The sequence below is a fragment of the Acromyrmex echinatior genome, chromosome 3, assembly GCF_024713525.1.
Source record: "Acromyrmex echinatior isolate Ae372 chromosome 3, ASM2471352v2, whole genome shotgun sequence".
Lineage (NCBI taxonomy): Eukaryota > Metazoa > Arthropoda > Insecta > Hymenoptera > Formicidae > Acromyrmex > Acromyrmex echinatior.
In genome coordinates, this window is record NC_141854.1 from 775,410 (window position 1) to 906,097 (window position 130,688).

At 36.2% G+C, this 130,688-nt stretch overlaps 4 protein-coding genes, 3 long non-coding RNA genes and 4 pseudogenes across 9 annotated transcripts; 7 read left to right on the forward strand and 4 right to left on the reverse strand.

The window, feature by feature from the left end:
• Positions 1 to 24,560: 24,560 nt before the first annotated feature.
• LOC147910081 (uncharacterized) lies at positions 24,561 to 25,097 on the reverse strand (annotated as a pseudogene).
• Positions 25,098 to 26,657: 1,560 nt separating this feature from the next.
• LOC147910082 (protein GVQW3 pseudogene) lies at positions 26,658 to 27,185 on the forward strand (annotated as a pseudogene).
• A 5,141-nt stretch (positions 27,186 to 32,326) lies between these two features.
• LOC147910083 (uncharacterized) lies at positions 32,327 to 34,143 on the reverse strand. The gene is given in 4 exon segments (XM_087403941.1): positions 32,327 to 32,752; positions 32,754 to 33,050; positions 33,207 to 33,427; positions 33,909 to 34,143. Coding segments are annotated over 4 exon segments (1,179 nt in total).
• Positions 34,144 to 36,528: 2,385 nt separating this feature from the next.
• LOC147910084 (uncharacterized) lies at positions 36,529 to 37,735 on the forward strand. The gene is made up of 3 exons (XM_087403942.1): positions 36,529 to 37,101; positions 37,234 to 37,341; positions 37,490 to 37,735. Exons 1-3 carry the CDS (start codon positions 36,529 to 36,531, stop codon positions 37,733 to 37,735), a joined length of 927 nt encoding a protein of 308 aa, XP_087260068.1.
• A 15,377-nt stretch (positions 37,736 to 53,112) lies between these two features.
• Positions 53,113 to 68,929, reverse strand: mts (protein phosphatase 2 catalytic subunit mts). Its single transcript, XM_087403930.1, has 6 exons — positions 68,598 to 68,929; positions 65,793 to 66,002; positions 65,335 to 65,598; positions 65,059 to 65,231; positions 64,800 to 64,907; positions 53,113 to 61,222 (listed from the first exon to the last, which is right to left on the reverse strand). The coding sequence occupies exons 1-6, from the start codon at positions 68,697 to 68,699 to the stop codon at positions 61,150 to 61,152; spliced, it is 930 nt and encodes a 309-aa protein (XP_087260056.1). The 5' UTR covers positions 68,700 to 68,929; the 3' UTR covers positions 53,113 to 61,149.
• LOC147910085 (uncharacterized) lies at positions 68,909 to 81,152 on the forward strand. Its single transcript, XR_015544377.1, has 4 exons — positions 68,909 to 68,988; positions 69,047 to 69,232; positions 69,690 to 69,914; positions 80,295 to 81,152. It is a non-coding gene; the product is annotated as an uncharacterized LOC147910085 (long non-coding RNA).
• LOC147910086 (uncharacterized) lies at positions 69,931 to 75,441 on the forward strand. Its single transcript, XR_015544378.1, has 2 exons — positions 69,931 to 73,890; positions 73,979 to 75,441. It is a non-coding gene; the product is annotated as an uncharacterized LOC147910086 (long non-coding RNA).
• Positions 78,479 to 80,301, reverse strand: LOC147910087 (uncharacterized). Its single transcript, XR_015544376.1, has 2 exons — positions 79,289 to 80,301; positions 78,479 to 79,197 (listed from the first exon to the last, which is right to left on the reverse strand). It is a non-coding gene; the product is annotated as an uncharacterized LOC147910087 (long non-coding RNA).
• A 9,570-nt stretch (positions 81,153 to 90,722) lies between the features above and the next one.
• LOC147910088 (uncharacterized) lies at positions 90,723 to 93,928 on the forward strand (annotated as a pseudogene).
• An 89-nt stretch (positions 93,929 to 94,017) lies between these two features.
• On the forward strand, positions 94,018 to 98,897 carry LOC147910089 (uncharacterized; annotated as a pseudogene).
• A 9,122-nt stretch (positions 98,898 to 108,019) lies between these two features.
• On the forward strand, positions 108,020 to 118,026 carry LOC147910090 (uncharacterized). 3 transcript variants are annotated; one of them, XM_087404584.1, is made up of 3 exons: positions 108,020 to 108,244; positions 108,312 to 108,405; positions 116,255 to 118,026. In XM_087404584.1, the coding sequence occupies exons 1-3, from the start codon at positions 108,197 to 108,199 to the stop codon at positions 116,287 to 116,289; spliced, it is 177 nt and encodes a 58-aa protein (XP_087260710.1). In that variant the 5' UTR covers positions 108,020 to 108,196; the 3' UTR covers positions 116,290 to 118,026. The 3 variants fall into 3 exon arrangements, with proteins under 3 accessions (XP_087260710.1, XP_087260708.1, XP_087260709.1); XM_087404582.1 differs by lacking the exon at positions 108,020 to 108,244 and having other exon boundaries at positions 116,255 to 116,407; positions 116,514 to 118,026; XM_087404583.1 differs by lacking the exon at positions 108,020 to 108,244 and having other exon boundaries at positions 116,255 to 116,390; positions 116,514 to 118,026.
• The last annotated feature ends 12,662 nt before the right edge of the window (positions 118,027 to 130,688 follow it).

The window sequence follows — 130,688 nt, forward strand, 5'->3', positions numbered from 1 at the left end:
CCCGCAAATGTTGCTTTTTTGGAATAAATTCCGACATCTTCAACGCAAAAAAAGTTACTCTTTGTTACGCTTCGAATGAATGCCATCTATTGGGCTCAAAAGTTTGGACACACACCTTTCAAAAACATGTCTTGCCGTTCTATCAGACACACGAACAATGCTACTAACGACATCTTTCTGCAATGGGCGGAAACTTATTCCCATACCCAATATAAAAACACGATGTATTATTATTTTTCTTTTCCTTTATTTATATTGGCAAGTAGATGTTGAAATATTTAAAGGATGAATAAAAGTCGCCAACCTCCAAAAAAAAAGGTTTACTGCATCGACCCATGCAATGATCAAAGGTGCTCCCCATCTCCAGTCTAAAGTGTCTTGTCGGTGTGTCGAAATCTTTTTGATGCGGCTTCGACACTTATTCCTCCATGGCTTGACATTTATTGTCGTTTTACCGCAGGTCGAACAGTTTTTGCAGTCGTTCACAGACTCTCTATGGACGAAGCAAAGGCCATGTAGCATCCTTTTGAGATTTCTGCGTGGCAATGGTCGCAGATTTTATCGAGATGCTTTGGCAGATCCAATGTCCCTTCAGTAACGTAACGCATCGGGGTTTCGGTCAAGTATCGAAACTGTCAACTAAATTTTTCCATTTAATTGGCGTACCAAGATCTTTATATGTTCTAGTGATCTGGAGACAGTGATAGTGCATTGGCAAATTATATGCTGTAATTGACGATCAGGTGGCTCTGCATACGAGGAAAAAGTCTTTTAAAAGGGAAGAGGAAAGCAGGACAATTTGCCTAAGAATAAAGGGAAGATGATCTTAATTAATCTTACTCCAGCAAGAATCAATTATATAAATACTTTGTTAATTTTTCCCAGTATAGTGATTCTAAAAAAACATTTATTATTATTATTATTACAATATTATTATTATTATTATACTATCCCTGAACTTCCCTTATTATATATATATATATACAGGGTGTCATGAATATACGGCCCCACTCGTCCCGAGCAGGTAGAGTGGACTAAATTGAGTAGAAAAGTCCTCTACCATTTTATAATGCTCGCAATAATTAACGAGATATTAATGTTTAAAGATAGCCGAATACACGCGTCCGCTCGACTTACTATTGTCAAAGGTACGGCCCACAGAGCGCACGGCGCGCGGGCCGCGAGGAGCGGGAATGGCCTAGCAGGCACGCCGCACTCTTTGAGCTTAGATTCTCGCGACGGTAAGCCCTCGTGGCCCGCGCGCTCGGTGGGCCGTACTTTCGGCAATAATAGATCGGGAGGACGTGCATATTCGGCTATCTTTAAACGTTAATATCTCGTTAATTATTGCGAGCATTATAAAATGGTAGAGGACTCTTCTACTTAGTTTAGCCCACTCTACCTGCTCGGGACGAGTGGGGCCGTATATTCATGACACTCTGTATATGTATATATGTGTGCATATTTTTGTATATATATATATATATATATATATATATATAAAACTTTTATAATATGTTTTTATCACTAATTTTTATTATTATTATTATATTATTATTTATTTCTTTCAGTTTTTTTTTATTTTTATTTTTCCTTTTTTGTGTGTAATTTTATACATATATATATATATATATATATACATATATATATATGTATATATATTCTTATTATTATATGGAAGGGTACATGCCCGCTCTCAACTTATCATTAACGTAACCTAATGTAATCAATGTTTCCTTCAAATCGATTTGATGATACTCGCGAGCATCACTTCCGCTACGAATTTCTAACTTAATTAGCTTCATTTTTTATGGTCCCCAAAATGGACATCCGTCCCTCTTGTTGATTTATGAGGAATCTGGTCAGGTCCCTTGCCTTCCTTGGTCAAGATGAGCTGGAGAAAGGAGCGGTATGAGCCAATCCACAAGGATTCCCTTGCCATTTTAATTGGCAGAACCTGTCCTCCAGAATGTGCATCTCGAATAATCGACATTCCACATTACGACCCCAGTCTCGTAGAGAGATCGCGACCGTTCCGTCTCTGTTGACGTCTGTTATAATTCCGCGTTGCGGTTTTCGCGAATGGCTACGAGTTCTCCGACAACGACGTGACGTTGGGACGATGACGCAGCATGTGCCCCCTTCGTGTCATCCTCCGGGTTAGTTTCTCGAACAAGTCCTGGAAGTCTTCGCCGGTCTTCAACTGAACCCAGAACATCGTAGGTGAGTCCATTTTTACGATTTTCACTGCCATCGAACTCCGCGCCAATAGTTTGGTGTTAATGCATTCGATTTCCATATCGTCTATAAAAAGGTTACTGTGATATTTAAAATGCCTGCATGGCACCGCATGCTATTTTATTTATTTATTTATTTATTTATTTTTATTATTTAAATTTTTTATATATATATATATTATGACGTGACGTTTTCCGTCGTCACAAGGGCCGCATAGCCTGACCGAACAGTGCAGTCTAGCGTCCTGAGTCACTTCACATTTTAGGGGATGGACGCACCTTTTTTCGCGACATTATTTGCGTGTCTTACGCGTTTCGTTTTGTCGTTTTTGTTTCCCTATTTGTGTGTATTCCCATACCGAGGGTTATAGAGGCCGGCAACTCTCGCGATTTTGACAGACTGACGCCGCTTCCCCGGACTATGAAGAGAGAAGAAGGAAGACGGCCAGGAATGGGAGTCGAGTAACGACCGCTGCTGATGGATCCGCCGGGACGCACGACATCCGATTCCGGGTCGCACGCAGGTGATATCATTCATTATTACTCCTTTTTTGTTGTCGTAAGATATCTTCTGTTGCATCCTCTTCCAGACACAAGGCGGACCGAGGATTGGAATGGCAGGACGGGGGTGGCACTCTACGCCCCAAGGACGGTGAGAGCCCCGAACAGGCGCCTTGAGGCCACGAGGCGGCCCGAAAAAATCCTGCGGCCTCTCAAATTTCGCGCGTCAAGACATGCGACACGGGCATGACGCGGTTCCCGCGATTGGCGGAGCCACGGAACCACGCGCCAATCAGGTCAGCACGATAACGCCCCCTCGCGGGGATAACGAGTCCTGCGTGCCTCCGGGAGGATTAGCGCCCGGCACTTGTGCTGTGGCCCGCTTGGCGAAAGCACGTGGAAGGATGCGATACGCGACGGAAGCAGGAGAGCGTTTCGGAGACGACCAGGACGAGCACCTGCGAGGGAGTCACGGTGAGACGAGCGTCACAACTGTACAGTCGCCGGTTTCCGAATCCGAGAGGCGTGATTCTATCGTAATCCTATTGGGCATATTACAGTGAGCGCACGTGGCATTGCCGTGCATTAGATTTCCGCGGGATTCGAATGCGCGTGTCGCCTCCCAAACGGTCCCTTATTGTCGGAGAGATCCTACTGCGTCCGTCAAGGCCACAGCTCGTCATTCGTTGTAAGCTTTTGTCGCGGACTCTGTTTTGTATCGTAACGTGTCGAGGTTCCGGTACTGTAATATTGTCGCGTATCTTGTCGTTTTGGAAGCCGTAGCGTAAGATCTACATGTCCATTAGAGCGTCCGCCCTCTGTATCATAGCATTTAATGATAATTTATGATCGCAATTAGTAAATGTGCGTATTCTGTCGCATCGAGATTGCGTAGTGTCGAGTTTGCATATGTCCTATCTTTCTCTGAATCTCAGCTGAGCGGCGCGAAGCCCCGCGAGCGCGCACGAGGTCACGCCGTGTTCGCGTTACAATCGTTGCCGAATTCCATCGTAGCTTAGAAGCGGCGAAGTCTTATTCGAATAATTCGCGAGAGCATCTCTATGTGCGTGAGCTCGTGCCGCGGGAATCTAACGAGATTGATACGTCTAGCGTAAAGCTGGGGCCCGTGCGAAACCGTTGTCGGGACTTATCGTCACAATGTTGTCGACAATGTTGTAAATGCAAGTCGAAGACTTATTCAATATACGTGTTAATTTTGTTATTGTTAATTCTGATGTGCTTTATTGCCGTCCCTGTTCGCTTCTCCAAACGATCAGCTATCCTCGACCACGAATCGCCCCCTCTGCCATTTCCGAGGCTGAGCTAGCCCGGTTGAAAGCCCGTCGACATTCACAGCTCGCTAGAATATTGCGTAGAGGAAATATCGAGAAAGAGTGGCACACTCGTGTCTGGCGCCCAACTATCGTTTTGTGATTGTGCGTCGCCCTTAAGAGCGGCCGCGTGAAGACGCATTTCTATCGCGTTTCGTTTAACGCCACCCGTCATCCGATCGCCTAAGAAAATCTTAGCTGTGAATACGCGACGAAGTTGCGCCACGCTCGTGAGTGCGGTTGCAATATATATCGAGAGAGGAAAAGAAAATTGTAAATCGTGCCGGATTTTCTCTTTAATTGCTCAAACTTTCAATTCAAGAGGTGCATTCTTCCCTCAGGGGAAGGAGAGGATAAATAGGTTCTAGTTTAATCGCAGTTTCATTATGCTCTTGTAATTCGAGATCTGGAGCGCTAGGATTTACATCTCTAGGTTTATTCCTTCCTAAATGTAAAAGTTGAGTAAGTGAATCCTATACGGCTCCCAGTACATCGACCAACCGTACACAGTGTGTAGAGCGTATCCATGTACGAATGTGTCTAACAGCAGTTTGATAAGTTTAACAATTAGATATATTCCGATTAATCCAGCGCTGATATTGCCAAAGATTCAAAATTTATTCAAAAATTTTTCCCAAGCCGAGATAGCGATTCTTTCTATTGATGCTTCGTCTATAAGATTAGAGAGTGATCCTCCATTTATTACGGTTGAGTGCCCTAATATACCCCTTGCCATGGTATTGAGGATTGCGGATCGCTCCGCGGGAAACATTATGTGATCCTTGAGTTCTTCCAGATTGCTTTGTGAATATATTCCACTGGTCCCTTCTGGACTGGTGTATTTCCATGACGGTTTAATTGAATGTTGCCTAATACAATGACATTTCTCCAATTTCCATAAGGATCAGAATAAGCACTGCCGGTGCATACGCTCATTGTCAACATGCCCGATTAAAACTATTGGACGTGATGCAGTCTGATTAGATAGCAGATCTGTTATGTGAGTTTCGGCTATTTCGAAACTTCCATAGGTATGCATGCGTCGACATGCGTCTCGAGATACATCGATGTATAAGAATTGCCCGTTATATACGTCCATAGTATGTATGAAAACATTCCACATCTTTTTACTGTACGATCTATTTCGACTTTACATTGTATTACTTTCACTGATTTAAAGTCGTTGAAGTACTTATAGTATATAGATATTTTGCTAGAATTTACATTCTGTGGGGAAATATCACACACTTCAACGTTTAATAATGATAATATATTATAGTTTGCTGCTGCGGAGCTACAGTCGTATCCTATTATTCCGTAAGTTCCTTGAGTCCATATTATTAATATATAATAAATATGACGATTATTCCTTTGATGCAGCAATCCATCATCTGAAATGTCGATTTGATTTGTTTAATTATTGTGAACTGGCTTAATGTGAGAAATTCGCAAGCGGTTAGGGTGATCGATGCGACAATTTTTCTTTATTTTAATTTTAACATTATTTTTGTTTAAAATTTCTAATACTTCATGAGGTCCGGTATATTGATCTCCAAATTTTTCGGGTTTTGGTCCCTTTAATAAAAATACATGATCTCCAGGCTTGAATGTCTGTGGATTAATTTTCTTGTCGTAATGTTTTTTTTATTTAACTTTAGCTTCTATGACGTTCACGAATATTTGTTTGGATTGCATGGAGTTGCATAACTAAATTTATTAGATAATCATCATAATTAGCTAATTTGTCTTCATGGTTGAAGAGCTCATTTGACGGTACTCTTGCTATTTTACCGAACACTAGTTCGTATGGAGTATGTTTTGTAGCCTCATGGACACTAGTGTTGTAATTAAACATGGCTAAGCCAATCCATCTGTTCCAATCTGCTCGTTTGCGTATTGTTTCAAGTATTCTCCTAATGCGTGGTGTGATTGTTCTAAGGATCCATTTGATTGAGGGTGAAATACAGTTGTACGGAATTTACGGATTCTGAATATTTTTGCTATCTTCTTCATTAATTCACTGATAAAATTTCTTCCTTGATCAGTTAATATAGCTTTAGGTGCTCCTAATACGCAAATAAATCGACAAAGGCTTCTGCTATTGTCTCTGATGTTTGATCCGATAAGGATATCCCCATACAAAATTTAGTTAACTGATCTTGCAGGGTTAAAATATATTCGTTACCTCTTCCAGTTTTAGGTAAGGGTCCTACGATATCCATGGCTACTTTGTCAAAAGACGATCTTGGTATATCAATGATTATCATAGGTTATTTAGTTTTTACTCGAACGAGTTTTTTTAATTGACATTGTAAACATTGTTGTATATATCACTGAACATCAGATTTTAGATTTTCCGAATGGTATTTGTGTTTTATTCTATTATAAGTCTGTGACATCTCGATATCCTCCCGTAGGTAAACAATGCATTTCTCCGATTATTGTAGATCGTAGATCTTTAGGTGGGTATTTTTCACTAGTCTATTGCATATAATTAATTTGTTGAATCCACAAAAATTAGTTGCAATGCGATTTTGATATTGCTCCATGGCACATTGTTAACATGATTAGTTTTAGCACTAATAGTCTCTAATTTTAATTCTTCAGTGACAGACCATAAATCTTTTATTACGGCGGAAATCTGGGTGAAGATCATCATCGGTCCCTCACATTGCCTTTTGCTGATAGGCAAGGCTAAGTAGGATTTTTTGTATTTTACGACTTTGACTTTTCCTAGAGCGAGATCTCCTAAGCGAGAGATCTCGTTTCTTTCAAACAGTTTTTGTGAACCTAAATCCAACGGTCTCCCATTGGTGTCGACAAAATATGCAATGTTATTTCGCAAAAATATGTTCTTTCGCAAAAATAATTGCTCGCGAGAATCGAGAATATTGTTTTTGATTATATGGTCATTAACAATAATAGGCCCTGTTTTTCCTTTTCTGAATTTTATGTCCTTCCTCAAATTCTTCTTTTTCTTGATTTTCCTCTTCATTGTCACTTTCTATCGCCTTCTCCGATGAGTCATTTCTGTCTTTTATTCTTTCCGTCTCATTCTCTTGTGGGAAATCTTTGGGTAGCTTATCCTGCTGGGCATCTTCGAGTCTGCATTTTATTATTTCGAAGAATATTGCGCGTTGTAGCCTTTTCCATAGTTTATGATTATTGTGGTTTTTCTATCTCCTTTCGTATAAGAGATGCTGAATTCGTACCCTCTTCAGGTGGATGATCGTTTGGAAATAAGTCTTCAAGTGGTTCGTCATCAGTCAAATATAATTTAAAATCCTCGTCCTCTTCGTCCTCCTCATCTGATTCCTCTAGCATTTTAGAAATCGTTTCTCTTGGATCATTAAGGTTCAAAGGCTTGTGATGATTAATTACATTGCAGTTCGCTTCTTCAAGGTCTACCGGATTCTTCATGATAATGCATCGGTATTTACATTAGTTTTACCTGCTTTATATACCATATCATAATCGTATTCAGCTAATTTTAATTTCCATCGTAGTATTCGCATGTTTGCGTCCTGTGCATTTTTAAATCAGTGAAGAGGTTTGTGATCTATAACCAAAGTAAATTTCCGTCCATATAGATAAGGTTTAAAATGCTTGACACAATACACTATGGCTAAAGCTTCCTTCTCATAAGTGTCATATTTTATTTCGTTTTTGGTTAAAGTTCGCGAAGCTTATACTATCGATCGATCTTTATTTATTTCCATTTGTGATAGGATCGCTATTCCGGAAGCACCAGTAGATAATATAAAAGGTTTGGAAAAGTCGGGATATTGTAAGACAGGTTCTTCGCACAATTTCTCCTTTAATGCTTAATCTTTGGAAGGAGTTTTTTTGATTTATTGTCCATTCAAATTTAATGTCATTTTTTAACAAATGGGTGAGGGATTTAGTTAATTTTGAAAAATTTGGTATAAATCTTCAGTAATATCCGGCTAATCCAAGAAATTTTTTGATATTTTTCGGCGTTTTGGGCCTTGAAAATTGCCTTCTAATTTCTTCGGATAGAGTTTAACTCCATCCTTACTAATTACATGCCCCAAATAAGTGACTTCGGTTTTCAAGAATTCGCATTTGTCTGTAATTTTAAATCAGCTTTACGCAATCGTTCTATCAACAAATTATACTTCCTCTCGTGTTCTTCTAGTGAAGCAGAAGTAGATGACAATGTCATCTATATACACAAATAGTTCTTCGCCTTGCAATCTTGATCATAGTAAATCCATTAATCGTTGAAAGATAGCGGGTGCATTCTTTAATCCGAAAGGCATTCGGTCAAATTCGTAATGACCGAAAGGAGTTGTAAATGCAGTTTTATGACTGTCAACAGGATCCATCCTTATTTGATGAAAGTACGATAAGTCGCATACTGAAATATTACGCTCCGCCTAATTGATCCAGAATATCGATAATGTTAGATAACGGGTATGCGTCCTCGACAGTTTTTTCGTTTAAGGCTCGGAAATCTAATACCATTCTCCATTTGTTTCCCTTTGTGTCTTCTTTTTTGGGAACTATCCATGTAGGCGTATTATACGGTAATTGAGAAGATTTTACGATGCCTCCTTCTAACAGTTCTTCTATTTGTCTATTTATTTCTTTTTTATGAATTTGCGGGAATCTGTATTGTCGCGTATTTATAGGTCGATCATCCGTTGTAGATATTTGGTGTTGTAATATATTTGTTGCTGACAACTTCTCTCCAGGGATGTGAAATCTGTCCTGGCTGTCAGTTATAAGTTTCATTACACTTGTTTTTTCCTGGAAACTCAAATGCTCCAAACGCAATAGTTCTGTAATTTCTATGAGTCTATTCTTTCCGATCTTTTCCGATACAACTAAGCATTCGCATGGAATATTTTTCGTAGGTTCATTTCGACATTCTTGTTCAGTTCTTTCCTTACATTTGCGCATGAATTTATCTATCATTCTGTCATTTCTTGAGATTGATTTTGTGTAGACGCCAGGATTTTTGAAAATGGTTTATTTTTCTATGAATTACGAATATTTATATAAAGATTACATGATTACATTCTTTCTAGAAGTTCATCGATAGTAATATGAGAGGAATTATTTTGATGATTATCATTTTTTGCCAGAATTCTTGGTAATTTAATTTTTCCTAGAATAGAGCTCTTTTCCTTTGGCTCCTTTTAATAAAATTGAGTCGCATTGCGTAGCAAGGTTTGGTTATTTATTTCCTTGCAATTGATAGGAGTAGAATTTAACAGGAAAGTATGGAAACTTTCCTCTGCAATTCCAAAATTATTTAATTCTTCAGGAGGGGACTGGTAACTTCCCTCTCCAAAATTTTCTGAATTATTTAAATTTTCAGGAGAGGTTTGGTAACTTCCCTCTCCAAAATTTTCTGAATTATTTAAATTTTCAGGAGAGGTTTGGTAACTTCCCTCTCCAAAATTTTTTAAATTAATTAAATTTTCAGGAGAGGTTTTGTAACTTCCCTCTCCAAGGATTTTGGATTCTAGAATTTCGGAGGAAATATAGAAATATTCCCCTCGATGAATATTTGGAATAGAATTTTTTCTTGATTTTTTAATTTCTCTCATTAATTTATTCTCATCAAATACCACAAAACTTTCACTTATTTTTCTGTTACTTTTATCTCCTGTCAGAACGTCTCTGTTCGTAATTCCGTCATTATTTGAATCTGGCATCGTTACTAAAGTCTTCGAAATGGATATCCCTTGGATGGGTAAGATAACTTTGTGCATTTACAATTTCGTTTTACCACGCATCTCAATGCTTGAACTATCGGTGTCAAATAATTCATTCAGGAGTTTGAGGCGCAAGGTTGGTACTTGTACCTTAACTTCTTCGTCTAATGCCTCTGCTTAAATATGCTTTTCCAGAAACGTTTTCTACTATTGTATCCCCTAGGTAAATTCCATGTGCTATTTTTAATTTCGGTATATATATCCTATGTTTATCTCCGGATTTCCTATTCTCACATAAAATAAAAATTCTGATCGTGGTGATGCGATGATGGTTTCTGGTGAAAAGAAAGGTATATTAACTCCTGATACATCTAGATATCCCTTCGCGTAGTCAATTTTCGAGGAAGTCTGTTGGAAGAAATCGTTATCTAATATTCCGGATTGTGAGATTGGAAAATTACCTGATACAATATGAAATGTAATCTTTTCTTCAAAGAAAGGCAAAGTTATTTCTCCTAGCGTATAAACGGGATATTCGTTTATGCCATTTAATTTTAGAATATTGCTGTAGTTGACAATACCGTCCTTAAGTATAAAATTTTCCTTGATTATGTTTGGCCCGGAATCGGTATCCAATATAAAAGCTACGGGTATTGATTCGCAAAAGTTTACCTGAACGGTAGGCACGCGACTTGTCGAGGTTTACAGTTACGGAACGTATTTCTAACGCGTTTTTGCCTATTGGCCCTTTTTTGATGTCGACGGGTGTGAAACTCGTTCGGACCCCTGTGCCACACCCGATTTCGAGGGGTCACCGGAGTTTCCCTGTTCGTTTATCTTTCTTTGATAATTGCTTGCAATTCTTAATTCGCAAGTTTCGAAGAGATGCCCTTGCCCTGTAAAATACCGGCAGAATAATGAGCCTGAGGATGCAACGTTTTGCCCTGTCTTAGATCGACAATTTTTAGCATTATGCCCAAAATTGTTACACAATTGTTATTTGACAGACGATCTTTACTTTACTAACTGCGTTATGTTGCTCATTCTGCTTTTTCCAGCAGCTATTGGCCGAATAATCTGGCTTATCGCACCACTAACAGACTACAGAAGATTTATTCTGACTATTGTTATCATTTCGACAATTTTTGGCGTTATGCCCTGATCTAGAACATATTTGACAAATAATATTATTTCCTTATAAAATATTAACGGATTGTCGTGCTTGATGGTCACGAAGTCAATATTTGTCAGCGCTATGTCCGCGTTTCTTACAGATTTGACATATTAAAATCTCTATTCCAAAATTATTTAATTTTCTGCAGTTTGAAGCTAAATGTCCTTCTTTATAAAAAATCTGACAGATTTCTCGTAATTTGTTCGTATTCAGCGCCTCGCTGAATGTACTTTCCTGATTCTGTCGCAAATCTGTCATCGAATGAAATTCTCTTTTTATTCGTAACGCGTCGGCTACTGTTTCTTGGACGCCTAAATTCCTTGTTATTCGTTGCTCGATTTCTGGTTTCAATCCTCTAATAAAACACTTGCACATGTCTTTTTCTAAAAATGTTTTAATACTTTGATCGGAAAGGGCATTCCCTGAAATTTTATGAGCTTCCATTATTTGTTTTCCTAAAATCTTTACCCGATTCGTGTGATTACGTCTTCCTCATTCTGTTGATAAAATGGCCTAATTCGTCTTGCAATTGGTATATATTTTTTGAAGCGCCATAAACTTGTTTTAAATATTTAGTTAATTGTGCCACACTGTTAAAGTCCTGATCTTGTGTAGTGCGGCGCGCTTTACCCACAATTCTTGTCCTTATAATTTTTATAAATTGCGATTCAGCTTTATCCAGTAGCATGGATTTTGCTTCTTCGCATCCTTCGATAAAATAGTTTAAAGGGATGTTTTTGCCGTCGAAAAAAAGGTACGGTTTCGACAGCGTATTTTAAGATAGCAAATAAATTTTGGTGCGTTATGATTTCGTCAGGTCCCCTCAATTTAGGGATAGCCACAATTGTTCTACGTTTATTTTCAGATATACCACCGAATTCGCGTGCGGATTGAACGATAATGTCCTCTGAGTCGGCGGAACCGTCAAACACAAGGGTTTTAGAATTATCTGAAATCTCCGATTCATTCAAAGAGAAGCTCGGCGCTTCGAATTCGGAGGATTTAAAGGAGGTGGAGGTGTGTAATATGTTTTGTGTACTCGACTTTAACTTATTCAGATTTTCTATAGCAGTTTTATAAAAGCTTTCCACTTCAGATTTATTGCCAGAATTTTTCGTATTCATTCTCGTCTCCTATGATCGCACTTATAATCCCGGACGAGCCCTCAAAAATTCATTTGGTCTGTTACGATCAAACCAAATTGAAAATTTGGTCAAGAAGACAATGAGGGAGAATGGAGAGGGCGTGGAAGGACAGTTAGACTCAATCTCACAGGTATACGCGCGGAGGCGAACACCTGTGAGTCGTACGCATCTTTTCAGTCCCGGAATATGGATCAACGTCCGAAGGGACGCTATGACACCTGTTCCGCTGGACAGTGCGAACGTCGGTCCTACTTTTTGGGTCAAGGAACTTAATCCTTTTGACCCGGGACTGGACCTCGTGCGATCTCAGGTATTCGAGGGAAATGAATACGAAAGGTGATGTTAATAAAGACAGGGGAATACCTTAAGTTACATTTATTAATAAAATGAAAAATAATAAAACAAAGGGTTTTATACATTATAAACTTCTCAAATTTGACGTGTGTTCATTGGAAACGCGTGTATTCATGCACAATGAATGTGTTTTCCATGCGGGGAAACGCGGGGGTGGACTGGAAATGGTTGCGACTACTAGTAGCTGGCCCAAGATATCGGATATGTTCTAGACGAGTGGCCAACAAGCAATCGCCATGGAGTGTGGCTGGTAATTCCAGTTGCGATTTGGTTACAAGTTCGCACTCGGATAGGATCGCGAACTGATTAGCGCGGGTTCTAATAATTTTCGGACTGCCCGAAACAATGAGTAACTGAGCGTGAACTTCACTGACGTGGACCGGGTGATTTAAAATTCTGTACTGACCGCGACAATAATTTGGATCGCGAGCTTCTCTTACGTAGACCGAGTGGTTTAAAATTCTGTACTGACGTGAACCGAGTTAGCTTTATTTTTGTATTGACGCTCTGCGCTTCCGCGGGACCTCTATTTATACTCCGAAAAAAGGGCGTTGTGCCCTTTGTCTAGGATGCAAAAGTTAGTTGCAATGTCACGCGGGATTTACGATTTTTATAACGTTCTATCGTTGTTGATCTAGAGTACATCGTTAGAGTAGTTTTGAAAAGAAAAGAAGTGATTTACGGTTTTGCTTAAAGAGTCAAGATTGCTCCGAGACGGATGACGAATTCTGTTATTCTCGCGAAAAATATGGCTAAGTAAACAAATGGTTACCGTGCACAAATAGGTTTGCGTGCAGGGCTATCATTGTCAATTGCGTCTGATTTTAGATAACGCTTCCGTGGGAAGTTATTCTATGCGTTTTACGATGTTTTAAGTGCGACTTGGCACTTGTTTTTCTAAAATGAAATTTAGTTAGTCAGTCTCGGATGACAAAGCCTAGATTTTTCTATTGCGTGACCTCGATGCATTTATAATGTCTTTTGCAATCTTGTCTCTTTTCGGGCCTACATTAAGGTTGTTATTCCTTCCGAGTTGATTGGCATTTATGAGTTTTCGCGGAGCCTGTTCGGACCCTCTTTTCAATTCTGTCAAACCGTTATCAGAAGGCTCCGCTCGAGTCTCGCAGACTCCAACCATAGTCGCGACGTGGAGCTGAAGAAAAAAAATCATGGCGTCTGTAGGACGTAACACAAAAGATAATTAAAATTATGTTCCTTACACCTTGATGGCACGTCAGTTTATTGTGTTGCAGTGTTTAAATGTATCGTTTCTTTAAAATTTAACTGTAATTTTAAATATTGAAGATGATTCTTCTCTCCCAATTTGAAGGTTTAAACGTTTATTTCTTTATATTATATTATTTTTAAACTACAAGAATTTTATAAAGATTAATTGCAACAACTGTTGGCTTTTTGTTCCTCTCTTATATTATAATTGATTTTATAGAGCTTTGCCAATTTATATTATATATAATTGACAAAACAGATTCTGTTGTCTACAAATTATTATATTATCTTTATTAATAATGTACTGCTATTTACAGCTGACTGAATTGTAAGCATTATATCAAGCATTCTTGTATCTGCAATAATAACTAAGCATTTTCGTATATCTTATTGCATATCTACAAAAAGATGACAATATTACGTGGATTGGACACTTTAAGAAATATAAAAATGATTCAAATGACCATGTGAACTGCATAATTGAAGGTATTACAAATATTTTTCGAAAAACCTGTTTAAGTTTGCTATCTATAATAATATACAGAGTTACATTCAATTCTGATACCTAAAAAATTTATTTATTTTTCAAGATATACAATTAAAGAGATACAATTACATTTTAAGAAAAAGTTTGGGTGAAAACGTCCAACGCCCGATTATCATGAAATTTCGTAGAAATACTCCAAATGAATGCCCTTAAATGGATTTTCATCGACAAAAAGGTTTACTATCAAAAATGTTTAAATAAAGTTATATACCACCTAAATAAATTACCATTACATAGTTCGCTATAATAGAGCGTGAAGTAACTTCACCCCTCTCCCCCTACGACTCTCACCCTCCCTCCCTCCTGCTTCAGAGGCACACGAACTCTCATCTTCGATTACTGTCTGCCTGCCTGCCCGCCTCCTTTCCCGCCTTCCTCCCCGCCTCCCTGCCCGCCTCCCTCCCACCCTTCCTAATTGTTACAATTAGTATCTCATGCAACAAATAATACATTACCTCGTGTTTTAGAATATTTAGTTTCTGAAACCTATAACTGATTTTCACGATCATCTACTAGAAAATATCAATATGACAAATTATATAAAACTCTTAATGAAGGAAAAGAACCAAAGAAAATTGTACAGCTAATACAAGATAGCTTTCAATTGAATTTGCATTATCTTCGATTTTAGATCAATATGTGGAACTAAAAACACTTCGAAATTGCACATATTTCAAAAAAATGCTACAATGCAGAGCTTTTATATTGTATAATATGTTTAAAGATGAGACAAATTTATTATTTACGTTTTTTCAAATTTATTATATTTATTATTTTTAAAACCTATTTTACATAACATTCAACAAGTTAATAAAGCATTTGAAGCTAATAACGTAGATCCTCTAAAATTATTTAAGGATCTTACCTTATTCATTAATAGTATTAGTAAAATGATAGTACTTCCATCTCATAAAATAGATTCTATAAAAAATGATATTGAACTATTTCTAGATAATAATCCCTATTTAAGTTTTGGATTTGAAAATAAAATTAAATGTCTCAAAGAAGAAAAAAAAATTAGTACCGAAGAAGAAACAAATATAAGATTTAGATATAAAACTTTTTTATTGTCTTTATATAAACAAATAAAACAGAGATTATCTGATAATATTGATATTATGGAAAAAATTAATTTATTTTCGGTTGAAAATGTACTTAAACATAACAAACTATTAATTACTTATTTATTAACTAAAATGAATATCGATCGTTTACAGATTTCACAGATAGAAATCGAATATAATAAAATTCACTTAATTAAATGGAATAACACATACCATACTATACATTTGGGGAGAAGTTTATAAATATCGAGACGCTGTAGGGAAAAATCCTTTTAAAAACATTGCAGACATAGCGTTATTATTTTTGGTACTTTCAGTATCAAATCCAGAAGTTGAATGTATCTTCAGCCAACTAAACTTAGTAAAAAATAAAACAAGAAATAAGTTAAGCCTTAATATGATAAATTCAATATTTTGTACATGATATGGCTTAAGAAGACACGCAAAATGCTGCTATGATTATGAATTACCGGAAAATGTATTAAAACGAATTGGTACTAATGAAGCTTATCCCCCAAAATAGAGAATTTTGATTTAAGGGGATGCTGGAGCGAAGGCTGAAGTTAATCAAGGTCGATATTACAGGTTTTTATTTCCAATGTATAAGATGCTTACGCCCTCTGAATTAATATGATCATGCAGGAAATTCGATCGATTAATTATTGATATTTTTATTCCGTTTCCTACATTATCATCTTAGCAGGGACGTATATTAAGGTCGGTTCCACAAATGTAAAATTTATTTTGGAAAATTTTCCAATTTTAAAATTGAGAAAAAAATAAACCGTAATTGAAGTTAATCTTATATTTGTAGAATCGGACCTTAGAAATACAGTTATATTATGTACACATGCAGTGTAAGCCGTGTTCCAATATATATCACCAATATTAAAAATCTGTAGTATACATAAAGTACAGATTTTTAACTTTAATAGTTGTATCGATACGAAGCCGTAGTAGCACTTTTTCCTTACGTCCAATGCCATTTTAGGTAATAATAGTATCAATAAATTGCACGTACATAATTGCATATACATAATGTAATTCTTTTTCATGAATATCTATATATATATATATATATATATATATATATATATACATATATATACACATATATATGAAACACGTGTCCATATATTGATAATAATATATGTTACTAATAATATCTTGACTAAATCCTAAAATGATATTGATCATAGGAAAAAGTGACTACGATATTAACGGTACTGCGTACCGATATTAACTGCGAGTACTGAAAATACGTAACTATAGCTTTTCAGTATTGACAGTGTACATTGACACATGGCCCTAGCATTTTTTCTGTTGTGCAATGTACAATATTTTAAGTCAGAATGTGATATGTATTAGCTATACATAGATATATTACACATATAATATACGTATCTATATCATATTTTGCTACGTTAATAAAAAGATGTAAAAGTTAATCATGTTAAAATATTAGTGGTGTATGTACTTAAATATAATACACATATAGGCAATATTATACAATATTGCATATATGTATACTATAATGTGAATATATATACGTTGCAGATAGAAGTTACCAATGCTAAGCTATTTATGCATTCCCTATGTTTAAATATGCAATATTAAAATTGTACACATATATAATACACACGCGCACACACACACACACACACACACACACACACACACACACACACACACACACACACATACATATATATATATATATATATATATATATAACGCGTATATATGTACACATAAAATGAAGATTTATCAGAGAATTCGTAATTTGATCTTTTTTTTTAAGATGTTACGTCTGATCATCTGCGTTGACTTTCGTTAGCTTTGATTTATATTAGTTGTGTATATATTCTGATATTGGAAATATAAAAGCATATATCACTAATATCTGTATATTTGATCATAAAAAAACATATCTCTTTTTATTAAACGTAGAAAAAAGAGGACATCAGTACACGTAACAAAAAGAGAACCAGCTACACACGTATGTGAATATGAATTAGAAATATATTTTACAGGGTGGGCCATCTATTGGTACGTTTTTGAATTTCGTCGTATGGCAACACCGAACGAGCTACAGACCCGAAATTTTGACAGTTTATTAGTCATACCGTCCGCGGCACGAAACAACATGTTTTCTCTTGAAGAGCGTTTTGAAATTTTAAAAACTTATTTTCAAAGTCAGTGCTGTGTCGCCGAAACTGTACGAATTTTGAAAAGAAATATGGGTCGTGATAGAGCACCCACCGAAGGAGCTATACGCAAATTGGTGAGGAAAGTTCGTGAGAAAGGGATGTTAGTGGATGACATTATATTACGACTGTTTTGAGTGAAATTGGCGCCGAGGTAGTCCAAAATGTCATTAATAATTGGGGTGACCGAATGGCATACTGTAAGGCCAGTAGAGGGAGCCACATGAACGAAATCGTTTTTCATTCTTGACGCGGATACTTTTAGCTTCACAACAAAAAAAAAATTAATAAAAAATATCAATGTATGCTCATTTGATCGCATTTTTAAAAACGTACCAATAGATGGCCCACCCTGTATGTAATGTGTGTACATCATAATGCACATAAAATATAATTTTAATATTCACTAATGTGTCTATATTATATCTGCATGAAAAGCTAAGTATAAGTAACTTCTATCTCTCTTTTATGGGCCTTCTACAATAAGCCATTAGTTACAAATTAGAAGTCAGAAGCTAAAAATTGATCAATCACAGTCAATTTTTCTGACTTCTTATTTATGGCTGATTTATGGCTTATAATTGTAAAAGATCCATTAAACATAATAAAAAGAGATGGAATAGCTACATATATATATGCAATGTATTTACATATTGACAATACATGTTACATCCTAAGTTAAAATGGTATTGAGAATAAAGGAAAAAATGCTATTACATTACACGTGTATACATGTATTTCAAATACATGGTTACATCCGAAGATATATGTAAGTCACAGTCAGAGTGTATTTAGTAAAAATATACTTATTGTAACTTGCTGTTAGTCAACGTACACATTGACCTATAAGTGTACACATTTGCTAAAACATTTTGCTTTGAATATGATATACTTATATACATTTCATAAACGTACAGCATCGTACGAAAATTATGCATGTGATTATTGACTGTGTAATGTATGTTATATATATATATATATATATATATATATATATATATATATATATATATAGGGTGTCCAAAAAGACTCCAGATTTAGGAGCTGAACATAAAGGTGACTATAACTATAATCGTAAAGGAATGTAAATTATACTTGTATCGGCATGCATAGTACGCCAAAATGTAATACGTTGACCTATGATTCACGTTCTCTTCTATGATTGAATTACGACCATTCTTGTACTATAAGGCCATTACATAAGGTTTTTAGAAAAAACGTTTCAGACAAAAGTTGTAAGGTTTCAAAGAAACTGTTTACTGATATTCAATTTTTTTTCTTCATTAGTTTCTTTGTTTCGATCATGTCAAGCAATCAGCTTTTGATTCCATCATGACAATACATCTATTCATATTTCTTTAATTGCAGACGCAAAATTCTACAAATTGGTTCCGTAATTGTATTTCACCAAATTTGATAATCGAATGCCTCTGCCAATAAATTAAAAATAGTCAGTCCACGATGAACGCCTCTGACATTTATCTGTAACTAGCCAAAGCACGATTTACGGCTGTGGCATTTTGTTATAGCTAGCCAGCTCACAATTAACGCCTCTGGCAGTAAATTAAAAATAGTCAGCCCACGATGAAACGCCTTTAATATTGGATCATAATTAGGCAAAGCGCAATTTATTGTTATAACATTTAATCATATCACTTGTATGATAAATAAAAGTGATATTTTCACGAATAACATAAAGATGCTAACTTTTCTCATTCTGGCTTTATAGGGTGCCTTCCAACAAGAAACACACATCAAAATAACCAATTTTGGCCTTCTAGAATACCTTCCAACAAGAGACACAGTGTGACACGGTGCATCATTACAATCTTGTTTGCTAATATAAGGATGAGATATTGTACTGTATTGTACTGAGTCGCTTGTTAGAAAGCACCCATAACCTTCTCTTGTCAAAGGCAGACAATATTCTGCTACTACATTTTTTCTATTTTGTGGACACAAAACACTATATAAATATACACACACACACACACACACATATGGTTGTGTGTAGAACACTATTACACTGCATTGACAGTACTGTTGCGCGGCAACGATACTGTGAACGCGAGTCTGGTACTCCATACTGGTTACAGCTGATTGACTCGTATAACGCAGTTGTTTTCTACACATACAGCGTCACGCAAAACGATATATGTATGCAGATATATATATATATATATACACATACATACAAAAAATTTTTATTTTTCACTATAAGAAAAAAGATACATAATCGATATCATGGTCACATTATCTTTTCCTTAGCGACTAATTAAGGAAAGGCGTCCACCGTATCTAAGTCCACGTTATTATACAAAAAACTCTCTATTATCTTTGAAGTTCTATTATTGATATGTCATGTAAGTGTATTCTCCAGGTTTATTCCACTAAAAAAAAAATACAAATAGATGATCAGATATATGACACGGTAAAGTAAAATTTTATATTACATTCTGTGGCACAAAAAGTGATCAGTAACTCTTTGAACCTGAATGTATCATAAAAATAATAAAATAATATTTTAAAAGTACATTACATTTAGTAAAATGCATTAAATTATTAATATGATGTTCAATCACCATTATTAAGAAAATATAATATTATGTAGGAAGGAAAATATTTTCATGACAATTTGCTGGAAGGTATAGTCGCAGCATGTTTCTTATACTATGATGGTCTTGAGATACACGTCTACGTGTGAGCGGTTCGGCCGTCAAGCATCGAGCGATTGTGAAGGAAAAGTAGGCAGCATTTCAGAAATCGGCTCGAAATGCGCAACTAATTTCGAGCACATTGAAGTGCACGTATATAATTTCTGAAATTTTATAAAAAGTATATTTGGAGTAATATGTTTATTAATAACGTTATTTATTAAATAAAAATTATGAAAAAAGGAAAAAGCAGAATCGAACGTAAGATCTTCAATATTCTGATCTTGCACCCAACGCCCGAGACCACGCTGAGTTCTTACAAATCACCTCGACGAACGCGGTACATATAGTGCACGGAAAGTCGTAAACTATTGTACAATATATCTCATCAATGTTTACGTTTTGAAATCATTTTTGCTATTATACGTTAATGAGAAAGATATATGATTAATATATTAGGTGTTGGAATTAATTCGTAGCGTTTTTTAATGAAAGAATGTTATTTATTTCACATGAGCATTAAAAAATACATTAATGAAAGTACTTCCCATCACTTGTAAAACGCTACGAATTAATTCCAACACCTAATAATTTAATAAAAAAAAATGAAAGAATTTTAATTCACAAATACGGTTGCCAGTTCTCCGTTTTTTTTTTGCCAGACTTCAGTTGCTTGGACTAATATTTAATACTCCAGCGGACGACAAAAATTGGAGATTTTCATATCTGCTGGAGTATTGAATATTAGTCCAAGAAACTGAAGTCTGTCAAAAAAAAAACGGAGAAGTGGCAAACGTGTTTATGATTTAAAATTCTTTCAATTTCTGTTGTTTCGATAGAGCGAGACAGAAAAAAAAACAAAAACGGATAAAAGCTCCGATTGTAATCGGTAAGTCTCCGCGCGGACACGTCGAACTGGGCTCTAGCAAAACAATGAGTCTTTCTTTGTCCTTCTCTCTGTGATCGCTTGTTTCTAGCGACCGAAAATATTTTCTCGGCGATCTCGGCCGCTTGGCGTGTATCATAAGGGGGAAAGAGACATTCTAGATAATACATAATTTTTATTAAATTATATTAACCCTTTGCCCTATGATTTAAGTTTCGATGGCGCGTCCCATAATTAACAGCCTGGAACGTGTTGTTTATGTTTGGTCCGATTTCTTTACCACGAGTCTCACATGATGTCTCACATAATTGTAAGTGAAAGGGTTAATCATATACCTTTCTGATTAATGTATAATAGCAAAAATGATTTCAAATCATTTTTGCTAGTGATAGTTGACGAGATATAGTTTACGATTTTCCGTGTACTTTATGTACCGCGTTCATAGAGGTGATCCACAAAAACTCAGCGTGATCTTGGGCGTTAGGTGTCAGAATGTTGAGGATCCTATGTTCGATCCTGCTTTTTCCTTTTTTCCATAATTTTTTTTTTAAATAAATAACGTTATTAATGAACATATTACTTCAAATATATTTTTATAAAATTATAGAAATTATATGTGTACTTCAGTGTGCTCGGAACTAGTTACACATTTCTAGTCAATTTCTGAAATACTGCCTATTTTTCCTTTACAACCGCTCAACATTCGATGGCTGAATCGCTGGATCGCGCGCGGACGTGCATCTCAGGAGCGTCACAGTATAAGAAATATGCTGCTATCATACCTTCTAACATGAAAATTAACATGACAACATTTTAGCATGAAAATTATCATGAAAATATTTTCCTTCCTACATAATTGTTATTTTCTTAATAATAATGATTGAACATCATATTAATAAGTAAATACATTTTATTGAATATTATGTATTTTTAAAATATTACTTTTTTATTTTTGTGATACATTCGGTTTTCTTTCAAAGAGCTACTGACCACGCTTATGTGCCACAAAATGTAATATCTTTTAATATAGAATACTGATAATATCAATTTAAGGCTAAAGAATAAGAGTTGATACAGAACGAGATGCGTAATTTTAAACTGGAATGACTTAACTCCAATAATTCCGCAATGTCTTCTTTATTCAACATGTGAATAAAGAAGGCATGTTGAATAAAGAAGACATCACATAAGACTAAGGAAAGTAAAAGATTGATAATTTGCTAGAAGGTAGCAGCATATTTCTTAGTGCAACGCTCCTGAGATACACATCCGTGCGTGATCCGGCTCAGCCGTCGAGCATTGAACGGCGGCGGCGGGGAAAGAAAGCGACGCTTCAAAAGTCGACCCAAATTTAACATGTACTCCAATAACTATAGGAAGAATACTGAATCACTTCAATAGATAAATAAAAAATTATTTGTGTATTGCATATAAAGGCACATATAAAGGTTTTTTGATTTGTTAATTATAAAATTATATTGGTATCATCCTTATAATTATATTAATCATCGCACTTTTGCGATTTGATTGATTATCAGAATTTTCATTCGGATGATAATTATAAAAAAAACATTTCACAGAAAGTACTGATCGACATCAATGTAACATTACAGAAACATGATTTCTTTTCGGATTTTTTCTAAACAGATCTTACATATATTTTTACATATAAAAATACTGATTTTCTATCTATTCGACGCATATTACGTCGAATTATTTTTTGCTACAATTGTCAGTTTAAAACTTTTAGAAATACACATATAATTTCAATAATTAAATAAAAATATATTTAACCTGTAATATGTGCTTGTTAACAATGTCACTTATTAAAAAAAAATTATGAAAAAAGAAAAAAGGAATTGATCATGGGATCTCGAACATTCAGATCTCGCATCATACGCATGAGACCACGCCGAGGTCATGCAAATCACTTCTATAAACGTTATATACATGTATAATGCTCATGGAAAATCATGGAAATATCAATATCTCCTAAATTATCGTGTTTTGAAATTATTTTTGCTATTATATTATACATAAATTGAAGGCATATAGGATTAGCATAATTTATTAAAACTTATATGTTATCTATAATGTTCCTTCTCCTCTTAATTATACATATTGAGCGGCTGAAATTTTCCAGAAAGCATTTTCGGTCACTAGAAACAAGCGACCGTAGAGAGAGGGGGGGGAGGAGAGGAAAGGAAAGGAGAGGAGAGGAGAGGAGAGGAGAGGAGAGGAGAGGAGAGGAGAGGAGAGGAGAGGAGAGGAGAGGAGAGGAGAGGAGAGGAGAGAGAGAGAGAGAGAGAGAGAGAGAGAGAGAGACTCTAAAGGATAGACTCGCTAGTAGTATAATAGTGGCGGTTCTAATCCAGGTCCTCTGAGGGAGGCGCGGGGCGCGGGGCGCGGGGGATACTCATAGGGGAGTAGGCGCGAGGAAGAGAGGGGAGGCGCGGGAAGTCCCAGCGCTATCGGTGTTTACTGATATGATGAGTCCCAGCGCTATCAGTGTTTACTGATATGATGATACGTATCGCCATTGTGATGTCACGTATTATTGGGACCGCCGCCACCCAACATCCCATCGCCGCAGACGCTGCCGCCACCTCACACCCCGCCGCAGGCACCAGTGCCACCACCGCCGCCGCGGACCCCGCGTCCTAAAGTGCATTTCGGGCCATCACTGCAGATCTCGCGCCTATCTCAAAAAATGCGTTTCAGACAGCCACTGCGGAGTCCACTCCCTAAATGCGTGGCAGTATTATAACGCGAACAAGAAATATTAAAGAAAAAAAAGAAAGAAAAAAAACTATATAAAAAAATATTCTTATTTTCTCCACACCCTCTCCCTCTCCGTCCTTCTCCTCCTCCTCATCCTTCGCTGAATTCTTAGTCCTCTTCCTCTTCTTCTTCCTCCACCGCCTCCTCTTCCTCCTCCTCCTCCTCATCTTCCGCTGAATTCTTATTCCTCTTCCTCCACAGTCTCATCGAGATTGTCGATGAGATGGTTGAATAATTGATCTACATGCAATTGAGTGAGATCAACTATGATATTATTCTGAATCTCCTTTAAGAAAGAGGAGAAGGAGGAGGAGGAGAAGGAGGCAGTCTCCTCAACTTTTTGTTCTTTTTGCATGTTATATCTGCACAATAAAAAAATTATCACTTCACTTAATCACAGAAAATGTGCAACAATATTCTATCATTAACGCTAAATGATAGAATATTGTTGCACGTTGGGGAAAAAAAATATAACTCACGTCTTAACACGTCTTGCGCGCGGACAAAGCAGGACAAAGACTGACGTTGAGAATCGATCTTCGCCGTTGAGAAGCGAGCTTGCCTAGGATCTATAGGGGGACAGTTGTATATAAAACACTTTAGATCATAAGTGCCGTCACGAAAAGTTATCGGTATAGCGCGTCGAAATATAGGATGAATGGATGGATGGATGAATAGACGGATAGGAAGTAAAGAAAGTACATATATATAATGATATGAACAAAAAAAATTTTTTATTCACATATTATTACATCATTTCTTTTTTTACGTATTAAAAACTAAAGCCAATAGCTCGCAATCGACGAGCTGATGTTTGTTAAAGATATCACTATCGCGTATAGCGTTTTTGGACGCGATGTTGGAGAATTGCGTATACTTGACATCAACCGTATCGACGAGTCGGGTTAATCGTTCGAACATTACATCGATACATTCGTCAAACTCAAACATACGTCGTAGCGTCGTTTCGGTCATCATGCGTACGGACGAAGAATTGAGACATACGAGCGTAGCATCGTTCAGCATGCAAACGCTGACAGTTAGCGGTCCAACACTTATAAAATTGCCCTTGTATTCGTTTCGCAGCATCTTGTAAACATTCCATCGCTGCTTGTAGAGACCCTTCCACGTTTCGAGAGACAGCAGCAGTTCATGTCCGCGATGATCTCCCAGGGCGATCTCCACGTAACTCGGTGGACTAACGTTGATTCCAATTTCCAAAAATTTTTAGCCCGTAGTCGTCAGATCGTAACGTCTGCCCAATAAACGCATCTTGCGATGCTCCATGCTGTGTATATACATAATGTTAAAAACGTTTCTTTTGTGTATAGAATGTTAAAACTTACATGTTATTGCAGTTCTTCTTCGTTTCGTACGATGCGTTGCTGTCTTCAGCGAAGTACATTTTTTTTTCAACCATTCGTATCGCAAAACTAATTGCACCCGCGTAAATTGCGATATATATAAAACTTCTAGAATTGAAGAGGGGATAACTCTCCCCTCTTTTTCTAAGAATTGTGAACCTGTCGCAACACGTTTTATCGAGTCTTTCTACGTTTTTTTTTATTTTTTTATTTTTGTTCGCGAGTTTATCAATGCTTATACTTTATGATTTATATTTCGATGGTATCGATGACGTTGGTGATGAGCACGTTGGCGACTTTGACGCCTTTTCTCCAGGATATTCCCAATATCTCGCTTTTTCCTTCGAATAGGATAGACTTGGCGGACTTGGCGACAATGGACAGTACCCCTTTCGTTCGATTGATTTTCGACGTATATATTCTTTTATTCGGTCCATGTCTTAACGCTCGTAATTGAAGCTTACGATTGAATGAAAAAAGTCTAATATACTGCCTATATACATTGCATATATGTACTGTCAGATGTACTGTCAGATCGGACATGTCGCGACACGTTTAACAGAAGCGTTGACGTTTTTGGATACATACATACATACATACGTACATACATACATACATACATATGTGTTCATACATATACGTTCATACATACGAGTACATTATCACGTCAGAGTGCATGAGACCGGTTCTTTCGATAGGCTAGATGGCAGGTCGTGCATGAATTGCAGACTATCTTTGTTATTCCATTATATTTTCATGCAGCATGTGTCCACTTTGCACACATTAAAAAAAAAACATAGAAAACTACGAGCGAGTGGAACTGTTGGAACAGTGCAGCCAGGTCGCCACTCTGGTGGAGTGTTTCTCATGGCTGCAATGATGCGACGAATGCATCGAGCAGCTCGAAGAACTTTGTCGTGCCAAACGTCCGCGCCTCACCATTGGATACAGACAATCCGCGGTGACGAGGATCGCGCGACTCAAAGCGCGGGTGCAAAGTTGGAATTGGAGCGACGTTTCGTGCACATTGGTGGCGAGTACGCGAGTGGCAACGAACGATCTCTTGTCTGGCGAGAGATCGATGCCGTTTGAGAGTTGAATATTGACAGGTGCGGTGATAAACTCTAATCACATCGAGCCGCGGCGGTTTTTAGAAGACGCTGGCGATGTAGTGCTCGAGCGAGTGCTGCGAGACGCTGTAGAAAGACATGGCAGTGTAAAAGTGAACACCGCGTTCAATGGCGAGTTTGCGACGAAGGATAAACGTGCTAATAAGAGCATAATTACAAAGAACAGCGAGATACAGAGTCCATTATGAAAGTAATGCGCATGATTTTATTGTGACGCGAATATCCATCGTAGCGGGGTAAAATGGGTCGGGAAATGTGGTGGGGGGTCTGCTCTTCCAAGGCAGCCGGTTGCCAGTTTGCTCCGAGCAGTCTGAGTGGAAAGACGTGCCTCCGCGTGAAGTGTGTTTTTCGACTTTGTAACACGCGCGATGGAGCGTTCGCTTGAACAGCGATACGCCATCAAGTTTTGCGTGCGACTTGGAAAGAATACAACCGAAACATTCCAGATGCTTCAAGAGGCCTTCAAGGACGACTGCATTTCAAGGTCACAGTCCGGGAGGTGGCACAAGGCGTTCAAGGAGGGCCGGGAGGAAGTCGCCGACGAACCCCGTTCTGGACGCCCAACAACGGCCAGAACCGACGAAAACGTGAATCGTGTGTGCGAAGTTTTGCGTTCCGACCATCGATTGAGCATCCAGTATATCGCTGACACCCTAAACATGTCCACATTTGCGGTACATGGGATAGTGACGGAGAATCTGCAAATGCGCAAGGTCTGCGCGAAGCTTGTGCCAAAAGTGTTGACGGAAGACCAGAAAGAACTTCGAGTTTCGCGCTGTCAAGAATTGTTGGATTTGATTCAAAATGAGCCGGACTTTCTTAACTCTGTCGTAACCGGAGACGAATCTTGGATGTTCGAGTACGACCCAGAATCGAAAAGGCAGAGCAGCGAGTAGCTGCTCAAAATCATCCCCCCGCCCCAAGAAAGCGCGAATGAGCAAGTCTCGCATCAAAACGATGCTCATTGTCTTTTTTGACGTCCGAGGAATCGTCTATTTTGAGTTTGTACCGCAAGGAGAAACTGTCAACTCAGCCTTCTACCTGGAGGTGCTCAAGAGATTGAAACGCCGGGTCGCGCGCGTGAGGGCTGACATCAAAGACGCGATCAAGCTCCACCATGACAATGCCCCCAGCCACGGCCTTCATCGTTGCCAACTACCTGGAGCAACACCCCGGTGGTCCCCCAGCCCCCTTACAGTCCCGACTTGGCTCCGTGCGACTTTTTTTTTGTTTCCCCGTTTAAAGAGAGAGCTGAAAGGAAAGCATTGGGAGTCCGTGGAAAACATCCAAAAGCATGTTTCCTAAGAGACATTCTCGTCGAGGAGTTTCAGCGTTCCTTCCAGGCGTGGCAGACACGTCTCCGCAAGTGTATTGATTCAGGAGTATTTTGAAGAATTTTGAGCATTTGTACCGCTACAATCAATAAATCTATTTTTCCCAGAAAATGCGCATTACTTTTATAATGGACCCTGTATATCGTTGCACCAATATGCACGAGCGACACATCGTCGAACCTATCCTAGCATCGCTCGAAGAATTCCAGGAACGTGACAGCGGGTGGGCATTGCGAATCCTCAATTTGATAGTGAATGTGAATAAGCATAATCCAATGCACGCGGAATGTCACATCGAAGTGCCACGAGAAATAGCGACGAAACGAGTGGTGATCAGTGTTTATTCGACGGACAATGCATGTTTCGCGTGGTCGGTGATCGCCGCTCTGTACCCCGCAGAAAGACATGTAAATCGGAAATCATCATACCCGCATTACATCGCAGTATTAAATCTCGCGGGTATCGAATTTCCAATGACATTAAAAGACATTCCGAAATTCGAACGGTTGAACGCGGTGTCGATCAACGTCTATAGCATCGAAAATAGACAGGTCTTTCCTCTGCGGCTCACCAATGACAAGAAGGAGAAGCATGTCAATCTCCTGTACCTACAACATTCACGCAACGACAACATTAGACACTTTGCGTGGATAAAAAATCTATCCCGCCTTGTAAGATCACAAATTACTGGGAACAAGAGCAGGAAATATTTTTGTGATCGGTAAGTATAATAAAAAAATAGTCAATAAAAACAGTAAAAAAAATAGAAAAAATTTCTTTATTATTTGTAGGTGTCTTCATTACTTCAGTTTGTGCGAAAAATTGCAGTCGCTCGAAGTGGACTGCCAGAAGATCAACAACTGCGCCATCCGACTGCCGAGCGAGGACGACAGGCAGCTCGAATTCGACAACTATAACAATCGAGAACGAGTTCATCGTCTACGCCGATCTGGAATGCGTCTTACGCAAGACGAAATCCGACAAGGAAGACGCATCGTCGTACGCGTATCAACAGCATGACGCGTTTAGCATAGGCTACTACGTACGATGACGGCGTCGTATCACTTCCGTCGCGATGAAAACGTGGTTCGCACGACAACTCAACGATTTGGCGCATCGCGTGAAAATATATCATATCCACCAAAGTGCCTATGGAAACGTTATCTAAACAGCAATGGGAGGCATACCGTAGCGCGACGCGTCACATCTGCGAGAAACCGTTCGCGCCAGACGACATGCGGGTTCGCGATCATTGTCATCTCACCGGTAGATATCGTGGTCCAGTGCATTCGAATTGTAATTTAAATTATAAAAATTCGTTTTATATTCCAATCGTATTTCACAATTTATCAGGCTACGACGCGCATTTTATAATTAAGGAAATTGCTATCGCGTACGGTGGACATGTAAATATACTACTGATAACTAAAGAAAAATATATTTCATTCACTAAACATGTCGATAGCACCAAAGACACAAATGAAAAGAATTTTCAGAAAAATTGCATAAAATTAAGATTCATTGATTCTTTCAAATTTTTAAATGCAAGCTTTGATAAATTGGCGTCGTATCTTGACAAAGATAAATTAAAAATTGTACATTCCGAATTTCCAACATTATCAGATGAAGAATTTGAATTACTCACACAAAAAGATGTCTTTCCGTACGAGTACATTGATTGCGTCGAAAAATTACAGGACACGCGCTTACCATCGCGAATTATTTTTCAGTTCGTTGACAGGCGATACAGTATCCGAGAGCGATTACGCTCACGCCGCGAACATCTGGAAGCGATTCTCCATTCGAACGCTCGGCGAGTACAGTGATCTGTACTTGAAAACTGATGTCTTGTTATTAGCAGACATTTTCGAAAATTTCCGCAATAGCTGCATCGCGAGTTACTGTCTCGATTCCGCGCATTATTATACATTGCCAGGTTTCACGTGGGACGCCATGCTGAAATATACACGCATAAGATTCGAGTTGCTCACCGACATTGATATGATCATGTTCATCGAGCGCAGTATACGCGGCGGCTTCAGTCAATGCTCCGGCAAATACGCGCAGGCTAATAACAAGTACATGTATTCATTCGATCCATCGAAACCGTCGTCGTACTTGATGTACTACGATGTGAATAATCTGTACGGATGGGCGATGTGTCAACCTTTACCATACATCGAATTTCGATAGGTCGAAGACGCTGCGAACTTTGACGTGAGCGCGATCGCTCCGGATTCACCTACCGGTTATATTCTTGAGGTCAATCTCGAATATCCGCAGCATCTACACGACCGACACACTGACCTACCTTTCTGTTGAACGCGCGATAAACCGCCTGGCAAGCGCGAAGATAAACTTCTAGCGACGTTGTACAATAAGCAGCGTTACGTCATCCATTATCACAACCTGCAACAATGTACTCGTCATGGTCTTCGTAAGTAAAGATCCATCGAGTGCTCAATCTCCATGGCTCTGCGATTACATTGAACTCAATACACAATTTAGAACGTTCGCGAAAAACGATTTCGAAAAAAATTTGTATAAGCTAATGACAACGCAGTATTCGGTAAGACCATAGAGAATGTGCGCAACCACGTTGATGTAAAATTAATAACAAAATGGGACGGACGGTACGGCGCGGAGGCAATAATCGCGAAACCGAATTTTCACAGCCGCAGCGTCTTTACGGAAAATTTGATTGCCGTCGAAATGCGCAAACTCGAGGTGAAATTCAACAAGCCGATTTACGTGGGTATGTGCATACTTGACATATCGAAAGTCTGTTTGTATGAATTTCATCACGAGTACATGTCACCGATGTATCGGAACAAATGCAAGATCATGTACACCGACACGGATAGCCTCATTTACTATATAGAATGCGACAATGTTTACGAGACTGAAACGCGATATCGCTAGATTCGACACGAGCGATTATCCGGCAGACAACATGTACGATATGCCTCTCGCGAACAAAAAAGTACTCGGCCTGATGAAGGATGAGAACAACGGTGTATTAATGACCGAATTTGTTGGACTTAGAGCGAAGATGTACGCGGTGAGAGTGGATGGCAAGGACATTAAAAAGGCGAAAGGCGTAAAGAATAACATCGTAGCGCGAACGATAACGTTCGACGATTACACGCGGTGTTTGAACGAAGAGATTGAAATGACTCGCCGTCAATCGCGTATACGATCTAAATTACACGAGGTGTACACGATATCCGAATCGAAAATCGCTCTGAGTCCATATGACGATAAACGATATGTCGTACCGGACTCGACGGAGACGTTACCATGGGGACATTGGCGGATACCTTTGTAATACAATATATGTATTATGCTATTATGTATTACTATTGTATTTTACACTTTTTTTTACATTTATACAAGTATTATTTTTTTTATGTATTATGATTATTGTACTTTCATATAATATATATCACATGTTTTTAACATTCATATATGTATTATATACTAGTATTCTAATTTACTTTACTTACTTTATGTGTCTTTATGTTTTTTTATATACTCCAAAACGAAGATGATGACGATGAATGGGAAGTAATAAAAAACGTTTATATTGATATATTTTATATATTTATATTGATATATTTATATTGATATATTTTTTATATGTAAAAAAAATACACGAAAAAATTTTATCAAATGACATTGTTTTTGCGTGTCCATGAATTGTGCGATCCATCGAATCCCAGCCACTTGACGTACACCTTGTCTCCCTTCCTGCGCAGTACTTTCTCCACGAGATACACGTCCGGATGAGTAGCGCGGTGCAACTCGTGCTCGTAGAATGCACCAGCGACGGATTTTCCGCGATAGTCTTCGAGTAGATAGGTTACGGGATTGGTACGCTGTACCTTAACGATCGTAAACACCTCGGTGGTCCAATTTGGCGTGTAACCCTTCTCAAAAATCGTCTTGTACTTGCTCACGCATACCGAATCGTCCACTTTGAATTTTGCTGGACCAGCGATTTTTATCACGCTGTACACCGTGTCCAAGAGTCTTTCGGCGATCGCGGGAGTTACGTTGGCGGGTCGCATGCCGATAGTGAGATGCTTGCGCGCGTTGTAATCTGATACGAGATGCGGCAGCTCGTCGATCCACTTGTAATTGCCATTGAGTGTAAACATCTTCCACATGTCGCTTTTGAGCGTACGATTGAACCGCTCGACTATCGACGCTTTCAACGTCGAATACGTGGAATAGTGATTAACGTCGTGTTTTTTCAAGATTTTCTGCACATCGACGTTGTAAAACTCCTTCCCCATATCCGTTTGTAAATTTTTAGGACATCTTCCACTCGAATTATCTCAACTATAGCATCAGCCGTCTCGCTTCCACCCTTGCTCTTGAGCGGTACGGCCCACGCGTACTTGCTCAACACATCGATGACGGTGAGTATGTAGTGATGGCCTCTGTTGAAGCTCGAGTACGGACGCATCTCAACGATATCAGCCTGCCATAAATCGTCGTACTCTCGAACTATGACGCGTCTTCGTGGAAAATTTCTTCTCGCCGGAGCGTGCAATTCCTCGACGAGTCGATGTCTCTCGGAGCTAATTTTTCTCTTTTCGCTGGATTTCTTTTTCATGATTCGACGTGTAATACAAAGGACAAAAGTATTTTTTTTCTCGCTGACGTCACTCGACTGACTCGTTTCGTCGATACGCGATTTAATTTATAATAAGACCGGCTTCGCGAAGTTCTTCGATAATCGACAGCATCTCGTTATCGTGAGCGTTGTTGTCCGCTCGGTGCGAAGCGTCGAGCAATCGTAGACGATCCACCAGCTCGTTGGGATCGTCCCAGTGTACGTAATCGATCGCGTTGTCATTTAATGTCATTGCGTGAGGTAATCCCTTTCCAGATTTCTTCTTCTGTTTCTTGGGTGTGATCGACATCAACGGCGCGATTACGTATTTGTACTTGTATCCCCTGTTGCTCAATAATCGACCCTGCGAATGATGCTTATGTTTGTGCGCATTCGTCGCCAGCAGCATGCTCTTGTACTTGTTCATATCGTCTTCCGTGTAAAGGAGATCGTCGGGAATTCTCTTGAAAATTAACTCGTAAAGACCGGGTGAACCGGTCTTATAGTACACCGTCGATAATGATGTTGTCAGCATCCACGTCGAAACGTTTATTGCCAAACATCAATCCATCCTTGTGTAGGTAAACGCCGTATATATTATCTATACCACTCTTCTGTTTATCTCGCGCTCTCCTCAGGACAGCCTCGACGTACTTTTGACCCAGCGGACCCAAGCCGGCTTGCAACGCCTCTCGACCTTCCGACGTTTGCAACTGATTTTGAACCTTTGTTGCTAGCGAGTCGTTTGCAACTGATTTTGAACCTTTGTTGCTAGCGAGTCGTTTCGAAAACGTTATCCAACAATTCTATCGTCGGTACGATCATCGTACGCGGAGTGGAGCTGTACACGATCGAGCGATCGATCATCGGAATCGCGGAACGCTCGATCGTCTCTCTTTCTCTCCCTCTTCCTCCTCCTTCTCCTCCTCTTCTTCCTTCCTCTCGCGCTTGGAGGCAGACACTGCGCCATCGTCGCACGACTGTCTCTTTATCGCGTGCACACCAGGGCTGTCAACGATTTGTCGCAGCGGTTTGATAATAGGTTTAAAATGTCTGTCCAATGCCATGTCTTCCTCGATTCTATCGGTTTTCAGAGCGCGATGTTTCTTGCAGATCGACTCGCTCGTCTTCTCGATTTCTCTCGCGATTTTTTCACGCTCGCGCACATCAGTCATGTTCGTCTCTGGCAAAGTATCAACAACGACTAGTCACATTACAGTATTGCGAACTCGTTAAATCCCTTTCTGTATCTCCCGTCTTTAAGCGCACTATCCTTGTCTATTACTAAAAATCCATATTTTTTTTGCCAACAGTCGCGGCACAACGTGCAAAATTCATCGTAGGACATGTCGGTGTTCACGTGATCATTGTAAACGTGTTTCAAGTTGGTACAATCCTGTTTGAACAGGATCAGCAGGTTCGCATTATCGCGTATCAGATGTTTAGGTATCCTCGCGTACGTCTGACAAAGATAGAAGCAATCAACGTTCACGTGGCGACCCATCGAAAAGTATTCTCTCACCGCATCCTGCTTGTCGCATGCCACATCATCAAAGATAAAAATAGAATTTAGGTGCGCCTCGTTCGGTGGAACGATGTTGTTGGAAAACGTAAAGTAGCCGATTTCATCGATAGATATAAATAAATTTTCGAGATATCGATACTTTGCTGTTGCAGTGATTTCGAGTAGACGTTCTCGAAACGTACGCCATTTGGACTTTCGATCAAACTTATGAGAACGTTGGTTTTACCACAATTCGACGGGCCGCAAATGATCGCGCGTATAGTACTCGACAGCATTTCGCCGTGCTTGCGCTTCTCCGCACTGCCTCCCATCATTTGTGATTTCACGTCACAGTTTGTGACACGTATCGTCAGCGGTTGCAGCACGAATTTCATGCTCACACTAAAGACTACGCGCTCTCGAACGATTATTTAAAGGCGCGCGAATCCGCGAATCGCGCAGTAACAAAATGTATTTCGCGCTGTGTCATCCTTCCGATATTCGAGATTTGAGCGCTGAGCAGTTACAATATATACCGAAGGTCGTACTCTTACGCGTATACGGTGAATACATCGGACACGTCTGGGACAAGCTTCCGGAACACGTGAAGACAGATTCGGAGGTTCAAACTTATCGTCGCTGCGACGAACACTACAATTAGTCGTGGCGAATGCATATCGACGGTCCCACACCGAAGATAAAAAATTGTAGCGAATGTCGGCGTCGCGCGGCAGTTTGCTAAATCGAGCGATAAACGCGCTTCCTTTCGAGTTACATATTCCGGGTTACCAGTTTTGCGGTCCGGGCACTCGACTTACGAAACGATTAACTAGAGGTGACGCGGGCATAAATCCGCTGGACGCGGTGTACCGAGAACACGACATTGCGTATTCTCGAAGCAACGATCTCACCGATAGACACGACGGACAAAGTACTCGCCGATAAAGCGCTAGGACGCGTCGTCGCGAGAGATTCGGCTCTGAGCGAGAGAGCCGCCGCAGCTGCCGTCTGGGCAGCGATGAAAGCCAAGACCAAGATCGACATGGGCATGAAACCGAAGAAGAAGATGACGAAGAAAAAGGTGACGAAAAAGCGGATACTTCCGACGGCGAAACGAGGCGGTGCATTACCGTTTCTACCAATGTTGGACGCACTCGGGTCCTTGATCGGCGGAGCAGCCAGCGTGGCGAAAGAGGTAAACGATAGCAAAACCGCGTGACGTCAGCTGGAAGAGCTGCAACGTCACGATCACGCGATGGAACAGGGTCGCGGACTGTATCTCGCTTCGTACAAATATGGACGCGGACTATATCTCGGTCCATACAAACATGGACAGGGCGTAGCTGCAAAGAAAAAAAAAACGTCAAAAAGACGATAAAAATGCCGTCTGGCGCAATGTACAATTGAACGAGCTCGTATGCGTGTACCATACTTTAGAGGCGTTTTCATGCGTTACCGACGAGCGGTGTGCGACGAAACGAAAGCGGTATCGTGAATCTGGACGATGCGACGAGGACTGGTACTCACTGGGTAGCGTACGCGAAGAGGAACAATCGCGTCGTGTATTTTGACAGTTTCGACAATCTTCGACCGCCTAAGGAACTGGTGCGATATTTCGAGAACGATGCTACGACGATAGAGTACAATCGCACGTCCTATCAGACGTACGATCAAAGTTTCTGCGGACAGATGTGTCTGCGGTTTCTACAAACGGTAGACGAGCGTGAATTTAAAAAGCTCGACGAGGTGCTGTGAAATCTTAATATTAGTTGAACGCTTTTTTCCGTCATGTCGTTGACGCTTACGCTGAGCGGAAAGAGCACCGTCCTCGCGGCGAATTATAATACTTCCCCGCCATAGATTTGAGTGACGGAGATTACGAGCTCGGTTTGGCGATTTTTGAGACTTATCACACGATACCGAACGTGAACGAATCGAACAACAAATTTTATTTCACCAAAGACGACGCGGAAATTACAATTCCCGAGGGTTCATACGAAGTGCGAGATATAAATGAATTTCTGAAACGCGCGATTTTACGAAAACGTCCGCACCGCGACGCATTTGAAACCATTGATGTAGTGGGTGATGACAATAACAATAACACTGATGATGATGATGATGATGATGATGATAATGATGAGGATGGAGAATACCCGATTACGCTTCGCGCAAACTACAACACGATGAAATGTGAGATTAGATGTGCGTACAGAATAAACTTTGACAAGTCCAACAGCATTGGATCGCTGCTGGGATTCTCGTCGAAGCGTATACTGCAGCCGCGAAGGTGGCACGAATCGGACGTGTCGATCAACATAATGAATGTAAACATTATCCGCGTAGAGTGTAACGTGACCGCGGGTGCATACAGCAACGGTAAAAGCGCGCACACGATACATGAATTTTCGCCGAACGTGGCGCCAGGATATAAGATATCGGAGAGGCCGACACAAATCATTTACCTGCCGATCATCGCACGGGCATTACAGATCTAACGATACGCATCGTCGATCAGAACGGACGATTGCTCGATTTTTGAGGAGAAGAGATCACCGTTAGATTGCACGTACGACGGCGACAGTAATAACGTGAGCATGAGATGCTCGTGCTGAACGGAACGGAGCGTACGCAGAGAGATAACGCATCCTTTACAAGATCGGTGATGCCACAGCTCGACAACACTTGCTCATCCAGCTGCATCAGGAAGAAGAAGACACTCAGCGCGATGAACGTTACATTTTTAAAGTCTTTGGGATTCGCGGTGCGCAACATTTGAGATGACTGATATCTTAAACATTAAAGACGAGCCGATCTTCGACGATCGTATCGTCAAGATTGAGACTCACACGTACAGTCCGTTCGCCAACACCACGTTTAGGTACAGCGACGAAATAAGAATACCCATACAGCAACAGGATCTGTACACACTACCATACGAAAGCTTTCTATATGTCGAGGGAAAACTGACGAAGAACAAAGTAGTCCAGGATGCTCATGTGGCATTGGGAAATAATTGCGTCGCGTTCATATTCGATGAGATTCGATATGAACTCAATGGTGTGGAGACTGACCGTAATAGAAATGTGGGTATAACTAGCACATTCAAAAATTATGTAACAGTGTCATCCGACAGAAGCGTGATTCTACGGAATGCCGGCTGGGATGCGCAGACTACTGCAGCCGGATATTTTAATTTTTGTGTACCACTCTACGTACTGCTGGGATTTTGCGAAGATTACAAACGCGTGGTGATCAACGCTCGTCACGAGTTGATTTTAATACGAGCGCGCAACGACAACAATTGTCTGACGGGAGATCCGGCGATAGAGCCAACGCTCGAATTATTCAAAGTACAGTGGCGAATGCCGTACATGTTATTGAGCGAGATAAATAAGCTGTCGATGCTGCGCTTTGGAGAGCGGACGATATCTGAGCATGGCTTTTCGCTTTTGTGGGATCTGTACGAATTTCCGCTCTTGTAGAACACAACCAAGCATTCGTGGGCCATCAAGACGGCTACTCAGCTCGAGAAGCCGCGCTACGTTATTTTCGCTATGCAAACAGGTCGAAAAAACGTCATGTCCGAGGATGTAAATCGATTCGACGACTGCAAATTAATCAATGCGAAACTTTACCTAAATTCGGAATGTTATCCGTACGATGACTTGAATCTGATGACTTGATTTTGACAAAAACAGATGTGCGATTCTGTACGACTTATACGCGCGTTTCTGCAAGGGCTACTACGGATACGAGTATCTCGAGACGAGTCTCACCTTTACAATTTTTTTACGTAATGGTTCATTCGTGATCATCGATTGCTCTCAACAGAACGAATCAGTCAAGAGTGGCACCGTGGACGTGCGATTAGACTTTGAATGTAAAAAGGATGTACTCGCAAATACAACAGCCTATTGTCTCATCATACACGATGGCGTGGTTCAGTATAATCCATTGACCAATGTTGTGCGCAAAATCATCTAAGATGCACCTCTAACACGATCTCTATACTCACCTCTATAAGATCTATGATACGTCGCAATCGACCGCAGTCTTCTCGACAACATGCTCGTGCCAACGTTCGTGGATCTGCAAGGATTCATCGTTAACAAGAAATTTATCGTGAAGGAAGTGGCGGTGCTGAAACAGGGGATCGTTCTCACACATTACATTTTTACGAGTTCCGTGCCATGGAAATTTTTGACAAGATCCGACAGGTCTTGCGCTTCCTGGTTGACTGCTTATCACCATGGATTGCGATGGGAGGACGGGATGGTCCCGTACAACGAGACGAAACATCTGATCACAGCAGCTGTATTTGAAAATGATGCTATCGTGTACGTTAAAGGACGCAAAAAACGAACGTGATTGTGGAACTTGCTTTTGGACGATGAGCGAGAACGCATGTGCATCGAGACCTTGGATGTAGTTTACGAAGACCTGGAATCTTTAACCAAGCTGGATGTTGCTAATACTATGCGATATGGACAACATGTTCAGAATTGCGCGTTAAAATGAAATTGAAAATATATAACTGGTGGTTGCAAAAGAATTTTTTAAATAAAAATACGTTAATGTATTTATTACGTATCTTTTTTTCTCTTCCTTTGTAATACATGTACTCTATGAATGAACGTATATGTATGAACGTATATGTATGAACACATATGTATGTATGTATGTATGTATATACGTATGTATGTATCCAAAAACGTCAACGCTTCTGTTAAACGTGTCGCGACATGTCCGACCTGACAGTACATCTGACAGTACATATAATGTACATAGACAGTATATTAGACTTTTTTTCATTCAATCGTAAGCTTCAGTTAAGACATGGACCGAATAAAAGAATATATACGTCGAAAATCAATCGAGCGAAAGGAGTACTGTCCATTGTCGCCAAGTCCTCCAAGTCCACCGCCTTCGAAAGAAAAAGCGAGATATTGGGAATATCCTGGAGAAAAGGCGTCAAAGTCGCCAACGTGCTCATCACCAACGTCATCGATGCCATCGAAATATAAATCATAAAGTATAAACATTGATAAACTCGCGAACAAAAAATAAAAAAATAAAAAAAAACGTAGAAAGACTCGATAAAACGTGTTGCGACAGGTTCGCAATTCTTAGAAAAAGAGGGGAGAGTTACGCCCTCTTCGATTCTAAAAGTTTTATATATCGCAATTTATGCGGATGCAATTAGTCTTGCGATACTCAGGGTGGACGCGGGGTCCGCGGCGGCGGTGGTAGCACTGGTACCTGCGGCGATGAGGTGTTGGGTAGCGGCGGTCCCAATAATACGTGACACGACAACATAGCGATACCACCATAGCGGTATCACCATATCAGTAAACACTGATAGCTCTGGGACTCATCATATTAATAAACACCGATAGCGCCGGGACTTCCCGCGCCTCCCCTCTCTTCCCCGCGCCTACCAGTACTCCCCGCGCTTACTCCCCCGCGCCTATGAGTATCCCCCGCGCCCCCCTCAGAGGACCTGGGTTAGAACCGCCACTATTATACTACTCTCGCTGTTTCGTTTGACGAGCCCAGCTCGGCATGCAGAGTTTCACCGATTACAATCGGAGTTTCTATCCTTTTTTGTTTTTTCTCTGTCTCACTTTGTCTACTTCTGTTTCAATAATTCGTTCTGCAATTCAAGAATGTGATTTCTATCGATTCTGGCATCATCGTCGATGCAGCAAGGACGCACGATTCCTTCTCTAAATAATGATCCTGATATATATTTCTATATATACAAAAATATATTATTATGGCATTTCCGGCTGATAATATAATGCTGATTTGTTTACAATGGTTCAATCTATTTCTATACTTGAATAGCGGTACTATTTCGTTTGCGCGCGACCGATTGGAGGAATGGCGCTTCTTACTAAGACTTGACATCAGAGTCGAGTCAAAAATGTGCTGTATACAATAATTTCAGACCTTGCATAAGTAGTTGGCGATTTACAGAAAACCTCAAAGAGCAATATTATGCATGCAGAAATGAGTTATGAATTTTAGTATAAGAGCAAAGAGTATTCGAAAATTTCATTTATATGCTACGTCTGCTATGAGATTGCCGCTTGTCGTTTCGACATCCGAGCAGAAAGGAAACTCAACCGAAACACACATCGCGTTCCGAACCTTGATATATGCAGGTGTAAATAATTCAGTAAATAAAGTTTAGACATGTGTTGTATATATTAGGTGTATGACTTTGCTCATTCGGTTTTCGTATAGATGACTTTAGCGGTAAGTGGTGATCGAAATAAATAGATCATAGACGTCACACAATAAACTTGGGAATCTGTCAACATAATCCAAAAAGAAACATTAGTCGATTTGTGTCTGCATCATAAAGTTATTCTCGATTGAAAATGTCAGTTTACGAGCCAAATTCTTGTCATTTGCGGAAGGTTTTAATTTTCTGCTTCAATATGAAGAAATCTGCGGCTGAGACTCATCGAATGCTTTCAAATATTTATGGTGAAGCCGCTATTAGTGAAAGAACGTGTCATAAGTGGTTTCAACACTTCAAGAACGATGATTTTCACGTCGAAGACCAGCGGTGGAAGAGAGAAGGTTTTCAAAGATGCAGAATTGAAGGCATTACTTGATCAAGACTCTTGTCAAAATCAAAAAGAATTGGCACAATCATTAAGAGTGACTCAATCAGCCATTTCAAAACGTCTCAAAGTCATGGGAATGATTCAGAAGCAAGGAAATTGGGTGCCGTACGAGTTGAAGCCGAGAGATGTTGAACGACGTTTGTTTGCTTGTGAACAGCTGCTTGAAAGGCAAAGACGGAAGGGCTTTCTGCATCGCATTGTGACTGGGGACGAAAAATGAGTTCACGATAATCCCAAGCGCAGAAAATCATGGCGAGTTCCCGGCCATGCTTCCACGTCGACGGCCAAACCGAATATTCACGGCTCCAAGATCATGCTCTGTATTTGGTGGGACCAGCTCGGCGTAGTATATTATGAGCTGTTAAAACCGATTGAAACAATCACAGGCGATCAATATCAAACGCAATTGATGCGTTTGAGCCGAGCATTGAAAGACAAACGGCCGCAATACAATGAGAGACACGATAAAGTGATTTTGCAGCATGACAATGCTCGACCCCATGTTGCGAAAGTGGTCAAGACATACTTGGAAACGTTGAAATGGGAAGTCCTACCCCACCCGCCGTATTCTCCAGATGTTGCTCCCTCTGACTATCACTTGTTTCGATCAATGGCATACGACCTGGCTGACCAGCACTTCCGGTCTTATGAAAAAGTCAAAAATTGGATCGATTCGTGGATCGCCTCAAAAGATAATCAGTTTTTTCGACGCGGGATTCGTATGCTGCCCGAAAGATGGGAAAAAGTAGTGGCCAGCGATGGACAATACTTTGAATCATAAATGTATAACCAGTTTTTTACAATAAAGCCTCGAATTTCGGAAAAAAACCGCATGAGCAAAGTCATACGCCTTATATATATACACACACGCGCGCGCGCGCGCGCGCATACATACGCACACGCGTGTGTGTGTATGTGCTATTATATTATATATGCATATATATATATATAATACACATACATACACATACATACATATATATATATATATGTGTTATTTTATATATATATGCATCAATAATTTACTAAATAAAATGTATGTAAAAGACAGAACAGTGTAATTAAAATAATTATCTTCATTTGTATTCATATGTAAATAATATGGTATATTTCTTGTTTAGGAAGAAATTATTTCAACAAAATTGAAATAACTAATATCATATTTATTTTATTATTTTTCCTCTCAAAAGAAAAAACTTTGACCAGTGCACGTTTATTGATATGGGCCTGAGTAGGTCGATAATTCAGATCATTTCTATGGTTCAGCGACGCACTTTTCATGACAACGCCGCTGTCGGAATATCGCGGAACTAAAATACTGCTTAGTTTCGTGGCTTCGCATCAATTTCACTCAAAATATACAAACGAAATTTTTGGATACGCTTTTCTCTTATACTAAAACTCCTACCGCGTTTCTAAAAGTATAGGATTGTTCGTTTAGGTTTTCCGCAATTCGCTACTTTTTATGAACGTGCAAGATCTGAAACTCTTATATGCAACAGATATTGTGATGTGTTATCTACAGAAGCCAAATAACAAAACTGTAAGTCTTTAATTTTCTTTCGTTTTTCGTATTCAAATGTAGCTGGTGAATTGCGTTGTTGTGCATACTTTATTAGGTGTTGGAATTAATTCGTAGCGTTTTACAAGTGATGGGAAGTACTTTCATTAATGTATTTTTTAATGCTCATGTGAAATAAATAACATTCTTTCATTAAAAAACGCTACGAATTAATTCCAACACCTAATACTTGAATGCAGGTAGGGCCCGCTGTCTTCTTGAGGAAGAATATGCAACCTCTTCTAAGCTTTCAAAGCTGTGCAGCACTGGAGAGTTCTTCGTGGAAAAAGTTTTATAGATGAACTTCGAGGTCATATAGCCAAATCTAATGTTAAGAGGGGTTTCCTTTACTTTGGCTATAATGACGCTAGGTATAGATATCCGAGAGCAAGACGCAGGTTTCTGTTGACTAACCTTTCCAGTTGTAAAAATTCAGTCTTATTGTTCTTGAGCTTGAACACTTGACATCCATATTCGATACCAGAGCGAAATACAGCTCTATAAAGGGTGAGAAGTAAGCTTGGATGAGATCCCCATTTAGTGCCTGCGAGAACTGCTAATATATTAGTAAGATTGCATTCCTTATTGACCAAGGTCTTTAAATGCTCTTTGTCGCTCAACTTGGGGTCGAGAGTGAAGCCCAGAAAGATGGCAGATTGTACTCTAGGAATTTCTACGTTCTGAATGTGTAGTTTAATGTCCGGATGTGACTGTCTCTTCCTTGTAAAGAGCATCCATTGAGTTTTTGAGGGAGAAACTTCCAAGCCCCTATTTCTCAAGTAAGCATGTATATTGTTTAGTGAAGATTGGACCGACGATCTAGCATCTTCAGCGTTTTAGTTTGATGAGAAGATAACGACGTCGTCCGCGTATTATAAGAGAAGGGTGTCCTCATGTAGACATTTATTAATATCCGCACAGTAAAGGTTGAAGAGCAAAGGGCTAAGGATGGACCCTTGAGGGATACCTTTCAAAGCGATGTATGGATCTTTAAGCACGCCATCACGATCATCAAGATTGTCAGAGCAGGTACACTTCGAGAAGGATACACTCTGAGACGGTATCTCGAGGACTACAAGAGGGAGGACAGATTTTATTAATCGCATTTTCCTCTGCAGCCGACAGCGACTGGCTAGACTGACATAACGGAAGCTAAACGTCTGTTTTTAAAAGCTTTGATCAACCTCCAAATTTTAGCAGACAGAGTATGAGCGTTAAAACTGTTGCATAGTTCCTTCCATTTTCTTCTCTTGGTTCCATTTTCTTCTGAGGACGCACCTATATGCCGAAGCAGTGCGCTTATAAGCATTATAGTTCTCTGAATTTGACTGACGGTTCCAGAGTCTCTTTGTCTCACGTCTGGCATCTACCGCGGCCTGACATTCTTCGGTCCACCAAGAGGGGGGGGGGAGACGTTTCTCAACGGTTTTGATTTCGGAGTACGTGATTTGTATGATTAACAATCCCCCCCCTACCTTGTGTCGTTTAATTACTGCATATTTCAAATCTTTAAACCTCAGTATCTGACTTCCATGAACATGCCTTTGTTTTAAGGAAAGGGTGGAGGATTTTGTTTCTCTCCTCTCCTCCCAGGCGGCGCCCCCGCCTGGTTACTTGTTTCAGCTACTAGGTTCACCCTGGTCGGAATTGCTGCTACTCCGCGGTAAGGGCCAATTAACATCGAAGAGAAGAAGCAGAATCAGGAACTCGATGAAAAATCATCGCAGACAAAAAATCAAAAAAGCATTTGAAAGTTTGGAAATTTCTACTTTTAAAATCAGTAATTGATACTTCAATCTAACTGATCCTTTACGAAGCCATACGGACACAAATGGATATCCATCAAATCTAAAAATTTTGTACAAATTTTACAAAGATCTAAGTCATAAGATAAAAATTACACAAAAATGCGGTTTATAGCAATCGAAAGAATGAATTTTTACCTTCAAATTGCTTTTTTTATTGAATGTTGTACAATTTTTTTTCACCGAATTATTGAACGTTAGAACAAAAATTATTATTTGTTTCAATGTTGAATTTATTAGCATTTATTAACAACTTGTGATGCTCAGTTTAAGTTTATTTAAATCGACATTGGTTAATGCGGTAATATGATTTTTTGTTGACATTTGTGAGAATCTAAAAGTCTTCGCATAATGGAGGAAATATTAGGAATGAGTATTAATTAAAATTTTAACATAACATAACATAACTTAACATAACAAACTAGTTACAGGAATACATGGTTTTTGATAAGTCTTAATATTTATTCCTAATATTTTCTCTATTGTGGACAGTATCTAATAAAATTTTGTAATTGCTTTTGCAAGATCTATAAGTGATGATGGCGATCGGAGTAAGTCCAAATTTGGAATTGCTCTTAAAAATGGATATGTTGATCTTCCTCCACCTAAAAATTTAGCAAAAACAAATATTTCTATATATTATAGTTCGTAAGAGATGAGGTTTTCCCACTAAAAATGTATTTATTTCGACCATACAACAGAAAAGATTTGAAAGATGCAGAATGTGTCTTTAATTATCGCTTATCTAAAGCCAAAAGAATCATTGAGTTTGAAATATTAGTTTTTCATTGATAAATATTAGGTATAGTAAAAAGAAATCCATTATTTCTCGCGAACGCGAGATACAGATTACTAAAGCCATCTATTGGAAAAATAATGGAAATTTCTTTTTACTACACCTAATATTAACTAAGTCTATAAGTTACAATCCCGACAATATTACACATATCATTAAAGCTACTAGTTTGTCTGCATAATTTTATTATTAAGATCTTATATGTCATGACAACATTTGCTTGATATAAAAGCTGTGCAATCTGTACTTACGAAATAGTAGTCGATAGACTAGTAATTTGCATGAAGAAACAAGATTAAGTTCTTAAAATTGGACTTAGACATCTAATTAAAATGTAATTATTATACGAAAATTTATGAGTATGTATGGCATGCGTGAGTGAAATATTAATGTAATGATGTGTCAATGATATAAATGTCATAAATCATCTATGTGTAAGTGCTATTTACAATATGACTAATTGTCTTTAGGATCCCCTTATGCTAAAATGTATCTTAAAAATGTTTCGAAATACTTGAAAATAAAAATGCGTTATAATATAAACGTTGACTATTATGTACTAGCATATTAGGATCATGATATAATGATGAGTTATTGAACAACTAATTCTAAAGTAATCATTAAAATTCGCCACCTAATAGCGGAGGTATTAAGAAGAGCCACATAATATCACTTTCTTCTCTGTGTTTCATACAAAAAAAATATATTTAAATTTGCATGACAAATTTTTGCCTCAATAATAAAGGAATAAATTCAGGTAAATTATTACTCTGATGTATAATATGCGTTATTATTATGTTGCGTTATTAGTATGCGTTATTAATATGTATACATTAAGAAAACTGTATATTTTTCTAAGAAATAAAAAAGATTAATATTTTTATATACATATTCTAGAATTTATTTACATATCTATACATATAACTCAGAAATATGTTAATAAAGTTTTATTTTTATATATGTTACCTATTTTTTTTATTGCATAACGTAAATACAAATAGCAAATGCCGAATTAATAAAATATCAGAAATACTGATGAAGTGTTATCTTTATACATGTTAGGTTTTTGTTTAACATAAATACAAAAGTATCAAATTACTCAAATATATAATTATAATTTAATTTATCAAACATTTAATTTCTTTTCTATGTACAAGATAATACTTCAAATGATAAAAACATACATAGAAAATAAGTTCTATATACTAAATACTATATTTTTTGCGAATATTGTAAATATAAAGTAAGCAAAACGCTATCTAAATGTGATAATATTTCTTTATTTCTTTATTTTCTTATAATAAGATGACATTATATAACATATGTTCATGACATTTTCCTTTTCGCAAATCTGGACTTATTTGTGTATAATACCAGATTTGTTAAATTAAAATATCTAAATAAAACTCATATCGCGCAAAGCTTAAGAGACTATATGCTTATAATGGCCAATTCTATTTACCACGTGTAAAATCGATTTAAATATTATTTCAGATAAGTTAAAAAATTATAAAAGCTATCACAAAAAATTTTTAGTTTATTAGGATATACAAAAATTTGCTTCACACATATTATAATATATTAGGTGTTGGAATTAATTCGTAGCGTTTTTTAATGAAAGAATGTTATTTATTTCACATGAGCATTAAAAAATACATTAATGAAAGTACTTCCCATCACTTGTAAAACGCTACGAATTAATTCCAACACCTAATACTATATACATAATATATATATATATACATATTATAATATACATATTATAATATATATATATATTATTATATTTGAATTAACGATATAAATTTCTATAAAGTGAAATCTAAAATAAAACTAATTCCTCCCTCCTTCCCTCCCTCCCTCCCTCCCTCTCTCCCTCCCTCCCTTTCTCTCTCAAATATTGGATTATTGTATATGCGTATTAATGACTTATTCAATTTATACAGTACGAGGATATTTTCGAAATTCAAATCAACAAAAAATATTCAATATATAAATGGATTTCCAAGAATACAAAGAGTTCTATTTTTATAAATAGACAAATATTTAAAAAATAAACGAATTTACAAAACGATCTATGCAAAATTTACATTAACAAATATATTAAAAAATTATTTGAATATTATAAAATATATTACTATAAAATATATAAAATAGTTTATAAAGTGTTCACTTTTCGATAATAGTATTAATACTTTTACGAAGTTATAAAATTCGCTGGACTAAAATGAATTAAGAAAAATATAGTTCTATTTTTAAAAAAAATGTTTATTAAAGGAAATAACTTCACATTTTGAACAATACATCAATGAGAAATAAAACTAAAATTTTAAAATTACTAATTTTTGTATAAACCATTTTTAAATTCTTTCGTTTTCAGGGTATTTGTTTCCGTTAAAATGGAGCACATCTTGTACAAAAGTGTTCCTGTGTTTTTCATGCCAATATGAAATCAAAATATAATAATATTCAAGTAATTATTCTATATATATTAGGTGTTGGAATTAATTCGTAGCGTTTTACAAGTGATGGGAAGTACTTTCATTAATGTATTTTTTAATGCTCATGTGAAATAAATAACATTCTTTCATTAAAAAACGCTACGAATTAATTCCAACAACTAATATATATACAATATATAGTTGTGTCTTTATGAAAACATAGTATCATAATAATTACTGAAATATTATTATATTTTAATTTCATATTGGCATGACAAACACAGGAACGCTTTTATACATATGTGCCCCATTTTAATGGAAACAAATTCCCAGATAACATTTATGTTGCATAAAATATCTAAAAGACGTCTTTTATACATTTTTTAGACATAAGACGTCTGGGTTCCGTATCTATCCCGTATCTATCCGTATCTATCACAGTTTTCGAAAAATTTTGATGCATTATCTAAAATGGACACCCTGTATATATATATATATATATATATATATATATATATATATATATATATACACACGCGCGCGCGCGCGCGTGTGTGTGTGTGTGTGGAAAAATGTTTCCAACAAAAGTTGTATGGTTCCGAGAGCAACATAAGATATCATTGATTTGACCTTGTCGCCAAGGTCAAGATCACATAGATTTTTTATTAATGAAACACTATTTTTGAAAATCTAACTATCTGATTAAGAGCTGGTTAAGAGCTTTTCAAAATACTGTAATAAAGTTACTTTTCATTATTTTTCGAGTTACAAAGCTTGAAAATTACATTACCCAAAGTGTCCAACCGACGGCCCTCTTGAATGCTGTTCAGAATCATGTCCTGGATATCATTTATCAAAATTAAAGTCAATGAAGGTTGTACCTCTTATTTTTATTTTTATGTAAAAATGAATTTATAGTATAAAAATGAAAATAAGAGGAATAATCTCTAATGGCCTTGATTTTGACAAATATTATTCAGGACATGGTCCCGAACAACATTCAAAAGGTTTTAACTGTCGGACGGACACCCGGCGTAATGCTAATGCCGGCGGTACTGTAATTTTCAAGCATCACAACTCAAAAAGTATTTAATGAAAAAATATTTTTTTACAACATTATGAAATGCTCTCGACGTCAGCTATTAGATTCTGTCATCAAAAATAGAATGTTCCATTAAAAAAAAAACAATGTGATCTTGAAAACAACTTGACGCTATCCAAAGTCAAATTAATTGTACCTTCTTATGCCTCCTCCTAACCATACAACTTTTATTTGAAATATTTTTCCGTATCTACCATAGTTTTCGAGAAATCTTAAATAATTAAGTAATTATTTGAAATAGAATACCCTATTTACGCACGCACGCACGCACGCACGCACACATTAGAGACAACATAAGGAAAGAAACTTTTTTTAATTGACCTCTCAACTCAAAAGCTTCCATTTCTTATCAAAACAACATCCCTTAATTTTTGTTTTAAAAATATTAAGATTTAGAGGTCGCGATTTTAAATTGAAATTTCTATTTTCCTCAATACATATTTGATTACATGTAAAAATTACTTAATCCGGGTTTTAAATGTGATACTGTATGTTTTTTGGTCGCTGAACACGTTGCAATAATTCATTTAAGTTTACGATATATATCTTAAGAAATAGAGGCCCGATTAATGTGAAAAAATGGTCAAATTTCGAATTGAAGATCGATTTTAACAAAGTTCCAAGCCTTCAAAGTCATTACGATGGGAAAATCTGACGGTTATATCTCATTAACAAGAGAAATCAGATGTTCAATTAGTTTAGGAAAAGTAATGGTTAGAAATTAATAGTATTTTATCTCTTATTAACTAAAATGGATGTCGCTCGGAAAATTTGATATTCGTTAAAAAAATAGATTCAAAGTCCGCTATAAGCGGCTCCGAAAATGGGTTTAAATGACATTTTTTCGTGACTTCTTTTATTATATTTTTTGGTTTTTTTTCTATACACTTGTGAGTAATATACATAAATGAAATAGAAAAGAAAACTTGGATCTCAATTCCAATTGTAGGTGTTGAAAATTTTTTATCTATCTTTACCGAAATTTGAATTGCGTTTGGATGTGGTACACTTTTAAAGTTGTATAAATGTATGTACGTGTAAAAGTACATATACTTTCTTATACATCGTACATTATTATAATGTACACGCACGCACGCACAAATAAACAATAAACTTTTATAATTACATTATGTTGATCAAACAATTATGTTATGAATTAAAATAACAAAAATGTAATGAAAATGTATAATTACAAAAATATATGTACTTTTATACGTACACACATTCATATATTAGGTGTACAAATAAGTTTCCGCCGTTTGACAAAAGACGGCGCCAATAGCAAGCTATGGTTAAAATTGTCTGATGTAAAACATTATATCGTAAGGTTGGACATCTGTCAACAACATAATCTTGAAATACTAGCGATTTTGTATCAGCATCATATATTTTTTTTGTACGAAAATGCCGAGTTTTGAGCCGAATAAGCATCATTTGCGGGAACTTTTGATTTACTTCTTTAATTTGAAGAAATCTGCAACTGAGGCTCATCGATTGCTTGTAGAAGCATATGGTGAGGCTGCCTTAAGTGAGAGAAGTTGTCGTGAATGGTTTCAAAAATTTAAGAACGGTGAATTTGACGTCGAAGACAAAGAATGTAGCGGAAGGCCGAAAGTGTACGAAGACGCAGAATTGGAAGCATTATTGAATGAAGATTCGTGCCAAACACAAAAAGTAGTGGCTAGCGATGGACAATACTTTCAATAAAACATTATGTATCGTTCTTTCACAATAAATGCTTAATTTTTTATTAAAAACAGCGGAAACTTATTTGTACACCTAATACATATCCATCTTAAGTGTACGTATCCAAATGCAGTTCGAACTTCGAGAGGGAAAAATATTCAACATCCACCACTGAAATTGAGACTTAAATTTTTCTTTCTACTTCACTTACGTACAATATATTACTCACATGTGTGTAGAAAAACCTAAAAAAATTTGCGAAAAAAATGTTGAAAACCCGTCGACATTCACAGCTCGTTAGGATATTGCATAAAGAAAATACCGCGTAATTTGGAGAAAGAGTGGCACGCTCGCTCGTGCCTGGCGCCCAACTATTGTTTCGTGATTGTGTGTCGCTCTTAAGAGCGGTCGCGCGAAGACGTATTTCTGTCGCGTTTCGTTTAACGTCACCCATCATCCGATGGCATAGGAAAATCTTAGCTGTGAATGCGCGACGAAGTTGCGCCACGCTCATGAGTGCGGTTGCAAATTTAAACCCATTTTCAGAGTCACTTATAGTAGACTTTAAATCTAATTTTCTAATAAATATCGAATTTTCCGAGCAAATGGCATTCATTTTAGTTAATAGGGGGTAAAATACTATAACTTCTAACGTTACATTTTCTAAATTAATTGAACATCTGAATAACTTCCCTTGTCAGTGAGATATAATAGTTAGATTTTTTCATCGTGTTCAAAACAGCGAATGTTGGATTCGCAAGGTTTAATACGTAAATGTGTTTTTCGGAAATTTATTTGCCTCATCAAAATTTTCGATAATATATTATGAATTATTTGGATCAATTATGATTCCATTGAAATTCCATTCCTATTTTTGTCCTTATTTGATATATGTAGTTTATTTCAACTAATTAAATCATATTTTTTGTATTATGTACTCATTTCATTTTCTAATAGTTTTTTATTGTCAAATTGAGGCATTCGATTTGAGGATGTCAAAAACGACAAAGCAATATACTTCCAAACTTGTAAAAAAATTTTTTTCCTTAAAAATAATATTACAACGTATATTAAAAACAATTTCTTTACATTCGTATAACTTACAACAGATTAATAAATAGTAAACTCAGATCAACGAGCTATAATTAGATGTGACAAAGTAAAAAAATTTATTTTTCACAATTATAATTTTCGACGATTATTATAAATTTCAAACGATACGGCTATACTTAGTCCTCATCAGCCGCAGAAAATCCAGAGACACTGTCGGGTACACTCACGCGAAGCGATGAGTTGTTCGAGATCACGATTATTATATCTCAATGGCTATGCCGAATCAAATTCTTAAAACAAGTGTTAAATTTTAATTTTAAGAAATGTGGTCTACGTCTGCCTGGCCCATGAATTACATCTCAAATTTCAATCGACAGATGGCAATCTTAACCTTTTTATTTTATTTTTCAATAACTTTTTTAATAACTCCTTAATCAAAGGTCGACTGATGAAACTGTCCGATTATCACTTAAGGTCATGACCTTCATAATGTATGGGAGAGTCAAGATCATCGGAGATCAATTGTCCATTTTAATTTTAATATCTTCTTAACAATAAAGGATCGACTGCTGGAAGTGTTCGGATGGTCACTCATGATCATGATCTTGACAATATATGTCAAGGCCAGGCGTCATCGGAGCTGAATTTTCTATTTCATTTTTAATATCTTTTTAACATATGATGAGAGTAACTGCTAAATCTTCCGAAGGTTGCAGGAAATGTAGCAGGAAAATAAGTGTCGTATGCCGCAGGTTTATGTTAAGTATAAATTATAATTTGAAAAAAGAAATAAAATTGAGTGACATTTATCGAAAAGAGTAATTCTAATCGTAACTTATGTCTGTCATAGTTAAGCCTTATTCTTTTAAATTTAATTAATTTATTTATTTAATTTATTTAATTTAATTTAATTTCATGTGCTTTACGAATTATTTTATTGATCAATACTTAGTCGTTATATTTCAAATTCTGATAAATAGGCCACCCAAAATTTTAATTTGTACAATTAATCTTTCCATGATTCATATTTCATGAAATTAAAAAGGAACATTTTATACAAATATATTTGTATAAAAAATGTAGGGATGTAAAGTAAAGTAACGCCGTAAATTTTATCGTTACAGTTTAATAAAAGTGACTGATAACTGTTACAGTTTTTTATGATTGCAACGATTACTAACTACACTAATTTTATGCTAAACTTGGAAAAATCACTTTAAAAGGTAACATTTTACGTTTTTACTTATTGAAAAGGTTATTTGTAATGAGTAAAAAGTTACAAATAACGAGTTACTATTTTCAAGTGACCGTTACAAGTAACCTTGTAAGTAACGATTGAATGACTCTCCAATCCTGATGTTACAGTTAAAAATCTTCGTAAAAAATGTACTAAAGTAATTAATTGATATACTCTTTATATAGAAAGACGTTAAAAACTATAAAAATCATGTTATTGGTATATAAATTTATCTTTTCGAAAGAGGCGTTACAAATATGTTTCGCGAGAAGAAATTTTACTACATTAAAAAATGATTTTCTAAAGAAACATTAAATACCACAAAATATATGATATTAATAAAAAACGTAACCTTTTAAAAAAAGGAGAGAAAATGACGCTAAGAGTGCGTATTCTTCGGTTCTTCGGGGGAAAAAAATGAATTAAATTTATTAATTCATATACTGTTTCTAAAAAGACGTTAAACACTAAGAAATGCATGAGATATCAGAATACATTTATCTTTTTAAAAAAAGGTAAAAAAACGCTGTGGATACGTGATTTGCAAGACAAAATTTTATTAAACTAAAATATATGATAAAACCTAGATGATATGTATTTTTGTATCTATTAAAATCCCATAAATAAAAATTCTACTTAATTTGAACGATACATATCAGGCATACAAAAGATGTGATCAATAATAGATGCTAAATTTGTCACCAAGTTAAAAACCCATAAATAAAAATTGTATTTAATTTGGACGGTACGCATCAGATATATAAAAAAATCTGATATCAATAATTGGCACCACATTATAATCTTTAAAAATTGTTACCTCGTTTAATCCAAATCATATATAAACATTGAACAAAACTCTATTGTATAAAATTAAAAAATGAAATCCAAATTGCGTTATCTTGTCAACCCAAGAGTTATCACAGAGAATTAAGGACGTAACAAAACAAAATTAAAAAATTTAAATAAAAAAATTTTCATGTAAAAACACTGGCGCTGCTAGACCTAAAAATGAAACAATAAAAATTTCAAATATAATAATGAATTTAATTTGAATGCTACATTTATTAAAAAGATGGTTGAATGATGAATATTTTACAAAAATTACAATATTGCAATACTACAGTTAAACCTAATAATTTTCACAACACACACAAAAGAATTCCAAACTTAAATACTTATGTCCTATACTTAATTCTAATCTGCACGCCGCGCCGTATTACTCGCTCGCACGTATTCAGATTGATTATACTTACTCCCATTGTATTTGTTTCTAAATTTCTGTTAATCCTATATATTATAGACGTTGTTTTACTGGCTCGCACGTAGTCACACTGATTATACTTACTCCCATCGTACTTTGTTTTTAAATTTCTTTTAATTCTACATATTATAGACATATTATTTATGTCTTAATACATACTTACGTTATTATTGTATTTATATATTAGTACTTTATCATAACATTTTTCTAGAATCACTATAATCAAAGTCATGAGCGATTCACCCTCGGGATTGGTCAGCGTCATGTTTGGGATCGTGCGATGCGTTAGTGAAAACGTGAATTTGTATATACATACTGTGTTAGTGAAAACGTGAGTTGTGTAACGTACTCATTCCTAATTCATCGGTTAACAGCGAGAAAGAGCAAACAGTGATGAGTAAATGAAAACTTCCAGTAGTATTATAGATGTAGCTTGATATCGAATTATATAAAATGGCTGTACATGCGTCCTTAATAATATTGGTAGAAAATTAAATAGAATAATAAATAATATCATCATATATTTTAATTTAATAAAATTTTTTTGCAGAGTACGTATCCATAGCGCTTTTTCTTTTTTTTAAAAAAAGATAAATGTATGCTAATATCTCATGCATTTTGTAGTGTTTAATATCTCCTTAGAAACAGTATATGAATTAATCAATTTAGTACATTTTTTTTCCGAAGAACCGAAGAATACACACTTTTAGCGTCTTTTTTCCTCTTTTTTTAAAAGGATAAATGTTGTACTGTATAATTATCCTATATATCAAAATTGAATTAACATATTATGAGGATCATCTCACCTTCGATTTACAATAGATGGTATAATGCAACCGTATTATATTTAGTCAAATTTGTCGAATAATAGACGAAGTAGTATGAGTCATCAATCCAAACTAATTCATCGATTAACAGCAAGAAAGGGCAATAGAATAAAAGAAAATTTCCAGTAGTATTATAGATGTAACTTAATGTCAAATTATATAATATGATTACATGTGTTCTTAATAATATTAGTAAATAAACTAAATAGAATAATAAATAATATCATCAAATTGAAGCTGCAAAGAGATTTACAGTTTATAGTTACAGATTGAAAACTTAAACATGTCTTAAACTTAAAATTATAAAGAAAATAATGATAATTTATAAATTTATGTATAAATTTATGTATAAATATATATATAATTTGAATCAAAGCAACAACAGAATATAAATAAAACAGAATATAAATAAAATTGCTTTCAGTTACATATAAAACAATTAACAAATTAAATAGAATTGTACATAATTATTATAGAAATAGAGAGTAAAAATTATGCAACACTTACAATATTCATGAAGGCAGATACAAATAATATATGTTGATAAGTTTGCAATTGTCTATTACGATTGCAAATTACAATAAAAAACTTAGAGTAGGTTATAACGGAACATGTATTGCAATACAATCATAGATTTGATTGGAAAAATGTCAGAATAATGGATACTGAATCAAATCATAATAAAAGACTCATTTCTGAAACACTGCATATAAAAGAACAGTTAAATAGTATACAATTAAAAAAAGAAGACATCGAATCTCTAGATGACATATATGTTTATCTGTTAAATTTAATTTCGAATAATAACAAAAACGATAGCGCTTAGTCTCTTTGTTCTCTTGACATACATGTAGTATCATTTGCGTTTAAACTCTCTCAGTCAAGGTCTTGTATCACGGAACAATAACCGACTCTTTTACTTTGCAATCGTAACAGACAGCTGCAAACTTGTCCACATATATTATTTTATTTGTCTTCATAAATATTGCATAATTTTTACTCTCTATTTCCATAATAATTATGTACAACTCTATTTAATTTATTAATTGGTTTATATATAACTGAAAGCAATTTTATTTATATTCAGTTGTTGCTTTGATTCAAATTATACAATATATATTTATACATAAATTTATAAATTATCATTGTTTTAACTATATAATTTTAATTGTTTAAGATATATTTAAGTTTTCAATCTGTATCGATATCTCTTTATAACTTCAATTTGACGATATTATTTATTATTCTATTTAGTTTATTCACCAATATTATTTATTATTTTATTTAGTTTATCTACCAATATTATTAAAGACGCGCATATAACTGTCTTATATAATTTGACATCAAGCTACATCTATAATACTACTAGAAATTTTCTTTTACTTGTACTGACTTACTTTTAACTGCCCTTTCTCGCTGTTAACCGATGAATTTTGGTTTGGATTGATGATTCATCATTACTTCGTCTATTATTCAACAAATTTGACTAAATATAATACGGTTGCGTCTATTGTAAATCGAAAGTGAAATGATCCTCATAATATGTTAATTTAATTTTAATATATGAGATAATTATATTTTCCTCAGCTGATGAAGACTAAGAATAGTCGAAACATACCGTTTGAATTTATCATTAAAAAATATAATTGTGGAAAATAAATTTTACTTTGTCACACCTAATTATATCCTTAAAAATGTTTAATAATCCTGTTAAATGCAACTTTTAAAGGCCATGTAGAAGGTCCCGCGAAAATTCTAACTGGATCTTGTTCTGGTGGAACAGACTTACAATTTGATGGGAGTAATGACCCATTTGAATGCTTGGAACTTTGCTAAAATCGATCTTGAATTCGATTTGATCATTTTTTCACATTAATCACATTAATTAATTTTACATTAATTTTAACTATTATATATTTCTTAAGGCGTATATCGTAAAGCTAAATGAATTATTGCATTGTGTTCAACGACCAAAAAACATACAGTACTACATTTAAAATCTGGATTAAGCCATTTTTGCATCAAATCAAACATAATGAGGAAAATCATTCATCATCAAGGAAAATCCATCATTAAGGAAAATCGAAATTTTGATTTAAAAATCGTTCACTAGCGATCTCTAAATCATACTATAAAAATTTATCGGTGTTGTTTTGACATGAAATGGAAGCTTTTGAGTTGAGGCCGATTAAAAAAAAAATTCTTTTTCTTATCCATCTAAATGTATGTATATGTTACGGGCAATGTGATTAGTATGGGCATTATACATAATGGCCGGTCAATATGTATAATGCCCGCTTGTTTTGGGCAATGTGAATAATGTAAACAAAAACATTCAAATTAATCAAATGACTGGTCATTATGAATAATGTCCACAGACTAGTGGGAAATGTAAATTAGTAATAGATTGAAAGTCTGAAAATATCATTATAAAAAATAGAGGTAAATATTTACCTTTAGTCCTTTACACAGCCTGCCCCAAATGACTTCTCACTAACTTTGATGTTGACCTTGTCCTTTAAGAAGATCATTGATTTTTTTTCTGTCGCTAGTTCTATTCATTATGAAGTTATGAATAGAACAATTTTTATGAATAACACACAATTTTTAAACATAAAATATATATTTCAGCAGTATTTTCCCTTGACAGAAAAAGATAAAAGTCATGCGCCCCCAAATAGGGGGGAGCTGAGGTGAGAGTCGCTTCAGATGAAGTCGTGCGCCCCCAAGCAGGGGGGGGAAGGGAGATGAGTTGGGATTCGCTTCGTCTCCTGTCAAGAAGTGCACAACTTTCCATGCAAAGCAATTCCTACCCAAAGAGGTTGCATATATACAGTAGAGGAGCCAGCTAAGAATGTGTGAGCGAATAGAAAGAAACAGAAAACAAAATGGCCATCAGCATCCTTGTTTAATTGCGCATGCGCTGTTGATTTTCAGTGTTAGGTGGGGAGATTTCAGGAGAGTAATATATCAATACCGCTCCATTCAGCTTTCAAAGTTTTATGCGCGGCGCAACATTAGACAAAGATAAAGATAACCATCCCGTATTCTTTCCTTTTCTACTGTCTAACATTTCCACTTACAGGATCCCTATGCTTGCCTACTCTACATATATATATATATATATATATATATATATATATATACACAAAACCTCTTTGCTTCTCTCCCCTTGCATGGGGGCGCACGATTTTCATCATGGTGGAAGTATTACATGATGTGTGCAGTTCGGTCAACCACGCCTACTTTTGCTCCGCATCTATAGTATGCACTACCAACTGTGAAACGTGAAAAAAACATGGGACGTTTCATAGTCCGTTTTTATTTTAAAATTGTCTTAAATAATGTCTTAAGATACAGTCCTCGCATTGACTTATGATATCTTAAGACATTATTTAAGACAGTTTTAAAATAAAAACAAACTATAACTACCGTCTCATGTTTATTGTTTAACAGTTAGAGAACTATACTACTGTACTGAGCTAGTTTTTAAACGAGTAGTTACTTATACTGCGAATATTCCATATACGGCAGAGGTTTAGAAAGAAACATTGTCCAACTGCACACATCATGTTATCCCTTTCACCTGAAGCGACTCCCACTCCACCTCCCCTCCCCCCCCCCGCCTAGGAGCGCACGATTTTCACCTGAAATGATAAAAATTATTCTGTTCATAACTTTTTAATGAATAACAAGCGATGGAAAAAAATCAATAACCTTAACTTCTTTGAAAGTCAAGGTCGGTGATTAAGGTCATTAAACTCGAGGTCGGTGAAAAGTCATTTGGAGCGGGCTGTGTAAAGGTAAATTTGCCCCTATTTTTTATAATGATATTATAAAGGTACATTTGCCCCTATTTTTTATAATGATATTTTTAGACTTTCAATTTATTAATCACATTTCCCATTAGTCCAAGGGCATTATTCATAATGACCGATCAATTTTATTAATTTGAACATTTTTACTTACATTATTCACATTGCCATTTTCACATTGCATTATTCACAAAACAAGCGGACATTATCCATATTGATCGGTCATTATGTATAATGCCCTCATTAATCACATGCCCGTAACACATATAGTAATATATGTTACGGGCATGTGATTAATGAGGGCATTATACATAATGGCCGACCAATATGTCCACTTGTGCGCGCACATACATACACAGTACCCTCCATAAATTTGGGAACACCCTACGTTTTACAGATTTGTAAATAATTATTTAATTTAAAAAAGACGAAATAAAACATACATATGTTATCTACATTATAGATAACGTATGTATGTATGTACTTTTATTTCGTCTTTTTTCAATTAAAGATTTAATAACATACTATTAAAATATGGAATTTTAATTAAAATGCGCTTCATACAAAATCTGATTCTTCGGGGCCATTTTACAATTTTTACTGAAATAAAATAGTTTATCACTTTTATAAAAACCGTTAAACTACAATTAAATAACCTGTACATATACAACAAATATAAGTACGACGTTGCAAAATAAGTGGAAATATAAATAAACATTAGACCAAAGTGCGAAATTTAATCTTGAGCGCTTCGATGCTGAAATGATTGTCCAACATATTTTCAGCATGTACAAGCTTATAGGTGTTCTAGATAAATGTTTATCGTCATTTAGACATTTTCCGAAGTGTTTAAATCAAAAACATGTAGAGATCGCTATCACGTAATGGCTTTCCTGTAAAACATAGGGTTCCTAAACTTATAGAGAGTACTGTGTGTGTGTGTGTGTGTGTGTGTGTGTGTGTGTGTGTGTGTGTGTGTGTGCGCGTGCGTGCGTGCGTGCGTGCGTGCGTGCGTGCGTGCGTGCGTGCGTGTGTGTGTGTGTGTGTGTTGTGTGTATTGTGTGTAGTAATGTTTCAATATTTTATATTAATTTCACCGTTATTTGAAGGTCGGTATACAATAAGAGGGCAATAAATAGAGCAGATATAAAATTAGTTATAATAATTGCTGTGATGTCTATTATTTCTTCAAATATACCTTCAAATTCCATCGCATCATATATATAATACTACAAGTGCATTTTTTATTCTATAGGAAAATTTATTATTATTGTAGTTTAAAGATATTTAAAGAATATTATGTATATTGTATAATAAAAAACGAAAAAAAGAAGAAAAAAATGCTCAGCCTGCATTGTGCAGAAGGCTCGCGTTAACTCCGCGCTGCGTCCTATACTGTATATGGATTTTACAGTCTTAGTTAATTGCTATAATGTGCATCTAACACATTTCACGATCGCCTTGTCATCCTTCGTCATCGCTATTATATTTGTTTCATTATGCATTATATTCGAATTGTAATACTTATTTTTTATAAATATATCTTCATATGTTTCTTTTTTAACTATTCATTGTACACAAATTGTTCCTGTATTTAACATAAAATTGAATATAAAATTTGACATTGGGTTACTTTGGCTTGCATTACACATGTTTATTTATCAGAAGCATATTTTATATCCATTAATAAGTAAAAAGATCAGTTTACAAGCAAACAATTTTTTTAAATTTAATCATGATGAATGCATATATTCACTCGATATAAAGTACGTGTTTCACTTTAGAAGGCAGATAGAATTGATGCAAAAGTATCGTATTTTTTTTACGATTAATCATTATAATTAGGGTAGCTCAATTTTATATTGCAGTCTAAAATTACAAAACAAATTTATAATATAAAAATAAGTCTAATTAACTAAATTTTATGTACAATATTATATAACCATTTTGCCTAAATAAAGTAAAAACATTTCAAATACAGATGTAGACATCATTCTCTTCTTTTTCTTTTTTATACAGACATATATTATTTTGCAAAAATAATGTTACGGATACATTAATATTGTTCATTTTGTCTCTCGGGAGCTATTCGGAATCGCTCCGAACCCAGCGTACTTGAAATGTAGGATTCACACTACGTACAACATCCGTCATATGACAAATATCGTAGACACTACGTAATGTGAATCCTACATTTCAAATATGCGGAGCAAACAGCTATTAACACATAGAAAGCTACATCGATGAGAACGAGATTTACATTCACCTTTTGAGGACTTCTGTATTATTAATAAAAATGTTAAATTATAAATAAAAATGTATACTTCATTTGCTTAAAAATAAATACTGTATAGAAACAACTGTAATTCTGACGAAACGACTGCTCATCATGATTCTGATGAATTCGTATGTGTAATGCCATATAAAATCTTTTGATGAACTTTATACTTAAAAATTATATTTATTGAATCTTTATATGGCACAATTTATGCATGCCAATTTACTGTTGCATCAACTCACCTTGCATTTTCTTCAAGTGAACATCTCATACTCCATTCACACCAATAATAACGTGACAATTTCTTAAATACAAATTATAATCATTTTGGTACATTTTCTTGAAATCTTGTATGACAATTAACTTCGTTAGAACGAACCGTTATTTAAAACACACACAATGTTGTCTCATTAATAAATTTTTCTTAACGAATTTTATAATATTCTCATTCAAGATTACAAAACAATACCATTTTACCGTTGTTTTTGTTCTATCTGTTGCGCGCAAACGTGTGCATTATTATAAATTCAGTTTTTTTAATAATAAAAATACAAGCGGATATAATAAAACTCAATGCTACAAATGAATTTAATCGATACGTGTGTACATACATTATTGTATTATTTTTTTCCTTTTCTGTGTACAAGTAATGTTGTGTCTACATGTATCATGTAAGGCACGCACAGAACGTGCGTGTAATCTATTCTATCTCTCAATGAGACACCATAAAGTGAGCCATGATATAATACTTGAGGCTATATGTGGTATGTGTGAAAACATGTCGGAGCCTCACATTCATTTAGCGATGTTCTATTGAAAGTTATGCTGTCTGGCGTCACTATAAAGTCGCGTTTCCATTCTCCTACCTTGACATTTCTTAACCTTGAAGTTTAGTTCTTTAGAGGAAGTAGTCTGGCGTTCGCCTGGTAACATGTGGTTCTCCACGTCTTGGTGCTGGGTCAAATTGTAGGCTGTAACAAAAAATCAAAAGAAAATTAATAATAATATCTACCAGTAAAGTTGCATCATGCTTTTTAATATCTTTAAACAATAAACATCTTTATATCAATAAAATCTTTTAACAATAAAGGAAATATAACGTGGCATACATTTATGATTATACAGAGATGGTTTGAACATGATAAAATTCTGAACAAAATAAAATAGGAATCCAATTTTCAAAGTTTGATTGTTTCTGTTTTATTCTATATAATGAAAGAGTTACCAAAGTTGGACCTCGAAAATTGGATTCAAATTTTATTTCGTTCAGAATTGTAATTGTTACCACATTGTTCAGGTTTGAAATTGTTACCACTTTATCCTACATTTAAAGACTTTATCATACATTTCATCACATGTACAATCCTATAAAATTTAATATTGTTTATCAATACATTTGTTTAAAAAAATTTTAATGTAGCAACATGCATTCAATATGCGTTTAATAGATCATCTGAGTAATCATGTCAATAAAAGCCGACTCAGATTATTGGTGTGTATGGAGTTTATTCGAGTATAATATAAAATTGATTACATAAACGTTTCAATTTTTCATTTAGGATCCTCTTCAATGTTATTCTCTCATCTATATCTCATAATGCTTATAACGCGAGTGCCCAAAATATTAAAATAAAAACCTGTGTTACATAAAAATCGCTTTTACATAAAATTCGTTATAAATTTATGGTATGTCAAGATGTGACGTGTTCCTTCGTCCAATATAAGTTCCTCATCAAATTGACAAATTTACTAAATAATGTAATCAATTATATGATGTAAAATACATGTTAAATTCAAAACTTACAAAACATGCTAAGCTATATTAGAACGCCGCACGGTGGGCCAAAAAAAATGACCAAAAGTATTAAAAATGCTCCAATTGCTGTTAAATTGAGTATTCAGGGATTTTATCCCTGATATCGAATTAAAACTTAAAAATTAGAAATTGAAAATGGTGGATCCAACATGACGCACGAAAATGCTAAAAATGTTTCAATTGCTCAAATTCTTATCGGCTTTTTTTATGGTCGCTGATTTCGAATCTGAACTCAAAATTTAGAAATTCAAAATGGCGGATCTAAAATGGCGGAATAGAATGTTAAAAAAAATGTCAAATCTCGTTAAATATACTTATTTAAAATGACTTTTATACATCTACATATACATATATTAAGTGTCAAGCAAATTAGTTAAAAAAGTAAAATTATTTTTTTTTAATAATGTAAATTATTATAATAAACAATTTGTAATAAACGTATAATAAAATAATTATTAAATACGCATACGCACGCGCGCGCGCGCGCGCGCACACACACACACACACACACACACACACACACATACACACACACAAAATTTAAAATATAGTAATTTTTATTTTTTGTAATTTCATGAAATATTATTTTTATATATTTGTTAATAATTATTGCGTACGAATCTGTTATAAATCCTACTATTATTAGTAAGGATTATTTAAAAAAACATAAATTATTTGAAAGATTTAATTTAGATGTATACTTCTTATAGTACAATATTAATTTTAATAATTTTAAAAATTATAAATTTGAAGACATTTTTTTACTGAATATTTTTTTTCATAACGTTTGTTAAAATTAAATCCAAATAATTATTATTACATAAGGATTTGTTTTTTTGTTACTTATTGTCAATATTATAAATTTTCAAAGAATTTACATCCTGCGGAGAGGTAAAGTTTAGTTGTTTTATTTCTTGGGATCAAAAGGGGCAGCTGGTGACAGCATATATGAAAGTCAACTAACATAGAAGTACAATAATATTTATAAAATCGGATTCCGCAGTGGAGGTTCGAAGAGATTTTGATTGATACATAGTTTAATATCAGAATACTGTAAAAGAGTATGCTTTAAATCTTACTTCTAAAAACAAATCAACCTTTCTTGCGGATAACAATTTAGAAATCATATTTCATGCATATTTTAATTATGAAATAACATTCAAAACATTGGAGAATAAATAAATATTACACAAGGAATACTGTTTACGTCAAAACGATCAATCGACAATTGTAACTACAATTGTAACTTTCTAAATTAGAAAGTATGTAGACACAAAATTAATAACGCATTATTCTAAAATTTTGCATAAATGTACATTTATTCCTTTGGATAATAATAAGAACTTTTCTAAATTAATGCTGCTAATAACTGTTGGCCATTTTTGATTAGTTTTTGGTGTCTCCTGACCCACTGTGCGCCGTTGAGATCAGTTGTTCGTTCGATATGTGAATCTCATGTGAGAATATGATAAACAATCGATATTCATCACGCGATACAATTGTTGTGGAGAGGGAGAAAATCTCACACTATAGATTATACATCTGAGTATACCAAATCCAACAAATCAGTATCATTTTTCTAAATTTAACATTTTTTTACTGTTTTATATGGATCATAGATATGGAAAGATTGTGATGCGTCATATGTGAGCTAAATGAACAGAATGTTAAAAATATGAATAAACGAGCATAAGAACCACAAATTAGACTCAATAATATTCTGTTATAACGGAGCACAGACTGGAATCAATGTATGATTTTAATTGAGAAGAGGTAAAGGTTTTGGATGAGGAGAGAATTCTACAAAGACGTCTTATATATATATATATATGTATATATATATATATATATATATATATATATATATATATATATATATATATCTCCCTAGATCTCAGCGCCCACCAAGGGATAATAACGCCCATGTTGCGAATCTATGTGTTCTAGATAATGAGAGAATTCTACAAAGACGTCTTATATCTGAGATGATTCATATAAAAAGCAAAAAAAATAAGTTAAACTTAAAAAAATGATTTGTTGGATTCGATATACTCAGATGTATTATCTATGTGAGACTCTCTCTCTCTCTCTCTCTCTCTCTCTCTCTCTCTCTCTCTCTCTCTCTCTCTCTCTCTCTCTCTCTCTCTCCCTCCCCCCCTCTCTCTCTCTCCACAACAATTGTATCGCGTGACAAATATCGATTATTTATCATACTTTCACACGAGATTCACATGTCGAACAGACAACTTCTCTTCACAGCGTTCTAAGCTTAGCATGTAAGTTTTAAATATAACATTTTATATTTACATCATGTAATTATTTAATAAATTTGTCAATTTGATGAGGAACTATGTTGGACGAAGGAACGCGTCACATCTTGACACACCATAAATTTATAACGAATTTTATATGTAAAAGCGACTTTTAATGTAACATAGATTTTTATTTTAATATTTTTGATACTCGCATTGTAAGCGTTATGAGATATAGAGAGAATAGCATTGAAGAGGATCCTAAATGAAGGATCAAAATGTTTGCGCAGTCAATTATATATTATATTCGAATAAACACATACATACCAATAACAGGTGTCAGTTCTTAGTGGCGTGATTACTCGGATAATTAATTCGTTAGAACCTAAACTATAACTTCCATATTATTTAATAAATCAATAGAATAATTTGCAAGTAAACGTTACATTATAATTATAAAAATTTTAAAGTCATACTCACAATGAATATTTTAAAGCATCATCCAGTTCCATAATTGCAGCTTGATTACCACAACGATAACAGTAATTAGGTGCTGAGAATATAGTTACGACGTTGCGATCATGACACCTGAAAGAAGAGATAGTACACGTTATAAGCACTATTACATGTATAGAAGAAAAAATATATATTTGAAACTTCTTATGAAATATCCTTGGTTGAACTATACATGTATAGAAGAAAAAATATTTATTTTAATTTAAATTAAAATTGAAATTACCAATTGTAACCTTCCATAACCAATTGATGAGCCCGTGAAACAAGTGTTAGTCCATTGGAGTGATTAAACGTTTCAGAAATATCTTGACCAAAAGTATATCCTGCTCCACGGGGTGAAATTCCCCATCCTCCTCTATCATCTGGATCTGACCAAAGCAGATCGCACATAGGACCCTGTATTAAATAATAGACACACATACACACATACAATTACAACACTAAATTAAGTTCCATTATTACAATAGTTATTATAAACACTACAAATGCTGATACTAACTTCATGTGGTACTTCCTGAAGACGATCTAGAGCACGTATATGATCTAAAGTGTCAATCGATGGTGACAGACCACCATGCAAACAAAATATTTGGCCATCTACCAATGCCGTTAATGGTAAATAATCGAATAAATCCGTAAAGAATTTCCATACATTGGCATTTCCATATTTACGTAAGCATTCATCATAAAACCCATATACCTGTGTGATTTGTCTTGATTCGTGATTTCCTCGCAGAATGGTTATTCTTTCTCGATATCTTACCTTTAATTGTACAAAACAAATCCGAGAAAGAAAAAATAAATAAATGTCTTATTTTTTCGAAAAAATTAACATATATATATATATATATATATATATATATATACATATATTGTACAATTAAATATAATAATTAAGTATTTAATAAAGCATGACAATTTAATAAAATTATAATAATTATATACTATATATTATACCTTAAGAGCTACAAGCAAAGTGACAGTCTCGACTGAATAATAGCCACGATCAACATAATCGCCCATAAAAAGGTAATTTGTATCAGGCGATTTGCCACCTATTCTGAACAATTCCATCAAATCGTGGAACTGTCCATGTACATCTCCACATACTGTTACAGGACATTTTACTTCTTGTACATTAGATTCCTTAGCTAAAATTTCTTTCGCCTGAAATTTTTAAATATGATAAAACACTATTGTTGACACACATACATATAGCTATCAAAATCATTAAAAATAAAAATAGATTAATTTGCAACAAGTACAAGACAGTATGTCTATATATATACACACACACACACACACACACACACACACACACACACACACACACACACACACACACACACACACACACACACACACACACACACACACACACACACACACAGAGGGTATTATTTTTGACTGAAACTTTTTGCATCTTCCATTTTTCCTCTTTTTTCTTTTCATATTGAAAAAAAAAATAGAAAACTGTGGAGATAAAAGTTCAGCTAAAACAAAATAAAACAATAACATTTATTCCTTAAATACATAATATAATCATAAGTCATCTTTACAGACACATGAGATAATGTTGTAAAGATCTATCATCAACTAATATGATAAGCAGGGCTCGATGTTATTTCAAATAAATTTATTTAGAATATATATTTTAAATAAAGAAAAAATTAAAAACTTATTTAGTATTTATTATTTTAAATAACTTCTTTTGACCTATTTCTTATTTAATATTTAAAATAAGTTTTTGGAAATTATTTTTTATTTTAAATAAGTTGTTTTTTATCGATTTTATATTTTAAATAATTTTCTGGAATCTATTTTATATTTTTTATTTTAAATAAATTATATCAGTTATGTCACTGATCCGATCAGTGATGGTAAGTGTAGTTTTATTTATATATATATATACTTCATCATAAATACTATGATATATATATATATATATATATGTATAAATATATATAAATCATAGTACATTTATGATGAAGTATACGAAGTATAAGCATGTGTGTGTGGAGTACGAGATACATCCATATATGATCCATGTTAATTTTCCACTTGATTCGCAGAGGATTAATACTATTAAGTATTAATTATTGGCTATACTAAAAAAAATTAAACTATAAAAAAAATTAAAACATTATAAATATATATTTATATGTTCAAATAAATAAAATCGTTAAAATATTCTATATTTACTATTTAAAATGTTTACTTAAAATATTTCTTATTTTATATTTTAAATAAGTTTTCAAAGTCAATTTCTTATTTAAAATAAGAAATAGCCTTCGAAAACTTATTTAAAATAAAAGATAAGTTATATTTTAAATAAAAGGTAAAAATTATTATTTATTTTAAATAAATAAATGCATTTTCGGATCCCATTTCTTATTTTATATTTTAAATAAGTCGTATCAGTTATTTTACCAAGTCCTGGTGATAAGATATGATGACAGATCTTTCAAATTATAGTCCGTTTGTAATCACAAATTATCTCTCAATATTCAAATAAAAATTTTTTTCATAACAAATGAATTTCCATTGCCAATTACAGATATAATTACTGGCATACATTCAGAAAAACAGATACTTTGGCCAACTGGCATATCATACCAATACAATGTGGAGAAACATTATTGCAAAGAAGTCACAGCTATAATACCTTCAAATTTCTAAATATAGATTCATTCAAAAATACTCAAAATAATTTCATTTAGTTCAGTCTACTAGAAATATTTAAATCAATCTCAAAATAATCAAATGTACAGAATATTTTTCAAATAATCCTTTACATAAGTATCATATTGCCTTTAAGAATTCCTATATTAAGGATTAATAATATTAAGGATTAATAATATATAGGATAATTCCTATATTAATATATTCCTATATTATTTCTTTCCAGTTTGTCAAATATATATCCTTACAAAAATTTTATTTTAATTACTTAACATCCAGCACTTTTAGTACTCGAAACAAGTAATTCATTAGTATTTTTCAATATTAAATTGACTAATATTAAATTGAATTTCTCTAAGGATACCAAAGTCCTGGCTTTTAATAAACTTGGAACACAATTCTTATTTTTTTTTTGTTACATTAATGAAATATAATGAAATAGAATATCTCAGTCTATAAGCGACTGCATGATTCATAGCAAAGTGATAACTTTCCTCATAATCGCACTCACCAATCGAAAGAAAAATAGTCAATAACAGATGTTATTACCGAATGTAAAACATATTACAGTTATCGTAACTGATAAGATTATTCATCTCCTAGATAAATCATAGAGCCTTAAGTATCTCAAAAGACGTACACCAGCAAAATTACGACGCAACAACGGAGCGTTCACCTGTTGCGGAACTGCGTTAACAGGTTTAAAACGGCATGTATAAGCAAGAATAATCGATCTAGAATCATGAATCCCGGTCGTTACCCAAAGGTAGCCATCAAAATGCGAGCTTCTCGGAGAAGGAAAGGGGTGAATTCATCATCGAGAACGAGACTACGACGATGGGAAAAATCCCGAGATCCCCGGGGTGCACGATGATCCTCATAAACGTTCCGTAACGTCCATGACACATCGTCGATATCATGTTTGATAGCAATTTGAGATAGCAGAGAACGGTAAACGATGCATTCGAACGCGGCACGCGACAGCCGTGTGCGAATAACGGAAAATAACGTAACGCGGCCATTCACGGGGATGTTCCAAACGGGGCGGAGCCATGCTTAACGAGCATGTCGAATGTGTACCTTATCGCAGAGGGTTTTCACTTGGCTTTCTGTCAGTTGTTTGCAGTCGTTTAATTGTTCTATCCACTGGTCAAGTTCCTTGAGCGACGCCTTATCCTCCATCGTACTTGTCCCACAATTTTGCACGGGAAATTAACGCGGTCGTGCGGTCGGTCGCACTCCTCACTAGCGCATGTAATCCGATCGCCCAAGCGTATCCTTTAACGCGAAGCTAAATCATCCGAGTTTATCTCCACCACTGCACGCCACTGACCACGAATCCCGCAACACAAATACCTCGTGAAAACGGACAGCGCTTGTTCACTGCAGTCACACAAAATGGCCGAACGCCGAGCGCTGGCGCGATGATGTCACGGCACCACGAAGTAATAAGAAGGAGATCAAACTCGAGGTCTGAAAATGGGTTCGAAACCACAGTATACAGTATGGACACTAAACTTTTTATGTAGTTTCCAATTTTTAGTGCGCATGCGTCGATTTCCAATCAGGAATATGGCTGCCTTCAATAAGTTGAAATCACAGGTTAGGTGGATCTCTTTTCCAAAAAATATAATTAACTCTTTCGCCTACAATATCGTGTGAGACTCGTGGTAAGGAGATCGGGCCAAACATGAGTATCACGAATGAGAGCCGTGGTACGTTCATACAAAGCTTAATTTTTTTTTAATTTGTAAGAGAAGAGTAGGACAAAGGGTTAATAAAATTAAGTTTTACTAAAAAAAATTAAATCAAATTTTTTCGGAGACGCTATATTGGGTAGATTGTTATATTTATATACGATAAAATATTCTTGTAATAAAGTTTGCATTTGTGTACGTATATTATTAAATTATTACAACTTCACATTTAATTTTCATGTAATATATTATTTTTCTATACATAATTATTCAATTATTCAATTTTCATATACTTAATCAATTATTATTTTTAATTTACTTATTACTGTTTAATATTATTATTATTATTAATGTAAATATTATCTTTATATAATTATGAGTTTGTTAACGTTATATTATTACATAATATAATTTGATTTAAAAATACTTGCTATAAACAATTTTTATGACACGATCGAATTGTCTTTTTTTTTAGAAAAATCATTCTTTATAAAAACTCAAATTTATAAGTGTCCGACCCACAACATGGCGGCAAGTCATGTGACCTGGAACTCACTACATCAAAGGTGCTGACGCTCAGCGTCCATATTGTATGTACTTATAGTGACTCCACACAATAAAAGGAACAGAGAACAGAGAACAGAGAATAAGAATTTCAACCTATCAGAAATCATATATTGTGGAATATTTGGATCTACAGGTAAGAACCAATTATGCTCATTCGCTCGGCAAGCATGCCTAGCCACTTTGTCGTCTTGAACTCGCCCATTATTTCCGAAAATCCATATAAAATTGAGACGGTATGATTTTAGTGCTATCGTGCCTTGCGGGAAAAATTGAAAGTATTACTGTCACGTGGTCGCAGATCACACGTATATACGTGTGTGTATATACGTGTTACACACATACATATCACGGAGTATTTTGCACGCATACGATCATCGATATACCCTGCATTCGCTTAGACCGCCGTTCAATGAGAGGAAATTTACAGCAGAACAGACAGCGCGACCAATCACAATTCTGCAGTCATTACTCTGCTTGCTTTTCTGCTATTGTGATTGGTCTCGCTATTCCATTCTGCAAATTTCCGCTCATGGGATGGCATCCTTATGGCGCAGTCCCATGGTGCGGAATGGCGCAATGCGGAATTGGCGGAACGTTCGTGATTGGTCGTGACTTCATTCCGTCGATTCCGCCGTTTTCTGTTACGCAAATTTATTTCTTTTGCGGATTTGCCAATGCCTGTATATGTGCATGTGCATATACTTATAAAAACTAACTTCATTAAGCTTATGATGTAAGAACATCAAGTGTTCCGTTGTGCATAATGGCGATAGCAATACTGAAAACAACCAATCAAATTTTTGTCTAAATTGACTTTTCTGCGTATAATAACGCTGACATATTGGGATAGTCAATCAAATTTTTCCCTAGATTCCTGCTACTGCGCAACTATGGAAACGGAATATCTCTCTCTCTATTTTACATCACGGTTGTGGTTTAAACAGAGAAAACTGTCTTCTACAAGCGCATAATTTTTAATCAATAATATTGTTCGTTTTATCTCTCGGGAGTTACTCTTGAAATGTAGGATTCACATTATGTATGATATCTAATGTGATACGACATCTGACATTCATTAGCTGCGTTCAGCGGACTCAATAGTCGACTAAGCGCTCGGTGTTATTGGTGTATTCTTTTAGATCATCCAATCAGCATTTTAGATCTGGAAGAATATATCAATAGCAGCGAGCGCTCACTCAATTGTTGAGTCCGCTGAATGCAGTCATCGTTACGATGAATGTCAGACATCATATGATGGATGTCATACATAGTGTGAATCCTACATTTCAAGTACGCTGAGTTAATTCGGAGCAACCCCGAGTAGCTACCGAAAGATAAAACGAACAATGCTAATATGCTGAGACATGTTCGTATTACCACCTGGGTGTTCTCCGGGTGTTATGTCATCCTTGTTTAATATTCGATAAATAACAATAATGGAGTGATACCTGGATGCAATCTGCAGTCGGATGGAAATCTGAATATAACTCTGAAAGTAATTAATTAAGTCTCCAGATAAATACGAAGGTCAATATGATGAGAACACGAATGTCATACAGGTATATATAGTATATAGAAAAGCGAAAATGTAAATCAAAATCAATCAAAGATGGGTACACAAAACGAAGTCGGAGTAATATTCCTGTATGTATGTGTGTTTCCAATCCGCAGGAATTCATTTTTCTATGTCCCATTAAGCGGAACTTGCAAATGCGCAATCAATGCAAGCCAATGACGAACACTATTCTGATAGATCTAATAAAAGTGACCTAAAAAAACCTGGAAAAACTTACGATTGGTCAGAGCTAATTGCGCATTCCGCAAATTCCGTTCCATGAGACATAGGAAAACACATTTCAACGGAATCGGCGGAATGAACCACAACCAATCACGAACTTTCCGCATTGCACTAATTCCGCACTATGGGAGCGCGCCATTACGCTACGGTGCATAGCGGTTAGGATATATCCACACAACTTGCATAGCCGCATAAACGTATGCATAAAAAAATTATCCAATCGTATTTCTCTTAAGAACTGTCTACATAAGTCGCAAACATAGAACAATTCACAGACGCATTTGCGACAGTCAATTAGAAGTACTAATTGCTACTAATTACTAATTACTATTATTAGTACCAATCAATGGTACTAATAACAGTTTTTGATTAGCTATCGCAAATGCGTTTGCTTAAGGGCCGTTTACATAAGTCGCAAATACATAACAGTTGTGTATGTAGTGTATGTATTTTGAAATCAACGCTTCATATTGGTTGTCACAACAAACTTGTGATCGGCTTGTATCTAATGTAGAATGGGCCTTATAAAGACGCACATAAAATGTGATTGCATAATTTTTGTTGTGCATACAATTATGCGATTATGCAAGTTTGTGTGGATATACCCTTAGCACAGAAGTATTATGCCTGTTCTACAATAAAGTCACAAATCGTAAGCCGTAAGAAATTGATCAATCACAATTAAGTGTGAGAAGAATAATCAACTATAATTGGTTTATTTCTTACGGCTTACTGCGCTTACTCTTTTATAGAACAGGCCTTGGGAGCGTTTATATTGGCCATAATTGTACGCTGTATGCCGTAATCTGTAAGCCGTAAAAAGTTGACCAATCACCTTCGAGTATTCTCTTTTTACCGATGAATAAAAGAGAAATACTTGACTGTGAGTAATTAATTTTTACAGATTATGGCATACAGCATACGATTACAGTTAAATATAAACGCTCCTATTTTATCCTTGTTGTTTACCGAATGTTAAACAAGGATTAAATGATACTCTTTGAACTAATCGTTGCGTAAACGAATGCACCTATATAATACTGGACAGAGCATTAATTCGGATATACAATAGGTGTTTTAAGTCTTAAGCCATAAGAAATGAATGAATCACAGATTATTCTTTTCGCATTCGATTGTAATTGATCAGTTTTTTACGACTTAAGGCTTAAAACACCTATTGTAGATCCGAGCTTAAGTGGGGAGCACAGATTCTTGCATAATGCATAATGCATACCGCATAAGAGAATTAACCAATCGAAATTCTTTTTTTCTATGAAATGAAAGAAAAGGCAAAATTCTGATTAGTTGATTCGCTTATGTATTATACATTATGCGTTATGCAAAAGTCTATGCTGCGGCTTTAATCCTCTTAGTCCGTGCGCGATTAGCGACATGACTAAAGCCCTAAACACAATTCGAGGCAATAGCGATAAGAATAGCAATAAAAATATTATAGAAATAAACAATATATAATTGTCGTCTCCCGTTACACAATTACTGGATTCACACTGTATCCGACGTCGTACGTCGATGTTCTACCAATCAGAAAGCAGAATTTTATTTGGTATCGATGATATAAAACAAAATCCTGTTTTCTGATTGGTTGCAGAGCGTCGCACGTCGGATACAGTGTAAATCCAGCAAATGCCGCGAAAGAAATAAAAAATGCCAACCAATTTGATTTCGTATATAAACTATAGTATATTCTTTTATCCGTTTTAATTTTGATATAAATAGAATGAAAAATCTGGACGCCAATTAGTAGGCTATAAGGTGATAGACACAGAATTCCAACTTATCGGAAATTTATCGCTTTGCCTTATTCCGTGCCTATGTACATTGACATATGCATTCCCGTATATTAGATTGTCAGTTTCTATCACTATCACTATTGCTATTGCTGTTTTTATCGCTACCGCTGTTGCTTTGCATTGTGTTTAGGCTTAAACCTTACGTCCGCTTACAACTAAATTTGATGTAAAGACGAAATAATCTGAATTTTTATAAATTTTAAAAAAGTAATCGATCTAACAAACAAGAATGGATTAAAATGGATTAAAATTCTTTTAATGCGGACTTTAAATCCATTAAAAATGAACTGAATGGATTGAAATGGATTGGATCCGAGCTGACACTAGTCTTTAATATTAAAAAAAAATATATTCATATTTAAAAGCGTTACAAATTTTATTTCTAAGACATTATAAGAATTATACCTGAAATTAAATTGATATTAAAAAACATACTTTAGGGATTCGAACTTCTGAATCATGAATCTTCTACGTTGCTCGCTACAATACTTCTTCAATTGGTAAATGTGTTATTCATTCTCTACTTCAATTACAACTAAACTAGTAAAGAAATTATATAGATATAATAAAAATATCATCATTTAACAGATATAATAAAATGTAAACAATTTACATTACTATGAGACAACATTGGGTAAGTGTCGAATAACTTAATCTTGTTTGGCCGATGTCGTGCATCGTGATTAGTCTAATATTTGGGCTGTGTTCGACTTGATTCGCGAGTATTCACATCGATCATTTATTTTACTTCTAATCAAAGAGAAACAAAAGAATATAGCTCAATTATTTTTATGTTACAACTTTTTTTAACTTAGTTGGGTTAAAATAAAAAATTTCCTACTTATAATTTTGAATAATTTAAATAGCATTTATGGTCCATTTTTAAATAAAAACTTTTTTTATTCAATTAGATTGAAAAACTGCATTTCATATTCAGAATATTGAATTGAGCAGTATTCACATTGCACAGAAAATGCTAATATTATTTTTAGATTGAAAGACATACAGATATGCTCTATGTAATTCCTATAAATGAATAAAAATGCATTCAGGATTGAAAAGGATTTATTTTAACATTCAGGAATCCATATTTCTGAAAATCCGAATCCATTTTAATCAATTTCAATGCATTATCGTTTACTGGAGAGGGAAAGAACCGAAGTCCTTAAGTATATGTATATGTTGTACATACATGCCCATCGACAATTGTCGATATTCGGTACGATATTGACGTCTGTCGCTTGCATGACCGATACATATCGTCGAACATAATACTGAGTCGCGATTCTGTAACTGTCTTTACACGCCTACCGACAATTGTCGATGTCGTTGCGCAGCTTTTTCACTACATAAAATATCTGCGCAACGACAACTGTCGGCAGGCGTGTAAAGACAGTTACGGAATCGCGCCCTGGGTATCGATCATGTAACTTTTTCTCTAGAGCAGTGCTCGCAAAGATTTGTACATTTCGGGCCGACTCCGGCGCAATATTCCCACTACCACTCGAGGCTCGGCGGCCGAGCCGCCGGACGCTCACGTGACGCTCAGGAACGTCTCTGTAGCTTAAACGTATAGAGGTCGCATCTTACGTTATTAAAGAATATTTTTCTTATAAAATAATTTTTGTTTTTTTAAAATCAAATACTAAATTTTCCAAAACATTTTATCATAATAATTTTTGCTTACTAGAAATTATTGTAATAATTATCTTGAAACTAACGTGGTTCTAATATTAACACATATAAAAAATAAGAGCATAAAAAACCACAGCACAAGTTATAGTTTGTGATATTTAATTATTATTACATTAATTAAAACATTAAACGTTTCGGCCACAATCTGGCCATCTTCAGTAATTCAATAATATTCTTAAAACGCAGAGTTACATCTAGTTGACATTAAATTCAACAGTCAAGAGTTGTAATTAAATAAACATGTTCTTTTATATGTGAAGATGCTTCATACGGTAATGTTACACCGTCAATTGTCATATCAAGAAAAGTGTAGAACAAGAATTTCCAGATTCTAAATAAAATTGTATATATTAAAATCTTCTAGTCGGAATATAAAGAAATAGAATCATTACCTGTTTTACAGCAAAAAAACCAAACGATGAATCTCGAGTATTTCTTTTACACAGTTAGAATTTTGTCGTGACATTATGTGTTGTTATTTGTCCCATCATATATTTTACCACTATTTATATATCTGAGTCAAAAATTTTTAGAAAGTTCTAGAATTGTTTATTAACGGAAAGAGACATCCTTCTTTAGAAGAGGAAAATAAACCTCAGGCAAACCTTCCGTGTCACTTTGCTTATTGATACCACTTGTTTGTCTTTTTATATGTATCATTTCCGAAATTCTTCTTTTCGCTAAAGATTGTTCTATATCTAAAATTCTTATATTATCCCAATCTAATTCATGCATCTCATTCATACGGTGACGTGAAACCACAGAAATTTCGGAAGAAGGTTTTCTTATATCGGCCTTATGTTCTTTAATCCGAGTTTTTAATTTCCTTTTGGTTTGGCCAACATAAGACGATTCACAGTTTAAGCAATTAATTTTATAAACTACTCCGCATTGGTCATCCTTAGGCAAAGAATCCTTTCCTATCTTAATAAATGTATTCAATTTATTCATAGGTTTATAAGCTATATTAAAACCGTACACATGTGAAAGTTTTTTAAATTTTTCCGAAACTTTGCCCAAATATGGTATCGTGAAAAATTTTTTTGAAGTAACATTAGAGTCACATTCATTATTAATTTCTTTACGATTTTGATCTAAATTAGTTCTGTTTTCCAACGTTTTAATTCTATTATTTATTGTAGAAAATATAAACTTTAAAGGATAATCATTACTTAGAAACGTGTGAATTAATTCAGAGATGTTTTTCATGAAATTTAGGATGGGATAAGAATAGAATTCTATCAAATTGCCCAATAATAACTCCGCTTTTGTGTTCTAATGGATGATTCGAAAAATAATTAAGATATCTCCCAGAATTGGTAGGTTTTTTATAAATATCGAAGATGATATTTCCTTCCTGTCTCATTAATTTAACATCTAGGAAATGTATGCCGTTATCATCGCCAAAGTCCACAGTAAATTTAAGCCTTTCATGATATGAGTTAAACAATTCTAAAACTCCTTCAACTTTTTCTTTGTGTATAGCTAATACAATATCGTCCACATAACGAAAATAAAAAGATGAATTGATGTTATTCTTGGTAATGATTTCTTGTTCAAAATCTTGTAAAACAATGTTCGCCAGTATGGGGGACAAAGGAGAACCCATTGGCATGCCAAAAATCTGTTTAAATATTTTATTATCAAAACTAAAAAATGTAGAATTAATTATAATCATAATTGCTTTGATAAATTCATGTAAAGGAATCGAAGTCTTATTCTCCATAAAATTCCACCTACGTTCAATACTTTTTGATACTAATTCAGTCGAAATATTCGTGTACATGGAGACCACGTCAAATGATATAATACTAAAATTTGTATCAATTGCTTTACCATTGAGTTTATTTACTAAATCAAAGCTGTTTTTAACGAAACTGAAATTTTTTATGTTATTATTGTCAATGATTTCTTTTAAGAAAGTCGCCAGTGGATAAAAAGCACTATTAATACAGCTGACAATCAATCTTAAAGGGTGACCTTCTTTGTGAATTTTTGGCAAACCGTAAGATCTCGGAAGTTCGCCGTCCGAAACGTACAATTTTTTATATAAATTAGAATCAATGTACCCCTTATTTTTCCAATTTTTTAATAATTTACCAATTTCACCAGTTATTTTCTTAGTGGGATCTTTTTTGATTGAATCGTATGTAGTATGATCATTAAGAATCTCATAAATTTTTTCTTTATAGCTATCTCGATTCATAATTACGGTGATATTCCCTTTATCCGCTCTAGTAATTAAAATATCAGGATTCTCTGAGATGAATCGCTTAACCTCTCTTACACCTTCGTATAAAATTGTATTTTCAGAAGATTTACTATTACAATTCTTAATCGCTTTAAGAATTTGGACAGTTTCATTCCTAACATTTTTACGCGTTTCATCATCCGCCCTAAAAAGATTATATTCCACGTGTTTGATGAACTCACGTGTAATACCATCCTTACTAATCAAGTTGTTAGGCAAATTAAATTGTTGACCTAATTGTAGTAAAACTAAGGCTTTATCTGAAACTTTAGCATTGCTCAGATTTATCAGCCATTGTTCATTAATATTACTTATATCAAAATTGCCATTAAATCTTTCAGGAGTGATATTAATATTGTATGATGAATGAATTGTGTCAGGATTCGTGATTTTAGTTGAAACTGTATTCAATTTTAAAGGTGCACAGGAAGTATCACAATTCATCTCAGAGTTCACAAATTTCGTAATATTATAGTTAATACAATTTATATTCAAAATTTCTTGGCGAATATGTTTGGCGCGCAGATTAGAGATTTTTTTGCCGATTCTATCTTATTCCTTTTGCCACATAATGTCAAAGTTAAATTCCTGTCTTCGAAAGAAAGAATAAGCTATATTATTCGGTAGAATTTTTTCAATTTTTCTACAAATGCTAAATAATTCCGATTTTGTTTGCCCAAGATGTTTATAGGCGTCTTGTAATTCTACCCTTAAGTATTTAAAAATAAAATTATATTTGAGTTTGTCAATTCTTTCTTTTGAAGAATGGAACAGCTTATTACTATCCTTTCGTGTGAATCTATACATATGAATAGGAACTAGACGTTCCTTTATACTAGATGGGGTGAAAAGTAACCTCCCTGGGAATGAAAAAAATTTTTTTCTTATGCAGAATCTCGCCCAAAATATGGCGTGTTCGCTCAGTACTAATCTTTGTAGCATCTGCTAGCTCGCGCACCTTCACTTTCCGGTCAGCCAACACCATTTCATGTATTTTTTTGACATTTTCCTCGGTAACCGCATCGGAGGGCCTGACGCTGCGGACTTCATCGGTAGTGGAGTTGCGGCCACCACGAAACTCTCGAAACCAATATTTGACGGTGTAATCTGACGGAGTATTAGCCACATAATATTTATCCAACTTTTCTTTTGTTTCCTTCGCCGTTTTGCCTCTCAAAAAATAATGTTTTATGAGAGAACGAAAATCGTTTTCGCAAACACGTCAACAACAATCAGCTCTCAAAACAAAACTAAGGGCAGTATCGCACTGCCACTTGGCATGTCTGCTTAAATATGAACGGACTACAAGGCACCATAAACTTTTTTGCAGTAGTGGCGCATTCTGGCGGTCAAGGAGGTTACCTTTCACCCCATCTAATACATGTTTTTAAGAATTGAATTTGTATCCTTGTATAAATATTCGCTCTATGAGTTCTTACACATTTCTTCAGAAGCAAACATACGTGTAATCCAAAATTAAAATTGATGAAGTCAAAAAATTGCGTTAATTTACACATGTTAATGCTCGTGTAATTAAAAAATATCTTGAAACTAACGTGGTTCTAATATTAACACATATAAAAAATAAGAGCATAAAAAACCACAGCACAAGTTATAGTTTGTGATATTTAATTATTATTACATTAATTAAAACATTAAACGTTTCGGCCACAATCTGGCCATCTTCAATAATTCAATAATATTCTTTAAACGCAGAGTTACATCTAGTTGACATTAAATTCAACAGTCGAGAGTTGTAATTAAATAAACATGTTCTTTTATATGTGAAGATGCTTCATACGGTAATGTTACACCGTCAATTGTCATATCAAGAAAAGTGTAGAACAAGAATTTCCAGATTCTAAATAAAATTGTATATATTAAAATTGTATATATTAAAATTGTATATATTAAAATCTTCTAGTCGGAATATAAAGAAATAGAATCATTACCTGTTTTACAGCAAAAAAACCAAACGATGAATCTCGAGTATTTCTTTTATACAGTTAGAATTTTGTCGTGACATTATGTGTTGTTATTTGTCCTATCATATATTTTACCACTATTTATATATCTGAGTCAAAAATTTTTAGAAAGTTCTAGAATTGTTTATTAACGGAAAGAGACATCCTTCTTTAGAAGAGGAAAATAAACCTCAGGCAAACCTTCCGTGTCACTTTGCTTATTGATACCACTTGTTTGTCTTTTTATATGTATCATTTCCGAAATTCTTCTTTTCGCTAAAGATTGTTCTATATCTAAAATTCTTATATTATCCCAATCTAATTCATGCATCTCATTCATACGGTGACGTGAAACCACAGAAATTTCGGAAGAAGGTTTTCTTATATCGGCCTTATGTTCTTTAATCCGAGTTTTTAATTTCCTTTTGGTTTGGTTAGTTAGTACTGCTCTAAAGCGAAAACGTGAAAAGTGAAAAATTTTATGTACAGGGTTGGCCATATTCGACGGAAAGATGTTTTTTTTTCAATCATGGGAAAGAGATGTTAGATCGAGTAACGACGTTTCCCATGATTGAAAAAAAAAACATCTTTCCATCGAATATGGCCAACCCTGTATGTATGCATATACATATACACACATACATACAAAAAATTTTCAATAACATTACTTTGAATACAAAGCCACTACGGTCTGAGTGTGGAGATGTTGAACTAATATACCTATATTATATATTCATATAAATGAATTAATTTCAGAAATAATAATTGCCTGCCGATATGGTTGTCGGACTTTCAATCAATCTGAATTATTAATAATCCCCCCAAATTTCCCAAATTAATCTTAAAAAACTGTAATAAACTTATTGCAAAAAAATTTTCACTTTTTACATTTTCACCCTAGGGATAAAGATAATTGATACTCTGTACAGTCTCTGGACAGAAAAGTAGCGACACTTTTTTTTCGATGATTTTTGTAATACTTAAAAATTTTCAGAGTGCGATTCATCATCCATGTGGGTGACGAGTGGTTATGACAACAAAGGATGCGTTTATGCAGTTACTGCCGCAAATGTCGTTCGTTTATTCTATCTGCAAAGGCGACTGCAGCACAGTTATTCGCAGAAATGTATACCTTGGTAAAAATATTGGATCATCTAAAAAGGTATCCGCGGTTTTTTGTCACTAGATGGTGTTGATGGTCAACACATCTGATGACCCAATATAAAAGGTGTGCTCTTGCGCATTTTTAACATAAGAAGAGCGATATCCCGAAACCGCCATGTTGCCGCGATTATTTAAAATTGGCGTTACGTTAGTATTATTTTACGTATTTATAACATAATGAATTTTACTTTACCTTGTGCCATAATAAAAATAATTCAATTTATATAATGTATATTATGAATTTACTGAAGATGGCCAGATTGTGGCCGAAACGTCTAATGTTTTATTAATGTAATGATAATTAAATATCACAAACAATATCTTGTGTGGTGGTTTTTATGCTCTTCTTTTCATAAGTTTTGATTTATAAACCACGTTTGTTTTTATTATATATTTTGATTACACGAGCATTAACATGTGTAACATAGAGAATTTTTTTGACTTCATTAAATTTAATTTCGGATTACATTCATGCTTGCTATTAAAGAAATGTATAAAAACATATAGAACGAATATTAATATAAGAATAAGAATTCAATTTTTAAAAACGTATCTGAAGGAACGTCTAATTCCTAATCATATATGTAAATGTACATATAATGATAATAATAAGCTGTTTCACTCTTCAAAAGAAAGAATTGACAGACTTAAACGCAATTTTATTTTCAAATATTTACGGATAGAATTACAAGACGCATATAAACATCTCGAACATGTAAAATTTAAAATGTTCGACATGTATAGACAGATAGAGAAAATTCTACCATTTAATATATTCAATTCTTTCTTTCGTAGACAAGAAACTAATTTTAATAGAATAAATAGTGGCGAAAAGAACAAGAAAGGATTAATAATAAAATCAAAAACCTGCGAGCTAGTCATAGATTCAGAGAAGGAATGAAAATTGAAAATATTAGGTATGGTAAAAAGAAATCCATTTATATTTTTCCAATAGATGGCTTTAGTAATCTGTATCTCGTCTACGTGTGATACTTTCTTTTTACTACACCTAATATTAAGTATAATATTGGGTCATCTAAAAAGTATCCGTGGTACTTTGTCACTAGATATATGACCATCAACACACATCTACTGACAAAAAACCGCGGATACTTTTTAGATGATTCAATATAATGCATTTGTTAGACTCTGAGATGAATGGCGATACCCTTAGTGCATCGTTGAAGTTAAAGAAAATTTCAACCAAAGATATTACGGCCAAAAAGGTATGTAAATATGAAACCGGAATTTTTTAGTAGAAAATACACGTTTATTGCATGAAAATGATAAAAAATATTTTATTCGAAGTATTGCCCATCGCTAGCTATACATTTTTCCCACCTAACAATTTGTGGATGCCACGCCAAAAATATTGTTGCTCTTTTGAGTCAAACCAATCATCTAGCCATTTTCGTACATCTTCGTAAGAAGTGAAGCGCTGCTGAGCAAGTGCATGTCCCATCGATACAAATAAGTAGTAATCGGACAGAGCCAAGTCTGGTAAGTAAGCCGCATGCGAAAGTATTTCCCAACCAAACGCCTCAATCGTTTCCTTGACCAGTTTTGCTGTGTGTGATGGTGCATTATCATGAAGCAAAATCACTTTATGTTGCCTTTTTTGATATTCCGGTCGTTTTTCACGCAAAGCTTGATTCAAATTGATCATTTATTATCGGTAGCTTTCAGTTACGATTAACGATTTCGCCAGGTTTTAGCAGCTCATAATAGATCTTTCTGATTCCACCAAACACAGAGCATTGTCTTCCGTCCATAGCGATTTGGCCTTGCAGTCGATGTCGATGGTTCGCCTGGAGTTACTCATGATATTTTACGCTTAGGATTCTCAAAATATATCCACTTTTCATCGCCAGTCACAATTCGATGGAGAAATGGCTTTCTTTTGTACCTGGCGAGCAGCATTTCGCAAGTGGTTTTTTGGTTTTCCTGCTGTCTTTCATTCAGTTCATGTGGAATCCATTTTCCCATCTTCTGGATCTTTCCCATGGATTTCAAACGTACAGAGACGGCTTCTCGTGTCACATTCAATTGATCCGCGAATTGTTATTGAGTTTGAGCATCATCCTCATCCAACAATGCTTGCAATTCGCTGTCTTCAAACTTTTTCGGTGGTTTTCCACGTTCTTCGTTTCTCACGTCAAAATTGCCACTTTTGAATTTTTTAAACCACTCAAAGCACTGTGATTTACTAAGAGCATACTCACCGTAAACTTCGACAAGCATTCGATGCGATTCTGCAGCAGTTTTCTTCAAATGGTAACAGAAAATCAATGCTGTCCGCAAATCGTATTAAGTGTACAAATAAGTTTTCGCCGTTTGACAAAAGACGACGCCACTAGCAAGCTATGTGTGGCGTTGCGAGCGTTAGTCGCGGCGCTGCGAGCGTTAGTTGCGGCGCTGCGAACGTTAGCTGCGGTGCTGCGAGCGTAAGCGGCGGCGCTGCATGCGTCCGTCGCGACGCTGATACGGTCGTTCTTTCCATTACTCTCCCCATTCGCTCCCTGGTGTCATGGCGTGCCGCATGCAGACCTCGTGTAAGTCTCTGCGATAGTCAGTAAGTTAGAACTCGGAAGTTGAGGTTCCGAATTACTTTGTGTATTCCGCGAGATCGATACCGATTACTATTCATGTCTGTGATAATTGTTAGCGTCGTCCGATAAATTCTTAGAGTGTATTTTCATAGTTCTAGTAACTCCGCGACACGATGCCGGTATCCGAGCCGTCTTACACGCGCAATCACGCCTCTACTTTCTACTCAACATTTGTATTTAGTATTTAGTTAATTAGGCATTAAGTGTGTATTAAAACGCCTCATGGCATAAAATCAGAAGCAGTGCGTAGCGCTCATTCTCGACCTAACGTTTTCCCGCCATACGTCCTTCGCCGTGGTTGGCAAACACCGGCGCCATATTGCGCAGCACGTGATCCAATAGCCACATATGGTTAAAATTGTCTGATGTAAAACCGATTTTTAAAGGATATCGCAAGTATACAGGCACCATTGCTAAAAGTAATTTCTGGGCGTAAACGCAACAACAATGCGAAAATCGAGTGGACTTCTGAGCTCAAACAATCCTTTCGACGAGTCAAGGAACATCTTGCTCAAGCCACCTCGCTCGCATTTCCAGACAGCAATGCAACACTCTCGTTGCAAACAGACGCCTCAGACAAAGCAATCGGCGCGGTATTGCAACAGCACAGCAACGGATTTCTCCAACCACTCAGCTTCTTTTCAAGGAAACTCACGCCTACACAAACTAAGTATAGTGCATACGATAGAGAACTATTAGCTATCTATGCGGCTATCAAACATTTTCGATATATGTTAGAGGGACGAAATTTTCACGTTATCACGGATCATAAACCTCTCATTTACGCATTCAAGAAGAAGTTAGATCAAATGTCGCCAAGACAAACTCGTCATCTACTCTTCATTTCAGAATTCACAACTGATGTACGTCACGTTTCAGGCGCCGATAACATCGTAGCAGATGCATTATCTCGCGCCGACACTATCGTGATGCCAACTAGTCTCAATATGCAGGAGATTGCAGAAACTCAAGCCTCGGATGATGAATTGCAGCAACTGAAGCAATCCACTTCAACGTCTTTGAAGCTCAAAAAGTTTACCTTATCGGAAACAGCATCCAGCATTTACTGCGACACTTCAGAACAAGAGATCAGACCTTACATTCCCGGATCACTACGAAGGCGAGTTTTCGACATGGTGCATCAAATGTCGCATCCAAGCGGCAGAGCAACTCACCGGCAAATTGCACAAAAATTTGTGTGGCCTTCCATGTCTAAAGACATTAAAGAATGGGCCCGCACTTGTCTAGCATGCCAACAATCCAAAATTCATCGTCACAACCACACCACACCCACCAAAATACCAATACCAGATACTCGTTTCGATCATGTACATATCGACATCGTCGGTCCTCTACCTCCATTCAAAAGTTTCAGGTATTTATTAACAATGATTGACCGATTTACGCGTTGGCCGGAGGCTATTCCATTACAGGATTGTACAGCCGACACGGTAGCGAAGATGTTTTTCACTCACTGGGTAGCCAGATTCGGAGCTCCACGCTTGATCACGACCGACCAAGGCTCGCAATTTGAAGCGCAGCTGTTCGACACATTAACTAAACTCATTGGCTCTAAACGTTGTCGGACAACTGCATACCACCCGGAGTCTAATGGCATCATCGAGCGATGGCATCGCTCTCTAAAAACAGCATTAATGTGTCACGGCGAAACTCAATGGACTGACACACTGCCAATAGTGTTACTAGGATTGAGAACTTGTCTCAAAGAAGATCTAGGCTTTCGGTAGCGGAATTAGTGTACGGCACTACGCTCAAGGTACCAGGCGAATTTTTCTCCTCTGAAGAAATGCCGAGCGACCCACGAATTTTCGTCGAAGATTTCCGCGTAATTATGCAAAAGTTGCGGCCTAGACCAACTTCTCATCACATTAGACCTAAGCTGTTTTTCCACAAGGAATTATATAATTGCTCGCACGTTTTCTGCAGAGTTGAAGGCAACAGACGTCCTCTGGATCAACCACATACCGGACCGCATAAAGTACTAGAGCGCATCTCGGACCAAGTCTTCGCCATTGAAATTGACGGCAAATCCATCAACGTCACGGTCGACAGACTTAAGCCCGCGTACGTACTAATCCAAGACTCGGAAACTATTCCGTCCACTGCATCTTCGTCTTCAACAGACATTCCAGTGCAAGGTGAATCAAAAACATATCCTAGTCCAGCAGCAAAGCGAAAGACTGTTAGATTTAAGATGTAATTCGCGCAATATTACGCTAAGCAAACCAATATATACAAGTTTTGTTTGTTTCATCTATTCTTATGTTTGTTATTCTCATTCTAGCGATATCTTAGCCAGTATTTCTTTCTTTAACGTTTTTTTCTTTAACACTAGGAGGGGAGTACTGTGGCGTTGCGAGCGTTAGTCGCGGCGCTGCGAGCGTTAGTTGCGGCGCTGCGAACGTTAGCTGCGGTGCTGCGAGCGTAAGCGGCGGCGCTGCATGCGTCCGTCGCGACGCTGATACGGTCGTTCTTTCCATTACTCTCCCCATTCGCTCCCTGGTGTCATGGCGTGCCGCATGCAGACCTCGTGTAAGTCTCTGCGATAGTCAGTAAGTTAGAACTCGGAAGTTGAGGTTCCGAATTACTTTGTGTATTCCGCGAGATCGATACCGATTACTATTCATGTCTGTGATAATTGTTAGCGTCGTCCGATAAATTCTTAGAGTGTATTTTCATAGTTCTAATATTGTAACTCCGCGACACGATGCCGGTATCCGAGCCGTCTTACACGCGCAATCACGCCTCTACTTTCTAATCAACATTTGTATTTAGTATTTAGTTAATTAGGCATTAAGTGTGTATTAAAACGCCTCACGGCATAAAATCAGAAGCAGTGCGTTAGCGCTCATTCTCGACCTAACGTTTTCCCGCCATACGTCCTTCGCCGTGGTTGGCAAACACCGGCGCCATATTGCGCAGCACGTGATCCAATAGCCACATATGGTTAAAATTGTCTGATGTAAAACATTATATCGTAAGGTTGAACATCTGTCAACAACATAACCTTGAAATACTAGCGATTTTGTATCAGCATCATATATTTTTTTTTGTGCGAAAATGCCGAATTTTGAGCCGAATAAGCGTCATTTGCGGGAACTTTTGATTTACTTCTTTAATTTGAAGAAATCTGCAGCTGAGGCTCATCGATTGCTTATAGAAGCATATGGTGAGGCTGCCTTAAGTGAGAGAAGTTGTCGTGAATGGTTTCAAAAATTTAAGAACGGTGAATTTGACGTCGAAGACAAAGAACGTAGCGGAAGGCCGAAAGTGTACGAAGACGCAGAATTGGAAGCATTATTGAATGAAGATTCGTGCCAAACGCAAAAAGAATTTGCACTTACATTTTGACTTACATCAATAAAACATTATGTATCGTTCTTTCACAATAAATGCTTAATTTTTTATTAAAAATGACGGAAACTTATTTGTACATCTAATAATTTCCAGGCACAAAATTCGACATGTTCAACGCTATTACAAACTATACTGTTGTATGAAATTTGTATTGTTGTGAGTTGAAAATCTTTGTCAGATGTCAGAACAAGGAAATGGCGTCAATGACGCGGTCTGACGGCAACTACATTGACCGCTATGGCTATCTATTGGTAAATTCCGGTTTCATATTTACATACCTGATACAACAGTAATTATGAATCGTGAAAGTTACATAGGGAAAATGTATGAGATTCTTAGTGATCAGAGCACATACACTTTAATAAATAAAGATCTCACTAACAAAATAATAACGGAAATTAGTAATTTACTAAAAAAATTGGAAAAACAAGCGGTATATTGACTTAAACATATATAAAAAATTGTATGTATCGGACAGCGAACTTCCGAGTTCTTATGGACCAAAAATTCATAAGGAAGGTCATCCGCTAAGATTGATAGTTAGCTGCATAAATAGTGTTTTTTATCCATTGGTGACCTTCCTAAAAGATATAGATAACAATAATAATAATACAAAGAATTTCAGTTATGTAAAAAACAGTTTTGATATTGTAAATAAATTCAATGGAAAGGTAAAACTCGATAAAAACTTCAGTATTATATCATTTGATGTGGTCTCGATGTACACGAACATTCCGACCGATTTAGTATTAAAGAGTATTGAACGTAGATGAAACTTAATTGAAAACAAGACTTCGATTCCTTTACATGAGTTTATCAAAGCAATTATGATTATAATTAACTCTACATTTTTTAAATTCGATAAAAAAATATTTAGACAGATTTTTGGCATGCTAATGAGCTCTCCATTGTCCCCTATATTAGCGAATATTGTTCTACAAGATATTATTACTACTTAGAACAAGATATTATTACTACTAATAATATTATTTCGTCTTTTTATTTCCGTTATGTTGATGACATTGTATTAGCGATGCATAAAGACAAAGTGGAAAATGTTCTGGAATTGTTTAATTCATATCATGAAAGACTAAGATTCACAGTTGACTTTGGAGATGAAAATGGCATTAATTTTTTAGATGTTAAACTAATGAGACAAGAACGAAGAATCATCTTCGATATTTATAAAAAATCTATCAATTCAGAGAGATATTTAAATTATTTTTCGAATCATCCGTTAGTACATAAAAGGGGTGTAATCATTGGGCAATTAGATAGAATATTGCTTTTATCCCATCCAAAATTTCAGGAAAAAAACATCTCGGACTTAATTCACACTCTGTTAATGAATGGTTATCCTCTTAAATTTATCTTTTCAACAATAAAAAATAGAATTAAAACTTTAGAAAGTAGAACTAATTTAGATAAAAATGGTGATCACAACAATAACAAAAGCGACTCTAATTCTAATTTAAAGAAAAAGTTTTTCATAGTACCATATTTAAGTAAAGTATCGCAAAAATTTTAAAAACTATCACATAGTTAGAGCTTTGATATTGCTTACAAACCTATAAATAAAATGAATAGATTTATAAAAACTGGAAAAGATCCTTTGTGTAAAGAGGACTATTATTATATCCCGATAAAATCCTCTTATTTATAGATATATTCTTTATAGATATATGATTTATACTTTACTTTTTATCTTATCGTTAGGTTAATATTTCCCTATTTTATCTTTATTTCGAAACCGAAAATTCCTTTTCTCTTTTATAAGAGGATATATTCAGTTTCTTTATTTAAACATCCAAACTAACAGATAGATCACGTTATATACTTTTATGCGTCATACAAATTATTTACAGATTATTCTAAAGAATGTCTAAGAAATATCACACGATCTTTCTCAAAGAAGCCCTCTTATAAAATAACAAATATAAAAGCGTTCATTAACATTAATAATAATGTATATTATATTAGCGTTTAACGATTAAGTAATTAGCAGTAAAATAAAAATCTTCCTGAATGCGAGAACGAATATCTTTTTTTTTCCCTTTTTCTTTTTCTAATAAAGTTAAATTAATTTTAAACATATGAATGTAGTGAATTCGCCTCGCATAAAGGATATTAAGGAAAACCGAATTTTTATTACTACAAATTGTTAAAACTCAACTATTACTTATTAAGAATAAACTTGTAGAGTGAATAGGAGGCGGAGCCTTGCTGCCTTATCTCAAGGAAAACGCGAGTAAGTTCTACCAAATTTTGAGGAGTGTCGATTGGTTCTGAAAGGACACTCCCACAGTCATTTTCAGAATATAAAAGGAACTATCAAAGACAGAAACAGTCCTTTTTTTCGGTCAATTCGTCAGTCACCCAGCCAGTCAGTCAGTCGGTTATTCAGACAGAGTCAGTCAGTTAGTTACTTAGTTACAGTTACAGCTATAGTTACAGTTATACAATCAAAGGTGAGAACTATCTTCGTGCTCCCTCGGAACCTCACTTTTCTTTTTTATTGTTTTACTTATAGCATTTACTTATTTCAATAAACGAAAATATTGAATCGAATCTATCGACGGAATCTCTAAATCTGTAATCGGTTACATACAAGTATTAGGTGTTGGAATTAATTCGTAGCGTTTTGCAAGTGATGGGAAGTACTTTCATTAATGTATTTTTTAATGCTCATGTGAAATAAATAACATTCTTTCATTAAAAACGCTACGAATTAATTCCAACACCTAATACATATACATACGAGGTCTGTTCAAAAACTATTTTGTGTTTTTTCAAAAATTATTTATTTATTCATGAATATCTATTTTGTCCCCTTCAAAGTAATCCCCATCAGATATTATACACTTGTGCCAACGTTTTTTCCAATCCTCGAAGCACTTCAAAAAATCATTTTTTGTGATCTTGTTCAGCTCCTCCTTCGATGCCGTCTTTATCTCCTCAATCGTAGAGTAGCGTCGTCCTTTCATGGGCCTCTTCAGTTTCGGGAAGAAGAAAAAGTCACAGAGGGCCAGATCAGAGGAAATACGGTGGCTGCGGCATCATTAGTGTGTTGTTTTTGGCCAAAAATTCGCGCACAAGCAACGATGTGTGAGCAGGGGCATTATCATGGTGCAAAAGCCAATTTTTGTTCTTCCACAAATCTGGGCGTTTCTGGCGGATTACTTCGCGCAAATTACGCATAATTTGCAGGTAATATTCCTTATTGACCGTTCTACCCTGTGGCAAGAACTCATGATGCACCACGCCCTTGCAATCGAAGAAAACTGTAAGCAAAACCTTCACATTCAACCGAACTTGGCGCGCTTTTTTCGGTCTTGGCTCGTGCGGCAGCTTCCATTGGGATGATTGAGCTTTGGTTTCCACGTCATAACCATAAACCCATGATTCGTCACCAGTTATGACCCTCTGGAGCACATTTGGGTCGTCGCGGACAGAGTCCAACAGCTCCTTAACAATGTTAATGCGATGCTGTTTTTGGTCGAAATTGAGCAATTTTGGTACGAATTTTGCGGCGATCCGTCTCATGCCCAAATCATTGGTAAAAATCGAATGGCATGAGCCAATCGATATGTTTAGGTCCTCAGCAACTTCTCTAACGGTGATTCGACGATTGGCCAATACTTTTTTGTTCACTTCATCAATGTTTTCGTCTGTTGTTGACGTGCTCGGGCGTCCGGCACGCTCTTCGTCGTTCACATCTTCTCGGCCCTCTGAGAACATTTTGTACCACCGATAAACGTTGCTTCGGTCCAAGGTAGCTTCACCATTGCCACAGTCAACATTCGGAATGCGTCCGCGCACTTAATTTTGTTTTTCACACAAAATTTGATACAGATTCTTTGATCCATTTTTTGGAATAGGCAAAAATCGAAGACGAGTCAAAACACGTGCAAACAAAGCAGCTATCAAAAATTAACTGAACATTCAAAATGGCCGAACTTGTCGGCATGAGTACCAACATAACGCCACAAAAAAATCGAAAATCGAATATACGTAACTCGCTAGAAATTCAAAATTCGCGATACTTTTTGAACAGACCTCGTATATGAATCTTCCCAATGAATCGCATCCTTAACCGCACAACTTAATCTCCGATTCCCGAGTAAATTGTTGAAATACATTGACTCAAAAACGGAGAAAATCTCAACAACAACATTAGCCGTAACAAAATTTGGTGACAGCGGTGGGATACGCTCTGTTAGGCTGTGCGGAAAAGAAATCGCAAGTGACTAAGCTGTGCAAAAGTTTTATCTATGAGCAAGGTAGTGCATACTCCGCCAGGAAAAAATCTCGTAATAAACAATACCGCCATGACAAACGAAGTCGATATCGTCGATCTACAACGAAGACTGCAACAACAAGAACGTCTCATTCGTCAGTTACAAGAACAGCAGCAACATTTAGAACAATCACAAGGTACTCCAACGACACCATCTACCGACCTTAATTTCATTTACTTTTCAATCAGAGACGCGTTAGAAGCTGCATCTAGTTTTGACGGAGATAATATCGCGTTTACTCATTTCGTAGAAGGATGTGAAGAAGCATGATTGCGCCTTCACAAGAAATTATCTTAGTGCGCGCAATACGTAACAAATTAAAGGGTGATGCTCATAGATTCATACTCGAGAGAGTATTTAATTCCTTACAGGTTTAGTCGAATTTTTACGTAGCAAGTATGGCCTTAGAGAAATGATTTACGAGGCGCAAGCTCGACTCGCTTATATATGTCAGAAAAGAAACGAAAAAGTATCAAGTTATGCGAATCGTGTCCGCGAAATAGGAAAGCGTATAATAGACGCCCAAAAACGGCAATCGAATGAAATTAGTCACGATTTTAAGAGATCTGTGGACGAGCATTTAAGAATATGTTTCCTACGTGGTTTAAATCCGGAAATAGTAATATCAAAAGAAGGAACATTCGAGGAATTGGAGAGCCGCGCTATAGACGCCGAAAGAGACTGTGAAAACGATAAGACAAGTAGTGCTTGGAGAAAAAACGTCCAGCGATAACAAACACGCAGGTAATGCGCCCGTGCGTCGGGTATCGAATACGGATATCGAACAATAAATCTAACGCGCTCGGAAGAAATATCAACAGTCAGACTAGAAAGCAAAGATTTAAACGGTTCTTTAGAATTCCTAATAGACAGCGGTTCGGAGTCGAACATCATCAAAAAAGGATTCCTAAAAATCTAATGTCCAAGTAAATAGGAACGAGATTCTGAAACTAACGGGAATTATGACGCACCATGTGTCCACCTTAGGGCTAGGATAGGTAGACACCTTAAAACGTCCAGTCGCATTTCATTTAGTGGAACACGAATTTCCTATACCACAGGACGGAATAATAGAAACTCCGGTTTCTTTAATCAATGCAAATTACAACGTAAATTACAAGACACCTGGAATGGGATGATATTAGAATATTATTCGAACCTAAGGAAATTCTAATTATTCCTGCAAGGGTAAATTCACAATTATACATTCAAATCGTTAATCCAGAATTGAAAGAAGGATATGTCCCTAAACTAAATTTGGCCGAAGGCGTTTACTTAGGTAATGCGCTGGTAACCGTACGAGATGGAAAGGCACACTTACGGATAATAAATACGACCGAAGAAGATTATGATGTATTTGTGTCCACTATACAAATATTCGAATTCAATGAATTAACTAATCTTAAATCTAACTCTAATTCTAATTCAACTTTGAATTCTAATTCAAAAATCAATTCAAATACAAATTGCAATTCTAATTCAAGCACAAATTTAACATCAAAATTAGAATCAAAATCAATCTCAAATTCTAACTCTAACTCTAATTCAAATTCTGATTCTAATTCAAAAATCGATTCAAATACAAATTGCAATTCTAATTCAAACACAAATTCAACATCAAAATTAGAATCAAAATTAATCTCAAATTCTAACTCTAATTCTAATATAAATTCAAATTCGAATTCTCATTCTAATTCAAAAATCGATTCAAATACAAATTGTAATTCTAATTTAAATACAAACTCAACATCAAAAAAAGGATCAAAATCAATCTCAATTTCGAAATCAAACTCTATTCCTAGTTCAGATCCAGATTCAAATTCAATATCAAATTCAAATTCAAATTCTAATGTTAACTCTAACTTAAATTCAAATTTAAAATCTGGACCAACCTCAAAAGTCAATACAATTTTTTCGAGCTCAGAATCAAATGAAATATCTTGTGTAGAAACAAACAAAATTTTTCGGTATAATAAAATAATGGAACTTATCAAACTCGATCATTTAAACAATGAAGATCGTATGGCTGTTGAAAAGTCAATAGAACAAAATGCAGATTGCTTTTATTTGCCAGGAGAGTCTCTCGGATTCACTAATGTTCTACAACAACATATTCATACAAATGATAACGTTCCGATACACACAAGACAGTACCGATTCCCCCCCCCCCCCCCACGCATAAAGAAGAAATCGATCGTCAAGTAAAAGATTTACTAGACCAAAATATTATAAAACCATCAGAATCTCCATATAACACTCCAGTTTGGATTGTTCCAAAAAAGACCGATTCGAACGGCAACAAACGGTGGAGGATGGTGTTACTTCCGCTCGCTAAATGAAAAAACCATCGGCGACGCATATCCACTTCCCAATATAATAGACATTCTCGACCAATTAGGAGGTGCCAAATACTTTTCGGTTTTTGACCTAGCTTCTGGTTTTCATCAGATTAAGATGACAGCCATAAAACAGCCTTTTCAACTCCTCATAGTCATTACGAGTTCGACCGAATGCCATTTGGCCTAAAATGCTCCGGCCACATTTCAAAGGTTAATGAATAGGATACTAATTGGAATGCAAGGAACGGAAATATTCGTCTATTTAGACGACATCATTTTATATGCAAGTTCATTAAGAGAACACGAAATTAAATTTAAAAAAAAAATTAATAAACAAATTGCGTGAAGCAAACCTGAAACTGCAACCGGAAAAATGAGAAATTTCTTCGAAAAGAAGTTACCTACTTGGGACACGTGACGAAACGAAAACGGAATATATCCCGACCCGAAGAAAATAGAAGTAGTAAAGAATTTCCCTGTACCCAAAAATCAAAAGAATATAAAACAATTTCTCGGATTAGCAGATTATTATCGCAGGTTTATAGAAGGTTTTTCTAACATTGCGAAACTCCTGACAAATTTATTAAAAAACGGAGTGAAATTTAAATAGAATCAGAAAGAACAAGATTCTTTTACCACATTGAAAAATATATTGTGTAAAGAACCGGTGTTGCAATATCTCGATTTTTCTAAACCTTTCGTCGTAACAACGGATGCGTCAGGAACAGCCATAGGCGCTATATTTTAAGTCAAGGACCAATAGGAAGAGATCGACTCATAAGTTACGCTTCTCGTGTATTAAACGACGCTGAAAAGAATTATTCCACAATCGAAAAAGAATTATTGACAATAGTTTTACGCAGTAGGACATTTTCGACCTTATCTTTATGGTAATAAATTTATTTTGGTTACCGACCATAAACTGCTGACTTGGCTTCACAAAGCAAAAGATTCTACTTTGCGACCATGACACCTTCTATGAAAATCCGCAAATCGTATATTCACTATCAACGCAAAATGTAACATTTGCACTCGCCAGGACAGGAGAAGAACTTCTATGTGGATATACATTAATAAAAATAGAACACCCAAAACTGTTAATTCTCGAAACTAAAGAGGGAGAATCTTTTACTAGAAAACGGCGAATATTTGCTGAAAATCTAGACATCACATAAACTCTAAATTTGTATATGGAAAAACATACCATATACGCTCTCAGATGAATACTCTGTATAGAGATGTCCTCAACGTTGTAATCTGGAGCAACAAATTTTAAAAGGCGCACTTAGCCTCGCTATAAACTCACCAGACGAATTCGCATACCAGATTATGAAAGGACCCGGATTCATGACCGTCGTTTCTGGAGAAGTAGTGCATATCATTAAATGCACTCCAGTAGATGTCAAAATTCAACATGTTAAAGAATGTTACTCAGAACTGCCAGTTCAGAAAGGTAACGAGACATACTTTTTATCCCCACGAACATATTAATTAAAACAAGCACGCAAATCTCCTGCAATCGTGTCATACCTCCAATGTTCTTTTTAAATGATGGATGATATCGTATAATATCAACACCCGAACGCTCTTTACCTCCGACAATTATGAAATCCATGACAAAACCTACATGGCATTATACAAATCCTGGATCGCCAGTAGCAAGCGGCATATATAGTGACAAGGATCTCGAAAACCTGCGGGATCACATAATGTTTCCAGTCGAAAAAAACGGAATTCTAAATACTATGGCACGAAAAGCTAAAGGCGAACCCATAGTTTTCCAAAGAATCTCTCTTTCGCATTTAGATGAAAGTTCAATTCACAAAAATTACAGAGAATACATGAAAAAAAATCTGGGAAATTTTATTTTCTTCGACAACGCAAATGCTGAAATAATCGGAATCTATTTCTGCATCAGAACGATGAAACTAATTATAGACACTATAATACATGGATATGCTATACATACAATCTATGGCTGGTCATTATATCTGATCGAGGCCCTTTGGGACTCAATTACAAATTTAATCATACATTTCTCCCAAAAACCCAAGAGGAGGGAAACATCTCAAGAGGAAGCAGCAAAAATTAACCATATCAGAAGAAAATCCAAATCTGCCAAGAACATCACGAATCGAGAAGGAAGTACCGAGATCTCTATTGAACAAGAAAACGCTAGAATATATCCACAATTGTAAGCATTTCTTTCTATAATTGGCATACTCTACATACACGTATGTTTACTGTTATTTTATATATAATCATGCGTGGCGCACATTAAGTGCATCACGCATGACTTAAAGAGGGAGGTGTTACATCCGATAAAATCCTCTTATTCTTTACAGATATTCTTCATAGATATACGATTTATATTTTTTATCTTATCGCTAGGTTAATATTTCCCTATTTTATCTTTATTTCGAAATCGAAAATTCTTTTTCTCTTTTATAAGAAGGTATATTTAGTTTCTTTATTTAAACATCCAAACTAACAGATAGATCACGTTATATACTTTTATGTGTCATACAAATTATCTACAAATTATTCTAAAGAATGTCTAAGAAATATCACATGATCTTTCTCAAAGAAGCCCTCCTATAATATAAAAGCGTGCATTAACATTAATAATAATGTATATTATATTAGCGTTTAACGATTAAGTAAAAGTCAGCAGTAAAATAGAAATCTTCCTGAATGCGAGAACGAATATCTTTTTTTTCCCTTTTTTTTTCTAATAAAGTTAAATTAATTTTAAACATATGTAATGAATTCGCCTCGCATAAAGGATATTAAGGAAAACCGAATTTTTATTACTACAAATTGTTAAAATTCAACTATTACTTATTAAGAATAAACTTGTAGAGTGGGGAATAGGGCTTACGCGGAGCCTTGCTGCCTTATCTCAAGGAAAGCGCGAGTATAGGTTCTACCAAATTTTGAGGAGTGTCGATTGGTTCTGAAAGGACACTCATTTTCAGAATATAAAAGGAGCTGTCAAAGACAGAAACAGTCCTTTTTTTCGGTCAATTCATCAGTCACCCAGTCAGTCAGTCAGTCAGTTATTCAGATAAGTCAGTCATTTAGTTACTTAGTTACAGTTACAGCTACAGTTACAGTTATACAATCAAGGTGAGAACTATCCTCGCGCTCTCTCAGAACTTCACTTTTCTTTTTTATTGTTTTATTTATAGCATTTATTTATTTCAATAAACGAAAATATTGAATCGAATCTATTGACGGAATTTCTAAATCTCTAATCGGTTACATACAAGTACATATACATATATGAATCTTCCCAGTGAACCGCATCCTTAACCGCACAACTTAATCTCCGATCCCCGAGTAAATTGTTGAAATACATTGACTCAAAAACGGAGAAAATCTCAACAGCAACATTAGCCGTAACACCATTGTGGAGTAGTTTATAAAATAATGTTTAAATTGTGAGTCTTCTTATGTTGGCCAAACAAAAAGGAAATTAAAAACTCGAATAAAAGAACATAGGGCTGACATAAGAAGATCCACCTCGGAGATGTCAATGGTTTCGCGTCACCAGTTGAATGAGATGCATGAATTGGATTGGGATAATATCAGAATTTTAGACACAGAACAATCATTAATGAAAAGAAGAATCTCTGAAATGATATACGTTAAAAGCCAAATAAGTAGTATCGATAAGCAAAGTGACACTGAATCGTTGCCCGATGTTTATCTGCCTTTTCTTAAGAAAGATCTCTCTCACATTTAATAAATAATTCTAAAACAATCTAAACTTTTGAAACATATATATAAATAGTGGTAACATATATGATATGACAAATAACACACAATGTCACGACAAATTTTCATCTGTGTAAAGAATGTACTTGAGATTCATCATTTTTTTGCAGTAAAACAGATAACGATTCTATTCTAAAGATTCTATTCTCATATATTTCGACTAGAAGATATTATTGATAGGTTAATTTGTTAAATTTATTAGAATCTGGAAATTCTTGTTCTACATTTTTCGTAATTTGACAATTTGGCACTGCAACATTGTTGTACGAGGCACCTTCACACGATGAAAAAAAAAGTTTATACATAGTTATATTACACGACGGTTGAATTTAATGTCAGCTATATGTAATTCTGTGTTTTAAGAATATTGTGAATTTACTGAAGATGGCTAGATTGTGGCCGAAACGTCTAATGTTTTATTAATGTAATGATAATTAAATATCACAAACAATATCTTGTGCGGTGGTTTTTATGCTCTTCTTTTCATAAGTTTTGATTTATAAACCACGTTCGTTTTTAGTATTTCAATTTATATAATTTATAATAAATAATATATAAATATAATTAATTTATAATTTATAAAAATAATAATTTATATTAAGTGTACAACTTTGCTTCCGCCATTTTTTTTCCGAAATTCGAGGCTTTATTGTAAAAAACTGGTTATACATTTATGATTCAAAGTATTGTCCATCGCTGGCCACTACTTTCTCCCATCTTTCGGGCAGCGTACGAATCCCGCGTCGAAAAAACTGGTCATCTTTTGAGGCGATCCACGAATCGATCCAATTTTTTACTTCTTCATAAGACTGGAAGTGCTGGTCAGCCAGGCCATGTGCCATTGATCGAAACAAGTGATAGTCAGAGGGAGCAACGTCTGGAGAATACGGCGGATGGGATAGGACTTCTTATTTCAACGTTTCCAAGTATGTCTTGACCACTTTCGCAACATGGAGTCGAGCATTGTCGTGCTGCAAAATCACTTTATCCTGTCTCTCGTTGTATTGCGGCCGTTTGTCTTTCAATGCTCGGCTCAAACGCATCATTTGCGTTCGATACTGATCGCCTGTGATTGTTTCAGTCGGTTTTAACAGCTCATAATATACTACGCCGAGCTGGTCCCACCAAATACAGAGCATGACCTTGGAGCCGTGAATATTCGGTTTGGCTGTCGACGTGGAAACATGGCCGGAAACTCTCCATGATTTTCTGCACTTGGGGTTATCATAATGAACCCATTTTTCATCCCCCAGTCACAATGCGATGCAGAAATCCCTTCCATCTTTGCCTTTCAAGCAGCTGTTCACAAGCAAACGCCGTTCAACATCTCTCGGCTTCAACTCGTACGGTACCCAATTTCCTTGCTTCTGAATCATTCCCATGACTTTGAGGCATTTTGAAATGGCTTGTTGAGTCACTCCCAATGATCGTGCCAATTCTTCTTGATTTTGACACGAGTCTTGATCAAGTAATGCCTCCAATTCTGCATCTTCGAAAACCTTCTCTCTTCCATCGCTATGCCGGTCTTCGACGTCAAAATAAAGAAGAAATCACCGTTCTTGAAGCGTTGAAATCATTCACGACACGTTCTTTCACTAATAGCGACCTCACCATAGGTATTTGAGAGCATTCGATGAGCTTCACAGATTTCTTCATATTGAAGCAAAAAATTAAAACCTCCCGCAAATGACGAGAATTTGGCTCGTAAACTGACATTTTCAATCGAGAATAACTTTATGATGCAAACACAAATCGACTAATGTTTCTATGGGGTTATGTTGACAGATGCTCAAGTTTATTGTATGATGTCTATGATCTATTTATTTCGACCACCACTTACCGCTAAAGCCATCTATAGGAAAACGGCGGAAACAAAGTTGTACACCTAATAATAACTTACATATATAGACAACACATAAATAAAATATAAATATAAATAATTTATAATTTATAATAATTCATATAAGTAAACACATAAATAAAATATAAATACATAAATAAACATAAATACGACACACATAAATATGACACATATAAATACAACACATAATACGACACATATAAATAAAATATAAATACAAATAATTAATCAAAAGAAATGAAAATTCCTGCATCCTTTTTTTATAAAATTATTTGTGTACGTTTTTATTTGACACGTACTCATTTTCGCGAAATGTCACTTTGTATGTCACTTCAAAATTACCGAGATGCAAATGTTTAAAGTGGCTGCATTTGGATATATGCAGAACGGTACGAAATTTATTTTGAAAACGAGCACACCTTTAATATTTCCACCATGATGTATACTATCTACGCAGCTATCTCGGAGGTACTGCTCAAGAGATCGATTCTGTATCTTCAAACAAGGTGAAAATTACAAAAGTGAGCAAATTTACTAGATGTTGATCAATGAAATTATTAGTATTCTAATAAATTCATTCACTTTTGTAATTTTCACCTCGTTTCAAGAAACAGAATCCTCTGGATGCTCTGCTCGCAGTATTGCGTAAATAAACGATAAACTGCGCTGTAATTGCCTTTGCAAATTGGATATTTTGCTGTTCATAATACCGCCAGCTATAATAGCTAATTGTATTACTAAAATTGAATTTTATTAAAATATTAAAAAATGAAAAAGGTTAAGAATTTATCAAAATCGATCCTACTAAAGTGAAAATAATACAACGTAAGATACATAATAGAAAAGGTGTGAAATTTGCTAATTTGTATTTGTGATCAGATTAACCTAAAAATCACATCTTTTGGATGTAAATTAAAAATATCAATACACAGAATTATAAATTTTTAATAAATAAGTTTTATAATATTTTTTTTATTTAACATTTAAGGATTTTTTATTTAGGCTTAATTTTACAACTCATGGTTAACTGCTTAACCGAGGTTGAATTTCTTTTTCATCTCTTTCCAATTCTAGCATTAGAAAGAGATGAGGAATAAGTTGAATCTCAGTTAAGAGTTAAATGTGAATTGTAAAATGATGCCCTATTTTTGAGCATATATATGTATATATAAACTGCGTTCGCTAATGCAAATCTTGAGACGTCGGAGTGCTCTTTTTCTACAGTGCACGTCATATGTGCTTTAATATAAGAGCACTCCGATGCCTCAGATTTGCATTATCGAACGCAGCTATAATTTTTGCATACGAAAATGACAGTTTCTCCATTGTAATTGATCGATTGTATATGGAATTGCTATTTCTATATATGATATTTGTTCAAGAATAAAGCTCTTAGGCCTTAATTTTCAATCAGCTCAGTTTTTCCAGAATTTCTATTAGAGGATACGAATATGGTACGAATAGCTATTTATGCAAAGATCGGTAAATTTAGGTCATGTGACCAGCAAATAAGAAAGCAGAGGATGCGTTATCCACAGCATAAACGAATCCTTTAGTCGTACCACGTCATATTGTGTTCCAAAATTCATTACCAGTGCTGAAAATCTACAGTTAACATTATACTGTACATTTTCAACAGTTAAATTTTGGAACACAGCTTGAATATAAGTATACATGGTGAAGTCAAGAAACGCATCTTGTCGCGAAAAAATACCAATTGAATATTGCAAGATTAGCTTAAGTTTAAAAGAGTAAATCAATTAGATAAATTTGCTTTGTAAATTTATTTACATCCTTTACACGAGTTTAATAATTAATATAAGCAGAGAGAAACCTGAGAGAGGACATGCCGGCCCAAAACCTATAACTGTAAATGCCGCGCACTACTGCCCTCTGACAAAGTAGATGTAAACATAGCTGCTACATAGCTTTGAAGGTAATACGTCCACTTTTCTGAAGATAATACGTCTACTTTTCAACTCCAGATGATAAATCGATACTTGGTTCATATACCTATCCAGATAACAAAATGTTTGCACGATGCTGGCATAATGCATGCACGCGTGCAATGGCATGCTGTCACTGTGACGTCCAGCTGACTCTGCATCTGGTAAGCACAGTGACAGCATATCGTGTCCAGCATGTTATGCAAACATTGTGCAAGCATTTTGCATTTCAAATGCAATGCATTATGCTAGTAACGCAAATCTTTTCGACTGTATGATTTTTACTTTTTTTAGGTTAGATTACGATCTTTAGGTTACTCGATATTAGATTATAAGTTAAGTTACGATTGTTTTATTTGCAAATAACAATTAAATGTATTTTGCTTTTGTGGAAAATACTAGGTGTATATTATATATTATTAGGTGTTGGAATTAATTCGTAGCGTTTTACAAGTGATGGGAAGTACTTTCATTAATGTATTTTTTAATGCTCATGTGAAATAAATAACATTCTTTCATTAAAAAACGCTACGAATTAATTCCAACACCTAATAATATATACATTATACACATTTTTCCATAAAAGCCCAATAAAGTACACTGCAGTGTTTGCAATGCAAATCAAACATTCATTAATCTATAAATGTACTAAAAAAAACATTTAATTAATAAAAAAATTATTTTTATTCTAAATTATTATACTTATAAATAAATACTTATATATATTATATATTATACTTATAAATAATATTTATGTACAATATATATATAGTACGTGCAACAACTGTACCTATTGAAACATCATGAATATTTTTGCTAGATCGATCTTTTGCAACTTATACAGGGTCCGGCAAAATGATCTCCCACATTTTGCACCGCCACTGTCCCCGAACCACTGAAGAGAGGGGGAACTTAGCGTAGTCGGTTGGTAGCTCGCACCTTGCCATTTCAATTGTCGTCATGAATTGAACAGGCGAACATCGTGTCTTCGTTATCGAAACATTTATAAAAAGTAACGAATCTGTGATTACGACGCAAATCTCGTTACGTGGAGACGTTGGGTGGCCTGCGCGTTCACCCGATCTTGCCCCATGCGACTTTTTCCTTTGGGGCTACCTGAAAGCGAAGGTTTTTCAACACCACCCCCGAACCATTGACGAATTGAAAGCAGCAACAGCCAAGAAATTACAGGAATATCGCCTCAAATTATTGCTCGAGTGATGGAAACTTTTAGAAATTAGCTTCGAATGTGTATCGAAAAAAATGGTCGCCACTTGGATTCTATAATTTTCAAAACTCAATAAAAACAAATGGCATAGCATAAATTTTCAGTTAATAAAAATAAAATCTAAATAGCATTTACAATGGCGTTTTTATTAAAGATTAAAATGTGGGAGATCATTTTGCCGGACCCTGTATATCTTAAATTAATATAATTAAAGAAATATAATATATAAAAAAATTTGCGATAAAATTATATAAAGATAGAAGTATGTTACATAACCTTAACTCCTCGTGTGATTTTTTTCGTGCGAATCTATGAAAAACAAAGCGAAATAAAAGAATTAACGTAAAAAATTAATCGGCAATATTAATCAGGTAATATTATTCCACTATTATTATATAATTTATTATAATTATATATATAAATGACGCAATTATGATCGAATAAGGATCGATCGTGCACGTAACTGACACTGCTGACACAATAATGCTTGCATAGCGCTTCTTCTTCTTCTTTTTGTTCGATGTTAATTGTCCCTTGCCGCGGAGTAGCAGCAATTCCGACCAGGGTGAATCTAGCTAAAACCAGGCGGGGACGCCTGGGAGGAGAGAAGAGAAACAAAGTTCTCAACCCCTCCCTTAAAACAGAGACATATTCATGGAAATCAGATACTAAGGTAGGTACTTAAAGATTTGAGATATGCAGTAATTAAACAACACAAGGTAGAGAGGAGATTGTTAATCATACAATGAATATTAATGGGATGAAATGGGAAGTGTTTTTTCAGGTAATTACGTAATTTAATCGATTTATGAATGCAAAGTTTGCAATAAAAGAGAATATGATTAATGTCCTGATTTGGGTAACCTCAAGGACACGCAGGCGAGTTGACAATATTTTTACGATGCAGGATGTATGCTAGATTATAATGGTTAGATCTAATTCTGGAGATGGTGACGATCTCCTGTCTTTTAAGATTCTTATGATAGAACTAGGGCTTGGCTGAATTACTTCTATGAAAATCATAATATAGCTACCCTTTAAATGTTGCGCAATGATCTAAGTGTGCTTGAAATTTAGTGTTGAGGGACTATATAGTGTGTAGAGACTATAAAAAAGTCTTGAAATAGTATTTTAAATTTAGGCCGGTGTCCCTTAAGTCCACTAAGGGCGGCCTCATTGGCAAGGTGGTCTGCAGTCTCGTTACCGATTATATCTTTATGATCAGGAGTCCAAATAAAATTAATTATGAGACCATGTTGCGTTAAAAAGGACAGACGATTCTTAATAGTTAATGTAATATGGTTCGCATTTCTAGAATTATGAGACGATATAGCCTGAAGAGCATTTAAAGAGTCAGAACAGATGAAAGCCTCGTCATAATATCGATCTTCAATAAGATAATTAATCGCTTGAAGGATAGCCCAAGACTCGGCTGAGAAAATTGAAGTCTCCGGGGGAACCTTGAACTTGAGTGCAACGTTAAGATCTGGTGAATAGATTGCGAAGCCCACGCGACCTTCGCTAACGGACTTAGAGCCATCGGTGTAAATAATGGGACTGCGATTGGCATATGTGGTTATAGTTTCTAAGAATCGGACTTGGTATATTCAGTTATTCGCTTTTTTAGGAACATTGGTGAGGGAACTGTCAAATTGATGGACATAAGCATAGCTTTCATAACTGTGTTTATAAGCATAAGGCACGTTGGATCTGCGAATGATTTTAAATGAGTATTTCTGCATAGTACTTGAACGCGGTACAGTAACTAGGGCTCGCTGTCTTCTTGAGGGGGACCTATGCAGCTTGTTCCAAGCTTTCAAAGCTGTATAGTACTGGGGAGTTCTTCCTGGAGAAAGCCTTATAGATGAACTTCGAGGTCATATAACCAAATCTAATGTTAAGAGGAGTTTCCTTTGCTTCAGCCATAATGACGCTAATAGGTGTAGATAGTCGGTATCCGAGAGCAAGACGCAGGTTTCTATTGACTAACATTTCCAATTGTAAAAATTCAATCTTATTTCCTTGTTGGAATAATTCTGTCTTATTGCCCTTGAGCTTGAACACTTGACATCCGTATTCGATAGCAGAGCAAAATACAGCTCTGTAAAGGGTGAGAAGTAAGCTTGGATGAGATCCCTATTTAATGCCTGCGAGAACTGCTAGTATATTAATAAAATTACGTCCCTTATTGACCAAGGTCTTTAAGTGCTCTTTGCCACTCAACTTGGGGTCGAGAGTGAAGCCCAGAAAGATGGCAGATTGTACTCTAGGAATTTCTACGTTCTGAATGTGTACTTTAATGTCCAAATGTGTGTCTCTTCCTTGTAAAGAGCATCTATTGGATTTTTGAGGGGGAAACTTCCAAGCCTCTGTTTCTCAAGTAAGCATGTATATTGTTTAGTGAAGATTGGACCGACGATCTAATCTATCTAATCTATCTAATCTAACATCTTCAGCGTTTTGGTTTGATGAGAAGATAACAATGTCGTCCGCATATTGTAAGAGGAGAGTGTCCTCGTGTAGACATTTATTAATATCCGCACAGTAGAGATTGAAGAGCAAAGAACTAAGGATGGACCCTTGAGGGGTACCTTTCAAAGCGATGTATGGACTTTTAAACTCGCCATCACAAATGAATGTGATTTGTCTGTTGGAAAGAAGGTTACTTATGAATTTAACAGTTTTGAGCGGAATCCCAAGACGTTGTAAATCTTCAATTAAGATAGAAGGAATCACGTTGTCGAACGCTCCCTCGATGTCCAAAAATGTACATATAGTAAGGGCGTTATTAATGAAGGCACTCTGAATGTAATTTGTCAGAGCAACAAGATTGTCAGAGCAGGCACACTGGGGGCGGAAGCCTGTTTGGTTAAGCGACAACATGGCATTGGATTCAATAAACCATCTCAACCTCAGATAGATAATTTTTTCCATAATCTTTAAGAGGCACGAGAGAAGAGAGATCGGTCTGACACCTTTTCCATTTGGTTTAGGGATAAGGATGATCATTGACTTATTCCATTCCGCAGGGAAAATTCCTTGACAAAAAAGATTGTTATAGATTTGTAGTAGTACGGAAAAACTATCCGGTGTTAAGTTCTTAATGATTATAGTCAATCTGGTCGGCCCCTGAAGCTGATCTAGTTTTGGCTGAATCAATAGCTAAGAGTAACTCCTTCATAGTAAAAGGATTGTCCAAGAATTTAGCGCTTTCGCACTGCGTGGGGGTATTTTCTTCAAGAAGGATACACTCTGAGACGGAATCTCGAGGATTACAAGAAGGAGGACAGATTTTATTAATTTACATATTTTCCTGTGCAGCCGACAGCGATCGGCCAGATGACATAACGGAAGCTAAACGTCGGTTTTTAAAAGCTTTGACCAATCTCCAAATTTTAGTAGACGGAGTATGAGCGTTAAAACTGTTGCATAGTTCCTTCCATTTCCTTCTCTTGGTTTTTCTGAGAACGCATCTACATGCCGAAGCAGTGCGCTTATAAGCGTTATAGTTTTCTGAACTTGATTATTGTTTTCTGGCAGTTCCAGAGTCTCTTTGCCTCGCGTCTGGCGTCAACGCGGCCTGTCATTCTTCGGTCCACCAAGGGGGGGCGGAGACATTTCTCAACCATCGGTTTTGATCTCGGAGTACGCGATCCAGGAGGGAACAGAGAGTTCAGGGTGCCTTTGAGCTCTTTTACAAAACTATCATATTGAGAGGTAGCATCGTCTGTCATTACTAAAATAGAGGCAAAGTCAATACAACTTGTGAATGAAGACCTTCATTTGAAGAGAATTAAGTTTAATTTTGTATTTGAATGTAGTTCTTAGGCAAGGAAGAATATTCAGGATAATAACAACAGGAAAGTGATCACTAGAAATGGAGTCGAGTTCTGTATAACAGTTACTAAGAGTCAGGACAGGAGGCGTTATTGCGACATTAAGAGCGATGACTGATATTTGCGAGTCGGGAAATGTCAAAAGGGTAGGTTTATAATCGTTGCAGATAATAAGATTACGATCTTCGAGGAAGTTTAAAAGACGAGGAGTGCGAGGAGTAGAACTTTTAGCAGAGACTTTGGCATACGATAATCTATAAATGTCTGCATTTTCTAGAGGGGAAAACTTATTATAACTGGCGAATGAATGAGGAGTGCTACCGTTCTTTGGTGGAAGTAAAGGGAAATTATGATAATCATCATCCGCAAAGTGAACACTACAGATATTATCTAAGTCAGCACTGGATCTAAAAGCAGATCGAGAGTCAGTAGATAGCCTACTCCTAGCATCCACAAGAGAGATATTTTTGGTGGCTGCGATCGTCTGTACTTTTTTCTGTTTGATAAAGAAAGGGCAATTTGTCGACGTAGTGATATGATCTCCAGAGCAATTGATACACTTGGGGGGGAGATTTTGCCTGTCACATGTCTCGTCCTCTCTGTGAACATCCTTACAGCCTGCATCTCGGTCGACTCTTACAAAACTTTCAGATGTGGCCAACTCTGAAGAGAAGCACGTTTTGACTCTAGGGACAAAAAGTAAAACCTCATGAGAATCGTAGAAAAGAAATACTTGCCTGGAGAGGATCTGCCCAGCAAATTTAATGTTAACCGAGGTGAAAGGGGTGTATTCAACACTGCCTTCCATAACAAAGTTAATTCGCCTGTTAATTCTTTTAATTTCGGTTACGGGACAAGAAGACGTAAGATCTTGATTCGTTACAGAGGTTGGAACGTCCTTTATTATACTTGAGCGCATTATCTTAAAAGTAGGAATAAAAATAGAGTACCCTGCCTTGATGAGGTTAGTCACTCTGGGTTAGTCACAAGGTTGTTAGCTGTTTCGTAAGTGCGCATTTCAACCGAAATTTTGCCACGTAAGACCTTTTTCATAGATACTATATCTGAGTGCACTACCTTAGCAATTTGTCTCTTCATTAAAACTTCGAATGCGCTCTCGATTATGCAATCACTGCTCACTTGCATATGGACGATAAAAGGCGCGCGATCAGTCGCCATACCTGTTATCAGAGAGGTTATGAGAAACCTGATGAGCACGAGTCGCATTGTCAAATAGAGAGACAGAAATAGAGACAGAAGCAGCTTTATCCGGGCTTAAACCCGGTCCATTGCGACGTTTGGCGTACTCATGTTCATGCTCGAACATCGAGTCCTCATTGGCTCTTTTGGCCGCGCGATCCATTGTAACGTCCATCTGCTCGCGTGAATCGTTCGTCTTGGCAAATATTTCCTTGGCGAAGGCATCAAAATGTTCAATCGAAACACTGTGAGGGTGACGCCATTCGCAGAAACCAGGGAAGGGGGAGAGGAGGGTCCGCCGCGATCGCCCGTCCCACCTCCCGTGGAAGGCACACTCATAGTTTTTCAAAATACCGCTAAAAGTATAGGCAAGGAGAGTTAGGCGCAAATAGAAAGGAGATAAGTGAAAATGCGAGTCAATTATTGACTCAAAAGACACAGATCGCTCTGAAAAGAACGGATGATGCAACACACGACGCAGACACGTCCGTACCGGTCAAAGACACGCGCCAAGCTCCTGCATGGCGCTATTACAGCGTGCAATTTTCAAATTATACAAACATTAACCTGTTTTATTATACAAAGATGACATAGTGACTGCATTTTAACTGCATGATATGCTAAGCATAACGTGCTGACATACGATGTTATCTGGGTAGATAATGAAATGTGCGATATCCCACGATACCTAAGGTTTGTTTGCGTCGTATGCTCCAATGTGCTCCTACTATAACTCCTACTCACTTCAACGCGCATTAAAATGAGTAAATGCTATGATAGGAGCATGTTAGAGCATGCGACGCGAACAAACCTCTAGAGACCCTAAAAAGAGAGACTCGCCACGTAACTATGGGTGATTCTGATTGGCTGGAGTTTGAATCGCACATTTGTGCTCCATGAACATGAATATTACCTGACAGAATACGTTGCATATGTTGAAGAAGCTGTTGAAGAAGTTGTGTTGCCTATTGTTCTGCCTATTTTTTTTAAATTAATTTATCACATGTATAAAATTGTAAGAAAAAGCAATGTATATATTGTCACGAATAAGCTTTGAATTAATAAACACATCATAGTTAAAAATAAGTAATACAGAAGTTAGAGATATCTGTTTCATTAATAATGTGATTCTCTTGTCGTAGATTTTTTTATATTTTTTGGAGATGCCACATACATGTTGTGCAGTAAGATGTTTCAATAAATCCAATGATGGAAATACATTAGTCCGATTTCCCAAGAAAAATCAATATCGGAAGCATGGGATCCTTGGATGATCTGAGAGATTGTGTGAAATCAGTGTTCATCGTAAGAATGCTATGCAATCCGAATAGTTTAAGAAGTGCTTCTCCATTTAATGTTTTCCTCATTTCAGGTTCACTTTCAACCATCGGATATATTGATGGTAGGTTGCCAGAAAGAAGTAAAAAAAAATGCCATCACGTTCTTGCCATTGCTCCCTCTGAGAAGTAAGTCACTCTTTTTGTAAATCACAAGCAAGAAAGCAGAAGAAAGTTCATGTGCGTAATTAAAATAAGAAGAATATGTGATAGTCATATTTGTCAAGCAGTTGACATGTATGAGTCTTGTTGTATTTATAATAAAAAACGTAGCTTGTCCAGTAACTAATCATATCATGAAAAGTATTGCAAAGTTATCTAAGAAGCAATTGCATGCCATAAATCATCTATTCAATTGTCCATTTACTACACTTCTATTATCAATTAATAAAATTAGTGGAAGATGTTCCAGAAAGGAAAATTGCATTATGTCAAATACTGAAAACATCTGCTTGCCTTCAGATGTTTACTGTATAAGTCCTAAAAAAATTGTGCGTAAACTAACAAAAGAAAATAAATTATTAAAGAATATTAAAAACGTTATGAAATTAATATCAAATAAGTTTAAATTTTAATTAAAATAAATTCGTTTGTAATACATCTTAAAAATATTTCAAATTGTATATTTTATATATTAGGTGTTGGAATTAATTCGTAGCGTTTTTTAATGAAAGAATGTTATTTATTTCACATGAGCATTAAAAAATACATTAATGAAAGTACTTCCCATCACTTGTAAAACGCTACGAATTAATTCCAACACCTAATAATAAATATTAATTAATAGCAAATTCTATTGAAATGTACTCAAGAGCATTTTAAAACCGTTGTACACAAATTGATGTATGCAACATGTATGTAACATCTCCAAAATATATAAAAATCCAAATCTATCATGAGAGAGTCACATTATTAATGAAACAGGTATCTCTAACTTCCGTACTACTTATTTTTAAATATAAGGCGTTTATTAATTCAAAGCTTATTCGTGACAATATATACATAGCTTTTTCTCATAATTTTACATAGATGTGATAAATTAATTTACCAAAAAAAGGTAGAATAGACAACCCAAGTTTCAACCCTGTTTTAACATAAACGTATTCTGTCAGGTTATGATATATGTTCATGGAGCATAGATGTGCTACCTGCGTCCCAGCTGATCAGAATCACCCATAATCTCGTGACAAATTGGCGAATCTCTCTTTTTAGGATCTCTAACGATACTCGCATAAAATACCACTACCGTATTGATACTATACTGCCACGAGATGGCGGTGTATGGCGTAACTGTGTGGGGACATGTAGGGAACTGCGTTCTCAATACCTCACTAGCGCAGCGCGCGGAGAAAGCCTAGGGATTTAATAGATAGCGAGTTGCCTACAAGCAACGCCAGAGAAAAGGGAGATACGTTATAGCGCTCGTCCTGTACGGATGTATTCACAACGTATTCCAAGAATAAAATTCATTGTTACTTGTTATAAGAAGAGTGGTCGATCTTTACGCCTTCCATCACGTTATACAACGAGCTGGGGTCGTTTAGAGAATCCGATTTGTCCATCGAGTTGCGCATTCCTTACATTGGTGACCCCGACGTGATCGAGAGGAAGATGCGATCGAGAGGAAGACGCGATCGAGAGGAAGACGTGATTGGCCGGTAACCGTCATTCGAACAATTTCGAAACAAACGTAGTTTCGGACCGAGCAGCAGAGTACATCGCGACGTCTTGGCCGACAAGGAGGCCCATCGCCGACGTCGTGAGCGATAGGAGGCCCATCACGATATCGCGATCGGGCACAAGATCCCATTGCCGAGGCCTGGGTCGGCAGAAAGGTCTCGCCGGCGGAAGCACTGCAGGAGTATACAACGACAGGCGCGCAACGTGCCGCCTCCGTGGAACCTGACGGGCCAGTCCCAGGAGCCGGCGTTCAGCACGCTATCGTCCTCGCCGTCGTCGCCATTGTGACCAGTGAAGGACGATATCGCTGCCATTGGGCCCAGTGAGGCGCGTCATCGCCACCATTGTAGTCGGGCGAGTTGCGTGCGCAGTGATCAGCTTCGGCGCGCGTAATCCGGCATAACCTTAGTGTAAATTCGCCGCGTTTGCTTCGCGAGATCAATGCACGAATGAGAATTAACGATTCCTCCATCTTTTACAATTGGTATTAAGCGATCGAAGTTTCACATGGCGCGTGCATGAGCGGTTAGTATTTTAGGCCGTTAGGAAATACTGATTGTTCGCGAGCTTCGATACGGTATAGTCATGTCTCCTCTTACTTATGAGGAATTGTAGGAACAAGTGGTGCGGCTGCAAGCGACGCTTCAGCAGGTGCAGGGCAATGTGGTGGGCCATGTCGCACGCGTGGATTCATATAGGGTTCCGAAAATTCCGCCGTTCTTAATCAAAGATCCGGTAATATGATTCATTTAAGTCGAAGCCACGTTCGAGACCGCACGAATCACAGAGCAAAAGACTAGGGCGCATTACGTGATTATGTCTTTGGACGCCGAAGCATGCTCGCGTGCTGCAGAGATCTCATCGCGGAGCCCGATGAGAACGAACCATACACCAAATTGAAATAGCGTATTATTGAAAATTTTTCAGCGTCAGCAGAGAGTCAACTGCGACAACTAATAAAAGGCCAAGTGCTTACGTCAGGGAAATCGTCGCAGATCCTCAGTCGACTCCGTAACTTGAATTTTGACAAACGATGTGATGACGCCGTAATAAAAATCGTGTTTTTTGAACACTTATCAACGCACATTAGAAGCATTCTTGCGACTACCGAAAGCACGGATCTGGACAAGCTAGCCAAGATGGCGGATAAAATAGTTGAGACCGTGGGTGATTCTGCGCAGTGTGCTGCTGCATCGTCGTCAGAGTCCAAACCGTCTGATTTAGAAACTAAGATGAACAGTCTGATCGCCGCGGTAGCCGTCCTCGCGGCTAAGGTCGAGCGAGGCAGCAGATCTCAGACGAGAGATAAGGCAAACAAAAATCGTAAACGTTCCAAAAGCAGAAGCTCTCGTGTCTGCTGGCTGCATTGCTTTCGGGGTCCAGACGTGAGTTTGCAAGGGAACCGACCAATCTCCGTGTGATTGGCCGAAGCCCAAAGCTTTAACGGACGGGAAGGCGGAGGAATAGAGTCGTTTGCCATCGAGGAGATAGGTACGGCGGGCATTGATTTTTCTGTCCGTTTCCACATCCGCGATCGAGTCACCGCGGGGAGCTATTCTTTGTTGATACAGGGACGGAAATTTCGCTGCTTCCCAGCAGATACGCGAAGAACAAAACTCCGACCAATTTCAAGCTTTACGCGGCAAACAATATGCGTATAGACACATATGGGGAGTCGTTCCTAACGCTTACATTTAGGGATACGCCCGCTCACATGGAATTTCTGCGTAGCATAAGTTCCGTATCCGATTATTGGGGCCGACCTGATTGCACCTTACGATTTCCTTCCGGACCTTAAGGGTCGCAGACTCATCGATTCACAAAACAATGTATACGCGTCGGGTATTGTCAAATCGGTACCACAGCTTGTCATTAGCACGGTCAATCCCAGTACGAAATTCGCGAGCATCTTATCTGAATTTCCGCAGGTCACCAGTTTAGAACAGACAACTCCGAATTGTAGTAGCGATGTTCGTCATCATATCATTACCATGGGTAGCCAATAGCCGAGCGCCCCAGGCGATTAAGTCTGGTAAAATTAAAAGCAGCTAAGGCTGAATTTCAACGGCTAGTCGAAGTCGGTATATGCTGTCCATCCAGTCTATCATGCCCTAGTCCATGGGCAAGTCCCATTCACATGGTACAAAAAAAAGACGGGTCATGGAGGATCTGCGGCGATTATCGCCGTCTTAATGCGATTACCGTACCGGATAAATTTCCCGTATCACATTTGCACGATTGCTCTTCCAAGCTGCGTGGGAAAGTCATCTTCTTTAAGCTAGATCTGCATCAGGCATACAACCAAATTCTAGTAGCGCCGGAAGATATTCCGAAAACGGCTGTCGTTACGCCCTTCGGGCTGTTCGAATATAAATTCATGACATACGATCTTAGAAACGCGAGTCAAACATTTCAGCGTCAAATCTTCCGCGCTCTAGGCGATCTGGAATTTGTGTTTGCATTCATAGACAACATTCTCATAGCGACGTCTCTTGAAGAGCACGAAGTTTACTTACGCATAGTGTTACAGCGATTAAAAAAGTTTTATTTACGACTCAATGTAGAAAAATGCGAGTTCGGCAAGCAAGAATTAGAATTCCTCGGCTTTACAATTAACAGCGAAGGTTGTAAACCACTCGATAAAGTTCAGGCCATTCGCGAGTTTCCAAACCCTAACATTATAGTATAAGAATTGCGTCGTTTTCTCGGGCTTGTCAACTTTTATCGTAAACTACTGCATAATGCAACTACTATTTAGGCACCACTAAACGAGTACCTTCGCGATTCATGCAAATATGACAAACAGCCAATCATATGGACGCCGGCGGCTGAGGAAGTGTTTAATAAGTGCAAGGAGAGTCTGGCCAACGCGACTATACTCTCTCACCCCTCCGACGCAGCCGAAACGTGCCTCGTTTGTGACGCGTCAGATTTCGCTATCGGGACCACTCTCGAACAACGTCTGGATGACGCGTGGAAACCGTTCGCGTTCTTTTCGCGCAAATTAAGTTCGGCGCAACAGAATTACAGCGCGTACGATCGGGAGCTTACGGCGATCGCCAGTTAAATACTTTCGTTATTTCCTCGAAGGACGGAATTTCAAGATTGCAACCGATCACAAGCTTCTCATCTACGCAACGTTCCGAAAAGGCATCACCCCGGCAACAGAGACAACTGTCGTTCATCTCGCAGTTCACCACGCGTATCGAATACCTATCGGGCAATGATAACATCGTGGCGGATTCCCTTTCCCGCATCAAAGCCATCCGTTTACCTGCCGATATTGAACTAAATGAGCTCGCACAGCAACAAAAACAAGATGAGGAACTACAGTCCGCGAATCTCCTGAATTTCCGCTTATTATGAAGCGAATTCAATGGGGGTCGACGCATATTACACTTTATTGTGAAATGACCGGCGAAGCAATCCGCCCCTATATAGCGGTATCTTTACGAGATCGCGTTTTTCACATGTTCCATGACGCGGCTCATCCGGGTCCTAAAGTCATTAATCCGTCAACGGTATGTGTGGCCTAACATACATTACGACATTGCGAAGTGATGCAAAGATTGTCTAGATTTTCAACAGTCAAAAATAATCCGACATATTCAACTAAATCCTGAAAAATTTGTCGCGCCCGACGGGCGTTTCGAGCATGTTCACATGGATTTAATAGGTCCCTTGCCTGAGTCGGACGGGTACAAATATTGTGTGACGATTATCGATAGATTTTCGCGTTGGCCAGTAGCAATACCTCTCAAAGATACCGAAGCCATGACAGTGGCACGCGCGTTTTATGATTGGGTAGCAAATTTTGGAGCACCTAAAATAATTATGGATAACTACGAATCAAGGTAACCAGTTTGAAGTACAACTTTTCACTGCACTTTCTTCAGCTGATCGGCTGTCAACGGATTCGTACCACGGCATATCATCCCGCCTCGAACGGTATGATCGAGCGGTGGCACAGAAGTTTAAAGGCTGCAATAATGTGTCATACTAATGAAGGTTGGTCACGAGTACTTTCGACTGTATTATTAGGTCTGCGTACTCATGTCCGCCTTGATACCGGCGCATCGCTTGCGGAATTCGTTTACGGAACGACACTGCGCGTCTCCGGAGAATTTGTGCTACCGGATGACCTCACTCCGAATCCTCAAATGTTCATCGATGAATTTCGCGAGCATATGCGCAAGGTTAAGCCAATCTCGGTAAGAGCATAAGCATAAGAAACGCGCATTTGTATTCAAAGATTTATACTCATGCTCTCATGTGTTTCTACGAATGGACGGTATCAAGAGAGCGTTAGAGCATCCTTACACCGGCCCTCACAAAATCATAAATCGTGTGTCGGATCGAGTATTCGACATTAATGTTAACGGTACACAGCGCAGTATATCGGCCGAAAATTTAAAATCAGCGTATGGTATACGCGATGACCCATGTAATGCAATCACAGAAGCAGGGCAAACAACCAATTCGTCCAGCAACGAACAACCAGTTTTAAAAACGTATGTGCGTCCGAAGAAAAGCGTTACCTTTGCCTTATAATCATAATAAGTTCTCCCAGTGACAAAGGTAATTAGCTTAAGAAAGACACCAAAGACAACACGCAATGATATGTGTTACATGTTATGTTTGGATGATACGTTTCATTTGTTGTAAATGATAGACCTAAGTGCCGCCATTATAAATGTACCTGTCACAAAAGCAATATTTTGCTAACTTAGTAAATAAGCACAGTGTTTAGTTTCGTTGTCACTCGGGGAAGAGTATGTGGGGATATGTAGGGAACTGCGTTCTCAATACCTCACTAGTGCAGCGCGCGGAGAAAGCCTAGGGATTTAGTAGATAGCGAGTTGCCTACAAGCAGCGCCAGAGAAAAGGGAGATACGTTATGCCGCTCGTCCTACGGATGTATTCACACGTGTTCCAGGAATAAAATTCATTGTTACTTGTTATAAGAAGAGTGGTCGATCTTTATGCCTTCCATCACGTTATATTGGGTCATCTAAAAAGTATCCGCGGTTTTTTGTCACTAGATGTGTGTTGATGGTCATATATCTAGTGACAAAGTACCGCGGATACTTTTTAGATGACCCAATACAACGAGCGTGGGCTCGTTTAGAGAATCCGACTCGTCCATCGAGTCGCGCATTCCCCACAACTGTGCGGCGCTGCGTACGTCCGTCGCGGCGCTGAAGTTGGTCCTTCTTTCCGTTTCTCCTTCCTTTCGCTCTCTCTGGTGTCATGGCGTGCCGCATACAGACCTCGTGTAAGTCTCTGCAATAGTCAGTAAGTTAAAACTCGGAAGTTAAGGTTCCGAATTACTTTGTGTACACTGCGAGATCGATACCATTCATGTCTTGTGATAATTGTTAGCCGAATAATTACTCAGTGTATATTTTCTTAATTTCCTGTATTGTAACTCCGCGACGCAATGCCGGTATCCGAGCCGTCTTACGCACGTAATCACGTCTTTATTTTTGTAATCTATATTTGTGTTAAATAATTAGTCAAGTTTGTATTAAATCGCCTTATGACATAAAAGTCAGAATCAGAGAGTAGCATTCATTCGCAACCTAACGATTTCCCGCCAATTGTCCTTCGCCGTTAGTTGGTAATCGCCAGCGCCCAGACACTCTCGGCGCCATATTGGGTACAGCAGCCACACCAATAGCCACAACTGTATGGCTACGTTGTGGTTGCTGTGCCCAATAGAGATATCTGTTTCATTAATAATGTGATTCTCTTGTCGTAGATTTGGATTTTTATATATTTTGGAGATGCCACATACATGTTGTATACATCAATTTGTGTATAACGGTTTTAAAATGCTCTTGAGTGTATTTCAATCGAATTTGCTATTAATTAATATCTATTATATAAAATATACAATTTGAAATATTTTTAAGATGTATTACAAACGAATTTACTTTAATTAAAATTTAAACTTATTTGATATTAATTCCATAATTTTTTAATAATAATATTTCTTGATAATTTATTTTCTTTTGTTAGTTTACGCAATTTTTTTAGGACTTATACAGTAAACATCTGAAGGCAATTAAATGATTGTTTAGAAAGCACGGATTATAAAAGTAGAGACGTGATTGCGTGCGTATGACGGCTCGCATATCGCATTGCTAGGTTAGAATACGAGAAACTAAGAAAATCTACAAAATGAGCATTTATCTGACGACGCTAGCAATTACCTAATGACATGAACTGATCAATCTCGCAGTGAACATAAGATGATTATTAATCTTACCGAGCATTAACTTATTATCTATCGCAGAGACTTACAAAAGGTCCGCAAGCAGAACGCCATGATACCAGAGAGAGAGAGAGAGAGAGAGAGAGAGAGAGGGAAAGAAAAGCCGGAAAAAAGAACTAACTCGAGCGCCGCAACTAACGCTTGCAACGCCACAATTGTAACAGTACAAAAAGTGTACATATTAGTATAGCGTATCAATACTGTATCTGTACTACATATTGTTTAAGTTATCATGGTACATAACCCGTACCGTATTAATACGGTGTACCATTATCGACAGGAGAGAGAGAGACTATGGAGACCTCTAGTCGAAGATGATAACTTGTACTGCGAAAGTACAGCGTATGATATCTTAACCTGAAAATAGTTGTTATAACATTAAAATTAAATATTAGGCAGTAACTGACTGGATTCAGTTGAACTGCACAAATTTCTATCAGGACCATATATTAAACAAATATATCATAGCTATACATCCATGATTATATAGATGTTCGTGGATCATCGAAATGTAGCGGTTTCCAGACGATTTCAAAAATCAAGGATAGTGAATGGTATGCAATCGGGTGGGTGACCGCTTCGCAGTACTATGAAATTATAGTTCCCGAATTCAGAGAAAAACATTTTTTTTAATCATAATTTTATGTGTATTCTATAATAAGATATTAATCAATAATAATACTCGTTTTAGTAATAAAACTATAAAATTAATTAATTTTAGTAACATATCTAAGACGTACATTATCGGTATGGCGTACCAAAAATACGGTGTACCGGTACTGTAAGCTTTTAAGTACGTACGTACGTGACAGATACGGTACACAGTACGCCGTACGCTCACCATTCCAATAGGTTTGGCGCGTGTCTTTAATCAGTGCGGACGTGTCTGCGTTTAGTGTCGCGTCGTGTGTTGTATCATCCGTTCTTTTCAGAGCGACCTGTGTCTTTCTGAGTCATTATTTGACTCGCATTCCTCCTTTATCTCCTTTCTATTTGCGCCTCTCTTTGCCTATACTTTTAGCGGTATTTTGAAAAATTATGAGTGTGTCTCCCACGGGAGGTGGGACAGGGAATCCCTCCTCTCCCCCTCCCCTAGTATCTGCGAATGGCTTCATTCCCCACCTTCACTAGCGTTTCGGTTGAACATTTTGATGTCTTCGCCAAGGAAATACTCACCAGGACAACGAACGATTCACGCAAGCAGATGGACGTTACAATGGATCGCGTGGCCAAAACAGCCAATGAGGACTTGATAGTCGAGCATGAACATGAGTACGCCAAACGTCGCAATGGACCGGGCCTAAGTTCGGACAAAGCTACTTCTGTCTCTATTTCTGTCCCTTTATCTGACAATGCGACTCGTACTCATCAGATTTCTCATAACCTCTCTGATAACAGATATGGTCCGACTGATCGCGCGCCTTTTATCGTCCATATGCAAGTGAGCAGTGATTGCATAATCGAGAGCGCATTCGAAGTTTTAATGAAGAGACAAATTGCTAAGGTAGTGCACTCAGATATAGTATCTATGAAAAAGGTCTTACGTGGCAAAATTTCGGTTGAAATGCGCACTTACGAAACAGCTAACAACCTTGTGACTAACCCAGAGTGACTAACCTCATCAAGGCAGGGTACTCTATTTTTATTCCTACTTTTAAGATAATGCGCTCAAGTATAATAAAGGACGTTCCAACCTTTGTAACGAATCAAGATCTTACGTCTTCTTGTCCCGTAACCGAAATTAAAAGAATTAACAGGCGAATTAACTTTGTTATGGAAGGCAGTGTTGAATACACCCCTTTCACCTCGGTTAACATTAAATTTGCTGGGCAGATCCTCTCCAGGCAAATATTTCTTTTCTACGATTCTCATGAGGTTTTACTTTTGGTCCCTAGAGTCAAAACGTGCTTCTCTTCAGAGTTGGCCACATCTGAAAGTTTTGTAAGAGTCGACCGAGATGCAGGCTGTAAGGATGTTCACAGAGAGGACGAGACATGTGACAGGCAAAATCTCCTCCCCAAGTGTATCAATTGCTCTGGAGATCATATCACTACGTCGACAAATTGCCCTTTCTTTATCAAACAGAAAAAAGTACAGACGATCGCAGCCATCGAAAATATCTCTCTTGTGGATGCTAGGAGTAGGCTATCGTCTACTGACTCTCGATCTACTTTTAGATCCAGTGCTGACTTAGGTAATACCTGTAGTGTTCACTTTACGGATGATGATTATCATAATTTCCCTTTACTTCCACCAAAGAACGGTAGCACCTCTCATTCGTTCGCCAGTTATAATAAGTTTCCCCCCCTAGAAAATGCAGACACTTCTAGATTATCGTACGCCAAAGTCTCTGCTGAAAATTCTACTCCTCGCACTTCATCCAAACATCCTCAGTCCCTACATCAGAGAGTAGATGTCTCCCGACCACAATCCCATCTTCGTCGTGAAATAACTCGTACAGGACCTCCCCGATATCCAAGTCATTCCCTCTCGTAATACTAATAATACTAATAATAACTCTAAGTCATTGGAAGAAGCCAGGAGGGAATATCTGATATCTCCGAACGGCAGATCTTCCAATATATCGAGAGACGACGTCCTTCTCAATCATGATCGAGCTAATCATCCACGAGATAACTGTTATTACGAACATGATGCCCTTCCTGCCGGACACATAGATGTGGCCATGTTCTCTGTGCTCCTTAAACAATTTTTAAATCATATAAGCTCATATATAGAACCGCACTCTCCTCGCTTCTACCGACAGCTGATTGACTATGACGACCCGCGCACTTATTATGATAATTATTAAGCTGACCCTCCCGCTTTTTCTAACGATCGCGCTTACAATTATTACTAATTTTTCTGTTACTTTATTTTAAATCACCTTTCACTTTCATAACCCAATTTTACTTATGTCTCCTAACAAGCCTGTTTCTATCGCTAGTTGGAATTGTAGGGAGTTTACGGAAATTCAGGCTAATGATTACATATACGATCTCTGGTGTCTCCAAGAGACTATGGTCACCGAAAATACTTACTTACACTTTAACATCTATAATTTTGTTAGAGGTGACATCCGCCGCACCGGCCAACGCGGGGTAGGTATTGCTATTAAAAAATCTTTCCGTTTTGATCTTCTTGACCTTACTCATCTTGGCCATCATTCAATCGAGATCATCGGTATCAAGCTTTATAGGTATCAAACTCAAGGCCTCTCCTTTCTCATTATTAACATACACAGACATCCGTCGTCACGAACTCCTCCTACGGTTTAGGGCCTGCTTGATTATGTTGCGAATCAATCCCAGCCGTCCTCCTAGGCGATTTCAACTTGCATAACATAGTTTGGGGCTGTCGATTACTGATTCTCTTGGCAGATCTCTTTTAAACTTCCTCGAAGATCGTAATCTTATTATCTGCAACGATTATAAACCTACCCTTTTGACCCCTCCCGACTCGCAAATATTAGTCATCGATCTTATTGTCGTAACGCCTCCTGTCCTGACTCTTAGTAACTGTTATACAGAACTCGACTCCATTTCTAGTGATCACTTTCCTGTTGTTATTAACCTCAATATTCTTTCTTGCCTAAGAACTACATTCAAGTATAAAATTAAACTTAATTCTCTTCAAATGAAGATCTTTATTCACAAGTTAACTTGTATTGATTTTGCCTCTATTTTGATAACGACGGACGATGCTACCTCTCAATATGATAGTTTTGTAAAAGAGATCAAAGGCATCCTAAACGCTCTGTTCCCTCCTGGATCACGTACTCCGAAATCAAAACCGATGATTGAGAAACGTCTTCTCCTCCCCCCCTTGGTGGACCGAAGAATGCCAGGCCGCGGTTGACGTCAGACACGAGGCAAAGAGACTCTGGAACCGCCAGTCAAGTTCAGAGGACTATAACGCTTATAAGTGCACTGCTTCGGCATGTAGATGCGTCCTCAGAAGAACTAAGAGAAGGAAATGGAAGGAACTATGCAACAGTTTTAACGCTCATACTCCGTCTGCTAAAATTTGCAGGTCAAAGCTTTTAAAAACCGACGTTTAGCTTCCGTTATGTCATCTGGTCGATCGCTGTCGGCTGCACAGGAAAATGTGTAAATTAATAAAATCTGTCCTCCCTCTTGTAGTCCTCGAAATTCCATCTCAGAGTGTATCCTTCTTGAAGAAAATACCCCCGCAGTGCGAAAGCGCTAAATTCTTGAACAATCCTTTTACTATGAAGGAGTTACTCTTAGCTATTGATTCAGCCAAAACTAGATTCAGCTCCAGGGACCGACCAGATTGACTATAACATCATTAAGAACTTAACACCGGATAGTCTTTCTGTGCTATTACAAATCTATAATAATCTTTTTTATCAAGGAATTTTCCCTGCGGAATGGAATAAGTCAATGGTCGTCCTTATCCCTAAACCAAATGGAAAAGGTGTCAGATCAATTTCTCTTCTCTCGTGCCTCTTAAAGATTATAGAAAAAATTATCTATCTGAGGTTGAGGTGATTTACTGAATCCAATGCCATACTGCCGCTTAACCAAACAGGCTTCCGCCCCCAGTGTGCCTGTGACAATCTTGTTGCTGTGACAAATTATATTCAGGACGCCTTCATTAATAATGCCCTTACTATATGTGCATTTTTGGACATTGAGGGAGCGTTCGACAACGTGATTCCTTCTATTTTAATTGAAGATTTACAACGTCTTAGAATTCCGCCCAAAATCATTAAATTCATAAGTAACCTTCTTTCCAACAGACAAATCACGTTCATTTGTGATGGCGTGTTTAAAGGTCCATACATCGCTTTGAAAGGTATATCTCTCAACGGTCCATCCTTAGCCCTTTGCTCTTCAATCTCTACTGTGCGGATATTAATAAATGTCTACATGAGGACACTCTTCTCTTACAATATGCGGACGATGTCGTTATCTTTTCATCAAACCAAAACGCTGAAGATGCTAGATCGTCGGTCCAATCTTCCATCAACACCATCTAGTGACAAAAAACCGCGGATACTTTTTAGATGACCCAATATATGCTTACTTGAGAAACAGGGGCTTGGAAGTTTCCCCCTCAAAAACTCAATGGATGCTTTTTACAAGGAAGGAACAGTCACATCCGGACATTAAACTACACATTCAGAACGTAGAAATTCCTAGAGTACAATCTGCCATCTTCACTCTCGACCCCAAGTTGAGCGGCAAAGAGCACCTAAAGATCTTGGTCAATAAGAGACGTAATCTTACTAATATACTAGCAATTCTCGCAGGCACTAAATGGGGATCTCATCCAAGCTTACTTCTCACCCTTTATAGAGCTGTATTTCGCTTTGCTATCGAATATGGATGTCAAGTGTTCAAGCTCAAGAGCAATAAGATTGAATTTTTACAACTGGAAAGGTTAGTCAACAGAAACCTGCGTCTTGCTCTCGGATATCTACACATATCAGCGTCATTATGGCCGAAGCAAAGGAAACCCCTCTTAACATCAGATTTGGCTACATGACCTCGAAGTTCATCTATAAGGCTTTCTCCAGGAAGAACTCCCCAGTACTATACAGCTTTGAAAGCTTGGAACAGGCTGCATAGGTCCCCCTCAAGAAGACAGCGAGCCCTAGTTACTGTACCGCGTTCAAGTACTATGCAGAAATACTCACTTAAAATCATTCGCAGATCCAACGTGCCTTATGCTTATAAACACAGTTATGAAAGCTATACTTATGTCCATCAATTTGACAATTCCCTCATCAATGTTCCTAAGAAAGCGAATCCTGAAGCCCGATTCCTAGAAACTATAACACATATGCCAATCGCGGTCCCATTATTTACATCGATGGCTCTAAGTCCGTTAGCGATGATCACGTGGGCTCCACAATCTATTCACCAGATCTTAACGTTGCACTCAAGTTCGAGCTTCCCCCGGAGACTTCAATTTTCTCAGCCGAGTCTTGGGCTATCCTTCAAGCGATTAATCTTATTGAAAATCGATGTTGTGACGAGGCTTCCATCTATTCTGACTCTTTAAGTGCTCTTCAGGGTATATTGTCTTACAACTCTAAAAATGCGAACCATATTACATTAGATATTAAGGATCGTCTGTCCTTTTTAACGCAACATGGTTTCAAAATTAATTTTATTTGAACTCCTGGTCATAAAGATATAATCAGTAACGAGACCACCTTGCCAATGAGGCCGCTCTTAGTGGACACCGCCCTAAATTTAAAATACCATTTCAAGACTTTTTTATGGTCTCCAAGCAATCCCTCAACACTAAATTTTAAGCACACTTAGATCACTGCGCAACATTTAAAGGGTAGCTATATGATGATTTTCATAGAAGTAACTCAGCTAAGCCTTGGTTCTATCATAAGAATCTAAAAGAGAGGAGATCGTCACCATCTCCAGAATTAGACCTAACCATTATCATCTAGCATACAGCCTGCATCGAAAAAATATTGTCAATTCGCCTGTCCCTGTGGTGATCCAAATCAGGACATTAATCATATTCTCTTTTATTGCAAACTTTGTATTCATAAATCGACTAAATTTCGTGACTAAATTATCTGAAAAAACACTTCCCGTTTCATCCCCTTAATATTCATTGTATGATTAACAATCCCCCCCCCCCTACTTTGTATCGTTTAATTACTGCATATCTCAAATCTTTAAACCTCAGTACCTGATTTCCATGAACATGTCTTTGTTTTAAGGAAAGGGTGGAGAACTTTGTTTCTCTCCTCTCCTCCCACGCGGCGCCCCTGTCTGGTTATTTGTTTCAGCTACTAGGTTCACTCTGGTCGGAATTGCTGCTACTCCACGGCAAGGGCCAATTAACATCGAACAAGAAGAAGAAGACCATTCCAATACCGTGAAGGTATCTTGCTATCTGGCCGCAGCAGAGACTTTTGCATAACGCATAATGCATAGTGCATAAGGAAATCAACCAATTGAAATACTACTTTTCCGTGGAATGAAACGAAAGATTCTGATTAATTGTGATTCGTTTATGTACTATGCATTATGCAAGAGTGTGTGCTGTGGCCTTAATTGTGCTACATTCACAAATTGTGCATCAGAAATATACATCTCTACAATCTTACATACGCGAGATGTTTATTTTACTTTAAAGTATTAGCATTAAAAGTATTAGCATTAAAGTTATATTATATTTTTACAAATGTTAATATTTTTATTTTAAATAAACTATATACATATGAATTATTATATTTCAAGTATTTCATTTTTATCAAATATTTTTATAGATTATTTACTTTATTTATTATTATTTTCTTATTACAATACTAAAATTTGAAAAGCATATATAATGAAAATTAATCTAAACTGTTTTTGTATAAATACTTTAAGTATTTAAAATGCAATTATAAATTTCATTGCGACGCAAAATTAAGTGTTTAATAAAATAAGGAAACAATATATGAAGATTATGCATTTTGCGGGTTCCTCCGTATCCAAATCCATTCTTGGAATGCCACCGTTTCGTGAACCTTGAAGTCTACTTCATCAGGTCGAGGAGCAGCCTGCGTGCGTGCGTGCGTACGGGCGGGCGGGTGTGCGGGCGGGTGTGCGGACGGACGTGCGGGCGGGCGTGCGCGCGCGCGCGCGTTTGTGTGTGTGTGTGTGTGTGTGTGTGTGTGTGTGTGTGTGTACACATATATGTCAATCAGCTATTTTGACGATTATAAAAAAGTATCGATATTGTTGTATACATTTAGGTACATTGAATATGACGTATACATTATCAAAATTTTTTCGATAGGACACATCAATAAATATGTATGAGCAATTAATTAAAGATTGGTCATTTCGACAACAGTATAAAATTATGTACAATAATATACCAATTGGCTACTTCGGCGACACTGCCATTTTATGTGTAACGTAATTTTAACTACACTCATGCATTATATGTACAATTATAATCACTTATTTGTATCCAATAATGTTCTAATTTATATCTGATAACAAATATGATGAAGATAAGCAATAAAAATTTTATTAGTAATAAATTGCAGGTTAATGTATATTTTATTCAACTACAAGAAACATTAAGCAGTAATTGCTTATAAATTTTTTTATTATGATTGCACATATAATCATAATTATATATTTGATTATACATATACTATAATACATAAGTCGTTAAAATAAATGTTACACATGAAATGACATACATAATTACTGTCGTCAAAATAACCAAGCCATAGTTTATACTATGTTTATACATCTATGTTTAGCGATCTTATAAAATTGTATTGAATAAATTTAAATTCATTTTTTTTATATAAAACCAATTTTAAAATTTTATACAACATTGTTTATGTACTCATACATATTTGCTTAATAGCCATTGATATTGTAATATTTATTATAAATAAGAGTATTTCATAAACATATGCTATAAGATATATCGTATAACATTCATATCAGAGATGTTAAAATAACTTTTGAACAGTTTTACGATAAATTTAGAAGTTGATCGTAAAATACTTATCTTTGATACTGAATCTAATACAAAACACTTAAGAGGATATTCGACCAAATTATCGACATTGCAGTATAAAAATCTCCGAATTGATTGAATCAAAAATCCCTTTACAGGATTAAAGTATAGGAAAAATTAAATGGCGCGATAGTGGACTTCATATTAAAATCGAAAAAAATTTTTTAAATTTCTAACTTTTTTTCGATTTTATTGTAAAGTTCACTTTCGTGCTATCTAATTTTGCGTCTACTTTAATCCTGTAAAAGGATTTTTTATTCCGTTCAATTAATTCGGAGATTTTTATACATCTGTAATGTCGATAATTTGATTTCTTTAGCATTCCCTTAAGTACGTGATATTCTTGATCATTATACATATATATATATACACACATTATCTGTATATTATTTAATTGCATGTACAGGGTCCGGCAAAATGATCTCCCACATTTTAATCTTTAATAAAAACGCCATTGTAAATGCTATTTAGATTTTATTTTTATTAACTGAAAATTTATGCTATGCCATTTTAATAACGAGCTTCGTCACTCGTTATTAAAAGAGCATTTTGTGGGACGTTTTGAAGAATATCGTTGGAACATGCTCTGCGATTTTCTCAGTCCCGTTCACTAAGTTCTTGCACGATCATCATTTTGTATGGGTGGAACTTCAGATCGGCGTGTAAAATTCTTCTCACAGAACGATCTGACAAACCCAAAGCAGAGGCATGTTTAACAACTGAACGGCTAGGAGATCGTTCAACTGCTTCTCTTACAGCTGCAACATTTTCAGGTGTCCGAACACTTCTGGGTCTACCAGTTGATTTTCTTTTTAAACCTGAACCTGTAGCTCTAAAATTTGAAACCCACAACAGTATTGTTTTGCGATCTGGAACTGGAGCATGTCTACCAAGTGCGAAGTGAGTACGAAAAGTTCTTTGCGTCGTAATCACAGATTCGTTACTTTTCATAAATGTTTCGATAACGAAAGCACGATGCTCGCCCGTCTAATTCATGACGATAACTGAAATGGCAAGGCGCGAGCTACCAACCGACTACGCTAAGCTCTCCCTCTCTTCAGTGGTTCGGGGACAGTGGCGGTGCAAAATGTGGGAGATCATTTTGCCGGATCCTGTATAAATAAAAAATCATTATTTAAAACTATGAACATGAGATGTCGAGGTTATTTTTTCGTTCTTCCCGTCTAGTCAACTCAAATGGCACTTCAGCTTTTGCACTGAAAATATTGGTGTATTTCACTATCAGCTTTTGCACTTGCACTATTCAGTGCAGTCCATGAAATTTGTCCAATGTTGGTTTACTGAATGTGCACTGGTGGGCACTAACTTTTTCCTAATCGAATACACTATTACATAATATTGGGTCATCTAAAAAGTATCCGCGGTACTTTGTCACTAGATATATGACCATCAACACACATCTAGTGACAAAAAACCGCGGATACTTTTTAGATGACCCAATATATATAAAAATTATTATAGAAAAGTATTTAATAATATAAGTTAAATAAAAAATGAAAATAAAAATTTTAATGGATTCTATTTCTATTCATAGTCGGTTCTTATTTCAAGACTGTCTAAAGATGCTAATGCGATCTGATTGGTTCGTGACGCCTAAAAACTGAACTTAAGACGGTCTCGAATATAAGAACTGACTATGAATATCAGCATACGTATACTATAGTATTTCCCCAGTTTTTCGTATGCGATATTTTTCAAGAATAGGACATCAAGATATCTTTCATGGAACAAAATCGGAATGGATTCCGATCAGAATTATTCTGTTTTTCATAAAAAACACAATAGGTCTGTTCGCATTGATATCCTCAAAAATTTTTGCAATAAAATGAGATAGACGTATATTTGGGCATTAAAATGAGAGAAAGTAAGACACTATAAACGTCGCATTCCACCATTTTGAATCCTTTCCTGGTTTCTCCATTCGTTGCTCTGTCTCCATTTTGCCGCAGTGAGGATAGAGCAATGAATGAGGAAACTGGGGAAAAATTTAAAATGGTGGAATGCGAATACCTACGTGTATAGTGCCTTAGGATTTTTATCATCGTCGATTTACTTAATCAGTAATGAAATAGAAAGAGATAAAATTATTTCTGTCTCTTTTTATTTCATTACAGTTACTAGGCTGATTAAGTTAATTGACGGTGGTAAAAGTGGTCCTTAGAGAAAACAAAGTTTTGCTGAGTGCAAAAAATGCAAGCAACACGAACAGACCTAAGAAATTTAGGGAATAATTGAATAATTTTGTTTGAAATCCCTTCCTTTGTTCCATGATAGGTACCCAGGATGCTCTGCTCGCAGTACTGCGCAAGGGCCTGAGCATAATGGAGGAATAGGAATAAAATATTAAAATTTTAATCTATCAGAACCGTATTCTAATATAATTGCTTTCTGATAGGTTAAAATCTTAATATTTTATTTCTATTCCTTCATTGTGCTTAGACCCTAAATGAATAATAAACTGCGTTGCAGTCGCCATGATATCGCCAATTAATGCTAGAACACTAGAAACATAGGTCGCATCATCCATTTTTATCCTTTTCCTATTCCTTGCTTTGTCCCCTTGCTTCGTCACTGAGAAGGCTAATAAGCTATGAAGAATAAGGGCTTCCACACACACCTTCCGTAGCAGTAACCATAAGACGTACCGTAAGAATCAGCCAATCAGAATTAAGAGTTTAAAAGAATTCTCGACTATGATATTAATGAATTATCTTAAGTCTATTCTATACGATCATTGTAGAATAGGCTTTAGATGTTGTCAGCGCTTTTAGCATTTCTATTTTTATTTTGCATGTAATGAATGATAAAGACAGAATGACGAGTATAACTGCTAAAGCGCGTGAGTGTCCAAATCGGATCCAGCCAAATGGATTCCGATTGAAATTATTCTCTAGATATCTATTGTGTTTTTTAAGGAAAACAAAATAAAATTTCGATCGGCATCCATTTCGACTTTGTTCTATGATAGGTATCCTGGATTGATTTTCCACCCATTATTATGACTTTTTACTTAATACTGAAAATAATTCTCAATATTCAGCTCAGCTTCAGATTTTCTGTTGGAAGATACGATACGATACGATACAAAGAGTTAGGAGCGGTGCACTTGCACACCGTGCAATTGCCCACGGCCACTCACATCGACCGGTGCTTAGGGGCTTTCCACTGTTCAGGCATTATGATTGAATAGTGTGCAAATGGAACGTGCGTGAATTGATATACACTCCGAGCAATTATGCCGGCGTCCCATGGAGCGGAAACCTACAGCGAAATGGAACATCGAGATCAATTATTGGGTCATATAAAAAGTATCCGCGGTACTTTGTCACTAGATATATGACCATCAACACACATCTAGTGACAAAAAACCGCGAATACTTTTTAGATGACCCAATACAATTCTGCAATCATTACTCTGCTTTCTTTTCTATAATTGTGATTGGTTTCGCTATTTCCGCTCCATGGGACGCCAGCATAATGAGGCCATGACACACAAAAAACTTAAGGCAGTAAGACGTAGCAATAAGGAAATCAACATGTTGGATTGGCTACTGTTTGTGTTATGGCCTTACGGACTCTATTGTGATTTGCTCACTGCTTATCTTTTACTGCTTAAATCTCTTTTTTTGTGTGTCATGGCCCTTATTCATTTGGCAGAAGTGCGTTCGATAAATTTTTGTCATGTGACTAGCAGAGCCTCTGACTAAAGTAATCAAATGATTTGGTACAGATGTAATACTTAATACGCCTACCAAGTGTTCGGTGTAACTAGGTCAAAATATTTCTTAAAAAATACCATATTCTTTTTCAATGAACGAGTTTTTGAATATATTTTGAAAATAATTATGTGAGATAAGGCTTAAATTCAGGATTCGTTTAGAAGAAACTTTATTACTTAAACACTGAAAGATGAAAAAAAAATATATTGGGTCATCTAAAAAGTATCCGCGGTTTTTTGTCACTAGATGTGTGTTGATGGTCATATATCTAGTGACAAAGTATCGCGGATACTTTTTAGATGACCCAATATATATTGTATATAACGCACGTGCTGACGCATTCTAGGACTACTACTACATTGGTTTATTGTCTATCGACGTGATCGGACGTGTTATTGCGTCATCATTTTTGAAGAATGACCGACTTCAAACGCGCAACTGAGTTTGTGTTTCTATTTTAGACTTTCGTATTCTTCATATTGTTTTTTGTTACTCACCACATAAGTGCCGCGGATACTCAATGGCTCAGTTCCAACTTGTCTGGCCAATAAAAAGAAGAAGAAGACAACTATTATCGATGGTATACCTTGTTATCGATCGCGGATCTTGTTAGGACTATAATCGAGAACGAGACGTAACAAGATGCAACTAGATGCAAGCGTGACATAGGGTAAGGCAGAGAAAAACATAACTGTGATTGATCGGGAATGTGCGTCGCACGTTTACGAGTAATTATGTCACATTACGTCTCCTCTGCCCTTACGTCACTAACCCTGTCTGTCACGTAATCCTTCGTAATCCTTAGAATCCACGCCTAAAGATGATCGCAACTGTTTCCGACTGAGTCATAATCGTAAGTTGTAGATCAACACACAATAATTTTACGTATGTCGTTTATCCTATTTACATATATCCTATTGCGTCAGTTGACACAAATAACTGATGACGCAATAGCATATACGTAAATGACATATGTAAAATCATTGTGCGTTGATCTACAACAACTTACGATTACGACTCAGGATCTGAGCACAAGAATTGTCGTAACACTTACTTAGAGACTTAAGTTGTAGACGTAAGTAACGCACAAGCTTTGGCGTATGACGTACGATCTATGCCGCCTCTTGGAAACACAGTAATAAGTTGTACGTCATACGTAAAAGCTTGTGCGTTACTTACGTCACAATTTAAGTTTAAGTAAGTGTTACGACAATTTTTGTGCTCAGACCCTCAGTCGGAAACAGTTGCGACCATCTTTGTGCGCGGATCCTTACTGCATCGCGAACGCCGCGTGAACTTGAAGCGCTAAAGATAAAATGAGTGACAAGACCGATCCTACAATAATTTGTAAATATTTAGGAAATAATAAATGTAGCTTAAAGGAACGTTTATACTGACAGTAATCATGCCGTATGCCGTAAATTTCGACGTTCAAGGTATCAATCATAAAATTTTTTCCGTACGACGAAAAGTGAAAGTGAAAATTTTCTCCATTAATTAATTTTAATGATAAAAATTTTTACTTTTCACTTTCCATCCTAGAGAAAAAATTTCATGATCGATACCCTGATTTATAATGGAATCATATTATGACATTTACACGACATCCTTAATTGGGTTTAACATCCGTGAAATTGGCCAATCGTTGTTCTTCGAAAGAATGGAACGACAATTGGACAATGGAATTACAATTGGCCAATTTTATAACTACGGATGTTATTAAACCCGATTAAGGGTGCCGTGTAAATGTAGTCATGGAGTCACATTACACGGCACTCTTAATCAGGTTACAGTCTTTTCACTTTCGAAAAACAACAATGATTGGCCAATTTCACAACTATGGATATTATTAAACCCGATTAAGGATGTCCATGTAAATGTAGTCATTGATCTGTAATCATATGCCGTTATCTATAATGCCGGCTGCAGACTAGCGCGATATTCAATGAGTGTATATCTTTAGAATGAGAACATCGGTAAAGCTGTACGCTCATTGGATATCGCGTGTCGCGCGCGACAAACATCGCGCTAATCTGCAGCCAGCATAAGAATTGATCAATTACAGTCAAGTATTCCCCTATCCTTTAATGGCCGTTTATCATGCTGATTGGCGTAAATTAGAGAAGTAGAGAGATCGCCAATTCATCGTGTGACCAGCTAGACAGCTACTCCGTGATTGGCTGGCA

Coding starts and splice junctions, on each gene's coding strand:
- LOC147910084 (XM_087403942.1), top strand. CDS start 36,529: ATGACTGATATCTTAAACATTAAAGACGAGCCGATCTTCGACGATCGT. Junction 37,102..37,233: donor CAACGCTCGAATTATTCAAA/GTACAGTGGCGA, acceptor CCGCTCTTGTAG/AACACAACCAAGCATTCGTG. Junction 37,342..37,489: donor AAAACGTCATGTCCGAGGAT/GTAAATCGATTC, acceptor CGTTTCTGCAAG/GGCTACTACGGATACGAGTA.
- mts (XM_087403930.1), bottom strand. CDS start 68,699: ATGGAGGATAAGGCGTCGCTCAAGGAACTTGACCAGTGGATAGAACAA. Junction 66,003..68,597: donor TGAAAACCCTCTGCGATAAG/GTACACATTCGA, acceptor TAAAAATTTCAG/GCGAAAGAAATTTTAGCTAA. Junction 64,908..65,058: donor GTTATGGAAGGTTACAATTG/GTAATTTCAATT, acceptor CTCTTCTTTCAG/GTGTCATGATCGCAACGTCG.
- LOC147910090 (XM_087404582.1), top strand. CDS start 117,339: ATGGCTTCATTCCCCACCTTCACTAGCGTTTCGGTTGAACATTTTGAT.